Genomic DNA, 144,179 nt, shown 5'->3' with positions numbered 1-144,179 from the left:
GAAAGGGCTACCACGTCCAGGGAAGGCAGCAGGCACCCAAAGCACCTGCTGGGGCCACAGACCATGGTGAGAAGTGATACAGGATGCTCCCCGGGGCCCTGGCCTCAGAACGAGTCCACTCCAAGTCCTTAGCGCGGACCCACTGGAGGGTGAATCTGGTGCCAGCAGCCGTGGGAACCCCAGGTCCGGGAGAGGGTATTGTTGATAAGTTGGCTCTTGGGAGCAGGTGGTCACTTGGCCCTGGGGGTGGCTGCTGCTGCTGCCCTCAACAGTTGAGTGTCCTTACTGGCCTGGAAGCAGTTACTTTGAAATTGGATACCACGGCTGGGTATTCGTGAGCTGTGGGACCATGGCTCTATGTGGTTCGTTTGCTGGTTCTTTATTTAAGTAGGCTTCACGTCCACCCGACCCTCAGATCAAGACCTGAGTGTGAGGATCCAGTGGGTCGCTTAAGTAACTGAGCCCCCAGGCTCCCCCGTGTGGTTCTTTTCTGGACTTGAGGCCATGACTCAGGAGGGATGGATTGGGGCCCTCCTCCTCTGCGGGCGGAGGTGGGCTTCTTGGACGCGTGCAGGTCAGCGGTTTGAGGAGCTGGTGCCCTCTGTGCTAGGTCTACCGCACGCTACCCCCTGACCACGCGGGGGAAGCTGCGTACATGGAGTCTGCGGCTGGGAGGCGCGCGGCCACTCAGCTGGAGTTGGGACCAGAGCAGTGCCGGGAGCGGAACCTGCAGGGTCATCGGTGAGGGCGGCGGCAGCTCCGAGCGAGCGCTGGGTCGTCCCCGTGGTCACCGTGTGAGGGGGTGCTCGGTGCCCTACCCACCGCCTGTGGCGTCCCCCTCCCACCACGCGTGTCACGGGTCCCACCTTTGCTTCCGCGCGGAGCTACCTTAGCCCTCGTGGTGCAGGGTCTTTGGCCCTGTGCCCAGATCCCGCCCCCGAGGCTCTTCCCCACCCCCCCCCCACACCCCACCCCAGCCCCGAGCCTTGTGTCTGGCTTCCCGCCCCGAGCCCTGTGTGCCCTCGGTGGTGAGGGGAGCAGGTGCGGAGAGGGACTGGGGGTCGGACCCCAGAAGCTCTGGCATGGTTCGGAGTGGGAGGCCCAGGCAGCTCGTACTGGCGTGGAGACTTAAAGGCCCTTGGGGATCCCCTGTCCACCTCGGGTTGTGGTGCCCGCGGACAGTCGGGAGGCCCCGTCCTCTGCCGAACTGTCCCCCAGGTCAGGGGTGACGCCACTGAGCACACGGACACTGCGTTCTGCGGGGGGGTGGGGGTGGGGAGGGGTGCTTCCGAGCTCGGGCTCCCGGTTAAGCCTTCTGACCTCTGGGGTCTGATCTCGGTGGGGGTCCTCTCTGGGGACGGGCTTGGGGCCTTTCCGCCCGGGGTGGGGCGGGGGGAGGGGGCTGCCAATGAAACTCCCGCGGCTGTTAGGGTGCAGCGGAGGGTGGAATGAGTCGCAGGCCACGTTGATCGTGGACCCTTAGAACGTACTCCCGCCCCGGGCTGCACCCCCTCTACTCCCGGCCCTGCTGGAGAGCTATGTCCGTGGCCAAGTCGTGCGTGGGCCTGCGCCTGGGTATGTGTGTCCTGCGCCCGCGGTGGTGGCGCGGCAGGGTCCGCTGGCCATGGGGACCCCTGGCGCACGTGTCGGGGCGGATGGGCGGGAGGCCGGAGTCCTGCTCCACACCGTGTATGGTGCCGTCCTCTTTCCCCCGCAGGAACTCCCAAGTCCGGCCGGCTCGTGACCGCCTGTGTCCCCTTCTCTCTCAGGGCATGGGGGGGTGAAGATGGGCGTAGACGGCGGCCCGGTGCTCGGATCTCCTCTGGCTCTCTGCGGCGTCTCTCCCTGCACTGCCGGCAGTTGATCACGGTGCCCCGGCCTCCCAAGGGAAGTGGTAACCCGCTGAATTTGAAGCACGAAGTCGGTCTAACGATGACAGACCAGGGAGGAGCCTGCCTCCGGGTGAGTGTGGCGGCGAGTGTGGCGTCGGGAGGCTCAGTCCCGGGGCCGCTGGGGCCTCCTAGCCAGTGGGGCCTTCCTGGTGTCAGGTCACTTGGGACGCAGAGCGCCTGGTTAGGGTCCACTTGAGGCTCAAGCCGGCGTGAGGCCGACCGCGGAAAACAGGTGCGGAAGTTGAAAAGCACTCGGGAAGGGCACCAGAGAGGACCCGAAGCGCGGCGCAGGGAAGCGGGAGAGTGCACAGCCCGCCCGGCGCACCCCTCCCGCCCAGGGGCTCCGCGGTAGCCCAGGTGCGCCCCGCCCTGGTGGTGGCTGAACCACGGGCTGTCGTGCTGTTCCCCCGAGGGGCGCCCGAGGCGATTGGTGCCGCGTGGAACAGGGAAAACTCTAGAGCCGAGTTTTCGGCTGCTCTGGTTCCTGTGTTTTGGTGTTGGTGTGGCTGGCTGTGAAAAAGACTTTGCTGTGTGTAATTAATAAGGACCGATGAGAGCCAAGGTTTAGCAGTAAAGGTCATCCTCGATTGGGTTAGGGTTAGATGTGCCATCTCAGTATGAATACATGAGGCAATCCCTACTTAACCAGACGTCCCCTTCCTTGGGGACAGGTTTAATAAAGCTGTTCAAGGGGTGCCTGCGTGGCTCAGTTGGTTGGGAGTCCAAGTCCTGATTTTGGCTCAGGAGCCTGTTGGGGATTCTTTCCCTCCCCTGCTCTCCATCTCTTAAAACAAACTTTTAAAAGAATAAAAATGATCTGTCCGAAAGTAAAAAGGGAAAGGGTAACGTACTGAGCGTGAACCACCCATGTTAACCCAGCACTTGGGGCCAAGACCAACTCCTTTTGGGATTTCACTTCAAAAAGAAGTATGTACACCTCCGTGGACGTAATCTTGTGGAGGGGCATTTAAGTTCCAAGTGCATATTCAGTTATGCTCAGAATTTGTTAAAAGTGGGTGTGCGCCGTGAGTCCATTCTTAACACACTAATTTATAGTTGTGATACCTCTGGCCTGGTGGTTCTTTATGATCTTGTGATGCGCTCACCCAAAAACCAATGGCGGGGGGGAGGTTAGAATAGGATTTGTATGACTCAGTGTGACTCGTGGTATGGCTCACAGCATAGCGGCAGGGCTCTGAGGGGGGTCTTGGGTTTGTTGGGTTTCACTTGTCACTGGTAATTTCAGGGAGAAGACGGGGTATCTGCCCACCAGAAGTGGGCGTGTGGGTCTGTGGGTCGTCAAGGTGTTTGCTGGCAGAAAGGATGCTATCGACAGCTTTTATACAGGGGTAGCAACTTAAAAAGTAAGCATTAAAGATTTTGTACCTAAGTATTACGATTGCAAGAAAGAAGGTATGCCTTATTGGTTGTTCTTGCCACTGTTGGAAACTTAAGCAAAACCGGCCTCAGAATTCGAATTGAAGGTTATAATCACACTGTGTGAACAATCCGGTGAAGACAAACAGGGGAAGAACTTGCTGCTGTGAAGGGGCTGAATTTAGGAACCAGTAACAGATCATAAGCTTCTAGTTTTGGAATCATTTCCACATTGTTCCTGAGTTGATGAATCCCATTTTGAGTGCGATTTTCCTGGTGTGAAACCAGGGAGTAAGGAAGGGAGTGAGGCAGGCAGGCAGTCTGCTGCAATGTTATTTTTCTTAGTTTTAGAAAGGCCATCATGTATACAGAAATCCCAGTGGGAAACGAAATGCTAATGCGTTTCTTGCAAGAATTCCCCGGTGTGTGTGAAATTTTTTTCTTGAACATGCTTACCAGTCTTCCATTTCATGGTTTGGGGATAAGAAAGAATTTCTCGGGGCGCCTGGGTGGCTCATTCAGTTGAGTGTCAGACTTCGGCTCTGGTCTGGATCTCACTGCTCGTGGGTTTGAGCCCTGTTTTGGGCTCTGTGTTGTCAGCTGGGAGCCTGCAGCCTACTTCGGATTCTGTCTCTCTCAAATACATATAAACGTTAAAATTTTTTTTAAGAATTTCAGGTTTTTACCTAAGACAGTAGTAGTTCTGTGGGTAATCTGTTAAAGTCTACAGTATTTTTAGTGGCAACATTGCTGCATAGAGTCTCCACTGACTTTGAAATGATTTTTTCGTGGTGGTAATGGGCTGCAGGGTCAGTAATATAGTAGGAGCAAGGCAATAAACAACGAATGGGGAAGGTTCAAAGAGGTTCAGTAAAGCGTACATTTGAAGTTTTATTTGTGGTGATCAGCGAGCGCATAGGTAAGTGGGGTAAGCAAAATCATGGTACATCCATACAGAATAGCATTCAGCAATAAAAAAATGTGCTCTCTCAAAATTATTCAGCATAAAGGAAACCACAATTTAAAAAAGTAAAACATTTGACTCTAATCATGTAAAAAATACAAAATAATTTACTGTGCAGGGAAGAGGTTTAAAAAGGGCACAAAATAAAAGGAGTTATATAGATTTATTACCACCCATGGTTTTGTATACAATTTAAATATGTGCAGTTTTACAGCATGTTAATTATACCTCAATAAAGCTTTTTTTAAAAATCAAATAGAGGTCTGGGTCCCCTACATTTTTGCACAAGAGTCCGCCATCCTTCCCCATGCCTGGGGAAGGGATGCCCTGCATCAAAGAAGAGTTTCAAGGTCATTTCTATCTGGGTCAGCAACTGGTCAGAAAAGCTACAGATCTCAGTGGGATTTTCTAATCCTATTGCCATTTTCTTGCCTATGCAGCAAATATCTGTGAGATGGACTAAAAATTAAGATTGGCACGATGGCCTCGATTTCCACAACTGTAGGAGGAACACTGGTGTGGAGTGTACAAACCGGCATGTCAGTGGACGCAAGTTTTGTTAGATGTTTATATATCCTAAGTCCTGCCATCTTCTGTTTCTGTACAATCACGGGTTTTCAACCTGGCTCCTATCGTAGTTTTACAACCAGCCAATGACACCAGAAAGTGAACTTTACACATGAAGGCACATGATTCCTTTGCAGTGCTCGGGAACAGCTTCCCCATGATAATGCTCGACATCGTGCGACAGCCGTGGGAAAGAGGAACCACTCTCGCGGGAGCCCTACAGGTGGTCAGAAGAGAAATACGATGTCCTCGTGGTGCACTGCAAGGAGGTCTAGAAGGTAAACAGTATTTTCATTTCAACCCCTTGGCACTGTCAAAACTGGGTCAGAACCCGAATGAGGAAGAAGGGACTTGCTGTGTTACATGCCCCCCCACCCATCACTGACAGTGGTTGAGAAAGGACCTCTGCCCTGAATGAGGAACCTGGCAGGGCAGAGTAAGAATATGCAGGGCTCCTGGAAGCTTCCCCACAAACCTAGGAGTTTTGGGGGATCTCCCCAGTGTGGACGTTCACACGTGTGTGACGTTTAATTGCCAAGAGCTGGCTCCCTCACAAGGTCTCTAGTTCTATGAAATACCATATTCTGGGCAGGACCTTCTGGGGCCCAACAAGGCCGGACGTTTAGATAAAGGCTTTCCACCGACACCTGCTGCACATATGTAACATATATGTAGCTTACGAGCCATTTCCCCACAGTTGTTGAGCTCATGAGGTTATCTGGTGTGAAGTTTTCGGTGCTGAATGATGTGAGAGCTTTGGCTGAAGGATTTCCCACATTCCCCACACTCGTAAGGCTTTTCTCCTGTGTGGACTCTCCGGTGCTGAATGAGGTTGGACTTTTGGCTAAAGGATTTCTCACACTCATTGCACTTATAAGGTCTGGCTCCAGTGTGAATTCTCTGGTGTTGATTGAGAGTGGACCTGTGGCTGAAGGATTTCCCACATTCACCACACTCATAAGGCCTTTCTCCGGTGTGAATGCGCAGGTGCTGAACAAGTTTGCATTTGTAGCTGAAGGATTTTGCACATTCGTTGCATTTATAAGGCCTTGCTCCACTGTGAATTTTCTGGTGTTGAATGAGGTTGGAGCTTTGGCTGAAGGAATTCCCACACTCGCCACACTTGTAAGGCTTCTCTCTCGTGTGAACTCTCTGGTGTTTAATGAGGGTAGAGCTGTAGCTGAAGGCTTTCCCGCATTCGCCACACGCGTAGGGCCTCACTCTGGTGTGAATTTGCAGGTGCTGCACAAGCCTGAATTTGAAGCTGAAGGCTTTTCCACATTCGCTGCACTTGTAAGGCCTTGCGCCAGTGTGAATTCTGTGGTGTTGAATGAGGTTGTAGCTTTGGCTGAAGGATCTCCCACATTCGTTGCACTCGTAAGACCTTGTTGCTGGGTAAGCTCTCTGGCAATTACTCAGGATGGAGCTTTGGTTAAAAGGTTTTGCACAGTTCTCCCAGGCATGGGAACTTTCCCTAGGGTCAAGCTGCTGAGGCTGGAAAAGTTTATTATAGTCACAGCTGAATGATTTCCCATAGTCACTGCATGTGTGTGGACTTTTTCCGCCCTGAAAGGACTCCCCGTGCTCGAAGCTGCTGTGTGGTTTTGCCCCTTTGAGAGTGGCCTGATGCTGGAGGAGACTCAGTATGGCCAGGAAGTCCTTCCCTATCTCCCCGCAAGGGAAGGGCTTCCCTGACACGTGCAACTTGTAGCTTGTCACAAGCTCCATGTCCCACCTGAATGGCTTCTCTTCGTTGTGCTTCTGGTGCTGGTGAAGGCTTGTGCTGAACCACAACTGCTTCCCGCATGCCTCACAGGTGTAGGATTTCTGGCCCGGATGTGGTCCTTGGTCCTCTGCCAGGTACAGAATATCTCTCCCAACCAAGACACACTTCTCGCAGGGATGAGCTTTCCACATGGGTGGACCTGGATCTGTAGCCTTGCCCAGTGACATTCGTGGCACAGAAAGTGCCTCCTCGTCCTCCATTCCGTACCAGCAACCTGAAAGCCCAGAGACGCTGGTGTGAAGTGCATGCTATCTTTGGTGGAAGGGGAGGGCTCAACACAAATGTCTGTCGGGCACACCAAAGAACGAGTCCACCGGATGTGTTTTCAAGATGAGGGTGCTGGGGCCGGGTTGGTAAAAGGGCTGCAGTCCTGGAACTCTAATGTCACAAGACTGGGGGGGGGGGGGGGGGGAGGCAGCAGCACAGGAAGAAGCAGGTTCTCCAATGCACCCCTGCCACTGGCCTGCAGCTGGGAGTGCTGTGTGGGAGTTTATGTCCAGGCACCAGAACATCTGGTTGCAACTGACTAGATGGTATTCAAAGACTAAGGACGCGTAACCTAACATTGGGAACAGGAGAGAAGAAAGGTTGATGTATGGAAGACGGAAACAGCAAGGGACAAAACCTGAGGAAGGGGGAAGGAAAGACAGAAATGACGTGTGCGACCACTGGCATAAATACACCGGTGGGCCATCCTGCTAAGACCCTGGACTCTTCTAAACTCCGGGTGAGTGAAGCGGGACTTGGATGACACAAATCCCTGAGGCAAGGACAGGCAGGGACTAGCAATGCCCCAGAGCACTTCTGCACACGACCAAAAACTGGCAACAAAAATAATACTGTGTGTACAAACAGTCCCTGGTCCTCCAAGCAACTGCTGCCAGAGACCAGAAGAAACGTGAGCTAGAAGGAGGGGAAAAACCTAGGCAGGGGCCACGGATGTGGACAACAGTGCTGGACGCTGATGTTGCGGGCTCAGCAAGAGGGCAGTTGCTGAGCCCGGCCCTGGTGATGGCAGTCCCTACAATCTCTACAACCCAAATGTGAGGGGCAGGATACCACAGAGCGGGGGTGAGGGTCTTACCCAGTGAGATCACAAGTGCAAAGTTCTCCAGCATCACATCGTGGTACAGGCATCTCTGAGTCTCATCAAGGAGACCCCACTCCTCCCAGGAGAAGTACACGACCACGTCTTCAAAGGTCACAGTATCCTGCCGTAATGGGAGAGAGATGAAACTACAGTCCCCTCTCCACAGGACCCACACATCTATCCCATACTCTCCTCTCAGTCGGGCGGCCTGCGAGGAGGATGATACCAAGCCCTGCTGCCAGTAAATCACTATGTCCAACCCTCTACAAGAACAAGGACGATGTGGGCAGACAGACATAATCTTAAGCTCGGGTGGGCATGGCCTCTCCAGCCCCCAACCAGGCAATGTCCCTGAAATCCTCCACAGTGTACCGGCCAGGTACAACCAAAGATAGACTCCACCCTCCCACCTAAGTCCCTGATACTGAAGGCCCGGCGGGGGGGGGGGGGGAGGGGGGGGTCCCTCAGTTCACACACCTCTTTTACCCCGTAAGTGCCTCTCCCTAGTACTGAGCCCACAGCATCAAGAGTGCTTGGCAAGATGGACCCCACTTTCCAGGGCAACCTCAAATCCACTATGAAGACCTGCCTTTCATTGTATGTGTTCCAATTTCCTCTTCTTTCAAGGATACTACTAATCATATTGGATTTAGAGCCTCACTTTATAAGGTCTTTAAAGACCCTATATCCAAATACTGGGAATTAATGATCTTTGCCCCTGAGCTCACCCACCAGGCTCCATGAGAGCTTGCCACAAATAAGCAGCAGCCTGCTCATGTCCACTCTTCCCCTGAAAGTCTTCTGTCCCTGACCCGTGTTTGAGAGGCCACTTGCTCCAAGAAACAGGTTCGAACTCAGTGCCCAAATTCCTGGCCTCTTAATAATGTTATCGCCATAATCAGAATTTCCCTTCCTAAATGCAACACAAAGCGCCACCTACACATCTAATGTTGAACCACCTCAAGTTTTTAGACTTTATATCCAGCTGCCCACTTCGTGCCTGCACTCAAAGCTTTCTGAGACAAAGAGACAGGGGTGGCCCCTAGGGCTTTATTCTAACTCACTCTCCACAGTAGAAAATCAGATTGGTTCTACCTGAAGAAGGAAGTTAAAATCCAACAACTCCCCTTACCTCCATGGCCACAATTTACATCTACGTAGCCTCCCCGCTAACCTTCCCGGTATGTTTTCTGCAGCTACGAAGCATGGGTAAGAGAAGATCCAGACCATCAGAACAAAAGAACGTTTGCATTTCTCTGAATACTCACAGCTCCGCCAAACGGGTAGCTGTGCCCCAGGACAACCTCATCTTACTGACCGCCAGAATGGAGAAGGCCTCCCCCCACATAACCTCTAGTTTAATGTCTCTCCAGGGTCCTGAACACCCTCCTCTTACTTCGATAGGTTCTAAAAGGGCTTCATCTGTAGAGGGTGGGGCTCAACGAGATCTGGTCTCCACTGCTCCTCTGACCCCCCACTCCCACCCCTGGCCTGTAAGTCTAGGCATGACTCTGCCTCATATTCTGCTTACTACACGCACAAAACTCACACCTCGGTTTGATGCTTGCAAGCGGGTGCTCAGACACGTGGCCCCCGCCCACGAGCGCCTCCCTGTCTGGGACCCCGGGGTCTGGACCGCAGGGAAGCCAGCGGGTGCCCTGAGCTCAGGCCCAGCGGCTGTGCATTTACCTGAGCTGAGTCCCTGGGCGCGGCCGCCGCCATCGGACTCTGTGGGCAGAGCAGGGCTGGGAGCGGTCCGGCGTCTCAGACCCTCCTCTGAGCAGTGGGGACACCTCCTCTCGGGCCGCTGCAATCTTCACCTCGTCTCGACCCAGCACTCTGGAGCCTCTGACCAGGAAATGGATTCGAGAGCTGCCAAAATGACTGCCACCAGGACCCCGCAAGTTCCACCCTGAGGAGTTGGCACACGTGGAAACGCCCGTCTCCTGGACCTTCATTGGCTCCACGCTGACGTCGCTTGGTGCAGGGTCCTCTGGGCAGTGTGGTTCTCACAGCTCCGTGGGCCTCTGCAAAGGGCACCGCACATCAGAACCTCCTGGAACACGGGTGAAGCAGCTTCGCTCCTCAACAGGCCAGGCCAGGCCAGGTTCTTGGGGAGTTGCCGGCAACTGCTCACCTAAAGGGTTAGCAACAATGATGCTGCTTCAGACTTCATGAAGTCCATGTGCTCCCAGAGGCGACAAGTTCTATCCCAGATGCCCCCAAGGTTACAGATCCAAATGCACACAGCATTCCATTGTCACTCACACAGTGTGTGGGACCTCATCTGCCATGGTTTTGTTTTCTCAAGGGTCACCGCCCAGTCAGTGCTTTTTTCCGACACCCGAAGGCCATGGATTCTGGTATTTGGTCCAGTTTTACAGCCACTTACAGAGGAGTATGACGGAGACCATTATAGCCTCACACACTTGGAAATGAAAGGGATTCCAAGGCTTTCCAAGCCCAATTCTCCATGCAGAACTTTCTCCACACTCTGCAAATGTTATTAGGGTTCTCAAGAGATGTGGGTTATAAAACAGAAGGCTCCAAAGCGAATTCTATGTCACGTTAGAGATTTGACCGACACCAGTTGTGCTCACTAGCTCCTACAGCTTTACGTAGCACCTACCATAAGAGGATTACCTATGCAAGGACTGAGAAGAGAGAACAGAAAGACAGGAGCACCGTGCACGAGTACTCACTTCTGTAGAGGTAGTTCTGAGTTACTCCGTGTGTCTGAGAAAGCAGCAAATAAAGCTGTATATTTTATCTATGTAGGGGGCTTAAACAGATGAAAATATAGACTCATTAAGGATATTTTGATGTATATACTCCTGAATCGAGTTGGCAAAGAACATGATTTGTGATTTGATAGTTACATTTTTTTAATGTTTCTTCATTTTTGAGACACAGAGACAGAACGTGAATGGGGGAGGGGCAGAGACAGAGGGAGACAGAATCCGAAGCAGTTCCAGGCTCTGAGGTGTCAGCACAGAGCCTGATGCAGGGCTCGAACTCACAAACCAGGAGATCATGACCTGAGCCGAAGTCGGACACTTAACCAACTGAGTCACCCAGGTGCCCCATGATTTGCTACTTAAAGGATATGGTATGAAAGGCTGAGAGAAACCTGTTGTGTGTTGATGCTAAGAGTTTCTCACAGTTCCGGGGGGGGCGGGGGACAAACAGTACATGCACCAAGAATAATCTTTTTGGACATTCAATTAGAAAACATCCTAAACCTCATGACTCTCTTGTGAAATACTTAACAGGTTTGGGATTTGCAGGTAATGAGGCCCTATTCAAAGGGCCACCTAGAATTTATAAATACTGTGGTATTTGTTCTGACTGCTCTACCCTCAGGCTTCCTTATTGAGACACATTATTGAAACTATCCCAATTAATAATCCTACAATAGCTTCTAGATGAAAAGAAGAGTTGTAAGTCTCTCTCATTGAAATCATAAGCTAGAAATGATTAAGATTAGTAAGGAAGGTACGTTGAAAGCCGAGACAGGCCAAAAACTATCCCCGTAGCCAAGTTATGAATGCAAAAAACCCACAAAGTCTTTAAAGGAAATTAAAAGTGCTATTCCAGGGGTGCCTGGGTGGCTCAGCCGGTTAAGCATCCAACTTCAACTCAAGTCATGATCTCGTGGTTTGAGTTCGAGCCCTGCATCAGACTCTGCGCTGACAGTGCAGAGCCTGCTTTGGATCCTCTATCTCCCTCTCTCTCAAAAATAAGCACTTAAAAAAAAAAAAGTGCTACTCCAGTGAAGACACAAATGATAAGAACACGCGACAGCCTTACTACGGATACAGAGAAAGTTTTAGTGCTCTGGACAGAAGCTCAAAGCAGTCACAACATTCCCTTAAGACAAAGCCTAATCCAGAGCAAGGCCCTAACTCTCTCCCTTCTATGAAGGCCAGGGGAGGTGAGGAAGCTGCTGAACACAAGTTTGAAGTTAGCAGAGGTTGGCTCGTGACACCGAAGGAAAGAAGCCGTCTCCTAACCGCAAAGGACCAGGTGGGGCAGCAGGTGCTGACGCAGAAGCTGCAGCAAGTGCTCCGGTAGCCCTAGCGGAGATCGGAGATCGTTCGTGAAGGTGGCGGCACTGAACCACGGATTTTCCAAATGCAGACCGAGCAGCCTTCGACTGCAAGATGGCCATCTCGCACTTTCATAGCTGGAACAGTCAAGCTTGGTAGGGCCAAGGGTCACGTATCATTCTGAAAAGCCCAGGGCCCTTAGGAATTCTACTCTGCCCGTGCTATAAATAGAACAGCAAAGTCTGGATGACAGCACATCTGTTTATAATATGGCTTACTAAATAATTTTTTAAAAAATATTTATTTACTTTGCAGAGAGCACAAGTGGGGGAGGGGCAGAGAGGGACAGAGGATCTAAAGAGGCAGGCCTCTGCACTGACAGTCTCTGACAGCGGTGAGCCTGATGTGGGGCTCAAACTCACAAACGGCAAGATTATGACCTGAGCCGAAGTCGGACGCTCACTGACGGAGCCACCCAAGTGCTCCTGGTTTACTGAATATTTTAAGCCCATTGCTGAGACACAGTGCTCAGAAAAAAAGATCTCTTTCAAAATATCACTGCTCAGTGACAAAGCATCCTGATGGAGATGTATGATGAGACTAATGTCTCATGCCTGCTAACACGACATCCATTCAGTTGCCTGTGGATCAAGGAGTAATTTTGACTTTCAAGTCTTAAGAATATGATTTGTAAGGCCAGAAAAGTAAACTGAAATCCTTCTGGAATTCCATTTAGCTGCCATTCATCGGTAGCAGGAGTTTGGAAGAAGTCACTGCAGATGTGCTGGCAATGGCAAGAGAACTAGAATTAGAAGTAGATGAGATGCGGGACGCCTGGGTGGCTCAGTCGGTTAAGCGTCCGACTTCGGCTCAGGTCATGATCTCGCTGCGCGTGAGTTCAAGCCCCGCGTCGGGCTCTGTGCTGACAGCTCAGAGCCTGGAGCCTGTTTCAGATTCTGTGTCTCCCTCTCTCTCTGACCCTCCCCCATTCATGCTCTGTCTCTCTCTGTCTCAAAAATAAATAAAAGAAAAAAAAAAAAAAAAAGAAGTAGACAAGATGTGACCAAATTGCTGCAAGGGACAAGCTCACAATAAGACCGGAAGTGGATGACCAGAGAACTGGTTGCTTGAGGGGGAACCTACTCTGGGGAGAGGCCTGAAGACTAGAGAAATCCAGTTGGTGGATAAGATGCTATCAAACCGCATCGTGTGCTTTGGGGAAATTGTGACAGGAAGATCCACTGATATGGCAACTTCACTGCCTTATTTTAATAAACTGCCATAGCCACCCCCACGTTCAGGGTCATAAAAAGATTATGACTCACTAACAGCTCAGATGAGGGTTAATGTTTTTTTTTAGAAGACAGCATTTCTCAAGGTATGTATACTGTTTTTAAGACATAATGCTATTTTATACTGTAAAGACAACGGTTATGTATGTACTGGGAAACCAACGACTCATCTGACTTGCTTTATTGCAGTGGTCTGGAACCAAATTTGTACCCAAAGTGTTTCTGTTGATGGCCTAAAATAAGCTACTTTGGCGTAAGAATCAACATAGGCAGAAAGAAGCCTTCCTGAGCATCCATCTGATAAAAGCAGAAACTTTTTAGAAATGAGTAGTGTTCTCAATCCACCCTCCCTCAGAAGAAAGTTGGAACTGAGCTCAAACTACACAAACCAACCTCTAGCTTTCTCACATTTTTACCTTCTTCTGCTAAGAACATAAAGGGAAACAGGTCCCTACACAAGACATGTGACCTTTTCTGCATCATTCATAGCATTAGATTAAAATACTATTTAGTCAATTTAGAGATTTATACTCCTCAAGGTCCACATGCACTGTCCATACCTTCACACAAAACATTTTTCACCCAATGTTTACAAAATAAACATTTTGGGCGTTAGCTTAAAATTCAGATCAGCATTGGATTCCTACCGTTAAACTCTCAAAATCTGAAAAAGACATACATTTACATTTTCATGAAATTCTGTCTTTGGATAATTGCTCATACAACAGCTTCTTTTGTATCCTACAATGCCTATTCAACACTGAAAGCAAAATTCCCAGCAGCTCAAATGACAGTTTATATTCTGGAAGGAACTTAGAGCCCAGAGCCTGTATTTGGAAAAAGATGTTTTCCTTGCCCTCAAGCAGAACTGAGAAACAAGTTGTCACTGCTAATGAGCACAATGGGAGGAAATGCTGAGAAGCATGCAGACACAAGAGAAGAGAGGTGTTTGTGAGTCCGGGTTACCCAAAAGGAAAAAACACAAGTAAATGAGTAAAAAGAGTCAAACATACCAGGATCAGGATGGTGCATATGGCTCTGGCTTCACAGGAAGAGGGTCCACTGCTGAGAAGGTACTGAACCCACTGCTTGGACCTGTAAAGAACAAAGACAATGTGGAGTCAAAAGCCCAGGCCACGAAGCTCAAACACATTACATTAATATCACAGATGCTGACTAAATTTCCTATGCCTCCTAAGCCTTCCAATCTGCAATATCCCAGGAAAAATGTATACATTCCCACCCCCGCCCCCCACTCCTGTTTCTGCTCAACAAACTGGCGCTCTCACGGGAATGTCAATATTAAGTTATAAAATTATAGAGAAAACTGCAAGGAATTTCCAAAGATATCAACTCTAGTCTGAATGAGGAAGACAATATTTAAGTTAAAAGAAACTACTTTATCAACCAATTTAGAGAGTGTGCTAGAGGCTGATTTAATTGAATGAGAAGACTCTAGTCACAAAGAAGGAACACTGGGTCGTTATACCAGAAAATTTCTTTGCTCACATAACAAGTTGTTTCAATTTAGTAATAATCATAAGACCAAGTCTTTCATAATTACAAAGCTATTTTATGTACATTGTTTTTTAATGACAAAGATGAGAATCACAGAATCAACCTAACATCTATCAACTGGGAATTGAATAAATCCTCATGGAGCATTAGGTAGTTGTGGATGTGATCGGTAACTTTCCCACTGCTGAAACTTCAATTTATAATCTTCTATTAAGTAAAGCACAAGAGGGGGATGTGTGAATGTTTGTGTTTGAATATTTGTGGTTGGGTAGGGCATGGAAAAGGGACAAGTAAGGGGTGTTTCTGGGTGCTCCTAACACTGATCAAACTGTGATTCATAAACGATTTGATTATTCTGACACTCAGTAGTGCATCTGCATACCTGTATCAGGGCCCCAGAATGTTCTCCAAGTCACTCACAAGGTTCTCCTAATAGCCTGAAGCTAACCGGACAAGCGGACCTTATCCTAGGTTATCCTACCAGCAGTCAGCTAAGTAATAAATGCATTTGTTTTATCCTTCTTCATCACAAAGAATAACCAGGATTCTTAAAATAGCAAAACATGCTCACAGTGCTTTCTAATATATCTAGAATTCCCTAACAGAATAGGATACCCAGTTTAATGTGAATTTCAGATGAGTAATGAATAACTTTATAAGGTCTATTGCATGGGACATACTTATAGTAAAAAATATATATATTATTTATTTTCTAAATCTGGCAACCCTAAGTATACTGATAATGCACAATTTCAACTGGGTATCATTTTAACATGTGAAAGTGGCCTTTTGACTTTTTTGTTGCTGCTTAAACAATACAAACACTGAATTACAGTTCTGGAAGTCAGAAGTCCACAACGGGTCTCCACTGGAGTCAGCAAGGCTGCCTTCCTTTCTGGAGGTGCTAGGAAAGAATTTATTCTTTCGCCTTTTCCAGTTTCAGAGGCCACCCACAGACCTGGGCTCATGGCCCCTTTTCATCTCAAAGCCAGAAACGGCCAGCTGAGTCTTTCTCACCCTGCATCACTTGAACTTTTTCCATTTTCTGCCTATCGTTTCCCCATGTAAGAACGCTTACAATCATACTGGGCAGGCTCAGGTAATCCAGCATAATCTCCCCATTTCTAGGTCAGTGGATTAGTACTCTTAATTCTACCTACTACCTTAACTCTCCTTTGCTGTGTAATCCGACATTAAGACATAGACATTTAAGGGACACCTGGGTGGCTCAGTCAATTAAGTATCCTAACTCTTGGTTTCGGCTCAGGTCACGATCTCCGGTTTGTGAGATCGAGGCCCGAGTCGGGCTCCACGTGCTGACAGTACAGAGCCTGCTTGGGATTCTCTCTCTGCCCTTCCCCAACTTGTGCACGTGCGCTTTCTCTCTCTCTCTCAAAATAATAAATAAATAAACCTAAAAAAGACAAGGACATTTAAGTGGGGCAGTTTTCTGCCTATCCCATTGGCTTAAAAACGACTTTAATTCCCAAAATCCAGCACAAACTTCCCTCTCATTAGGAACATTGGGTTATATGGTTTTAGGAGTATCTGGTGCTGGATCCCCCTCAAGCCCTAATGGTATGATAGTGACTCCAACAACTCCATCTTTTTAGGGGGGTTTCTGCTTTATCCTTAACTGCATACTGATACCACTGGGCAGAGGAAGAGAAAGAAGAAACAAATGCAGTCTCCTCTCTTCTTCAGGATGTGATGCTGGTAGCTACAGTTTCTTCTTATTGCTTTCATTCCAACCATTCTCCTCAGATACATTCTTTATTTTGCTAGAAGCAAAAGTATTTTTTATTTATCTGTATTTTCGTGGCTTTATTGAATTATAATAACTGAACACAGTTAAAGTGTACAATGTGGTGAGTTTTAACGTAGACCTACCCACTGAAACCATCACCACAATCAAGACAGGAAACATATTCATCACCATCCAAAATTTTCTTACAACGCTTTCCACTACATCTCTCCCCCATTCAACCACCATTCTCAGGAAACAACTGATCTGCCTGTGTTATAATGGATTAGTTTGCATTTTCAAGAATCTTAAACGGAACCATGCTGTGTGTTCACTTTGTCTGAATTTTTCCACTCAGCATAGTTATTTAGAGATTCATCCACGTTATTACATATAGCCACATTTCATTCCTGTTATGTAGTGGGTATGTGCCCCCAAATTCATAGGCTGAACCCCCAAACCCAATGTAGTAGAATTAGAAGGTGGAGTACGGACAGGTAATTATGTTAGATAAGGTCATCTGGCTGGGACTCTCATCAAGAGATTAGTGATACCACGTAAGAGACAACAGAGGAAGATGGCAGAGCAGCATGGCTCACCTCCTCCCACAAATGCAACAAGGCAACAACTAAGTATAACACAACTCACTCTGAAAATGACTTTAAGGCCAGCAGAACACTTATTCCATGGCTCAAGACAAAAAGCCAAATCGAGAAGGGTAGGAGGAGCAGATATATGGTTCATAACCAAACCCCAAGCATGGCAAGCCACAAGCAGGAGGGATACCACAGGCACAGAGGTCCTCTCTGAGGAATGAGAGGATCGATCCCCACATCGGGCACCCCTGGTCCTGGGGACCTGTACCAGGAAGATGAGCCCCACAAAGTCTGACTTTGAAAATGAGCAGAGCTTAACTCTGGTTAATGGGAGAGCCAGAAGGCTATATAGGAAACTGAGATTCTGTTCTTAAAGGGCCAGCATACCATAACACTCAGGCTGAAACCCAGGACGAAAGGCAGAAGTTTGAAAAATAACTGTATTACATGTGAAGATTTACTGACTAATTTTAGAGCATATGCCAGAGGAGCAAGGATCTGTAGAAGCCTTTTTAAGGAAGAGAAGTGCTGGCAGGAGCCATTTTTCTTGCCCTCCTTCAGCCTAGCTGACTGGATGCTTGCGGGAGTCAGTTCGGACCGTCCGTCAGTGCTACCTTGCTAGACCCTCCCCCCTTCCTGGCATCCCCTGCAAACCCACTCGACCTAAGCTACTCACCCCAGCAGGTACCCGTCCAAAGCAGCTCCTGCCCTGCCTCAGCCGGCAGGCAGCCCCAGACAGGCACCTCTCCAAAGCAACTCCTGTCCTGCCCCAGGGAGGAGAGATCGGCCCCCTCACCAGCATCCTAGCAGCAGCTACAGCTTGGCCTCTCAGCCAGCCACACCAGGGACCAGCCCTGCCCACCAGTATGCTTGTAGTAGTCACGGCTGGTCACTGCACACAGATGGGCTGAGGGCCAGCCCCACCCACTAGCATGCCCACAGCAGTCCTGGCCCAGTTACAAAAGAGCTCATAAAGCACACACAGGGGACACATCCTGCAGCAACTGGTCCTGGTGACTGGGGGACTGGGCTACTGGGCCCCACAGGATGCCTTCTACATAAAAGGTCATTCTTTTCAAGACCAGAACCCCCGTAGCTGATCTACTAATACATACAGATGAGACCGGATGCATTCAGGGTGGTATGGCTGTACACTCTACCTGATACATACAAACAAACACAAGGAGTCAGACAAAATGTGAAAAGAGGAGGAGTATGTTTCAAATATGAAACACAACAAAACCTTGGGACAAGAACTAAATGAAACGATCTACCTGATAAAGAGTTCAAAGTAACGGTCATAAAGATGCTCACTGGTCTTGGCGGAAGAGTGGATGAATTCAGTGAGACCTTCAATAAAGAGATATAAAAAAGAACTAGAGCTGAAAAATACAATAACTGAAATGAAAACTATACTAGAGGGAATTCACAAATTAGAAGATGCAGAAGAATGGATCAGTGAGCCAAAAGATATGGCAGTGGAAATACAGCAGTGCAAAGCACTCAAGCTGAACAGCAAAAAGAAAAACGTATTTTTAAAAACTGGGATAGGTTAAGGGACCTCTGGGACAACCTCAACTATACCAACATTTGCACTGTAGGAGTCTCCGAAGAAGAGAGAAAATGGTGTAAACTTCCCTAACCTGGGGAAAGGAAACTGATGACCAATCCCAGGAAACACAGAGAGCCCCAAACAAGATGAACCCAAGCAGGTCCACACCAAAACACATAACAGTTAAAGTAGAAACAAAATCTAAAGAGATGATCTTAAAAGCAGCAAAAGCAAAGCTAACAGTTACCTACATACAATGGAGACTCCATAAGGCTATCAGCTGACTTTTCCGCAGAAATATTTCTGGCCAGAAGGGAGTGGCATGTGGCATGATATATTCAAGGTACTGAAAGGAAAAAAAACCTACAACCCAAGAACTTTACCAAGCAGGGTTATCATTCAGAATTGAAGAAGAGATAAAACTTTTCCAGACAAACAAAAGTTAAAGTTCATCACCACTAATCTGGCCTTACAAGCAATGGTAAAGGGAATTCTTTAAGCAGAAAAGAGAAAAACATAACTAGAAGAAAATTATGAAAGGAAAAGTTTTACTGGTAAGACAAGTATATAATAAAGGTAGTGGATCAATGACTTATAAAGCTAGTATGAAGGCTAAACAGCAAAAGTAGTAAAATTTTGGTTTTATTAATTTTCTTTTACAAAAATTGGTTAAGCAATATATACAAAAAGATATAAAATATGACATCATGTACATAAAACTTCGTGGGGGGAGAGAGTAATAAATGTAGTGCTTTTAGAATTTACATGACCACCAACTTAAAAACTTGTAATACTAAAGAAAGCCAACAAATCACAAGGGAAGAGCACAAAAGAAAAAAAACAACAAAATGCAGTAAGTACATACCTACCAATAATTACTTTAAATGTAAATGGACTAAGTGCTCCAATCAAAAGATGTAGGGTGACTGAATGGATAAAAAAAACCCAAGACCTATCTATACACTGCCTACAACAGACTCACTTCAGATCTAAAGACATACACACTGAAAACAGAGGAATGAAAAAACATATTCCATGCATACTGAAGTGAAAAGCTGGGGTAGCAATACTTATAATAATAAAGTAGACTTTAAGACATGGACTGTTAAAGACAAAAGTCATGCATAACTATAAAGCAATTAATCCAACAAGAGAATAGAATAACTGTAAATATCTATGAAACCAACATAGGAGCACCTACAAATATAAAGCAAATATTGGCAGCCATAAAGGGAGAAACTAACAATACAGTAATAGAAGGGGACTTCGGGGCTCCTGGGTGGCTCAGTTGATTGAGTGTCTTGACTTCGGCTCAGGTCACGATCCCGTGGTCTGTGAGTTCAAGCCCCATGATGGGCTCTGGGCTGACAGCCCAGAGCCTGGAGCCTGCTTTGGATTGTGTCTCCCTCTCTCTCTGACCCTCCCCAGCTTGTGCTCTGTTTCTTTCTGTCTCTCAAATATAAATAAATGTTTAATTTTTTTTTTCTTCTTAAAAAAGGGGCTTCAATGCTCCACTTACATCAATGGACAGATCATCCAGAGAGAAAATCAATAAGACACATTAGACACGTAGACTTAACAGATATACACAGAACATCATTTCCAAACAATACATTCTTTTCAAATGCATCTGGAACATTTTCCAGGATAGATTACATGTTAGGCCACAGAACAAGTCTCAATAAATTTAAGATTGAAATCATATCAAGTGTCTTTTCCAACTACAACAGTACGAAACTAGAAATCAATTACAAGAAAAGAAAATGGAAAACACAAACACGTGGAGGCTAAACAACATGCTACTAAACAACCAATAGGTCAAAGAAATTAAAAAACAGTTGGAGACATATAAAAATGGAAATGCAACAGTTCAAAATCTTTGGGATGAAGCAAAAGCTGTTCTAAGAGGGAAGTTTATAGCAATACAGACCTACCAAGAAACAAAAAAAATCTCAAACAATCTAACCTTATACTTAAAGTAACCAGAAGAACAAACAAGGTCGAAAGTTAGTAGAATGAAAAAAAAAAAAAAAAAAAATCTGAGTAGAAAGAAATGGAGACTGAAAAACAATAGAAAAGATCAGGGACACTAAGAGACAGTTCTTTGAAAAGATAAAAGAGATAAACCTTTAGACAGACTCATAAAGGAAAAGAGAGAGGACTCAAAATCAGAAATCAAAGAGGAGTTACAACTAACACCATAGAAATATAAAGGATTAATTATATGCCAACAAATTGGACAACATAGAAGAAATGGATAAATTCCTAAAATATATATATATATAATCTTCCAAGACTGGATTACAAAGAAATAAAAAATTTGAACAGACTGTTTACTAGTAACAAAACTAAATCAGTAATCAAAAACCTCACCACAAACAAAAGTCCAGGACCAGATGGCTTCACAGGTGAATTCTACCAAATATTTCGTTTAGGGTTAATACCTATCCTTTTCACACTACTCCAAAAATAGAAAAAGGAATGCTTCCAAACTCATCCTCAAAGCTAGCATATACCTTGATACAAAACCAAAGACACCACAAAAAATGAAAACTACAGACCAATATCCCTGATGAACACAGATACAAAAATCCTCAACAAATTAGGAAACTGAATTCAACATATGAAAAAGGTCATTCACCACAACAAGTGGGATTTATTTCAGGAATGTAAGGATGGTTCAATATCTGCAAATCAATCAACATGATACAATATATTAACAAAATAGAAAGAATTATATAATCATCTCAATATATGCAGAAACAGCATTTGACAAAATTTAACATCCGTTCATAATAAAAACTCTCAACAAAGTGGGTTTAGAGGGAAAATTCCTCAACACGATAAAGGCCATATATGAAAAAACTCACAGCTAACATCATACCCAATGGTGAAGAGCTGAAAGCTTTCCTCACCATCTACTCTCACCACCTTCATTCAATTCGGACAATAAAAAGAACTAAACAGCATCCAAGTTGGAAGAAAAATGTAAAACTCACTATTTGCAGGTGATATGCTATATACAGAAAACCCTAAAGACTCCAACTAATAAATGAATTCAGTCAATTTGCAGGATATAAAATTAATATGCAGAAATCTGTTGTGTTTCTACACACTAATAAAAACCCAGCAGAAAGAGTAATTAGGAAAACAATTCCATTTATAATTGCATCAAAAAGTGTAAAGTACCTAGGAATAAATGTAGATAAGGAGGTGAAAGACTTGTTTTCTGAAAACTATAAGACACTGATGAAGACAGCCCAAATAAATAAAAAGACATACCATGTATCATGTTCATGGAATGGGAGAATTAACATTGTTAAAATGTCCATACTACCAAAAGCAATCCACAGATTCAATGCAATCCCTACCAAAATACCAATAGTATTTTTCACAAAACTAGAACAAGGAATCCAAAAATGTGTATGGAACCACAAAAAACCACAAATAGCCAAAGCAGGCTTGAGAAAGAACAACAGAGCTGGAAATATACAACGCCAGATTTCAAACCATACTACAAAGCCATACTAATCAAAACAGTATGGTACTGGCACAAAAATGGAACAGAATAGAGCTGAGAAACCTATGCTTATATGCAGTTACTCTGTGACAAAGGAGGCTAGAATACACAATGAAGAAAAGTCTCTTCAATAAATGGTGTTGGGAAAACTGGACAGCTACATACAAAAGAACGAAATTGGACCACTTTCTTACACCATACACAAAAATAAACTCAACATGGGTGGGGGGGCACCTGGGTGGCTCAGTTGGTTAAGTGTCTGACTCTTGGACTTAAGCTCAGGTCATGATCTCATGGTTCATGAGATCAAACCCCATGAGTACATGCATACACTCTCTCCCAAAATAAAACAATAAAACAGAACAAAACAAACTAAAAACTCAAAATGGATTAAAGACTTGGATGTAAGTCCTGAAACCATAAAATTAAAAGACATATGCAATAATTTCTTTGACATCAGCCTTAGCAACATTTTTCTGGATATGTTTCTTCAGGGAGACAAAAGCAAAAACAAAAGTAAACGGGACAAAAGGGAAACAAAAGCAAAAATAAACAATTGGGACCACATCAAACTAAAAAACTTTTGCAAAGCAAAGCCATCAACAAAACAAAAAGGCAACCTACTGAATTAGAAAAAATATTTGCTAATGATACATCCAAAAAATATATGTATGTATACATAATATATATAACATATATATTATACTCCAAATACCCCAATACTTAATATCCAAAATATATAAAGAATTCACATACCTTAACACCAAAACACCTGAAACAATTCAATTAAAAATTAGCAGAAGACCCAAATGGGCATTTTTCCAAAGAAGACATACAGATGGCCAACAGACATGAAAAGATGCTCAATGTAATCAGGGAAATGCAAATTAAATCCACAATGAGATATCACCTCACACCAGTCAAAACGGTATCAAAAAGACAAGAAATAACAAGATGATGAAATAGAGGAAAGAGAACTCTTGTGCACTGCTGGGTGGAATGTAAAGAGGTGCAGCCACTCTGGAAAACAGTATGGAGGGTCCTTAGAAAACTAAAAATAGAAAAACCATATGATCCAGTAATTCCACTTCTGGGTATTTACCTGAAGAAAATGAAAACACTAATTCAAAAAGATATATACATCCCTGTTTACTGCAGCGTTATTTACAATAAATAGGATATGGACACAATCTAAGTGTCCACTGATATATAAATGAATAAAGACATGATACACACACACAGGAATATTACTTAGCCATTAAAAAAAAAAAAAAAAAAAGAAATCATAGGGTGTCTGGCTGGCTTAGCTGGTAGACAGTGCAACTCTTGATCTCCAGGCCATGAGTTCAAACCCTATACTGGGCATGGAGATTACCTTAAAAAAAAAAAAAAAAGGAATCTTGACATTTACAACAAGGATGGACCTAGAGGGTATTATGCCAAGTGGAATAAGTCACAGAAAGACAAGTAAGATAGGATTTCAGTTATCCATGGAATGTAGAAAACAAAACTATCAACAGCAATAACAGAGGCAGACTTACAAATACAGAGAACAAACTAGTGGTTGCCGAAAGGGAAGAGTGTGGGGTGATGGACAAAACAGGTGAGGGAGATTAAGAGGCACAGCCTTCCAGCTCTAAAACAAGTTACAAAGGTGAAAAGTACATTATAGAGAAAGTCACTAACATTGTAATAACTTTGGTGAGAGATAGTACACTTATAATGAGCATTCTGTAAAGTATGTAATAGTTAAATCATTATGTCGTACACCTGAAACTAAAATTAATGTCAACTATACTTCAATAAAAAAAGAGGGGAGTGGGAACACCAGAGAACTGTCACTCCCTGTCTTTCCATCATGTGAAGACACAAGAGAGCCATCTGCAAACCAAGAAGAATCCTCATCAGGAAGCAAAGCAATAAGCACTTTAATCTGGACTTCCTTCCCAGCTTCCAGAACTCTGAACAATAAATTTCTGTTCTTTAAGCCACCTAGTCTATGGTATTTTGTTACAGCTGACAAAGAAAATTGTTTATTCCTGAGTGATATTCCATTATATAGAAGTATTACAATTTGTTTATTCATTCAACTGTTTTTGATGGACTTTTTTTTCCCCCTTTTCCATTAAAAGTAAGGCTGTTTTAAACATTTGTTCACAGGTCTTTGCATAAACATATGCTTTTATTTCCTTCGGATAAATACCTAGGAATGGGATGACTGGGTTGTATGAAAGCTGTATGTTTAATTTTATTTATTTTTTAAAAATGTTTATTTAGGGGTGCCTGGGTGGCTCAGTTGGTTAAGTGTCCAATTCTTGATTTTGGCTCAGGTCATGATCTCAGTTTGTGAGTTTGAGCCCCACATCAGGCTCTGTGCTGACAGCAAGGAGCCTGCTTGGCATTCTCTCTCTCTGCCCCTACCTGACTCATGCTATCTCAAAATAAATAAACTTTTTTTTTTAATTTTTTTTTTAACATTTATTTATTTTTGAGACAGAGAGAGACAGAGCATGAACGGGGGAGGGGCAGAGAGAGAAGGAGACACAGAATCGGAAGCAGGCTCCAGGCTCTGAGCCATCAGCCCAGAGCCTGACGCGGGGCTCGAACTCACAGACCGCGAGATCGTGACCTGAGCGGAAGTCGGACGCTCAACCGACTGAGCCACCCAGGCGCCCCTAAACTTTTTTTTTTTAACGTTTATTTATTTTTGAGACAGAGAAAGACAGAGCATGAACGGGGGAGGGGCAGAGAGAGAGGGAGACACAGAATCGGAAGCAGGCTCCAGGCTCTGAGCCATCAGCCAGAGCCCAACGTGGGGCTCGAACTCACAGACCGCGAGATCGTGACCTGAGCTGAAGTCGGACGCTTAACCGACTGAGCCACCCAGGCGCCCCTCAAATAAACTTTAAAAAAATGTTTATTTATTGGGACACCTGGGTGGCTCAGTGGTTAAGCATCCAACTTGATTTTGGCTCAGGTCATGATCTCACAGTTCATGAGTCCAAGCTCCACATCAGCCTCTGCACTAATGGTGTGAAGCCTGCTTGGGATTCTTGCTCTCTGCCCCTCCCCTGCTCACACATGCATGCATTCTCTCAAAAATAAACTTAAAAAATGTATATTTATCTTGAGAGAGTGTGTGCACCAGGGGAGGAAGGGCAGAGAGAAGGAGGGAGAGAGAATCCCAAGCAGGCTCCATGCTCAGCACAGAGCTCAATCGGTCTCACGACCCGACATCAAGGGTCAGACACTTAACTGAGCCACCCAGGCACCCCTGTATGTTTAATTTTAAAGATGCTGTCAAATTGCTTTACAAAGTGCTTGTACAATTTCCCTTCCTACTATCAGTGGATGAGAGTTCCATTTGCTCCACATGCTTAACAAAAGATGGTATGGCCAGTTTTTAATGTTACTGATAGGGAAAAATCTGTTATAAGATGGCCAACAGGACTGATAGGGAAATTCCAGTCCTCGACTGAAGACTTCCCTTCCGGGTTCTTCCCACCCCACTTGCCATGCTCAAATGCGGAATGCAGAAGTAACAAACTATAAATTATTCCCTCTGCTTATGCTCGGGGCTCAGACCTCTAGAGAGGGATCTCCTCTGAGCCTGCCAGCATAAAATAAACCTCCAGCCTTCCAACATCTCAGAGTGCTGCTTGGTTCTTCTGCCGGGTGATCCAGAACAGGTTCCGTGACATTATCAATTCTAAAAGTGCACAGTGGTTAAGTCATTATGGGTTTTTCATTTTCCTAATGACTCTTTCCAGCATCTTTTTATGTAAAATTTTGCCAAACTTTTTTTTGAAATATCTGTTCAAATCTATTGCCTGTTTTTAAAAACTGTTTCTAACTATCGAGTTATAAATGTTCTTTATGTATTTTAGATACTTGTCCTCTCTTAGATACGTTTTGCAAATAAAGTCCCTCTCTTCTCCTTCTGGGCCTGCCATAATGCATATATGGGTCAGTGCTAGTATCCTACATGCCCCTTAAGCTCTCTTTACTTTTCTTCTTTTTTTTTTTTTTTTTTTTTTTGCTCCTCTGACTTGACAATTTCAAATGGCCTGTTTTCAAGTTTGTAGATTCTTTACCTGATCAAGTCTGCTATTGAACCTCTCTAGTAAAGTTTTCAGCTTAATTGTTTTTCAGCTCTAGAATTTCTGGTTGGTTCTCTCTTACAGTCCCTATCTCTTTATTGACATTCTCACATTGTGCATGAATTGTTTTCTGACATTGTTGTTTGTGTTCTCTTAAGTCACAGGGCATCTTTAGCGCAGCTGTTTTAAATTTTTGCCAAGTAATTCAGAGGCCTACATTTCTATATGGCCAGTTTCCAGACATTTATTTTGTTCCTTTGGTTGGGCCATGTGTCCTTATTTCTTTGTATGCTCTGTGATCTTTTGTTGAGATGTAGGCATTTGAATTAAAATAAATAAATAAATAAGTAAAAGCCAACTTTTCCAGTCATTAAGAACTGGCCCTGTGCCGGGGAAGACCTTCACTAATCTCCTTACCTCAGAGGTTCTGGGATCACTCAAATCTTTTCTGGGAATGCATAGTCCCTGTGTTTGAGTGTGTGTGTTAGCTACAGCATATATGATTGCCTTTAAATACCTTCATTTCCTAGAGAGGTTCTCCCTTGCTGCTTCTTAGAAGCCACAGCCACTTCGTGCTCCACAGGAAGGTACAGGCATCTCCCTGGCCTCCCCATGTTACTTGCTGCATGGTACCCAGAGAGTTTTTTGTAAATTCAATCAAGATTCAATTGATCCTCTGATGATCCTCACTGCCAGAGGCAGCTGTGAAGCCTGGTATGTAGTCCTTCCTGCTTAACTTGGTCTCTTGCTACAACCTCCACAACGCAGACTGACCTGCAGATTGCAGATACCCATGGCCTCATTCCATTTCTGTGCTGCCCTTGCTGTGCCCTCTGCAGTCAGAACTTTCTGATTTTGACTTAACCCCTCAATCAAAGCCCAGCCCTACTGGTCACCTACCTGAGTCCCAGTGTTTCTCCCAGATTTGCCCCTAATCTTATCCTCCATACTGAATGAAATATCCCAGGCCCCACCAAAGTTGCCACAAAATCCATGAAGTCCCTTAAGTGGAATAAACACTAGCTCCAAGGACTGAGTATTAATGGGCCGACTCCTATGCTTCTGTGTCCATCTCATGTCCACTCTTCTCCTGGTACCCTTCATCGGCTATGAGTCTACGCCATCCTCAATGTTTTCTCCCTTCATGTTACTCACTTCTGTAACTTCAGTATGTGAAACTCAATGCCATCAACCAGATATCCAAGCAAGAGGCCCAGTCCTCGGCTACTTCCCTTTCCTAGTCTGAAAATGGTTTTACCATCATAGTCTAGAGACTGCTTCTTGTAATCACAGCTCACTTACCTGGACATATACAGTAGCCACAATATTTTGGATGTCTCCATCCCGAAGCCCTCCCCAGATTTCCAAACATGGGTGTTCAGCTGCCTACTTGATGCTTTTACCCAGTGGTGTCTGAAACACCTCAGATCTTAAAATAGCCACAACAAAGTTCCCAATATCCCCGGTGAAAATTACTCTATGACCAATTTTCCCATATCAATTGATGGAATTTTCATCCTTCCCGTTGCTTAGATCAAAACCCTAGGGTCATCTCTGAAAGTGCTTCACTTTCCCACTGTTATAGAATGTTTATGTCTCCCACCCCAATTCATATTTTGACATTCTACCCCCCACAAGCTGATGGTATTAGGAGCTGGGGCCTTTGGGCTGAAATTAGGAAGCAGGCCCTCACCAGACACAGAAACTGACCAGCCTGATCTTGGACTTCTAGCCTCCAGAACTATGAGAAATAAATTTCTGCTGTTTATAAATCACCTAGTTTATGGTATTTTGTTACAGCAATAGCAGCAGACCAAGCATGCGACTTCCCTTCCACATTAGGAAATCTAGTTGTATCTTAATAAAAACAGATCCAGAATCCAGTTACTTCTCCTAAGCCACCACTCTGTTCTGTGAACCCTGAACTGGAATGTTACACTGGGCTCCACCTTAGTTTTCCTTCCTCTTCCCTCATCCTCACGATCTTTTCTCCACAGTGAAGCCAGAGGAAGACCTGGGTAAGATCATCTCCCTCCTCTAATCCAAAGCTCGAGTCCCCTCCAGAACAGATAAGCAACTTCTCAGGCAGCCATTCCAGTCCTGAATCCTGTCTCACTGCTCTTTGTTCCCACCTGAAGGAAAAGGAATCTGTGGTTTCCTTAACGCTCCCAGCTTCCCTAAAGCTCTAAGCGTTCTTGTGTGCCAGTATGGAGATAACCTTTCCTCGGCTGTTTCCCTCAGGCGCACAAAACGGAAACACCTCTCTGTAATCCCTGGTATGGACCCAGGGCGGGGCGAAGCCTGGGGTTTCTCGAGGGTCCCTCTACCCAAGGTCTGGAAGGTCTGGAGGAACGGCACTGAGAGTCCCCAGGCACTACGGGGCAGGGAACACAAGAGGGGGAGGAGCCAGCGTGGGCCCGGGACACCGCACTCGGACCGGTGCAGGTTCCACGAGAGCGTCCGTAGCCATGTTTTAACAGGCAGGTTCCAGAGGAACAGGGCCACGTCAGGTTGAGTGCGCTCGGGCTGGCCCGTGAGCCAGGTGAACCTGGGACTGGATGCCTCACCTCGGTGCCTCAGGGTTTCCTCTTCCTAGCTCTGCGTCCTCGAAGAGTCAACCTTCCGGCGCCTCAATGTTTCCACCACCCTCCGACCAACTACCTTTGAGAAGCTCTTAAAGCCCTGACGTAATTCGTGTCGCTCCTTTCTTTACCGTTCTCCACAGCTTCCAGAATCCCGAGATGCAGGTAGAACCCTCGGCCTGCTATTCCAGGTGTGACTCCGCCTCAAACACTGTTCCTCGCAGGCACACCGGACCCCAGCTTTCCCGAACGCGGCCAGCTGAGTCGCACCTCCCAGCCTCGGCACGGGTCGGCTCCTCTGCCTGCAACACTCCCCCGCTCCTCATCACAACCACAACAGTAAAGCTGAACAGAGAAGCGGAGATGTCATGTTTGTTCACGGCCATTGTCAGAAACGGGACCCCACCTACCCGTGCCCTATTGTCCCAGACAGTCGGGCCTGGGACGTGAGGACGTGAGCAGGCGCCCCTCCGCCGGCGCTTTAGGACCTGGGAGGCGGTGAGGGGCCGGGGAACGCAGCGTTTACCTGAGCCGGGTCCCTCAGCGTGGCTGCCGCCATCCGGGCCTGTGGGCGGAGCGGGGCGGGGAGCGGGCAGGCCCTCGTGCGGGGCGCCCCGGGCGGTGTCGCCGAGCCTCAGACCCGCCTCTGTGCGGCGGGGACAACGGCTCCTCCGACTCCTTCTCCGGCACGTCACCTCCGCGCAGACCCACCGCTCCGGAACTTCTGCCCGGATGAACACAGGGGAGAAGCCAAAATGACCGCCCGGAGGAGGACGCCGGAAGTCCCGCCCCGCGCTAGGTGTCACACACGGAAGGCCCCTGTGCTAAACCTTCATTGGCTCGGCGAGGGGGCCGTTAGACGCGGAGCCTGCCGGGTAATGTAGTTCCCACGGACTCACGTGCCTCGGGCAAGACCGCTCCCCGGCAGACCTGCGGACGAGTTTAGAGCCGCGAGCTGCCCTGGGGGATGGAGTCTGCGAGTCCAAGGGAGTAGAAGGGTCTTTGTCCCTTCCTCAAGGAGCAGAACTCAAGTTTCTGGGGCGTGTTGTGTGTTGTCTGCAGCTGTTCACCCAAGCGTTTGGAAAAGTGTTAACTTCGGACTTCGTGAAGTTCAGTTTGCTCCCAGAGGCTACGGATCCAAATGCACTTATCCGTAGTCATTCAGACAAAATGTGTCCACTGGTAGCAGAAGCTAACATGTCACGTTGCAGTTCAAATCCGTATACTGTGCAGTGTATGAAGAGTCGTTGTATCGGTCTATGTTTGATTAGGGACAAGAGAAAAAACAGGTTGCGTCATGACAGGAAATATTGTAGAGGGAGGCTGGGCTACCCTGAAGCAGGAATAAAAGGTGAGCTCTGTAATTACTACAGAAAATGTCTCCCTTGACTGTAAATTACTGTATCCAACCTAGTGAGCGACATGTTTACCTCTTTTTTAAAATCTATTTAATAATCTTTTTGGATAGCCTGAAAGTCATTTTCAAAAATGAAAATAGTCTCAAAAATAGAACTGTGAAGAACCTGCTACTTTGATAGCTTCAGTGGCTTGTGTTCACAGGTGTAGCATGTATGAAAAGGGTGTTGTGAACTTCAAAATGTAGGGAGCAACTTAAATCCATGATTTCATCTCACTACTGGAAAGTGGTTACCATTTCCCCTATGATTACAGGGAATATTCTGCATGAGGAATTGACATTATCTGAGAAAAACAGTTGTAAAATGCAAATTACAGAAAGCTATTAATAGTGGCTATGTAATGATTCAGAATTTGTGTGAGAACTGTGATATTAATGGAAATATCAGCGGATGGTAAAAAGATCTCAGAGAAATTATATCAGTGTTGTCTGAGAAGAAATACAATTAAGCTGAGCATGTGACTGTAACAATCATTCTGAAGACTTTGTCTCCAAAATTTGATTCTTACTCATTCTTGAAATGAAGCGATATTGGCATTCAGGGAAAGCTAACAGGCACATGAGGAATAGGCAGAACTGTAAAACTATAAAGGGAAGCTAAAGTGTCTTGTTTTTTCTCTGTTCTAACAAATGATCAATGAGTATTTGGCTTCAAGAACTTATTGTACACGCATAGGAGACATTAGGATACAAAAGGGACAAAAGATTTCTGTCCTCCTGCGGGCTATATTATATACAAGGAGGTCACAGAAATCATGAAAGAAGAAATACTAAATCATACGGCATGTTAGAATGTGGTAGGTACAAGAAGAACATAAGGTGAATGTGCTTAGAAGTATGGTATGTGTATTACATAGAGCAGTAAGGCGGGCCTCTCTGGAGGGTCATTGAGCAAAAACTTGAAGGATAATATATGAGGGATAACTGGGTGGGCATTTTTGGAATAAGCTCTAGGCAAAATACACAGGTGGTTAGATAGCTTTGGTGGATAAAGCACTCAGAGGGCTCCACAGTGAAGGACTCTAGCCAAGTAGGCCATTAGCCTGACTTGCTCATGCACAGATGCTCAGGGGATGTATGTGAGAAACCTTGGCTCTGCTTCTGGGAGCCTGCATTTCTTCATGGTGGTGGACTCGAAGGCCTGGAACTAGGCAGCCTCATTTTTCACAGAACCCTGTTTTTCAAGTTTGATTCCTAGACCTTCACCATCAGTGTCACCTGGTGACTTGTTAGAAATGCTCATTCTCAGGGCTCCTGGGGGGCTCAGTCGGTTAAGCGTCCGACTCTTGGTTTCAGCTCAGGTCATGATCTCATGTTTTGTGGGTTTGAGCCCCACATTGGGCTCTGCACTGACAGCACAGAGGCTTCTTGGGATTCTCGCTCTCTCCCTCTCCCTGTACTTTCCCTGCTTTCTCTCTCCCAAAATAAATAAATAAACATAAAAAAAAAGAAAGAAAGAAAAGCTCATCCTCATTTCAGAAACTAACCTAGTGAAATAGAGATTCTGGGGATCAGGACCTAGAATTTGTGGTTTAACAATTTTCCAGGTGATTCTGATACATTTGATAACATTCCACTGTACTGTTGTGATTTTCAGGTCGTGTTTCTCACAGTAATTGGAGTCCTCTCTAAATCTGCAGGATTTTTGAAAAGGAGGAGGGAGAGGGGGAGAAGAAGAGATCAGTACAGGTTACTTTCCCTAATACAAAACATTATATACAATTATAAAATAGCATGTGAAAAGTCTATGACAGTTCTCCCTCTTGGAGAAAAACACGTGCAGTAGAGTATTATCTTTTCAGAATTGTATCTGCACGTGTGTGTCTGTGTTCAAATGTATGCCTGTATCAACTGTTTTTTTAGGAAAAATTAAGTCAGACTTTGTACACTGACCCATGTTTTGATTTTCTCACTTAATACATCTTGGACAACCTAAAGCTACTTTCTCATTTTACACCCATTAATTCCCTCTCTTGAAATCTTGTAGACTGAAAGCTGCCTGCTTTTAATTTTTTCATAAAATTTTTTAAATGTTTATTTATTTTTAGAGAGACAGAGTGTGAGCAAGGGAGGGGCAGAGAGGGAGACACAGAATCCGAAGCAGGCTTCAGGCTCCTAGCTGTCAGCACAGAGCTGGATGCGGGTCTCAAACTCCTGAACCATGAAATGATGACCTAAGCTGAAGTCGGACGCCTAACTGCCTGAGCCCCACCCCCCCAGGCACCCCTAAAGCTGCCTTCTTTTAAAGACTGTTACGCATTTTGTGCACTGCATGTACTAAACCCGGCCAGCTGCTGTGAGGAAGCAGGGCTTGTGGCTATCCGTCACCTCCCGGTCCCGGCAGGACCCCTTCTCTAAGGCCAAAGAAAACTCCTCTGTGAGGAGAGTCCTCCAAGGGCTGGTCAAGCCCCTCTGCAGCTCCCCATGGGAAGAAAAACCAGACCAAGTAACGAGGGCATGAAGGCCTAGAGGCTGGCAACCATGTCCCAGGGCTCAGGTTCACCTGAGATTCCTGATGCAGAGTCTCCTGACCCAAGGGCAGGTCCCCAAGATTGCATGAACACATGTGCAAGAGAGGCAACAGCACTGCTTGGTTGCCACAGGTGGGGCATCACCTTTTGGAGTAGGAGGAAGTGAGGCCCCGGCTTCTGAGCCTGAGGCGAGGACACTGCCTCTGTAGGAGGAAGCCGGGATGCAGCGGCTGGTGGCGGCCACCTGCACCTGACCTCTGATGCTAGCCTCTGGGGCTGAGGTTTAAGGGCGGCCAGCCTGAGGTTTCAGAGCACGCCTGTCTGGGTAGGACTCCGCGGAGAAGACACAGATACAGAATCCAGAACTAAATAAATGGAGAGACATACCAGGTTCATGAACAAGAAGACTCAATATTGTCTAGATGTCAGTTTTTCTCAAATTTATCTACATATTCAATACACTCTTAGTAAAAATCCCAGCAAGTTATTTTGTGGATATCGACAAACTGATTCTAAAGTTTGTATGGAGAAGCAAATGAACCAAAGTAGCTAATTAATTCAATATTCAAGAAAAAGAACAAAGTCGAAGACTGACACTACCCAACTTCAAGATTACTACAGCAACAGTGACAGGGGACGCCTGGGTGGCTCAGTCGGTTAAATGGCCAACTTCCTTCAGCTCAGGTCATGATCTCACAGTTCATGGGTCTGAACCCCACGCTGGGCTCTCTGCTGACAGCTCCGAGCCTGGAGCCAGCTTCAGACTCTGTGTCTCCCTCTCTCTCTGCCCCTCCCCCATTCAACCTCCGTCTCTCTCAAAAATAAACATTAAAAAAAATTAAAGCAACAGTGATCAAGACAGTGTGTTGCTGGCCAAAGAATCGATAAAAAGATTAATGGAACAGAATAGTGAGCTGAGAAATAGACCTATGGTCAAATGATCTTTGACAGAGTAACAAATGCAATGCAATGGAACACAGATAATCTTTTCCTTTTCAACAAATACGCTGGAACAACTGAACATCCAGATGCAAAACAAACAAACAAACAAACAAACTAAACATAGTCTTTATTCCCTTCACAAAAATGAACTCAAAGTGGATAACATACCTGAATGCATAACAACAACAACGACTATAAAATTCCTAGAAGATAACATAGGAAAAAACTTAGATAACCTTGGGGATAGTGATAACTTTTTCAATACAAAACTAAAGGCACAATACATTATAGAAATAATTGATAAGCTGGGCTCCATTACAATTCAAAACTTCTGCTCAGCAAAAGACAATGTCAAGAGAATAGAAGACAAGCCACAGACCAGAAAACAACATCTGCAAAGGACACATCTAATCAAAGACTGTTATCAAATATATACAAAGAACTCTTAAAACCCTACAGTAAAACACTTGATTTAAAAATGGGCAAAAAATACCATTTAAAAAATGGGCAAAAGACCTTAACAGACAGCTCACCAAAGAAGATACATATATCACTACCGAGCATATGAAATGATGTTCAACATCACGTCATTAAGAAATAGCAAATTAAGAGTGAGATACTACTACACACGTAACACAATTGCCAATATCCCAAACCCTGACAACATCAAATGCTGGTGAGAATGTGGAGCAGCAGGAACTCTCATTCACTTCTGGTAGGAGTGAACAGTTGCATAAGACACTTTGGGATACAGTCTGACAGTATCTAACAAAACCAAACATACTCTTACCACACAATCCAGTAATCACACTCCTTCGTATTTACTCATATGGGTTGAAAACACATGCACACAAAAACCTGCACACAGATGTTCATAGTAGCTTTATTCATAGTTGCCAAAATGAGAGGCAACCAGGATTTGCTTTAATAGATGAATGGATACATAAACCCTAGTACATTCATACAATGGAATATCATTCAGCACTAGAAAGAAATGAACTTTCAAGCCATGAAAAAGACACACAGGAACCAAAAAAATACATTACTAAGTGAAAGAAAATAATCTGAAAAGGCTACATACTGTGTGATTCCAATTATATAGCATTTAGGAAAAGGCAAAACTTTGGAGATAGTAAAAAGATCAGTGGTTTCCAGGGGTTAAGGCACGGGGTGGATGAATATGCAGAGCATGAAGGACTGTCAGGGCAGTAAAATTATTCCATATATTATGATGATGGATACGTATCATTACACATGCACCAAATCCATACAATGTACACCACCAAAAGCAAACTCTAACTTAAACTATGAAAAAAAAAATGAACTATGAACTTCGGGTAATAATGATGTGTCAGTTTAGGTTCATTGATTGTAACAAATGGACATCGCTAATATTGAATGTTCATAGTCAGGAGGCTGTGCATCTGGGGACAGGCAGGCAGTATATAGGAACTCCTTGAACTTTCTGCTCTATTTTGTCTTGAACCTAAAACTGCTCTAAAATAAATTTATTTTAGGGGTGCCTGGGTGATTCAGTTGGTTAAGTGTCCAACTTTGGCTCAGGTCACGATCTGGCAGTTTGTGGGTTCTAGCTTCGCATTGGGCTCTGTGCTAACAGCTCAGATCCAGGAGGCTGGCTTCAGATTCTGTCTGTCTCTCTCTCTGCCCCTCTCATGTTTACACTGTCTCTCTCTCAAAAGCAAACATTAAAAATTAAAAAAAAAAAACCAGGTAAGTTTATTTTGATGGGATGCCTGGGTGGCTCAGTCGGTTGGACGAATGACTTTTGATTTTGGCTCAGGTCATTATCTCACAGTTTGTGAGATCGGGCTTCATGCTGACAGTGTGGAGCTTGCTTGGGATTCTCTCTCCCTCTCTCTCAAAATAAATAAATAAACTGTAAAAAATAAGTTTATTTAAAAATTAAAGAGATCATCACAGTTTTAATTAAAAGCTTTTACACATTTAAATGGGGAAACGTACACATTTAGGGGCATGGAATACATGAGTGTCAGTAGCTCTTCTTTCCCCTTTGATCTCTACGTGAAAGTCGATATGAAAAATAGGTTTATAATAAAAATGTCCTGCAGCTAGTTACTTGAGAAAAAAATTTTAGGCACTCTCTACATACGTTAGATTGTAGGCTGTGAGGGCAAAAGTCTTCACTGCTTATTCTTAGCTCCTGACAGTTATTCAGAACCTTGAAAGTAATTCTAGATTCTAGAAACTGATCGATGATGAATTATCATCCAACTGTATTATGAATCTGAGTTTCAGGACATTAGCACATGATTCTAGAAGATGGGAAAGGGTCCTAGTCACATACATACAGACCTTTAATGCACAGCTGTACCATCTGTTCTCTAACAACAGAAGCTTGGACGTTATCCCGATGAGAGGGGGAGTGCCAGGCTCAGAACCCAACAGAGACTAGGACTCAGAAAGGAATACCCCAACAAGCAGCACAGCATCCCAGGGCACTCCTGTAACTGCTGTCTGAATGCATGCTTTCCTTTGCGAATCCACTGTGCTTCCGAAAACTGTTCCTACCAATTCTTTTTACATAGGGGCAAGGAGACACTTTGCTGGCTCAGCAAAATAAATCTTTATCAGAATTCTGTATTGATTTGTCTCCTTTTAAGTCCATTTCAATTGTTAGAAAACGTACTTTCATTCAGTTCCTGACACACAGTCCTTTTCGTCACTACTGAAGACTTATACTGTCCCACCTGTCCCATTTTCCTAGAACTGTGCCACTTTCTGATGTTTTTTTAATCTTTGGCTTCTAACATGATTCATCTCTTGTTCTCTCTTCCCCTCCCTCTTCTCTCACCTCTGTCTGCTGTATCACTCTCTCTTGCTTTACCCTATGTGTCTGTTCTCTAGCTCTCTGATCCAAGATCACACCTGGCCACGCGTAACTTACTAAATGTATCCACTTGTAAAAGTGTACTAAACTTCCAGAAACCGGGACACAGGAGAACGATGAGCCATCTGGAAAGGCTCCTCAGACTTGGAATATTCTTCATATGGCTTTATTCCTGACAAATGAAGACGAAATGTTATGGAGTTGAATTTAGGACCGCTCCTAGATGTCGGACATCTTTTGTTTTTCATATGATTTGGTAGAATCCTCAAGAATGGAGTGTAGTTTTGATGTAGTTATGAAACCTCATCTTTACAGTGCAATCAGATTGCATCTGTCTTCCGTCTGCTGTTCCGTCTGCCTTTTGGAAACTTCACGTTGCCTGTTCCCGCTGCAGAGCCACGGCCGTGTCTGTCACGTACTCTCACAGACGAAGGGAAGATGCACAGTGCGTGGGAAGCTCCCAGTCCAGGCAGAGGCTCCACATCTCATGACACCACCTGGATTATGATGAATGCTTCTGTAGCTGGCTGAGAACACGCTGAAGAAATCAGGATTGTGCTTCCATAGGAAAAAACCCTGTGACCTGCAAAAGAGAAAAATCTTCCCTCCCCCCTTAAAGGGAGAAAACATGAATTTCAGGAAAAGACTGAGTTACTTCAGAGAGCAAAGGTTTTAAGTGATTTTATGAGTTTCAAAATTCAAATGTTTCCCTAAGATGTTTTTCCTTACGTAAGCAGCTTTCATCTAAGCTCATCCTGTCTCTCAACCCCTTTGTTCTTTGCATTCCTCCTACTCACAAACGTCTGTGCTTTAGGGAAACCTTTTAAATCCTATTTGTGGTCTGAGTGACTGGATTCCAGGGATGAGGCAAATGGTTTGCTATGAGTTCATTTGTGTTACAAATGGGTAAGTGGTCATGAATTATGAATTAAAAATCTTGTAGGACTTCCGTGTTTGAGAGAAGAAATACTGTTTCAAATGAAACAAAACCTAACACCAAAGGGACCGTGGAACTGTCTTGACAGAATGTACAAGAACACACACGTCATTTGTGACGTGGAGAGCTCTCTTCCCAGATTCCGAAAAATATGTGAGTGTTTGGTTTTCTCCCTGTAACTAGAATTTCAACAGCTCTCATCTAGGGCACAAGGGCAGTTTTTCAGTCATTGCTGTCACCAAATGGAGCTCAAAACCCCAAACCTTACTGCTTTCGTCTTTTTTTTTTTTTTTTAATTTTCTTTTTAACGTTTATTTATTTTTGAGACAGAGAGAGACAGAGCATGAACAAGGGAGGGGCAGAGAGAGAGGGAGACACAGAATCTGAAACGGGCTCCAGGCTCTGAGCTGTCAGCACAGAGCCCGACGCGGGGCTCGAACTCACGGACCGTGAGATCGTGACCTGAGCCGAAGTCGGACGCTTAACCGACTGAGCCACCCAGGCGCCCCACTGCTTTCATCTTCTTACTCAGTGCTCTATACTTGCTCACAGTAGTCTTGTGATCCTTTTATTTCTGTGGTATTAGCTGCAAAGCCTCCACTTTTTATATAATTTTAATTCGATCCTGTTTTTTATCTCCGCTAATCTACCTAGTTTTGTCAATTTTGCTTTTCTTAAAACAATTCCTCTCTCTCAAAATAAATAAATAAACATTAAAAAAAAAAAGGAGGGGCACCTGGGTGGCTAAGTCGGTTAAGTGTTCAGCTCTTGATTCGCCTCAGGTCGTGATCCCATGGTGAGATTGAGCCCCACAATGGGATTTGCACTGACAGCACAGAGCCTGCTCGGGATTCTCTCTCTCCCACTCTCTCTGCCCCTCCCCTGCTCCCTCTCTCTCAAAATAAATAAATATTTAAAAAAATTATTCGTTTCATTGATCATTTCTGTTGTTTTTCTAGTCTCTATTTCATTTATTTCTGCTCTAATCTTTACCATTTATTTCTTCAGCTAATTTGGGGCTTATTCTTCTAATTCCTGGCAGTGTAAAGTAAGGCTGTTTATTTGAGATCCATCTTTTATCTTAATGTAGGCATTTAGATCTATAATCTTTCTGTGTAACTGCTTTCCCTGCATCCAATATGTTTTAGTATGTTATGTTTTCATTTGTTTCAAGAGAGAGAGAGAGACAGAGCATGAGCAGGAGAGGGGCAGAAAGAGAGGAAGACACAGAATCCGAAGCAGCCTTCATGCTCCGAGCTGTCAGCACAGACCTGGACATGGGGCTCGAACCCACAAACCATGAGATCATGTCCTAAGCTGAAGTGGGACACTCAACTGACTGAGCCACCCAGGTACCTCTAACCTTTTTTTAAAAAAAGCAGGTAAAAGATATGAACCAACATTATACCAAAGACGACATGTATCTGGCAAATATACAAATGAAAAAATGTTCAACATCATGAAACATCAGGGAAATTCACCTAAAACCACAGTGAAATACTGCTAAATATTCATTAAAGGGGTCAAAATTTTTAAAAACTGTATCTACTACTGGCAAGGATATAGAGGAACCAGAACTCTCATACACCGCTAGTAGAGAGAACTATTTTTTTAATGGTTATTGTGTGAGAGAGAGACAGAGACAGAGCACAAGCAGGGGAAGGGCAGAGAGAGAGAGGGAGACACAGAATCGGAAGCAAGGCTCCAGGCTCTGAACTGTCAGCACAGAGTCCGACGCAGTCCCATGAACCGCAAGATCATGACCAATGCTCAACCAACTGAGCCACCCAGGCACCCTGAGAGAACCATTTTAGACCAGTTCTGACATTTCTTAAAAAGCTAAGACATTCACCTAGCCTGTGACTCCAGCACTGCACTCTGAAGTACTAACACAAGAGAAATGAAACACAGCCACATAAAGAATTGTATTAAAATGTCTAGCAATTTTATTTGTAACCACCCAAACTGGAAAGAAGTCAATATCCATAAAGAGATGAATGAAAATACAAATAGTGGTAGTTCATAGAACATCATACTCTCAGTAATATAAAAATAATGAACTATCATGTAAGTATCATTGCTGAATCTGAAAATAAACATTCTGCAGAGGGCATCCATGGCAGTAAAAGAAAAAGGGTAAACAATGTATTACTTCAATCATGTAGAATTCCAGACAATGCAAATTAATCTGTTATAAAGGAAAGTAAACCAATGGTTGCCTGACAGGCAGGCAGGCGAGAGAGAGATAAAGAGAGGGAGAGAGAGAGAAAGAGAGGGAGAGAGAGAGAAAGAGAGGGAGAGAGAGAGAAAGAGAGGGAGAGAGAGAGAAAGAGAGGGAGAGAGAGAGAAAGAGAGGGAGAGAGAGAGAAAGAGAGGGAGAGGTGGGGAGAGAGAGAGAAAGGCATCATTATAGATATGGGCGTGATGGGCAGGTCCATTATCATGACTGTGAGGGGTTTCCTGGGTTATTTAGTTGTACGGTTTACTGCATGCCATCTACACCTTATCAAAGCTTTAGAAACATGGTTTGAAATAAAAATCTGGACTTCCTACTATTTTGTAAAATCCTCCAATATCCACTCCACCATCTCTCCTCATGCCCCAGGAGTGGATGCCCTCCTCAGTGATAACAAATATTGGGGAGCAATGAAAGCCATTTCCACTTGACTCAAAAGGACTGCAGTCTGAGGCAAAAAGGCCATATCACTGACCAAGACATCTCCTTGCTCTCTACCCCTCCCTGCTCCCAGTTTTCCTCCCTGCACAGCAACAGCCTTGAGATAGCCCAAAAAGAGCTGTAAGATTCGTAAAACCTTCAGATTATTCTTTCTGACAGGTCCTCAGCTACACAAGATATACTCTTCTGGAAATCCTGAGAATTTCGGATTCTCATCCTTCACAGCCACAGGAACTAAACGTCGTGGACGCCCTTTTAGAAGAGGCACAATCCAACCAGTCTGTTGTAGTCTCCTCACTCCCTAGAAGTCCAGTCTTTTATAATAATTATGAGTACCCCTATAATTTTTCTTTAAAATGTTTATTTACTTATTTTGAGAGAGAGAGAGAATCCCAAGCAGGCTCCACGGTGTCTGTGCAGAGCCCGATGTGGGGCTATATCCCACAACCGTGAGATCACGACCTGAGCTGAAATCAAGAGTCAGATATTTAACCAACTGAGTCACCAGGAGCCCCATCCCCCTATAATCTTTCAACTGGTACCACTAACCTAAAGAATTCTGGGGGCGCCTGGGTGGCGCAGTCAGTTGGGCGTCCGACTTCAGCTCAGGTCACGATCTCGCGGTCTGTGAGTTCGAGCCCCGCGTCAGGCTCTGGGCGGATGGCTCGGAGCCTGGAGCCTGTTTCCGATTCTGTGTCTCCCTCTCTCTCTGCCCCTCCCCCGTTCATGCTCTGTCTCTCTCTGTCCCAAAAATAAAAAAAAAAAAACAAAAAACGTTGAAAAAAAAAAAAAAGAATTCTGGACACCAGGGCACATGCTCCTTTGCAGGAATCTGTGGAACAGATTTCCCTTACCAGTGCTGAGCAAAGCGCAACATCCCCTATGAATGAGTAACAGAATACTCTGTTACTCCCACAAACACCAGACGTCGCCACAATGGTCTCTTCCTCAGGCTGACCTCTGAACCGACAAAACACCACAACATCGAAGCTACATATAAGGACCATAAGGCCCTGCAGTCTTTCCGGGAGGCTAAGAGCAGCAACACAAACTAGGCCAAAATGAGAGAGCTACACATATTCTGCTGTAATATCCCATCTGAGGTGCACCAAATTTGGAATCCCAACAAAAGCCGGTCACACCTTCATGCTAGCACAACTCAACTGTTCTCAGCAGAACAGCTCAAAAGGTTGTTTTCAAGCCGCCACAAACACAGGGACTGGAACCCCCAAGATTAAAGGTGCCTGAAATAAGGCCTTCATCACACAAACCAGAACAGTGGAAGGCAGGCTGTTCCCAGGTTTGTGCTTTGGAGGCTGGAAAATTCCATCACAAGAGCCACATGAAGGGGACACGTGGGTGGGTCAATTGGTTGAGCAACTGACTTCAGCTCAGGTCACGATCTCACAGTTCCTGAGTTCGAGCCCTGTGTAGGCTCTCTGCTGTCAGCACATGGCCCTCTTCAGATACTGTCCCCCTCCCTTTCACTGCCTCTCCCCAGTTTATGCACATGCACTCGCTCTCTTTCCCAAAAATAAACAAACACTGGCACAAAAACAGACATTCAGACCAATGGAACAGAACAGAGAACCCAGAAATGGACATACAAACATATGGCCAACTAATCTTTGACAAAGCAGGAAAGAATATCCAATGGATTAAAGACAGTCTCTTCAGCAAGTGGTACTGGGAAAACTGGACAGCGACATGCAGAAGAATGAACCTGGACCAGTTTCTTACACCATACACAAAAATAAACTCAAAATGGATGGAAGACCTAAATGGAAGACAGGAAGCCATCAAAATCCTTGAGGAGAAAGCAGGCAAAAACCTCTTTAATCTTGGCCGCAGCAACTTCTTACTCAACACGTCTTCAGAGGCCAAGGAAACCAAAGCAAAAATGAACTATTGGGACCTCATCAAAATAAAAAACTTCTACATAGTGAAGGAAACATTCAGCAAAACTAGAAGGCAACTGACAGAATGGGAGAAGATATTTGCAAATAACATATCAGATAAAGGGTTAGTATCCAAAATCTATAAAGAACTTATCACACTCAACACCCAAAAACCAAATAATCCAGTGACGAAATGGGCAAAAGACATGAGTAGACACTTCTCCAAAGAAGACATCCAGATGGCCAACCAACACATGAAAAAATGCTCAACATCACTCATCATCAGGGAAATACAAAGCAAAACCACCATGAGAAACCACCTCATACCTATCAGAGTGGCTAATATTAACAACTCAGGCAACAAAAGATGTTGGAAAGGAGAAAGAGGATCTCTTTTGCACTGCTGGTGGGAATGCAAACTGGTGCAGCCACTCTGCAAAACAGTATGGAGGTTCCTCAAAAAATTAAAAATAGAACTACCCTACGACCCAGCAGTTGCACTACTAGGTATTTATCCAAGGGATACAGGTATGCTGTTTCGAAGGGACACATGCACCCCAATGTTTATAGCAGTGCTATAGCCAAAGTATGGAAAGAGCCCACATATCCATTGACAGATGAGTGAACAAAGAAGATATAGTATTTATATACAATGGAGTATTACTCGGCAATCAGAAAGGAATGAAATCTTGCCATTTGCAACTACGTGGATGGAACTAGAGGGTATTATGCTAAATGAAATTAGTCAGAGAAAGACAAACATCATATGACTTCATTCATATGAGGACTTTAAAACACAGAACAGATGAACACAAGGGAAGGGAAGCAAAAATAATATAAAACCAGGGAGGGGGACAAAACAGAAGAGACTCTTAAATATGGAGAACAAACAGAGGGTTACTGGAGGGGTTGTGGGAGAGGGGATGGGTTAAATGGGTAAGGGGCATTAAGGAATCTACTGAAATCACTGTTGCACTATATGCTAACTAACTTGGATGTAAATAATAATAATAATAATAATAAATGATTTAAATAAATAAATAAGCATTAAAAAAAAAAAAGTCATGTGAGACCAATAACATCCCTGAAAAAGGAAGTCTGTTTTCAAGTCATGAGCAGAGTCTTCCAGGCCCAAACTGGATCAGATCCATGGCCTAAATCATCAGAGAGAAGGAAATGAGAAAGGAATGAAAGCTCAGGCTTCTCAGACACCCTTCCACCAACAGGAAAGTGCTCCTTCCCTGAACACAATGTAGTTAGTGAGTGATACATACCACGGGCACCTTCCACAGGGTAGACGTAGAACAGCTTCAGCAACAGAACTGGGGGGCATAAATCTGGCAAAGGCAGATTTTAAAACATACCTCTCCCAGAGGTACCTGGGTGGCTCAGTCATTTAAGCATCTGACTACGGCTCTGGTCACGGCCTCACGGTTGGGGAGTTTGAGCCCCACATTGAGTTCGAGCTCCACATCAGGCTCTGTGCTGACAGTTCAGAGCCTCGAGCCTGCTTCAGATTCTGTGTCTGCCTCCCTCTCTGTCCCTCCCCTGCTTGTACTCTCTCTCTCTCAAAAATAAAATAAACATTAAAAGGTTTTTTTTTTTTTTAATGAAAAAAGAAAACATACCTCGCACATACCTGGAATTTGGTGGCTGTTCAGATGTAGGAGTTTAAATTCAGGTGGAATTTAGATCCCTCACAAGGGACCACCTCCAGGGTTCTCAGCAGTACAGAGATCGCACATCCCCTGCACATCTACGGTAATGACCTAAGTTTCCCATGTGACTTTCTGGGTGCTCAGTGAGACGGGGCGTCCACCTGAGTACTCCGCACACGCAGGAAGCCTCCAGCCAGTGTGAGCTCTCTGATGCTGAAGGAGCACAGAGCTTCAGTTAAAGGATTTCCCACATTCCCCGTCCTCAAAAGGCCTTCTCCAGCATGAATTCTGACGCTGAAGGAGCACAGAACTCTGGCTACAAGATTTCCCCCATTCCCCGCACCCGTGAGGCCTGGATTCAGTATGAAACCTCAGGTTCAAGAGACTGGATCTGTAAGTAAAGAGGTGCCCACATTCCCTGCACAAACAAGGCCTTTGTCCAGTGTAACCTCTGTGATGCTCAGTGAGGTTGACCTTGCTAAATAATCTCCCCCGTTCCCTGCACCCCTGAGGCCCTCTTCCAGTGTGACCTCTCCAATGGTGACTGAGGCGGTGCCTTCTGCTGCAAGACTTCCACACATGGAACACGCACCACACATGGAAGGTCTTCCTCTAGAGCGGTCTCTGGTGTTGGACAGATGTGTATCTGTTCTTGAAAGCTTTCATGCGTCCTCCGTTTCGAATGAGTCTTCATACCACGTGAGGCCACTGCACACTCGGTACTCTCTCGGGCTTCTCCACAATGGGAGGGACTTACGTCGAAGAGACACTGAGCTGCTCAAGAAGTCATTCCTGAAGCCCTTCCCGACCCACGCGCCCCACCTCGCCATGTAGGTAAAGCGCTTCTGGGACACAGAACCTGTAGCTCCTCACAAATGAGACTCTGCTCCGCAAGTGTTTCTCTCCAATGTGCCGCTTCTGGTGCCACAGGAGGTCTGCAATAAAACATTCACTGCCCACCTGCCCCATGGGCGTACAGCCTCCGCGTGGTATGTGCTCCCTGGTGCAGCCAAGTGTAAAACGTCCCTCGAGACGAGGCTTCGTATCTCCTAGGAGCAGGCCTTCTGGGCAGACACACCTGCCTTGGAGTCCTCACTTGTGGCACGCCTACAGAAATGCTCCTCCTCGTGGTCTCCTCCACACCAACCACCTGAAAGGAACCAAATGAGGAGGATCCATGCTTACTGCGGTTGGGGGGACCGCCCACGCACAAGAATGTGTTTGACAAACTCAGGACAAGTCCAGGGATTGTCTACAGAACCCGAATCGGCTCAGGCTGAGGACAGAGCTGCTCTGTTGCAAGGAAATAAAGAGCAGAACACGGGGAAGGGGTCCAACGGCGAGGGACATGGCTACGACGTGTGACGTGCAGGAGAGCAGGGTCTATAACCGGTTTCTCCGCAAAGAGCTTCAGCAGGCCCTTGTTACCAGTGACATGTCACCACTATGAAGAAGGGTACGTCCAGGACCAAGAAACTCCAACCGCGACAGAGCAGCTCATGGTCAAGTACTATTTGAAGACACACGCACACCTCACGACACAATACGGAGCGGTCGATGCCGCGAAGCACTGCAGAAGGGAGCAGCGAGGGAAGTCGGTAAGACATAGAGTCCCAAAAGGGACAGATTGGTCCCGCACAGGACGTGAGAGCGGAAGTGACATGCAGAGCTGACAAGGAGGCCAAGCATCGAGACTGGGGAAGAAACAGCAGACAAGAGAAGTACTCGCCGGCACCAAAACACCAATCACAGAGCATAGACTCTTGCTGCAGTTTCAACACAGCCCCGGTGTTATACCCTCACCCAGGCACCCCGCTCAAGATCAGGGTCTCCCTGAACCCATGTTGCTGTGGCTAAACAGCCATTTGTGAACTGCTTAAAGGTTCTCCACCCTCCCCAGATGAGCAAATACATGGCACCTGTGTAACGCAACTACGAAGGGAAAGACCTTACAAAAGAGCAGACGGTACTGGGCCACAACTCAGCATGGGATAGACCACAGGGGGTGAAACCGATTACAGAAAACTTCAGAAGAGTGTCTCGCAAGACAGCCGTAACCGTGTCAGTGTTAGCAATTCCTGGCACAGCAGGCATGAAGAAATGTCAGCTAGAGGAAAGAAGTAGCCGCTGGTGTATTCTGGTGCCTTGGATCTGTACAAAGTCACAGGCCAGAAGAGGGCAAGCGAAGTAGAATCAACTACAGTGACTGCTAGATGCCTGACCCCATGCTGGGACTGCTGCAGGAGAGGGCAGTGCACATACCTCAGCCTTACCAGCCACAGCACATACTTGGGGAGCTGGGGCAAGAAGCAGTGTCCATGATCCTGATACAGGAAGGACAGACGAGCCCCTGGGAAAAAGGGGAAGAGCAGAGAACATCTAAGGGTACAGGGGTGGTGTGAGGGCCTTACCCAGAAAGACTGTAAGTTCAAAGTTTTCCAGCATCACATCGTGGTAGAAGTGTCTCTGAAACTCATCAAGGAGACCCCACTCCTGCCGGGACAGGTACACAGCCACGTCTTCAAAAGTCACAGTGTCCTGTCATGATGGTGACAGATGAAACCACCAAGAGCCCTTCTCCTGAGTACCCAATCCCTCCTGTACACATCTACCCCAAGATCACCCTCCTCCCAAGCCTCCAACCTAGGAAACAAACCAGGCCTTGGGACAGCTTGCACTGCTGGTTACTCGTGGGCTCATGAGTCATGAGGTCTGATCATCAGCAACAACACACAGGTGAACAGATGTCTGAGCTGTGGTCCTGGGTGGATGAATGCACCCACTTCTGTCAAGCTACTCCTCCACCCTGATATGGTCTGTCGTGTAAGTGTCATTCCTAGGGCCCTGGGACCTTCAGACATACTCCCTCTCCAAGTATTCTTCAGAACGCACAGCCTCATGTTCCTGGACACTGGTGGCACAATGCCACGTGGCACAGGCATCTCCTTGGCCTCCCTATAAGTCACTTTTGTTTGAGAACTCCTGTCCTAGGCTTATGGGGACGGCCAAACACAAAGTACCGGACACTGGACAGATGAGATCAACAGCAGTTTACTACATATATTCACAGCCCAGAGGGGAGGACACCACACACCTTACAGGGCCATGTGAATGCTGTATACTAGAAAAGAGTGAACGACCAGGGGCTGTGAGATGCAAGTCTCACAAGATCAAGAGTTGGGGTACCATGTGGTTCCCACAGGATGATGTGAACGGCTTGTGTGAATAACTCCATGGGCCGGTAGACAAGTGAAGCCCACTTCAAAGGCCGAAGCAGGAAGTGCTCTGGTCCTCTCGATGAAAAGGGATGGCTGGCTAGGATACTTTACCCAAGAATACACTCTTGGCCACATCAGCCACTTGGGGCTTCAACAGGTGTCAAGGCAGCACATAAAAATGGGCCTTAATTTTAAGCCATAAAATGAACTTAGCAGAAAACATCCAGAGCTACTTGGCAAATTCAAACAGAACCCAATACAAGCCAAGAATGCCCATGGCTCCCACTAGAGTTGGAAACACCTAATCCTTCTATGAAGGCCTCCCTACTGAGACTCAGCCACACAGAATCAGTTGTGGGTCTCAATACCCAGGGCCCTCTTCCATTTCTGTGCTGCACAGGCTGTCTCCTCGGCAATGACAACCTTCTGTGTCCACCTAACCCTCATTCAGAGCCCGGTCCATGTATCACCCACCCCAGTCCTACTGATTCTCACAGATGACCATATATTTGCCCCTGATCATACCCACCAGGCTGAATGAAACATCCCAGCCCCCACCAAATCCTCACAAATCTTGGTGGATCCACAGAGACGTGAATAAACAAGAGCTCTGGCCTGAGTGACATCTTGCCTCAATTACCCCTTCCCGCTACATCTCTCATGTCCACTCTTATCCTGGAAGCCTCAGCCACCTGCTAGACTAGTCTGTCTGATACACCCTACCTTAAGTGCCACATACCTCCCTCACCTGCATTTAAGAATTCCAATGCCGTCACTCAGGTCCCAAGCAAGAGACCAAGTGCTCAGTCTCTACCCTCCACCTCCTGGCCCATAAACAGCTTCATGACCACGAATATGAAGATTATATCTCCTAAATGTAACCACAGGTTACTTACTTGGGCCCATAGAGTAACTACCACATTTTGAATGTCTTCAATTTGAACCCCTCTTTTGATTTCCCAACTTGCGTTTCTAGATGCCAATTCGATGCCTCCACTAAGTGATCTCTGAAATACCTCAGACTCCTAACGTGGCCAAAACAAAGCTCCTGATATCCCCAGTGAATATTATTCCTACTACCAACTTCCTCATCTCAGTTGGAACTTCCATCCCTACAGGTGCGAAGATCAATCACTCTGGTGTTATCCCTGATACCTCCGTTTGCCTCCCTCACCACCCACATGAGAAAACCCAGTTTCCCTGTTTTAAAACTTGTATCCCATGGCCACTTCCAGAAATGCAACCACCCTAAACCACAGCCCCGGTCCATTAACCCTCACCTAGACTATAGTAGTAGCTTCCACCCTGGCTTTCCTTGCTCCTCTCTCATTCCCATGGTCTGTTCTCCACTTTACAGTCAGAAGGAGACTGTTTCCACCTTGCTAACATTACCTCTCTCCTCTGGCCCAAACCTCCCACTACCTCCAGAATACACACCCAACTTTTCAGACAGTCATTCCCGTCCTGACACCTGCTCTTTGTTCATATCAGAAAAGGAGACACGTGGTTCCTGAACACCCTGAGCTCAGCTTTACCTTTATGTATTTGCACTTCCTGGTACCTGACCCTGGGTTAACTTCACACACTCCTTCATGATAGCCGACAGGAATGGAACACCTGCGTATAACCCCTGGCATGAGCTCAGGACCCTGAGATGGGGTTTCTCTAGGGTCCCCAGACCCAAGGACTGGGAAAATGGCACATAAGAGTCCCAGGACTGCCATCTGAGTGGCATTCAGGGCCAGTAAGGGATCAGGGCCCCCTCTACATACCTGTGTTGGCTCCCTAAGTATTTCTGCAGTCCTGGAACTCTGCGGGAAAAGGCAGGTGTTATGCGACGGTGGTGGAAAGGGAGGTGGATGGGCTCATGCCCTTCTCTACCCCTCCCGGGTCCTGAAGCCAAGTGACCTCAGACTGGCTGTCTAACCACTGGGCGTCAGTGCTCAGTATGGCCTTTTAGCAGCTGTGTGACCTTGCACAAACATCCACCCTCCCAGGGTCTCAACGAACCCTCCTCCAATCTGGTCTTCCTTTGAACTGCCTGGGGGAGTTTTAAAACCCTAATGGAAATCATGTCCCTCCTTTGGCCAGAACTCTCCTTGCCGTCTAGAGTCCTCACATGAAGGGACAACCCTCCTGACCGCCGTGCCCCCGCCGCACACCCTGTTTCCCGAGGGCAGAGGGCGGACCCCCACACTCCCGAATCCTCTCCCTCGGCGCCCCCTGCAGCCCTGCACCAGCCGGCCCCGCCCCAGCAGCCCGCTCCCGCACCCCTTCACGCGGGCGCTCAGACGCGGGGGTCCCCGCCCGCGAGCACCTCCCGGGCCCGGACACCGGACCTGGGCCGCAGGGACGCGAGCAGACGCCCCGCGCTCGGGCCTGGAGGGTCTGGGGCGGGGGGCCGCGGGCCGCGCGTTTACCTCAGCCGGGTCCCGGCGCGCGGCCGTCGCCATCGGACTCTATGGGCGGAGCGGGCACCCGGGCGGGCGGTGCCTGTCCGGGCCCCGGCGCAGAGCCGCTAACCCGCGTCTCGGCTGTGAGGACGGCTCTTGCCATGCCTACTCCGTTCTGTCCTGCGCGTCTCAACGCTGCGCCAGGGGTCCCCAAGAACCGCAAAAACGCGGGCAAGGGGCCGGAAGTCCCTCTCACGCGATGCGCACGCACGGATATGCTTCGTCCTGGTCGGTCATTGGCTCCTCTTGACGCACGGTCTTCTGGGTAATGTGGTCCTGGAGCTCGCGAAGTGGCGGGAGAGCGCGTTCTCTATCCTGACCCGGAGCCTTGGCTGCGCGACGCTGCGAGGGAAGCTGGAAAATGGGACTCCTACCTCAAGGGAGGAAGAGGTTCGCCCGTTGTCAAGGCGGAGGAAAAACATTGTTTCAGACTGCATCAAATCAGCATGCTCCCAGAGGTTAAAAATCTCATGTGAGATGCTCCCAGATCTACTTAACATAAATGGCCTTATCGTCCCATAATCATTCAGTCATAAAATGGTCCTTGAATAGCTGGAAACGTTATATTATTGCTCTTCAAATGATGTGGCCTGAAGCGCTATTCGGTGTTGTTTCATTATGTTTGGACAGGAAGCCTAGAAAGACTCCATAGACGGTCGTGATGGGGGTCGTGACAGGGAAGGAAGAAGGATGTCAGACTGAAGCCGGTGGACAAACAGGAGCTCTGCGCCTGGATCCCACAGAAAACTCCCTTGCCTATATCATCAGTGATTGTGTCCTACACACTGAAAAACACTTGTTATCCATATGTTTTACCCCATAGACTAAGATATACTCAATTTCTTTTAGCAATTTGAGAAACATCTCAATATGAAAGCAACTTAACTAATGCTATCTTTGTGTGTGTGTGTGTGTGTGTGTGTGTGTGTGTGTGTGTGTAGTAGGCTTTATTTTTTATGTCAGTTTTAGGATCGTAGCAAAATTGAGCAGATTTCCCTTATATCTCTGCATTTCCTCCAAAGGTCCCCCATTACCAGTATACCCCCACAATAGTGGTACATTTGTTACAATTTATGAACCTTCATTGATATATCATTATCATCCAAAGCCCATAGTTGTGTAAGGTTTCACTCTTGGTGTTGTACATTCTATAGGCTTGGACAAATGTATAATGACAAGTATCCACCATTATAATATCATATAGAGAAGTTTCACTGATCTAAAAATTCTTTGTGCTCCACCTATTCATCCCTCCCTATAGTGTAAGGGACTGACAATAAGCTTTTGATCGCCAAGACATCAATTTCAAACACATGCATCTGGAAAGTGTATTGCCAGCTATATAACAGCTACTAGTAAAATAACTGGTATAAAGCCCCAGGTAACCTAAATAACTGACCATTGAAGTGACCCTGTTTTTCCCTTTGTGCCCTCATTCCCATTCTTATGTTTTAACTTCTCCAATAAAGAGGGAGCCTGTGAAACTCTAGGCAGCCCGCTCATGACCATAATCAAGGCAGAGCCCCAGGTCCAAACTCCCTCCTTCTCTCTAATTACGACCTCCTTGTGTGGCCCTTGGGTGTGCTTTGTATCTTTTGCGACCTGTGAGTAATTAACCTTGGTTTTTCAAAGTTCCTTGATCGTTTCCCTGATTGCATCCTGCAATCATAATAAGAACCATGAGGTGTGGTCCAGCCATAACACTGGCTCCAGGGAAATATCTATGGGGGCTCACCACAAGTGATACCAAACCTCAGGCATTCCTAGCTGATTGCATCATTATTGACAGGCTGAGAGCAACACAAAACCCTCTCTCTCTTACCCCAACTATTGCTATTTAGTAAAGGTCAAGGTATAAAGGGAGCATCTGAACTCTGAGATGGGGCATTTGAGTCCCATGATCTCCTCTCTGTGCTGCAAGGTGATTATTATCTTCCAGTAATTGCAGGGACAGTTCTGCACAGGGGATTGAGGTTACCTCAAAAGTGTTTTAAAATGCAAATTTCAGAAAATTAGTTGTAAAGTTTATGCAGTTATTCAAGACAGTATCAGACATAGCTCCGGGGAAATATCAGGGAACTTTGGAGAAAGTTAAGATATTAGAAAATTTTTATCAGGGCTTTTATTCTCAAAAACATTAAGCAATACCAGCTCGGTCAGAAGGAGAGTTGAAGTGGATATTTACAATAGCCAGATTTGTAAAAATGAACACAAAGCTGAGGTGTCCTGTTTATTCACAGCTTTAACAAATGTTCGTTGAGCAAATGCTGTTTCAGGTAGTATTGTAGATGAATGGGAGACCTTGGGACACAAGAGAGACATTGTCTTCATGCAGCTAACATTCTTCAAAGAACACAGGCAGGTAATATGAAAGAAAATCATGAAGTTACACAGTAAGTTAGCATGTGGTAAAACAACGAAAACAAGAAGACAATGGAATATATTACATAGCACAGTAAGGGGGAAGGAGGTTCTCCTTAATAAGAGGTCCATTGAGAAAACACTTGAAAGAGGTAAAGAATGAGCCATACGGGTATTTTTGAAGTAAGTTTTGAGCAGAAGAAGCAAGTGATTAACTGGCATTGGTGGGTGGAGCCCTAACGGGGTCCAACAGCAGTGGGGGGTGTGGGACACAATCCTAGATGGCCATCCATCTGCTTTCCTCACTGTAGGGACACTCAGAGGATGCGGGTAAGAAAACTTGGTCTATCCCTTGGAACCTCCAATTCCCTCCCTTAGTGGACTCTGGCCCAGAACTAGGCTGGATTTCGTACAACACCGGTTTTCCTCGTTTGATCCTTGGACCTTCACCTTCAGTGTCACCACAGGAAATGCATCTTATCAGTCCTGAATGTGGACCAACTGAGTCAGACACTCTGGGAGTCAGGTCCCAGAGTCTGTCTTAACAAGCTCCAGGTGATTTCGATGCATGTGAAGAAGAGTCCATCCTTCTTTTGTTAAGTCCTGTGGACAGGGTGCCCATGTTTCTTGTAATTACTTGGAATCCCTTATAAATCTGCAAGATTTCTGCACTGAGTTTGCAAAAATGCATCAGTATATTTGTTTCCGAAAACTTTAAGTATATAAACTATCAAAATTTCAAGTTTTTATTAAAGAGGTATCGTGTTATATACATTTATAAAATATAACATGAATAGTTTCTGATCAATCTAACTCCTGGAGAAAAGCAAAGTTTACAGTAACAGGTTTATCCTTTTAGGATTGTGTCTGCACATGTGCGCATCAATCTGTGCGTATGTCTGTGTTCAAACATATTCTAATACATGTTGTTTTTCTTAGCAAAAATCAAGTCATGTATTGTATACTGACCCATACATTGACTTTCTCACTTAATATATCTGGGACAGCCTACAATTACTTCCTCATTTTATACCTGATACCTTCTTATCTCCATATTTTGTGGACCTAAAGCTGCCTCTTTGTGAAAACTGCCTTCCATTTTGTTTCTGCATGCCCCAGCTGGACCCAGCCTACCAACAGCCCCTAGGTTCCCACAGGGCCCCTCCTCCCAGGCCACAGAAACTCCTAGAGTCCTTCAGAATCTTTCCTTCGTGGTCAGGATGCTCTCAAGTGTCACTGGGGCTGAGAAGTAGGGCCAGGGAGTGTCTCATGAAGGCCAGGATGCTGGTGATGCCATACTAGGCCTGCAGAACCAAAACTGTCACATGCTGATGGTTGGGGTCAGGTTTGGCTTTATTGCCCAATGCAATGTCTAGGAAGGCCACATGGTGCCAGCTGTATGTTGCCCTGCAGATTGACACATGGAACTAACACTACTCAGGTGCTAAAGGTGGGGCATCAGACTCTTGAGGGAGAAGTGGGGACTCAGCCTCTGGTGTCAACAGTGAAGACACACCCTATGGAGGAGAAAGCTGGGATTCAGTGGCTGGGGGTACCTGTGTGCACCTGCGTCCTGATGGATGAGAGAAGGAGGGTCTCCACCTCTGCAGGGAGGACCAAGATAGCCTGGTCTAAAGGTCCAGATCTTCCCCAACACTTTCCCAGCAGGGACCCCAAAAGAACTCAGCTGCAGGATTTCCTGGTGCCCACCCAGCCCTAAGCTGCATGAAGGGAAGACTAAGCTGGGGGTGGGAGTTGGGAATCTGGGGTCTACATTCTGCCTGCAGGGAATGGAGTGTCTGATCCTGAATTAAGTCTGCAATACCAGGCAGAAGGTTATCCTTCATTGTGAGGACTCTAGATGCTGTGGAGAGTTTTGTACAAAAGAGGGACACAATCTATGTTTGTGTTTTAAAAGCTTCTTCAAAGGAAACTTCAAAGGAAGAACAGACCAGAGAGGAGTGATGAGGACACAGAGGCCCTGGGAATTTGAGCATCTTTGCTCAAAATCACACAACATAATTGGTAAGAGGTGACATTGAGTACTGAGGCACAGAGGATAGAAGCTAGCCTGAGGTCACCTGACCCCAGGACCAAGCAAAGGTTGAGTAAGACATTAACCCATTTAACCCTCCCATGGACACATTCTTCTAAGGCTTGCCTCTTCCCACAGGCTCCCACCACCGTAGATGTACCAATGGAGCCTACACAGATAAATGGAGGGTGTTCCAGTCCCTTACTGGCCCCAAAATCGTCATTATGTTCTGTCAGTTGTGGTTTCCTGGGAGTCTTAAGTGCCATTCCTAATGCCAATCCTAGGATTGGGAACTCTGAGAAACTCAAGCCCAGGATCCTAAGTCAATTCCACAGGTTATATGGGCTTGTGGTAATTAGTGTAAACAGGCATGTTAAATTATCCCAGAAATTGGCACTAGGATGTGCAAATGCTTATAAACACAATTGAGCTGAGAATGTTCAAAACCCACAGGTCTGTCTTCAAGTGGGAAAGAATAGCAGATGATCAAGAGTTGGGACTGGAACACCTGGTTGAAACTTGGGTGTCTATTCTGGAGGTAAAAGGAATCTGATATCAAGGTCTCAGTGAGCTACATCTGGCTGCAGAATGGAGAACAGACTGCAAGGTTGAGGGAGGAGGAAGCAAAATTACAGTGGAGGCTAATGCTGTGTTCAGGTGAGGTTTAACTTGTCAGAGTCATGGCTTAGGAGATGTGGTTGGATTGTGGATACATGTCCTAATAAGGGGTAACTAGATTTTCTAACGTGGAAAGTGGGGTAAAACTGGATTCAGGGTATTTGTTCACAGCAGCTCTAGAGATGGAAACTCCATCGACTGAGACAAGTACATTGAGTGTAGGAATAATATTACCTGAGGTTATCAAGAGCTTTGCTTTGACTACAACAGTCTCAGACATTTCAGAAACTACTTAATGGAGCCTCTTCTTATCAATGGACCAACACAATTCCTTCTTATTCCTCTGTAGCACTTTTCAGTTCCAGGCCATGGAATTACTTAACCCAATCACATCCTTCTGCAGAAACCAGAGAACGCCACACCTCTTAATCCTATAAGGTTTGTATTTCACCGCTCTTGGTTGTTCTCTGTTCTCCAGAGTAAAACCTCCATGTGGATGTGTGTAATGTCTCCTTACTCTAGGCTGTGAATATATGTGATTAATAATAATGTTGTTGATCTCACCCATTCCTTGTCAGGAATTGTCTATTTGGCCATCCCCATAACTCTTGAGTGAGAATCCTACCCTTATCTATAATGTAAAGAGAAGGTGATTAAAATACAAGTAATGTGTGGAGAGGCTAGAGAGATGCCTATGGAATGGGGCAGGTAGGTAGTGGCAGGCATGAGCATCTGGCTATGAGATCCAGTGATGTGAGAAATGTAAAATTAAAATGGTGTGGGGTGCCTGGGTGGCTCAGTCAACTAAGCATCTGACTTCAGCTCAGGTCATGATCTTATGGTTTTTAGGTTTGAGCCTACGATAGCGCTGCTATAAACTTTGGGGTGTATGTGCCCCTTCGAAACAGCACACCTATGTCCTTTGGATAAATACCTAGTAGTACAATTACTGGGTCGTAAGGTAGTTCTATTTTTAATTTTTTTGAGGAACCTCCATAGTGTTTTCCAGAGTGGCTGCACCAGTTTGCATTCCCACCAGCAGTGCAAAAGTGTTCCTCTTTCTCTGCATCCTCACCAACATCTGTTGTTGCCTGAGTTGTTAATGTTAGCCATTCTGACAGGTGTGAGGTGGTATCTCATTGTGGTTTTGATTTGTATTTCCCTGATGATGAGTGATGTTGAGCATTTTTCATGTGTCTGTTAGCCATCTGGATGTTTTCTTTGGAAAAGTGTCTACTCATGTCTTTTGCCCATTTATTCACTGGATTGTTTGTTTTTTGGGTGTTGAATTTGGTAAGTTCCTTATAGATTATGGATACTAACCCTTTATCTGATATGTCATTTCCAAATTACTTCTCCCATTCTGTCAGTTGCCTTTTAGTTTTGCTGATTGTTTCCTTCACTGTGCAGAAGGCTTTTATCTTGATGAGGTCCCAATAGTTCATTTTTGCTGTTGCTTCCCTTGCCTCTGGAGACATGTTGAGTAAGAAGTCATTGTAGCTGAGGTCAAAGAGGTTTTTGCCTGCTTTATCCTTGAGGATTTTGATGGCTTCCTGTCTTACATTTAGGTCTTTCATCCATTTTGAGTTTATTCTCATGTATGGTGTAAGAAAGTGGTCCAGGTTCATTCTTCTGCATGTCATTGTCCTATTTTCCCAACACCATTTGCTGAAGAGACTGTCTTTACTCCATTGGATATTCTTTCCTGTTTTGTGAAAGATGAGTTGGCCATCCGTTTGTGGGTCCATTTCTGGGTTCTCTATTCTGTTCCATTGATCTGAGTGTCTGTTTTTGTGCCAGTACCATACTGTCTTGATGATTACAGCTTTGTAATATATCTTGAAGCCCAGAATTGTGGTACCTCCAGCTTTGGTTTTCTTTTTCAGGATTGCTTTGGCTATTTGGGGTCATTTCTGGTTCCATACAAATTTTAGGATTGTTTGTTCTAGCTCTGTGAAGAATGCTGGTGTTATTTTGATAGGGATTACATTGAATATGTAGATTGCTTCGGGTAGTACTAACATTTTAACAGTATTTCTTCTTCCAATCCATGAGCATGGAATGTTTTTCCATTTTTTTTGTGTCTTCTTCAATTTCTTTCATAAGTTTCTGTAGTTTTCAGTGTATAGAATTTTCACCTCTTTGGTTAGGTTTATTGCTAGGTATTTTAAGGTTTTTGGTGCAATTATAAGTGGGATCAATTCCTTGATTTCTCTTTCTGCTGCTTCATTATTGGTGTATAGGAATGCTACCGATTTCTGTGCATTGATTTTCTATCCTGCAACTTTGCCTAATCCATGGATCAGTTCTAGCCATTTTTTGGTGGCATCTTTTGGGTTTTCCATATAGAGTATCATGTTATCTGTGAAGAGTGAAAATTTAACTTCCTCCTTGCCAATTTGGATGTCTTCTATTTCTTTGTGTTGTCTGATTGCTGAGACTAGGACTTCCAATACTATGTTGAGTAACAGTGGTGAGAGTGGACATCCCTGTCGTGTTCCTGACCTTAGGGGGGAAGTCTCAGTTTTTCCTCATTGAGGATGATATGAGTGGTGGGTCTTTTGTATATGAACTTTATGATCTTAAGGTATGATTCTTCTATCCATATTTTCTTGAAGGTTTTATCAAGAAAGGATGCTGTATTTTGTCACATGCTTTCTCTGCATCTATTGAGAGGGTCATGTGCTTCTTGTCCTTTATCTTATTAATGGAATGTATTACACTGTTTGACTTGTGGATATTGAGCCAGCCCTGCAGCCCAGGAATAAATCCCACTCAATCGTGGTGAATAATTTTTTTAATGTATCTTTGGATCCGGTTGGCTAGTAATTTGTTGAGAATTTTTGCATCCATGTTCATCAGGAAATTTGGTCTATAGTTCTCTTTTTTAGTGGGGTCTTTGATTTTGGAATCAAGGTAATGTTGGCCTCATAGAATGAGTTTGGAAGTTTTCCTTCCATTTCTATTTTTTGGAACATCTTCAAAAGATTAGGTGTTAAGTCTTCTTTAAATGTTTGGTAGAATTTCCTTGGAAAGCCATCTGGCCCTTGACTCTCTTGTTTATTGGGAGATTTTTTATTCTAATTCAATTTCTCTACTGATTATGGGTTTGTTCAAATTTTCTATTTCTTCCTGTGTCAGTTTTGGTAGTTTTATGTTTCTAGGAATTTGTCCATTTCTTCCAGATTGCCCTCTTTATTGGTGTATAATTGCTCATAATATTCTCTTATTATTGTTTGTATTTCTGCAGTGTTGGTTGTGATCTCTCTTCTTTCACTCTTGATTTTATTTGGGTCCTTTCCTTTTTCTTTTTGATCAAACTGGCTAGGGCGGTTTTGAATTTTGTTAATTTTTTCAAAGAACCAAATCCTGGTTTCATTGATCTGTTCTACTGTGTGTGTGTGTGTGTGTGTGTGTGTGTGTGTGTTTTATATAGAATTGATTTCTGCTCTAATCTGCTTTATTATTTCACATCTTCTGCTGGCTTTGGGTTGTATTTGCTGTTCTTTTTCCAGCTGTTTAAGGTGTAAGGTTAGGTTGTGTATTTGGGACCTTTCTTCCTTCTTTAGGAAGGCCTAGATTGCTATATACTTCCCTCTTATGACCACCTTTGCTGCATCCCAGAGATTTGGGACTGTGGTGTTATCATTTTCATTGGCTTCCATGTGCTTTTTAATTTCCTCTTTAATTTCTTGGTTAGCCCATTCATTCTTAAGTAGGATGTTCTTTAGTCGCCAAGTATTCGTTGTCTTTCCAAATTTTTTTCTTGTGGTTGATTTTGAGTTTCATAGCATTGTGGTCTAAAAATATGCATGGTATGATCCCAATCTTTTTGTACTTGTTGAGGGCTGATTTGTGTCCCACTATGTGATCTATTCTGGAGAATGTTCCATGTGCATGGGAGAAGAATGTGTATTCTGCTGCTTTAGGATGAAATGTTTTGAATATATCTGTTAAGTCCATCCAGCTCATTCAAAGCCATTTTTTCCTTGTTGATTTTCTGCTTAGATGATCTGTCCATTATTGTAAGTGGGGTGTCGAAGTTCCCTACTATTATGTTATTATCAATGAGTTTCTTCATGCTTGTGATTAATTGATTTATATATTTGGGTGTGCCAGGTTGAGGGCATAACTGTTTATAATTGTTAGATTTTCTTGGTGGGTAGACACATTAATTATGATATAATGCCCTTCTTCATCTCTTGTTACATTCTTTATTTTAAATCTAGATTGTCTGATATAAGAATGGCTACTGTGGCTTTCTTTTGGCGACTATTAGCATGATAGATGATTCTTCATCCCCTTACTTTCAATCTGCAGGTAGCTTTAGGTCTAAAATGGGTCTCTTTTAAGCAGCATATCTATGGGTTTTGTTTTCTTATCCATTCTGATACCCTATGTCTTTTGATTGAAACGTTTAGTACATTGACATTTACAGTGAGTACTGAAAGATATGAATTTATTGCCACTTTGTTGCCTGTAGAGTTGGAAGTTTCTGGTGATGTTCTCTGGTCCTTTTAGTCTTTGTTGCTTTTGGTGTTACTGGTTTTGTTTTGTCTTTTCTCCCCTCAAAGAGCCCCCCTTAAAATTTCTTGCAGGGCTGGTTTAGTGGTCACAAACTCCTTTAGCTTTTGTTTGTCTGGGAAACTCTTTATCTCTCCTTCTATTTTGAATGACAACCTTGCTGGATAAAAAATTCTTGGCTGCATATTCTTCGAATTCAGCATGTTGAATATATCCTGCCACTCCTTTCTGGTCTGTCAAGTTCCTGTGGATAGGTCTGCTGCGAGCCTGATCCCTCTTCCCTTATATGTTAAGGACTTTTTTTTCCCTTCCTGCTTTCATGATTCTTTCCTTGTCTGTGTATTTTGTGAATTTGATTTTTTTTTAACATTTATTTATTTTTGAGAGAGAGAGACAGAGCATGAGCGGGGGAGGGGCAGAGAGAGAGAAGGAGACACAGAATCTGAAGCAGGCTTCAGGCTCTGGGCAAGCTGTCAGCACAGAGCCTGATGCGGGGCTCAAACCCACAAACTGTAAGATCATGACCTGAGCTGAGGTCGGATGCTCAACTGGCTGAGCCACCCAGGCGCCCCTGAATTTTATTTTTATATGCATTGTTGATGGTTGGTTTTTGTTGAATCTAATGGTAGTTCTCTGTGCTTCTTGGGTTTTGATGTCTGTGTCTTTCCCCAGGTTAGGAAAGTTTTCTGCTATGATTTGCTCACATAAACCTTCTACCACTTTTTCTCTCTCTTCATCTTCTGGGACCCCTATGATTCAGATGTTATTCCTTTTAATGAGTCACTGAGTTCCCTAATTCTTATACCATGCTCTTTTGCCTTAGTTTTCCTCTTTTTTTCTGCTTCATTATTGTACATAATTTTATTTTCTATATCGCTGATTTGCTGCTCTGTTTCATCCATCCTTGCCTCCATGGCATCCATTCAAGATTGCATTTCAGTTATAGCATTTTTAATTTCATCCTGACTAGATTTTAGTTCTTTTATCTCCACAGAAAGGGATTCTATGCTTTTTTTCAACCCCAGCTAGTATTTTTATTATCATGATTCTAAATTCTAGTTCAGACATCTTGCTTTTATCTGTGTTGATTACATCCCTCGCTGTCATTTCTTCCTGTTCTTTCTTTTGGGGTGAATTCCTCCGTTTTGTCATTTTGGAGGAAGAAAAATAATTAATAAAATAAAGTTTAAAAAGAGCACAAAAAATCAAATAAAGGATGCTAGTTCCTAGTTTTTTTGGTCTGGTTATTGAAAGACGCTTGATAAAATAGAGAAAAAAGGAAAAGAAAAGAAAAGGTTTAAAAATTAAAACATATGTACACAATAAAATAAAGTGAAATGAAGAAAGTAAGAATAAAAAAATTTTCAAAAAATATTGTAAAGATATTTTTTCCCATTTTTTGTAAAAACAGAAAATAAAAAGAAATTTTTTCTTTCTGTATCCAAGAAGAAAAGAAAAAGGGGGCGCCTGGGTGGCTCAGTTGGTTAAGCGTCCGACTTTGGCTCAGGTCATGATCTCACGGTTTGTGGGTTCGAGCCCCGTGTCGGGCTCTGTGCTCAGAGCCTGGAGCCTGCTTCGGATTCTGTGTCTCCTCTCTCTCTGCTACTCCCCCACTCATGCTCTGTCTCTCTCTCAAAAAATAAATAAACATTAAAAAAATTTTTTAAGAAAAGAAAAAGAAATAAATAAAAAATGAATAGATGGACCAGTGAACAGAGTGAAATCCAAATGAAATTACATTCAGTTTCCCCTAGAAGTCAAACTATGAAGCACTTTATAGTCCATACACTAAGCAGGCAGAGAGACTGTGGTCCTCTAGGGCTTGGTTGGTGTGGTTGGATGGGGCTTGGTGTAAGAGCTCCATTCTCCACTAGGTGGCACTGCTAACCTTACTGGGATGGATAAGTGTGGCATGCGTGGGAGAAGTGAAAATGGCTTCACTCAGCTTCCCAGTCTCTTGGCACAGGAACACTACACTCTCATCAAGTGGCAACAAAGCACCCCTCCTTTATCTCCGACTTCTGTCCACTCCCTACTTTTACACTGTCTGTGTCCAAGCCATCAGTCTTCCAGGCAGCACCTCCCACCCGAATTTTATCTCAGATGAGGCTGTTTCCAAACCCCTTACTTCTGAGGACCCTGTGGCTTGGACCTGCTCTCACCCTCTGGCAGAGGGTCTCACCAAGCAATGGCCAGGTGCCAGCCTGCTCCAGAAAAAGTGCATGCAATCCCACAGCAGCAGAGGTTCAGGGATTATGGTAAATCACAACACACAACCAATGCTGGGTTTCACCACATCCTGGCATCTTTGTTTCAATACCAGCAAACATGGCTGTTCTCTAGGGTCCACTGGGACCTTTGCCTGTGGGAAGGCCATAATGGCCTCTACCCAATACTCTCCAAGCAGGGGAACCACTTCTCTCTTTGTGGCCTGTAGACCCCTGGGACCTTGCTGCCTACTCCTGGGGATTCACCCTTCCCACCAGACCACCACCAGGTATTGAGCTGAGGAATTTCTGAGTCCCCTCTCCCCTGTTTGTAGAGTCCTAATGATATTGAAACCCTCTCCTTTCTCCTTTCTCCCTTTCTTGTTCAGTCACTTGTGGGTGTTTCCACTCTTTCTCTTTCTCTTCAGCTACTTTCAGAAGTGCTTTTCCTGTACTCTCCCCCCTTTCTCTGTCCTCTCTCCACAAAAATAGCTCCCTACTCTCTGCAGCTTCTCTCTCCCCTAGTTCACCTCTCCATGCCATGTACCTGCCAAATTCTGTGGCTCAAGTTATGCAGATTGTTGTGTTAATCCTCAGGTCAATTTTTTAGGGTGCAAATGGTTTGTGCTAATCTAGCTGCATTTTAGGGATGAGAGAAGCAGAGAATTTTCATGCTGCCCTGCCATCTTGGCCCTTCCCCCCAAGACTCTTTTTTTTTTTTTCTTTTTTTTTTTTTTCTTTTTTTTATTTTATTTTTGGGACAGAGAGAGACAGAGCATGAACGGGGGAGGGTCAGAGAGAGAGGGAGACACAGAATCGGAAACAGGCTCCAGGCTCTGAGCCATCAGCCCAGAGCCCGACGCGGGGCTCGAACTCACGGACCGCGAGATCGTGACCTGGCTGAAGTCGGACGCTTAACCGACTGCGCCACCCAGGCGCCCCTCCCCAAGACTCTTAAATACAGAAAACAAACTGCAGGCTGCTGGAGGGGAGGTGGGTGGGGGATGGGTTAAAAGGGTGATGGGCATTAAGGAAGGCACTTTTTGGAATGAGCACTGGGCATCATATGTGAGATGAATCACTGGGTTCTACTCCTGAAGCCAAGACTATACTGTATGTTAACTAACTTGAATTTAAACAACTAAATAATAAATAAGTAAATAAATAAATAAGTAAAGATATAAAGACAGAAAGACAGACAGAAAGACCGAAAGACAGGCCAAAAAGCACCTTGGCCACCCATGTTGCACGAGCTTAAGAGTCCATCACCAAAAAGCTCGCCCAGGACCTGATGTCTCAATTGTAGTCATTTGGGGCATGGAGAAAAAGGTTGTCCTGAAAGGTCTTGTATTAACCCAAGTTCATCTTGAAGAATCTGAGTAGCTTCTGTGGGTAGCACTGGGTAGACTGTCTCGCATAATCAATGTACTTTCTCAATAGCTGGTACCGAATGGATCTGTTGTTGCTCCAGGAACCACATTTAATCTTTCTGATAAGGGTTACAGAAACCACTTCAAGTGCAGAAGTATTTCAATCTTGACTATTCATGTAAGGTACCATAGCACTGCTGACAGTTCTTTGCTTTCTATATCTTACTGCAATCACCAGTTCAGAGAGTAAGTGGTCATGACCCTTATTTGGGGTGTCATCTGCACATTTTTGGCTTCCTACAAATAGCACTAATACCAACCTGCTTTAACAAATTCATGACCAAAAATGATGGTGAGCTGACAAATAAGTCTAAACATGTTTTCTTCAGCTTGAATCTCTTGGATGGCATAAAGGTTTTTAAGGGAGAATTCCATCAATGGTCCATGCATTTATCCATCCTTGGAAGCCTTTGTTTTCTGTCCTTTCCTATTGATAACAGAATTTGCTTCAATGTACAAAAGGAATCTTCATCATTTGACACTTTAACTACTCATTTTCCTTAATTCATTCAGTTCCATGCCTGTTTGAATGCAGTTTTCCCATTAGTCCTGGAAATTACCAGAGACCTGTAGTTGTCAAAATCCCTTCTATGAATCTCTTTAAAGTTGAAACACATTTGCAAGAGCATCAGAGCACAACAATAACTGTAAATGACAAAAAAAGGGGCCCAAAATGGCCATAGTTCATTACAATGTCATTGACAAGGAAATTTGGTTATTTCTCTGACACACAATGCTTCAATAGTTACATTAGGATATATCAAAATGTTAGGAATTTCTGGAACAGTTATAGCATTCACCCACACAATATAACCTATGAAGGTTTATCATCACTTTTTTGACAATGCTTTGCATATAATTTGACATTTAACCTACCAAATAAACAAGCCTAATTAGTTAAAAAGACTTCATTTAGAAGGTAAATTTTAGGAAGTGTGTCGGAAAAATCAGAGGTTTTAAAGCACATGCCTAAGTAAGATTACAGGTCATTACAAAACTTAATTATCTATTATGCCAAGGTGACAATAAGAGATTCTAAAGGCAAATGCACAGGGTTACATAGTTGTTTAAAAAAACATATCTCTTTTAATATTGAGAAGATTCAACTTTAATCAAAGACCAAATAAAGACAAAATATTAAAACCTTGTTTTTACAGGCACATTATAGATAAAGAAAAATTTCTGTTTACAATTTTGACCAGTAATCTAAGTAAACTCATTTTAACAGAGAGAAAAGCCAAATTCCAATTTTTTACTGGTGTACTTCTGATATTAAAACTCATTTATTCCAATAAGATCAACTTTATTTTTTAAATTTATGCAGTCCTTCCTTTTTCTTCGCTGTCATCTTGCATGTTGATACATACACTTATTGAGGGAAGGACATCCAGAGCACTGCATGGATCTCAGTTATTGTGGGGGATGCTGTGATGTGCCAACTAGAATCTTCACCATGAGTGAAGGACCCTCAGCTGTTGGAATGCTGCCAACAGTTCTCAATGTCAGACACCATCAGATTGCCTGGCTGAAGATAGCTGCTTTGCATGCTCTCTTCCCGGGTGGTCACATGCAATGACTGTTATGAAAGCCCATTGCTTTTGCCCCAATTTAGGATGGGTCTGAAGGGTAATCCAACTTTTGAGATTCCTCAGAGAATCAGCTTAGGCTTCTGTTGATATTGTATCACTGCTCAACTTCTCTCTCACTACCCTTTCTCTTCCCCAGGTAGTGGTCACTCCCCAGTAAACTTTTTTACACACCATTCTCCATAATCTCAGCCAGTCCTGACCAGGCACAAAATTCCTTTTCAAAGATTCACTTCTCATAAACCTTCTACAACTTTCCATTTTACATCATTCAGATTTTTTCCTAAGCTTTCCCTCTTTAGAGGAGAAAGTTTTTCCTACTTCTTTGCATATGGAATTTCCCTTATTATTTCCAGTAGGCTTTCTTTTAAGTTTACTTATTTTGAGAGAGAGAGAGAGAGAGAGAGAGAGAGAGAGAGAGAGATGAAGAAAGAGAATGAGTGGAGGAGGGGCAGACAGAGAGGGAGAAAGTGAAATCCCAAGCAGGCTCTCCACCACCAGCACAGAGCCCAACAAGGGGTTCCATCTCATGAATTTCAAGATCATGGCCTGAGCTGAAATCAAGAGGTGGATGCTTAACCAACTGAGCTACCCAGGCACCCCTCCAGTAGTATTAATTACTACTTGTTCTTGGATTACTCATAAAACTTCACAAAGCATTAGACAAAGTTTAAAGTTTTTTTTTCTTTTCTAACAAATTTTCCAATGGAAATAACATCAACTTACTTGAGTTTTAGTAAGTATAGGCAGAATAAGTTTTATATGTTATGTTGATAACTCTAAAGTCATGTCCATTTTTAAAAAAATCTTTTATTTATTTTTTGGGAGAGAGAGACAGAGTGTGAGCAGGGGAGGGGCAGAGGGAGAGGGAGACACAGAATCCAAAGCAGGCTCCAGGCTGCAAGCTGTCAGCACAGAGCCTGATGCGGGGCTCGAACTCACGAACTGCGAGATCATGAACTGAGCCAAAGTCGGATGCTTAACCGACTGGGCCACCCAAGTGCCCCTAAAGTCATGTCCATTTTAATTAAACCAACAACTTTAAATTAACTTTAATACTGGATATTATCCAAGATCACAGGAAAAACATTTGGATTAGTTTCTATCTTTCTGAGTTTTAGAATGCCTAATTCTTTTTTATTAAATATATTTATTTTAATTCAAGTTAGTTACCATACAATGTAGTATTGGTTTCGGGAGTAGAACCCAGTGATTAATTGATCATTTACATATAACACCCAATGCTCACCTCAACAAATGCCCTCATTAATGCCAATCATCCATTTAGCCCACCCCCCACCTACCTCCCCTCCAGCAACCCTCAGTTTGTTCTCTGTATTTAAGAGTCTCTTATGGTTTGCCTCCCTGTCTGTTTTTATCTTATTTTTCCTTCCCTTTCCCTATGTTCATCTGTTGTGTTTCTTAAATTCCATATATGAGTGAAATCATATATTTGTCTTTCTCTGCCTGTCTTATTTTGCTTAGCATAATACATTCTAGTTCCATACACGTTGTTGCAAATGGCAAGATTTCACTCTTTTTAATCGTTGAGTAGTATTCCATTGTGTGTGTGTGTGTGTGTGTGTGTGTGTGTGTGTGTGTGTGTACACCACATCTTCTTTGTCCATTCATCAGTTGACGGACATTTGGGATCTTTCCATAATTTGGCTATTGTTGACAGCCTAATTCTTACAAGAACTTACATTTAAAACAACTAAATAGAACTCTTTTACAAATAAGCTTTAGCAAGACCATCTGGAGGTAGAGAAAATATTTCATATTCACAACATACTTGGAAACACATACAAGATGCAAACAAAATCTTAAAGGCTCTATTTCCAAATATCTCCCTTTTACAAGAGAAACCTAACTGCAAGACAGTATTATAATATATGGATCCATTAATTGGTAACTTTTTCAGAAGTGGGGAGAGAGAGAGAATAAGCGGGGGAAGGACAGAGAGAGGGAGACACACAATCAGAAGCAGGCTCCAGGCTCTGAGCTGTCAGTGCAGAGTCTGACGCAGGGCCACAATTCAGCAACCACAAGATCATGACATGAGCCGAAGTCCAACATTTAACTGACTGAGCCACCCAGGTGCCTCTAATTGGTCATTTTTTTCCAGAGTCTAATGAATATCATGGCTAAGCAGTGTTCCAAAAACTGATTGCCCAATTTTGGAGAATAAACCTGAAGGGCTGTATGTGGGGATCAAATCATCATTTCCCATTTTCCAATTAGGACACAGCTGGTTTTATTCAAAGATACCAAAAGCTGCAGCAACAAACAAACCAAATGAAGCCCAGAATGCCTCTGTGAGCATGGGTTTCTCTCCAAAAGTCAAGGCTTCATCAACTGAACCAAACAGCTTCCTCATCAGCCTTTTTCCCCCTGTTTTATACAAATTAACATTCAATCAAACGGAATCTTCCCCAAATAGATGGGGCTCCAGAGGGCCCTCCAGTAAACTACATACAGTAATACCCTTAAACAGCCAAGGGAAAGCTAAATTTAATGGAAAGCCTTGACAAATTCTGGTACGTACTGGGGTTACACTGTCTACTTTAATTCCCACTCTCATAGGCCAACAACATCTCTAGCAGTGAAAAAGTTTGCATAGAGGGATTGTCTCATAAAATTCAGAGAAAATTTCTATACCAATCAGTACAAGTGACTCTAGGGTCTTTCAATGAAAAACATTCCATTTTCCTGTACGATACAGCCCCAATCAATCTATTAGGCAGAGATCTTTCTAAATTAAAAGGGCTAATCTGTTGCCTTCAGTGGAGCTCTCACCTTAGTTTCCTGACTGACCTATACCCATATTCTTTATAATTTTCTTTGATATAGAAGAGGAAAAATTCCAACAATACTTCTCTAATTTAATCGAGGTGTTCAAAAATCTGACCCTTCCAATGCTGATTAAAGAGAATAAAAAGTGTAAAGCCTATAAGAATTCAGATAGATGTAGGGCGCCTGGGTGGCTCAGTGGATTGAGCATCCAACTTTGGTTATGGTCATGATCTCCTGGTTCCTGAGTTCAAGCCCCACATCAGGCTTTTTGCTGTCAGTGCAGAGCCCACTTCATATCCTCTGTCCCCACTCTCTCTCTCTCTTCCCCTTCCCTGCTCTCTCTCTCTCTTAAAAATAAATCAACATTAAAAAAATCCTCTTAACTCTGAATTAATTTCTCTGCACGCAGAGTAACCTGCTTTCACCACCTAACACTGTAATCTTACTAATCCTGCCATGTCACTACCCCTGATGAAGGTGAGTCCCATGACTGTGGGGTAATAATGTCCCATTTCATATACCACATCCTGATTTGAGACATCACATTAATTAATTCTGATCTATTTTTGTTTGTTGGTGGGTCACACTGTAAAAAAAAACAAAGATAATTTCCAGGTTGGTTATGCTGTTATCACCCAATATGAACTACTTGAGAAGAAAAATCTCCTACAGGCTAAATCAGCCCAACAAGCAGAGCCCTATGCCCTTATCAGAGCATGCCAGTTATCGAAAGGCCAAATTGCTAATATTTATACTGATAGCCAATATACCTTTGGGGTCATCCGTAAATTTGGAATGTTATAGAAACAAAGGGTTTTCTTACAACCACTGGGACCCCAATCAAAAATGTACAACATGTAGGGCACTTGGGTGGCTCAGTTGGCTAGGCATTGAACTCTTGATTTTGGTTCAGGTCATGAGCTCATGGTTCATGGGTTCGAGCCCCACATTGGGCTCTGTGCTAACAGCAATGAGCCTGCTTGGGATTCTTTCTCTCTCCCTCTCTCTCTCTGCCCCTCCCCAACTGGTGTGCACCCTCTGTCTGTCTCTCTCTCTCAAAATGAATTAAAAACTTTTTAAAAAAATGAATGGGGCGCCTAGGTGGCTTAGTTGGTTAAGCATCCAAGTTTGCTTCAGGTCATGACCTCACGATTTGTAAGTTCAAGCCCCGCGTTGGGCTCTGTGCTGACAGCTCAGAGCCTGGAGCCTGCTTCAGATTCTGTGTCTCCTTCTCTCTCTGCCTCTCCCCCACTCACGCTCTCTCTCTCTCTCTCTCTCTCTCTCTCTCAAGACTAAATAAACATTAAAAAAATGTTTTTAAAAGGACATGTAAATGACCTTCTTACTGCTATTCTCCTACCTTCTGAAATTGTTGTCATCAAAATTAAGGCTCACATTAAACAGACTACACCTAAGTACCAAGGAAATGTCCTAGCTGACTGTCATGCAGAGGCAGCAGCAACAGAATCTGTAAAAGTTGCAGTTATCCACATGTGGATTAAGGCCATTCTCCAACAACAAAAAATGACCTCTTGCTGCCAGAGTTTTGCCATCCTGATGTTCCTGTGACATGACAATAGTCTGCTCCTTGATCAGAAAAATTAAGATAGGACAATGGTTGCAAATTCAATAAACGGTTAGGGCCATGGGAACCCAAGACAGCTGCTTGGTTCTTCCCAGCTCCATGGCAAATCCTTTTGTTTATTTGTTTTTACATTCCTTCATCAGCCAAGGTGTGTTCAAGATGACTCAGTTATAAGTAAACATCGGTGGCTAGACTTCTACAAAATTGCAAAAACAGTTTACCATCAACATCTAATACTGGACAAACTATTTTCCCCGCAGAGGCCTCAAACTCCTCCCTCTATATCTCTTGATTGCCCACAGCTGGAGTTCATTCAATTGCCACCTAGTATGGGTTGTCAATATGTCCTTATTATATGTATGTTTTCCAAATGGGTTGAAACCTTCCTCTGCCACAAAGCTGATGCCCTCATAGTGGCAAGGAAACTGTTAGAAAATGTTTCCTACATGGGGTATACCTTCCATAATTTCCAGTGACTGAGACATCCACTTCACTGGGAAAATCTTATAAGCTTTAATGAGTGCCATTCAAACCTTCTGGAGTTATCACTATCCATCAGGCAATGTTGAGAGAACTAATGGAATCCTAAAACTTAAAATATCTAAGCTTGCTGAAAGTACTGGACCCCCTTGGCCTAAGGTGTTGCCTCTGGCTCTGCTGACTATTTGCAGTACCCCTCTTGGAAAACATAGACTCATTCCATATGAAATAGTCACCAGTAAACCAGTGTTTATTGGCTGATCCCACATTCTGCTGATCCCTTGTTATCTCATACTAATATAACCAGTGATTCTAAGTTTTTCGTGTCTTATGCTAAAACCTATCACCAAAAGGTTAAAGAATCTTTCCCTGTTTCTAATTCCAATGATCCTGTTAGTCATAGTCTGGAGCCTGGTGACTGGGTATTTGGAAACATCACAAATGTTTCTCTAGAGAAAAACAGCTCTAGAGACCCATTGGAAAGGACCTTTCAAGTGCTCCTGACCACCAACACTAATTCAAAACTAGCTGTAATTGAGCCTTAGATACACATCTCACAGCTAAAGTCACCAGCTGACATCTGGTCCTATACAGACGCTGTAGACCTCCAAATAAAATCAACAAATAAGAGAAGCAGCTGACATTGAAGCAGACTGCTTCCGTCCAAGATGCTGGATCAAGACTTCATACTTTAAGCATGAAATCTTTTATTCTTCACTTTTTTTCCTTTACTCTGGCATTGATCTGGAAAGATAACACGTTTATTAGTAACTCCCAGGCCACTGCTAAGGTTGGGGGGTGGGTAACGTTTTCAGGCTGCTGGATTTGTCATCAAAGATACCAGTCTTCCCATGAGACTGGAGACCTCCTAGTTCTCCCTGTGACCAATTACTCTTCTATTCTATTTGTAAATGCAAACTACAATCAACCCCCCTCTACCCCTACTGCCCCTTAAGAAGTCTCTTACCAAATTCCACTTTTGTGTAAAGAACAACCTGTGCCTTGTTTTTACCTTCCTTCAATTATAACTGTATGTACCAAATTAGGCACAAATACTTCATATAAATCTTAGTATGTTTGTACCATCACCTTCCCTTGATTATCTATGTCAGATCTGCCCCTACTCACTAAAAGATCTCACCAGCAGTAAACATCCTTGCAAGGTATTTAGAAAGACTCACTCTTTTAGGCTAGGAGATTTTCTTTCCATATGTGCTAAATGGCTCCTGGGGCATCTGGGTGGCTAGTCGGTTAAGCATCCAGCTCTTGATTTCAGCTCAGGTCATGATCTCACAGTTCATGGGTTCAAACCCCATATCGGGCTCGGCTCTGGCAGCATGGAGCCTGCTTGGGATTTTCTCTCTCTCTCTCTCTCTCTCTCTCTCTCTCTCTGCCCCTCCCCTGCTCACATTCTTTCCCTCTCTCTGTCTCTCTCTCAAAATAAATAAATAAATAAATAAATAAATAAACTTAAAAAACAAAAACAAAAACCTAAATGGCTCCTGGCTTGAATGGGTAGACACAGCAATCCCTACAAATGAATCCATGAACAGTACCACTTTTTTTTTTCCAAATTTTATCTAAATCCTAGTTAACATACACTGAAATATTGTTTCAGTAGAATTAACTGATCACTTACATACGACACCCAGTGCTCATCATAACAAGTGCCGTCCTTCATACCCATCACCCATCTAGCCCATCTCCCACCCACTGCAGTACACTTCAAAGAGAACAGTTTGTGCGCTGACAGGGTTTGTCTTTCCCTGTGAATGTTATCATTCTCCTTGGGCCTATGAACGCCTAGATAGCTAGCACACAGCAGGCAATCCCTCTTAGGCTATCTAACTGCTTGTTTTCACAAGCAAACTAAGGCATCTTCTTGATCAACTTCCTTGGCTTCACATTGTCAAGACAGACCTACAAGGAGGTATTCATGACTCAGGATTTGCTTCATTTGGCAGGGCCATACTTCCCTGGGTAGGAGTAAATGTAAAGGCAAATGTGATCAGAAAGCCCTTACCTCTGGTAGACATCATAGAATTTGTGCTAAGACAATAGCTTCTGAAAAAGATGTTTAGACTCTCTAACCAAAGTTGTTCTTAATAATAAAAGAGCTCTGGGCGCCTGGGGGGCTCAGTCAGTTAGATGTCCAACTTCGGCTCAGGTCATGATCTTGCAGCTCATGAGTTTGAGCCCCACATCAGGCTCTGTGCTGACACAGAGCCTGGAGCCTGCTTCGGATTCTGTGTCTCCCCCTCCTCTCTCTCTCTGTCCCCTCCCTCACTCTTTCTCAAAAATAAACATTAACTTTTTTTTTTAATAGAAGAGCTCTTGATTATCTTCTACCTGAGCAAGGAGTTGTCTGTGCTGTGGCTAACACCACCTACTATAACTGGGTTAACACCTGCAGAAGTTGAACTCAATTAGTTAACTTCAAAGAACAAGCCACTTGGTGGCTTAAAAGGTGATTCCTTCCACAAGGACTTCCTCTGACTTATTTTGGTTGGCTTGGTGTTAGGGACAGTGGCTCCAAAGTGCACTCCAAACAATGGGTATTATCCTGCGTATAATAATCTCCCTGATATGTTGTAGTCTCTCAAAATTATGCCCTCACCGCAGTTAACAAGAAGCAACTCTTCTTCTCTCTAGGTTTCCGGGATCCCTTAGGGAGCCGCATTGCATTCTCTGATTTGTCAGCATGGAGAAAATCTCTGCAGCGGTCTCCACGGGCCCCCAACTACATTACCCAGAAGACCGCGCGCGGAGTTGAGCCAACGGAAGCATTTCCGCTGAAATTCATCGCTTATGTCGGGACTTCCGGTCTCCTCTCACTGGTGGCTGCTTTGCGCTCTAGGGTGTGTTCCGATTCTCCTGCGCCAGGATGGGACCAAGGTGATGGAAGAGAAATGGGCGCGTGGCAGAGAGGCGGGTTCGCAACTCGGCGACGCCGCCCGGGCTGCCCACTCCGGGGCCGGGACAGGGACTGCCGGCCCGGGTGTCTGCTCCGCTCACAGAGTCCGATGGAGGCAGCCGCGCGCAGGGACCCGGCTGAGGTAAACGCGTGGCCCCCGGGCCCTCCCCCTCCCCCCAGACCCTCCAGGCCCGAGCGCGGGGCGCCTGCTCGCGTCCTTGCGGCCCAGGTTCCGGTGTCCGGGCCGGGGAGGCGCTCTTGGGCGGGGGCTCCGTGTATGAGCGCCGGCGTGACGGAGTGCGGGAGCGGGTTACAGGGGGGCCGTCGCGTGAGGAATCGGGGGTGTAGGACCCACCCTCTGCCCTTGGGGAACAGAGGGTGTGCAGCGCAGTCACTGCTGTAGTGGCGGGCTGAGGTGTGGTACCTGCGTCCTGAGGGCGCTGAGACCAGTGAAAGATCGTGAACAGGAAGACACAAGTCCAGCCTTCCAAAGCCGCTCAGAGACCCCACTGGCATGTTCTCAGGGTTGTGGTTCCCTGTTAGTCTAAATTCCATTTCCCCAGTCCTTGAGTTTGGAGATCATGGAGAAACCCAAAGCCCAGGGACTGAAATCCATGTCAGGTTTTATATATATATTACCATTTCTTGCAACCAGTGCAAACAGGTGTGGAGCGTACTATGGGAGATGTACCAAGATGTGTAAGTTCTCAGGTAAAACTGAGCTGGGGATGGTCAGGAAACCACTAGCCTTTCTTTTGTGTGCGAACAAAGAGCAGGAGTGCAGAAGTCACAACTGGTATGGCTACCTGAGAAGCTGTGTGTCTGTCTACTCTGGAAGTGGTAAGAGATATGGATCAGAGGATGGATGGTAAGATATGTCTGGAATATTTAATGCTCTAAGGCTGAGGGCATATTTATGAATTATACTTAGAACAAATGACATTTCTATAGCCGAGAATCCTTTTAAAATCATATGAAATATTAACATGGAAATTCAATAAAGTAAAAAATCAATGGTAATCCTGTAGGAAGCTTTCTCCCATCTAAACATTTAGAGAAAATATCTTAATGAAATATAAATAAAAAATGGAAAAATAAATACTAAGAAATGTGACAAAAGAATTGAAAGAAATTGGGGCGTCTGGGTGGCTCAGTCGGTTGAGCATCCTACAACGGCTCAGGTCATCTCATGGTTCATGACTTAGAGCCCCCTCATTGGGCTCTGTGTTGACAGCTCAGAGCCTGGAGCCTGCTTTGGATTCAGTGTCTCCCTCTCTCTCTGCCCCTCCCTGCCTCACGCTCTATCACTCTCTCCCAAAAATAAACACTAAAAGCTTTTTTTAAAAAAATTGAAAGAAACCTAAAAACTTATGGGAATTGTGAAAAGCAGACCTAAATAAAAATAGATATAAGCCATTTTTGATATAGGAAGATTAGATATTATAAATAAAATTACTAAAAGACAATTCAAACAAAAATGCTAATATTCCTGAGATTATTAAGTAAAATTGGGAGCCCAGAAATAAACCCACACTTATCTGATTAATCTATGACAAAGGAGGCAAGAACGTAGTATGGGGGTAAAGACAGTCTCTTCAATCAATGGTATTGAAAATGGACACCTACATGCAAAAGAATGAACCTGAACCACGTTCTTTCACCATACAGAAACATAAACTCAAAATGGATTAAAGACCTAAACAGAGAACAAATCAGGAGACTATAGATGCTGGAGAGGATGTGGAGAAATGGGAACCCTCTTGCACTGTTGGTGGGAATGCAAATTGGTGCAGCCGCTCTGGAAAGCAATGTGGAGGTTCCTCAGAAAATTAAAAATAGACCTACCCTATGACCCAGCAATAGCACTGCTAGGAATTTACCCAAGGGATACAGAAGTACTGATGCATAGGGGCACTTGTACCCCAATGTTTATAGCAGCACTCTCAACAATAGCCAAATTATGGAAAGAGCCTAAATGTCCATCAACTGATGAATGGATAAAGAAATTGTGGTTTATATACACAATGGAATACTATGTGGCAATGAGAAAGAATGAAATATGGCCTTTTGTAGCAACATGGATGGAACTGGAGAGTGTGATGCTAAGTGAAATAAGCCATACAGAGAAAGACAGATACCATATGGTTTCACTCTTATGTGGATCCTGAGAAACTTAACAGAATCCCATGGGGGAGGGGAAGGAAAAAAAAAAAAAGAGGTTAGAGTGGGAGACAGCCAAAGCATAAGAGACTGTTAAAAACTGAGAACAAACTGAGGGTTGATGGGGGGTGGGAGGGAGGAAAGGGTGGGTGATGGGTATTGAGGAGGGCACCTTTTGGGATGAACACTGGGTGTTGTATGGAAACCAATTTGACAATAAACTTCATATATTGAAAAAAAAAAAAAAAAAAAAGACCTAAACAGAAGACCTGAAATCATGAAACTACTAAAGGAAAACAGGCAGTAATCTCGTGTACATTGACCTCAGCAATACTTTTCTGAATATGTCTCTGTAGATGAGGAAAACAAAAGCAAAAATAAATAGGACTAAAACTAAAAACCTTTTGCATAGCAAAGGAAACCATCAACAAAAATGCAAAGTCAAGCTACTGAATCAGAAAAGACATTTGCTAATGATATATCCAATAAGGAGTTAATATCCAAAATTTGTAAAGAACTCACATAGCTCAACACCAAAAAGCTCCAAATCAATTAAAAATTTCCAGAAGACCTGAATGGAAAGTTTTCCAAGAAGACATACAGATGGCATGGGGCACCTGGATGGCTCAGTTGGTTAGGCATCTGACTATGGCTCGGGTCATGATCTCACAGTTCGTGTATTCGAGCCTCGCGTTGGGCTCTGTGCTGACAGTGCAGAGCCTAGAGCCTGTTTTGGATTCTGTGTCTCCTCTCTTTCTGCCTTCCCTCCCTTGCTCACACTCTCTCTCTCAAAAATAAATAAACATTAAAAAATTTAAAAAGTAGACATACAGATGACAAACAGACACATGAAAAGATGTTCAATATCACTCATCATCGGGGAAATGCAAATCAAAACCACAATGAGACATCACCTCACACCAGTCAGAATGGCTAGTATCAAAAAGACAAGAAGCAAGTGTTGGTGAAGATATGGAGAAAAGGGAACGCTCCTGCAGTTAATGGGAATGTAAGTCGGTGAAGCTACTCTGGAAAGCAATATGGAGGTTCCTTGAAAAACTGAAAATAGAACGATACAATCCAATAGTTCCACTTCTGGATATTTACCTGAAGAAAACAAAAGCACTAATTCAAAAAGATCTGTGCATCCCTGCATTTACTGCAGCATCATTTACAATAGACAAGATATGGAAGTAACTAAAGTGTCCATTGATAGATGAATGGATAAAGATGTGGTATATATACACAATGGACTATTACTCAGCCATAAAAAAAAAATGGAATCTTGCCATTCACGACAGTGTGTATGGATGTAGAGGGCATTATGCCAAGTGAAATAAGTCAAAGAAGGACAACTACCATATGATTTCACTTATGTGTGGGATCTAAAAAACAATACAACAAAGGAGAGAAACTGAATCGTGGAAAACTAGTGGTTGCCAGGGAGGAAGGAGAAGAGGGATTTGCAAAATAGTTGAGGGGGATTGATTAGTACAAACTTCTCATTGTAAAATAAGGAAGTCAGAGACATGAAAATACAGCATGGGGAATACAGTCAATAATATTGTAATGACTTCGAATGGTGACAGATGATAACTACACTTATGGTGAGCGTTTCATGATGTATGTGTCAAATCACTATGTTGTACCTCTAATATATTACATGTCAACTATACCTCAATTAAAAAAAAATTTTTTTAATGTATTTTAATGGGTAGTAAATGGGGATACCTGGGTGGCTCAGTTGGCTAAGCGTCTGACTCTTGATTTCAGCTCAGGTCATGATCTCACCTCATGGTTGGTAGCTTCAAGCCCTATGTCAGGCTTCGGGCTGACAGCACAGAACCTGCTTGGGGTGCCCTTCCCCTGCTTTCTCTCTCTCTCAAAATACATAAATAGTAAATGTAACTTTATTGAGAAACCTTACATTTATATCTAGAAACTTATTCTAGAAGGAAAACCAGAATGGGTTAGTGGTACACAGTATACAGCCTGGGAACACCTCTGACATCTACATACTGGTAAACGTTTAGAGACATACACGTATTAAATTTGATTATCAATTTGTAGAGAAAATAATGAAATAAATATTAAGATGGATTTTGCAAATGAGAAGGAAAAAGTATCAGTTTATATCTCAGTTCAAATAGAAAATTAACTGCGCCAATCCTAACATGAAAACAAAAAGCCTAAGATTATTTAAAAAATTTTTAAACAAAACTGCACTTGAAATGTTCAAGTCAGGGGATGCCTGGGTGGCCAGTCAGTTAAGTGTCTGACTTAAGCTCAGTTCATGGTCTCACCATTGGTGAGTTCAAGTCCCACGTCAGGCCCTGTGCTGACAGCTCAGAGGCTGGAGCCTGCTTTGGATTCTGTATCTCCCTCTGTCTCGGCCCCTCCCCTGCTCACACTCTGTCTCTCTCTCTAAAATAAATAAACATTTAAAAAATTGTTTTAAATGTCCAAGTCGTTACAAAACAAGATCTCAATTTAAAGCCACAAAATATGCTTTTCACTTTTTAAAAATAAAAATATATGCAAAATACAAAAATACAACTAAAAAATTAATCACAAAAATAACACAGAATGTAAAACAGAACTGATATTTTCAGTATTCACACAAGCCATAAAATATTAGGCAAAAATTTAAAACAATTTTTTGTGGAAACTATCCAATATATGGAGATACACACACACACACACACACACACCTACACAAAAATTTCATTTTGATTTCATTTTGATTTAAAAACTTCCCTTTAACCCATTCAGAGCTAAAGTAGACTGAAAATTTTAAATGTTTCAAAAACATCCTAATTGTAGAAAACTTATAGAATACTTAATACTTTATCACTTACACTTTTACCAGCCACATTTCACTGAATTTTTAAAAAATGTATTTGGAAGCTTTTCAGTGCACTCAAATGAATATTCATTAAAATAAGAATGCTTTTTGTTTTTCCAACTATCATCTGTTGTTTACATCATATTAAACAATATAAATTTTAAATAAAACCTGCATTGAATTTTTAGGAAAGAAAAAAAGTGATCCTTAACGAACCCAGAAGGTAACTATGAAAAGAATCTCTGGTGTGGAATAACACACCTTTATAATAGTACTCATCATTTTGCATTTAAGCATCATGAATTTGTTTTAAGAGGGTGTGAGGAGAATTAATTCAGCAGTTAGGGCAAGTAGAGGTCCAGAAGAAGAGCTCTCCCAGTATATATGAAAATGAATCAAAATATTTCTGTGATAATCCACCAATTGACAAGCATGCTCTTGGCTTCAGTTATAAAGTGATTCAGAAGAGAAAATAAACTAGGTCATATATAGATGGATTAGTCAAAGTTCTACAGTAAACATTGATTTATGGGGCACTCTATAGAACAAACAAAACTAGGGTATTACTAATGCAATATAAATGCCAATAAATCAGAGTTAAGCACAGTGAGAGAACTGTGAAAAGGAAAGTTATGGAAATATTCATATTAAAAACTTGATATAAAACATCATATACAAGCTCAAAGTCCTATGGGATTCCAGCATGATTAAGTGCTCAGGGTTTTGTTACGTTTATTGATGCTCCCAGGAGCTCAAGTAAACCCCATCATCGCTTCTATGTCATAGTCAGCAAACAGGCTCAGGGGGCCCTAGCTAGTTGCTCAGATATTCCTAGCTGGGGAATCCACACCAAGACCTTGGTATTGTGCAGACCCTCCTCCCTACAGGTGGGTTTTGGGGACTGATTTGGATCAGGGGCTTCTGGGCTTCTGAGACACCCCATTTCTTTCCAGCACACACGTGGGAGCATAGGCATCTGGTGGTAACTGGGACAGCTACAGGTGCCTGGCTCTAGGATGCCCCCTACAGATGGAGCTATACAGGAATGGACACAGCTCTTCACATCTTCCAAAGGACCAGGGGTGGGGCAGCTCCTAATCCCCACTATACATAAAAGAAAACTGAGGCCCCCAATGGGCGCATTTGCCTGTGGGTCTTTATTATGGCCAGGAATCCAAGAATTAAACATAGGCAGCTTGGACCAGGACCTGGGGAGTGTGATCAATGACCTCTACATCACCACCACTCCACCCTCCACCCCGCCAGGTTTTGGGACTCACAGTAAAGTCTAACCCAGCCCATCCTGATGTAATGTTATCGCCCACCTGCTCCAGCCCACCAACCAATGGTCACCGATGGTGATAAAGCAGGAAAATGGGTAAACCACTACAAAGAAAGGCTTTATTGTATTCCTCAATGACTGGACTTAAGAATGTGATGGAGAATATGTTAATGCAGAAAAAATTTAAAAGGGTACAGCATAAGTGTCCATCCCATTGTGAATTGTGCACACACACACTTGTTTCACTGTCCTGTTTCTTAAAGGAAATAGTCAAAGCTCAAAGAATAGGAAAAAGATATGTGCAGACATGTTACCAAAGATGTAGACAGCAAATGAACGTTGGAAAAAATGCCCATTGTGAATCCTTACAGAAATGCAATTTAAGCAGAAAGTGAGATAACACTAAAAACTTATTAAAAGGACTAAAATTAAAATGATTGTCCAAACAGAGGAAATGGAACTCTGAGACACTGCTGGGAAGATGCACAATGTAGAATCAAAAGTAAAACATTTACCTACCCTGTGACCCAGACATTACACTCTAAGTTACTGACAGAAGATCAAGGAAACATACATTCACATAGAGAGCACTAATGTTTATACTAGCCTTATCTTCAGTAGTCAAAATCTAGAAAAGAAGAAAATCCTCGTGCACTGATAAATGGATAAACTGGTATATCCAAAAATATTACTCGGCAAAAACGAATAAAACCCACTACTCACATAGCATCATTGAGGAGTCTCAAAGTAATTGTGACACATAAATTCCAAACATAAACTCAATCTGTCTATTGTAGGAGAAACAAATGGTTACCTACAGAGGTGGGAGATGCAAGGATTATAAAACGACCTAAGTAAACATACTGTGACAGATATGGTTATTATCAAGACTATGATGATGGCTTTAGAGGTTCAGAACTATGTCAAAACTTATAAAATTATACTTTAAATATATGCAGGTTAGTACATGTAGGCTGTATCTTGAATAAAGCTCAAGATAGATTGTCCCACTCTTTTTGGAAAACAGGTTTGGCAACCTGTTTGGCACACTGACTCCACCAATCTTCCCCACGCCTATGGGGGTATCACCTCAGTGGCAGCAAATGTGGAGAACAGTGAAGAATATTTCCATACAAGTCAACAGGAATGCTCCACATCCCAGGAATATAGATCCTCCTTTATCTTTTTTTTCTTTTCCTGTCTGTGTGATAACGGCTTTGAGGCAAACATCACAGAATCCACAAAACCTTTTGATTTTAATTTTTATTTTTTTCTCTGACAATTACTTTAGCTACATAAGATAAATGTGCCCGGAGGTCCTGAGATTTGTGTACACACTGATCCTGCAAAGTCATGGTCACAGAAACTTTCCTGGACACATTTTTAGAAGAGGCACGTTCCATCAAGTTGGCTGCAGTTTCCTCCACTCCCTATTAAGCCAGTGTTTTTTATGAATTATGGTTTCCCCAGATGCCTGTGGTCTTACAACCAGTGACCCTGGCCCAATGGATTGTGGACATCAGGGCACATGGCTGTTTGCAGAGCTGTGGAAGAAAACACCTCATCAGTACTGACATCCCCTGTGATAGCTCCTCTGAGTAAGTGAAAAATTCATGCTGCTTTCAAAAGCCTCTGAGGGTCTCACACTTGTCCCCTGCTTGGGGTCATCACTGAGACTCCTAAAACACAAAGCATCCAGACCTCAAATGAAAACCAGAAAGCCCTGCAGTTTTTCAGAGGTTGTGGGGCAGTGATAAAGATTTGGTCAAGGCTGGCAAGCTACTTTCTGCCATCATCCTCTCCCTCCTCAGGCATGGACAATTTGAGACTCCTAAAAAGTTCACCCTCTGATGGCTGTTGAGCCCAAATCTGTTTATAAACTACCCCACAGAGTAAGTAGAACATTCAAGATTAAAAAGGATTTAAAAAGTAAGGCCCTGAGGGGCACGTGGGTGGCTCAGTTGGTTCAGCGTCTGACTGGCTCAGCTCATGATTTTATGGTTTGTGGATTTGAGCCCCACATAGGGCTCTGTGCTGACAGCTCAGAGCCTGGAACCTGCTCCAGATTCTCTCTCTCTTGGCCCTCTCCCACTCGTGTGTGCTCTCTCTAAAAAATAAACATTAAAAAAAAAAGGGCCTTGATTATTGTTTAAGCCAAAGCAATGTGCAGCAGACCACTCTCAAGTTTGTGACTTGGAAACTGGAAAAACATCTCACAAGTATCACAGGAGACCATCATGTCCCTGAAAAAGGTAGTTATTCTCTGTAAGCTGCCAGCCAAACTCATATTCTCTGGGTCATCAATGATTCAGGTTCAGGCCGAAGGTAGTCAAGGAGATGGGGAAGCTGACCCCTAAGGGCTCAGGTTACTCTTAATTTGCTCCAATTCATGAGAACAAAGGTCAGCCTCCCTGAACAAACTGGTGGTGAACTAATGCACACCTTGGGGACCTGCCAGGCGGTAGAGGAGAACAGGCTTTGGGCACAAGATCTAGCTGTGACCTAAATCTGAAAAGAGCCCTGAACAGTATGGAAAGTGCAACATATTTACACAAGCTTAGGATGTCACTGAAACTTACAAGGGATCTCCCACTGAGCATGTTTAGATGTCTGAGATTCAGTCCAGATAGAGGACTCCTCAAAGCTCCCTCCAGAGTTATTACAGTGGATAGGAAATTGAACATTCTCCACACACCTAAGGCCTTTCTCTAGTGTGAACTCTCTGATGTTGAGAGAGTGTAGATTTTCGTGTAAAAAATTTCCCACATTCACTGCACTCATAAGGCCTTTCTCCAGTGTGACCTCTCCGGTGTTGACTGAATTGGGAACTATCCCTGAAGGATTTTCCACATTCGCTGCACTCATAAGGCCTTTCTCCAGTGTGAACTCTCTGATGATAACGTAGCTTGGAGCTAGAGATAAAAGATTTCCCACATTCACTACACCCATAAGGCCTGTCTCCTGCATGAACTCTCTGATGATAACGAAGAGTGGAACTGGAAGTAAAAGACTTCCCACATTCACTGCATTCGTAAGGCCTTTTCCCTGCATGAACTCTCTGATGGTAAGAAAGGGTAGCGCTACTGGTAAAAGACTTCCCACATTCACTGCACACATAAGGTCTTTCTCCTGTGTGAACTCTCTGGTGTCGGATCAGTATGGAGCTGTTGGTAAAAGATTTCCCACATTCACTGCACTGATAAGGCTTTTCTCCTCTATGAACTCTATGATGATAACCAAGGCCAGAGATAGATGTAAAGGATTTCCCACAAGCACTACACTCATAAGACCGTTCACTATTATGAATTCTCTGGTGTATTGACAGGGAAGATTTTTGGCTAAAAGTCTTCCCACATTCACTGCACTCATAAGGCCTTTCTCCCGTGTGAGTTCTCCGGTGTTTATTGAATTGTGATCTATCCTTAAAGGATTTCCCACATTCGCTGCACTCATAAGGTCTTTCTCCACTGTGCACTCTGTGATGATAACGAAGGCTGGCACTAAAGGTAAAAGATTTCCCACATTCACTGCACTTGTAAGGCCTCTCTCCCGTGTGAACTCTCTGATGGTAACGGAGCGTAGAACTGGAGGTAAAAGATTTCCCACATTCACTGCACTCATATGGCCTTTTACCTTCATGAACTCTTTGATGGTAACAAAGTGTGGAGCTACAGGTAAAAGATTTCCCACATTCATTGCACACATACGGTTTTTCTCCTGTGTGAACTCTCTGGTGTTGAATCAGGGTCCACCTGTTATTAAAAGATTTCCCACATTCACTACACTTGTAAGGCCTTTCTCCTGTGTGAACTCTCTGATGTAAAATAAGGTTATTTCTTCGGATAAAGGATTTCCCACACTCACTACACTCGTAAGGCCTTTCTCCAGAATGAACTCTATGATGATAATGGAGGTCAGATCTAGAAATAAAAGATTTCCCACATTCGTTACACTCATAAGGCCTTTCTCCAGTGTGAACTCTCTGGTGATAACGGAGGGCAGAGCTAGTAGTAAAAGATCTCCCACATTCACTGCACTCATAAGGCCTCTCTCCAAGGTGACCTCGATGATGATACTGGAGGGTGGAGCTACAGGTAAAAGATTTCCCACATTTATTGCACACATACGGCTTTTCTCCTGTGTGAATTCTCCGGTGTCGAATGAGCGTCCACCTATTGTTAAAAGATTTCCCACATTCACTACACTCATAAGGTCTTTCTCCAGTGTGAACTCTGTGGTGATAACGCAGGCTGGAACTAAAGGTAAAAGATTTCCCACATTCACTACACTCATAAGGTCTTTCACCTGAGTGAACTCTTAGGTGTATAATGAGGTTATTTCTTCGGGTAAAGGACTTGCCACATTCACTGCACTCATAAGGCCTCTCCCCAGTGTGAACCCTGTGATGATAACGGAGAGCAGTACGAGTGATAAAGGATTTCCCACATTCACTGCATTCATAAGGCCTTTCTCCAGAATGAACTCTCTGATGATAACGGAGGTCAGACCTAGAGATAAAAGACTTCCCACATTCACTGCACTCATAGGGCCTTTCCCCTGTGTGAGATCTCTGATGATAACTTAGGGCAGAGATAGAGGTAAAAGATTTTGCACAGTCACCACACTTATAAGGCCTTTCTCCAGTTTGAACTCTACATGGAATCAACACTGAGCTCTGACTAAAAGATTTTGCACATTCACCACACATATAACTGTTTTCTCCACCGTGCCATCGCTGGGGATGAATGAGAATGGATTTGTGGCTTAAGGATTTCCCACATTTGCTGCACTTGTATTGCCTGGATCCGGAGTGAGTCTTTCCATGTTGACTGAGGGTTGAGCTTTGCCGAAGGGATTTTCCACATTCATCAAACTCGTGATGCCTTTTTCCAGTATGCAATCTCTGGTGGATAACAAATGAAGATTTGTACCTGAATGTTTTCCCACATTCACTGCACACAAAACACTGGTCCTGAGAAAGCGTGTGTTTGGGACCGAAGGCTTTCTTGCATTCTCCCCAGGTGTAATGACTTTTTCTGCTCTGTATAGTTGCCCTGCACTGGCTGATTGTGTTTGGCTTTTCTCCAGTATGAATGGCCCCTTGTTGCAGATGCCCCGAGCCAGGCAGGAAGTCTTTCTCAATCTCTCCACAGGTAAAGGGCTTTCCTGAATCATGGAATCCACAGCTCTTCACAAAAGAGGTCCTGTCCACACTGCTTCTGAATGGTTTCTCTCCCGTGTGCTGCTCTGGCTGCTGCTGAAAGTTTACGCCGAAATAAAATCGTTTTGCGCATGCCCCACACCTCAACAGTTTCTGGCTGCTTGGCTTTCCCTGGTGCTCACCCAGGCGGAAAACATCTCTCAAAACCGGACCGCACATGTCACAAGGGTGGGTCTTCCGGGAAGACAGAGCTGCCTTGGGCGTGCTGGCCTGTGACACACCTACAGAAACGCTCTGTTCAAGGGGTGCCTCCGCATCCTCTGCTCCACAGCAGCAACCTGAACGCAAAGAAACTCTCATGAAATACATGGTGACTACAGGGAGGGGTAAGCCCGTCACGCATATGCACCTGTCTCGTGTAGGCACAAGTTTATGGGATGCTTTTCCAGACACAGGAGTTGGAATTCAGTTGTGCATTACTGGGATCCTAAGGTCACAGACTGGTGGATAACCCACCAGGGAAGGAAACAAAGACAGCATATGAGACAAGGAAGAGAGATGAGGACTACAACTCGTTTCTGTGCCAACGGTTTTTGGCAGGACCTTTGCCGCTGCTGATGAGATGCTGAGTAGAAGCATGCATCCAAGCCCACTAAAATCCAGCTGCAACAGATTAGCTGCTGTTCCATGTCATTGTAAGGACACGTGAATATCTCATGGCTAATGCTAGAGCACACAGAAAGAACACTGAGAGAAGTGGGTGAGATGAGTCAGAGAGGTGATGATCATCACTGCACTAAAGTCATAGTAGAAACGATGAGAACCAAGAAATTGGCAAAGTGTCAAACCAGAGAAGAAAAAGGTAGTAATGAAGTGCGGCCAGTGGAAATGACATGAAAAGTGGGGGTGAATAAAGACAGGTTTCTGGTGTAATCTGAGCACATCCCTGATGGCACATTCTCTCCAGCCATTCACCAGGACCAGCCCATCCCTTCTCCCGCTGAGTCCACCTTGCCACATCTGGAGTCATGTCCATCCTGTAAGCCCTGTAAGTCCATCTTCTCTGTAAGCCCTGAGCAACTACATGGGACATGGATGATACAAGTCCTAAGGGAAAAACAGGACAAATGAATAGCCAGCCCTGTCCCAGGGCTGTCCACACAAGAGGCCTAGAAAAAAGAGCAAGGTAGATGATGTCAGCATGACAGCAGAGGAAACCAGCCTTTGACCTTAGCAGGCTTAGGAGTCCAATTAAGAGGGGCGGCTGGCTATCAACAATATCCAAATGATGGAAAGAACCCAATGTCCTTCGACTAATGAAAGATGATGTGGCATGTGTACGTATGTACATACGTGTGTACACACACACACACAGAGGAATATTACTCAGTGATCAAAAGGAATGCAATCTTGCCATTTGCAATAATGTGGTTGGAACTAGAGTATATTATGCTAAGTGAAATAAGTCAGAGAAAGACAAATATTCTGTGATTTCATTCATATGTGGAATTTAAGAAACAAAACAGATGAACATAGGGGAAGGGAAGGAAAAATAAATAAGATAAAAACAGAGAGGGAGACAACCATAAGAGACTCTTAAATACAAAGAACAAACTGAGGGTTGCTGGAGGAGAGGTGGGCGAAGGGTGGACTAAATGGGTAATGGGCATTAAGGAGGATGCTTGTTGGGATGAGCACTGAGTGTTATATGTAAGTGATAAATCACTAAATTCTACCCTTGAAACCATTATTACACTACATGTTAACAACCTTGGACTTAAATGAAATTTTTAAAACATTTTTAACAAGAGGGGCACCTGGGTGGCTCAGTTGGTTAAGCATCCGACTCCTGATTTCAGCTCAGGTCATGATCTCACAGTTCATGGGACTGAGCCCCACGTTGGGCTCTGCACTGACAGCGTGGAGCCTGCAGGGGATTCTCTCTCTACCTCTCTCTCTGCCCTTCCCCTTCTTGCTTTCTCTAACACATTAAAAAAATATTAAAAAAGAGTCCAATTAAGACACAACAGCAACACAAGGGAGCACACTAAAAGGATCGATGGGGACACTGGCTTAGTGAAGACACCTGGAGAGACAGAAAATAAGGGTGGGCACTATTATGTGTCAGCCAAAGGGGTGATGCCACTGCATTCTGCAGTGGCCTACTCTACAGGGGACCCCAGCAGCCACTGCTGCGAACCTCAACAAGTCCCACTACAGCTGTGGACTATCACAGGTTACACAGCAGAAGTGTCCAGGTGTTTGTAGACATGGACCCCAGATGTCTGCTGTGCAGAAGACCCTGGCAGCTTCTGCACTAACATGACCGACCATGGGGACCTGCCAGGGAATAATAACTGAGCTGCCCCCTCTGCCAAAAAAGGAGCTACTGCTCCACCCCGGGGAGCAGAGCTGGCACTCACATCAAACCCACACACACCCTGGACCCAAGAGATGCAACTGCTCCGTGGTTGCCCATATTCCATAACCTGACTCCATGGCTGTCACCTGAGTGCCCAAGCCTCAAGTACCAAAGCCATGGCCACTGTGGGCTAGCCAGCTCCTCAAAACCCAGAGACACTGTCTAAATGTACCATGCTCCTGTCACAGGTTCCATCAATGCTCAGTGTCCAACCGCATCTCACATAGCACACTCAACACTGCTGCAGACTATTTGGCATCTGGGACCCTAGAACTGCTAATGCTCTGTGTCAGTTCACACCCTAGAAACCAGACCTGTACCTGCTCCGCAGGTGCCTGCACATCAGACACCAATGCTACCACCACCACGAAGACACCCAAGAGCTGGACTGGGCATCAAGATGGTAACCCCATGGCCAAAATACTTCCTGTGGGAGAAAGTGTTTCTCTACTACTGTGGACACACAGAGCCTTAGCTATTGAGGACTCCTGCAGTCTTTGCTAACATTGATCTCAGATGACAGAGCTGCAGACACTAAGCCTCTTGGCCATCTTGTAGTGGGAACTGCCACACACAGGTAAAGATCTTCCCCACTAAAACCTTTCTGTAAAGTCTAGAAGTGACTACTCCATGAAATGTACAGACATCAATGCAAGGCTACAAGAAACACAAAAAAATCAAGGAAACAGAACACCCCCAAAGGAACACAGTAATTTATCCATCACCCTAACAAAATGCAGATCTATGAACTGTCAAAGAATTCAAAATAATTGTCTTAAGGGAGTTCACTGAGCTACAAGAAAATACAATTTAATGAAATAAGGAAAACAATTACAAAAGATTTTCAACAGACAGATACAAAAATATAAAAAAGAACCAAATTATGGCATACTATATTGTACACCTGAAACAAATATAACACTGTATGTTAACTATACTGGAATTTAAATTTAATAATAAAAAAAGTTATGGTGAAGAACACAATGAATGAAACAAACAAAAAAACACAAAAGAGAATCAGCAGCCAACCTGATCAATCAAAAGAATGAATCTGAAAAGAAAAAAAAAATCTGAAACTGAAGATACTTTTGAAATTATTCAAATTAGAAAAAAGACAACAAAAAAAATGAATAAGGAAAGTCTGTGTGGATTATACGTCATAAAACAATATTTGCATTATGGTGGTCCTGAAGGAGAAGACAGACAGACAGACAGAAAGGGACAGAAATCTGATTTAAACAGTCACAGATTATAAAATAATGGATGAAAACTTCCCAGATCTGGGGACAGACATGAACATACAGGTATATGATGCTCATAAGTCCCCAAAAAGATTCAAACCAAAGAGGACTTTACCAAGACACATTACAGGGGCACCTGGTTGGCTCAGTCAGAAAAGCATGAGACTCTTGATCTTGGGGTCATGAGTTCAAGACACATGTTGGATACAGAGATTACTTAAAAATAAAATCTTTAAAAAAAAAAAGAAAAAAGAAAAAAAGACGACACATTACAGTGACCCTTAAGAACAACATGGGTTCAAACTGTGCGGATTAATTTATAAGCAGACTTTTTCCAGTAAATACAGTAAAATACTATAAATGTATTTACTCTTCCTTATGATTTTAGCACATTCTTTTCTCTAGCTTACTTTATTGTAAGAATACAGTAGATGTATAATGTACAAAATATGAGTTAATTTATGTTATTAGTAAGGCTTTGGTGAAGAGTAGGCTAACAGTAACCAAGTTCTGGGAGAAGTCAAAAGTTATACATGGATTTTTGGCTGCATGGGGGTTAGCGCCCCTAACCCCTGTGTTGTTCAAAGGTCAAATATATGGGGCAGCTGGGTGGCTTCGGTTAAGAAGGCTCAGGTCATGATCTCACAGTTTGTGAGTTCAAGTCCCGTATCAGGTGAGCTGGAGCCCTGCTTCAGGTGAGCATGAACCCCAGGTGAGCCCCAATTCTCTCTCCCTCTCTCTCTCTATGCCCCTCGTGGGATTCTCTCTTTCTCTCTGCCCCTTGCTCACTTGTGCCTTCTCGCTCTCAAAAAAAAAAAAAAAAAGTCAACTATATAATATCGAAATATAATGACAGAGAATTTGAAAGCTGTGGGAAGAGAACTTACACAAGGGAACCCCCCCAACCTCCATTAGGGTATGAGTAGTGTTCTTAGCTGTAACACTGAATACTAGGAGAGTGGCATGGTGTGTTCTATAAATGCTGAAACAAAGAAACTGCAAACCAAAAATACTTTACTAGCAAAGTTGTCATTCAGAAATAAAGAAGAACTGCTTTCCCAGACAAACAGAAGCTAAGGGAGTTCATCACCACTTGATGTACCCTACAGAAGATGCTACAACAGTTCTTCAAGCTGAAATGAAAGTATGCTAATTAGTAACATGAAAATAGAGAATACACTGGCAAATGCAATTATATAGTCATAGTCAAAATACAGGAGTCCCTCATCCATTTCACTTTCCATGGTTTCACTTACCCATGGTCAACCATGGTCCAAAAGCAAATGGGGGCACCTAGGCAGTGCAGTCAGTTAAGCGTCTCTTCATCTCGGCTCAGGTCATGATCTCACAGTTTGTGAGTTTAAGCCCTGCATTGGATTCTGTGCTGACAGTACGGAGCCTGCTTGGGATTCTGTCTCTCCCTCTATCTGCCCCTCCCCATTTATGCTCTCTATCTCTCAAAATAAATAAACTTAAAAAAAAAGTTGCAAAAGTAAATGATCCTCCTTCATTATAACAGTTCAGAGGGTCTCTAGTAGCCTAATGCTATGTCACAATGCCTATATCATTCACCTCACTTTATCTCATCATTCTTGATGAGGCATTCTTTTTTTCTTTAAGTTTATTTATTGAGAGAGAGAGAGAGAGAGAGAGAGCGCGCGCGCGCACACATGTGAGTGGGGGGAGGGACAGAAAGAGAATCCCAATCAGGTTCTGTGCTGTCAGTGTGGATCTCAATGTGGGGCACAAACCCACAAACCATGAGATCACAACGTGAATCAAGAGTCAGACGCTCAGACTTGAGCCACCCAGCTGCCCTGAGATTATTTATGTAAGCCTCATGGTAACCACAAAGCAAAAACCTATAGGAGACACAAAAGAGAAAGGAATGGAAGCATAAGACCACGGGAAATCATCAGATCACCAAGGAAGACAGCAAAAGATGAAGAAGAAAGATACTACAAGACTCTGAGACGATAATTAACATGGCAACAGTAGGTCCTAATAGAATTCTCAATCAAAAGACAGAGTGGCTGAACTCAAAACAAAACATGACCCAACTATATGCTGCCAACACTAGAGTAACTTCAGCCTTAAGGACACACAGAAGCTGAAAGTGAAGGAATTGAGAAAGATAGTCCACACAAATAGAAACCAAAACAGAATAGGGGTAGCTATACTTATAGGAGATACAACAGACTTTAAGTTAACAACTGTCAAGAGACAAAGAAGGTCATTACATAATGATAAAGGAATGAAATCCTAAAGAGAATGCACGAATTTTATGTATATATGCATCACACATCAAAGCATCAAAATTAAGTATTAAGCAAATTCGACTAGATCTGAAGACAGAAAAGACAGCAATCAGATTTTAATTATCAATATCCCCCTTTCAACAATAGGCAGATATCCAGACAAAAAATACTAATAAGGATATATCTGAATTGAACATTCTCGTCCAAATGGATGGAAAAGACATATATAGAACATTCCATTTCACTATAGCAGCATACACACTCTCAAGTGACACAGAATATTCTCTAAGATAAATCACATGTCAAACAAGTCTTAACAAATTTCAGAAGACTGAAATTCTGTCAAGTACCTTTTCCTAACAATGGATGAAACTAGAAATCAGTAACATGAGGAAACTTAACAATTCAAATATGTGGACATTAAACAACACATGCCTATCCAATCAATTGGCCAAAGGATAAATCAAAAGCAAAATTAAAAAGTATCTTGAGAAAAACAAAAGTGGAAACAAAATCTATGGAACGTGAGGGGTGCCTGGGTGGCTCAGTCAGTTGAGTGTCCGACTTCGGTTCAGGTCACGATCTCACAGTTCATGAGTTCAAACTCCGCATTGGGCCTGATGCTGTTAGCACAGAGCCTGCTTCTGAACGTCTGTCCCCCTCTGTCTCTGCCCCTACCCCCGCTCACGCTAAGATAAAAATAAACATTGGGGCGCCTGGGTGGCGCAGTCGGTTAAGCGTCCGACTTCAGCCAGGTCACGATCTCGCGGTCCGTGAGTTCGAGCCCCGCGTCAGGCTCTGGGCTGATGGCTCGGAGCCTGGAGCCTGTTTCCGATTCTGTGTCTCCCTCTCTCTCTGCCCCTCCCCCGTTCATGCTCTGTCTCTCTCTGTCCCAAAAATAAATAAATAAATAAATAAATAAATAAATAAATAAATAAATAGATAGATAAATAAATAAACATTTAAAAGTATCTATATGGAGGGCACCTGGGTGGCTCAGTTGAAGTGTCTTCCTTCGGCGCAGGTCATGATCTCGGGTCATGATCTCGCAGCTTGTGAGTTCAAGCCCCACATTGGGCTCTCTGCTGTCAGCATAGAGCCTGCTTCAGGTGCTCTGTCCCCCTCTGCTACTGCCCCACTCACACTCTCTCTCTTAAAAATAAACAAACATTAATAAATACATACATACATACATACATACATACATAAAAATATCTATATAGAATGTGAAAAGTCAGTTCTAAGAAAAAAGTTTAGAGCAATAAATGCTGGCTCTTAAAAAAAGAAAAGAAAAGATCTCCAAGAAACAACCTAACTTTACACCTTAAGAAACTAGAAAAATAACAAACTAAGACCAAAGTTAGAGAAACAAAGGAAAACACAAAGATCAGACCGAAAATAAAATAGAAACTAGAAAAATAAAAAGATAAACAATACTAAAAGCTGGTTTTCTGAGCAGAAACTTGAAAAACCTTTAGCTGGACTTAGAACAAAGGCAAGACTCAAATAAATTAATGCAGAAATATAAGAGGAGAAATTGCAAGCGAGAGCACAGAAACACAAAGGATCATAAAGCACTACTATGAACTATATACACCAACATATTAGATAACATAGAATAAAGTCCTACAAACATACAACCTACCAACACTGAATTGTAAGACAGAAAATCCAAATGACAAGGAAATTGATTCAGAAATCAAATATCTCCCAACAAAGAAAAGGTCATGACCACAAGATTTCTATCAACATCTTTTTTTTTAATATGAAATTTATTGTCAAATTGGTTTCCATACAACACCCAGTGCTCATCCCAACAGGTACCCTCCTCAATACCCATCACCCACCCTCCCCTCCCTCCCACCCCCCCATCAACCCTCAGTTAGTTCTCAGTTTTTATTTAAGAGTCTCTTATGTTTTGGCTCCCTCCCTCTCTAACCTTTTTTATTTTCCTTCCCCTCCCACATGGTCTTCTGTTAAGTTTCTCAGGATCCACATAAGAGTGAAAACATAAGGCATCTGTCTTTCTCTGTATGACTTATTTCACTTAGCATAACACTCCAGTTCCATTCACGTTGCTACAAAAGGCCATATTTCATTCTTTCTCATTGCCATGTAGTTCCATTGTGTATATAGACCACAATTTCTTTATCCATTCATCAGTTGATGGACATTTAGGCTTTTTCCATAATTTGGCTATTGTTGAAAGTGCTGCCTAAAACATTGGGGTACAAGTGCCCCTATGCATCAGCACTCCTGTATCCCTTGGGTCAATTCCTAGCAGTGCTATTGCTGGGTCATTGGGTAGGTCTATTTTTAATTTTTTGAGGAACCTCCACACTGTTTTCCAGAGTGGCTGTACCAGTTTGCATTCCCACCAACAGTGCAAGAGGGTTCCCGTTTCTCCACATCCTCGTCACCATCTATAGTCTCCTGATTTGTTCATTGTAGCCACTCTGACTGGCATGAGGTGGTACCTGAGTGAAGGATTAAACTCTCAAGTTCTTCCAAAAATTTGAAGAGGAAGGGATCATTTTCAAATTCATTTTAGAAGACTAGAATTAGGACACCAAAGCACCTTACAAGAAAACAAAATTACAGGCCAACATCTCTAATGAACATAGATGTAAAAAAGCTCAACAAAATCCTAGCAAACCAAATTCAACAGTATATGAAAAGAATCATAAACTGTGACCAAGTGATATTTATCCCTGGGATACAAGGGTGGTTCCTCATAAGTAAATTGGTAAATGTGTTCTATCTTATAAAAGAGTGAAGGCCAAAACTCATATGATCACATGAACAGATATTAAAAAAAAAAAAAAAAGCATTTCACAAAATTCAGAATCCTTTTATGATAAAACTCCCCAAAATTAGGTAAAGAAGACATACACCACAATACACAAAGCCACATATAAGCCCACAGCTAAAAGCACATTCTACAGTGAAAAGGTAAAAACTTTTACTCTATGGTCAGGAATGAGACAAGGATGTCCACTCTCATAACTGCTATTCAAAATTGTACTGAAGTCCTACCTGGAACAATCAGAGATGAAAAAGAAAGGCATCCAAATCAGAAAAGAAGTAAAACTGTTTGTAGATGACATAGATCTTGTATAAAGCAAACCACAAAAAATCCACCAAAAAACTGTCAAAATGAATAAATAAACTCAGTAAATTTACAGGATAAGAAATCTACATACAAAAATCAGATATGCCCATTACTAACAATGAAATATCTCAAAAGAAATTAAGAAACCAATTCCATTTACAATAGCATTTAAGAAATAAAATACTTAGGAATACATTTAGCCAAGCAGATGAAAGATATGTACAATGAAAACTGTAAGACATTAATGAGAGAAATTGAAGACACAAATAAATGGAAAGATATCCCATGTTTGTGGACTGAAAGAATCACTATTAACATATTTCTACTACATAAAGCAACCTAAAATTCACTACACTCTACCAAAATTCCAGTGGCATTTTTTACCAGAAACAGAACCAAAATCCTAAAATTCGAACCACAAATGACGTCAAATAGAGAAATCTTGATCACAAAGATCAAAGTTAGAGGAATCACATTTGTAATTTCAAACTATACCAGAAAACAACAGTAATCAAAATATTATGGTACTGGAATTAAACAAAACAAAACAAAACAAAACATGCAGGGGCCCCTGGGTGGCTCAGTTGGTTAAGCATCTTACTCTTGATTTTAGCTCAGGTCATGATCTCATGGTTCATAAGATCGAGCCCCGAGTCGGGCTCTGTGCTGACAGTGCAGAACCTGCTTGGGATTCTCTCTCCTTCTCTCTGCCTCTCCTCCACATGCTTGCTCTTTCTCTCTCTCTCAAAATAAAATAAACAAGCATTTATAAAAGTGCTACTCCAGGGGTACCTGGGTGGCTCAGTCGGTTAAGCATCCTACTTCGGTTCAGGTCACGATCTCGAGGTTCGTGAGCTCGAGCCCCGCATCCAGCTCTATGCTGACAGCTTAGAGCCTGAAGCCTCCTTCAGAGTCTGTGTCTCCCTCTCTCTCTGCCCCTCCCCCACTCACATTATCTCTCTCTCTCTCTCTCTCTCAAAAATAAATAAATAAATATATATTTTTTTTTTAATTAGGATAGGGCACCTGGGTGGCTCAGTTGGTTAAGCGTCCAACCTCGGCTCAGCTCATGATCTCACGGTCCATAAGTTCAAGCCCAGCGTTGGGCTCTGTGCTGACAGCTCAGAGCCTGGAGCCTATTTCAGATTCTCTGTCTCCCTCTCTCTCTGACCCTCCCCCGTTCATGCTCTCTCTCGGTCTCAAAAATAAATAAACATTATATTTTTAATTAGGATAAATTATTTAAAAAAAAAAATGCTATTCCAGCGAACACACAAATGATAAGAACACAGGACAGCCTTACTACGGATACAGAGAAAGTTTTAGTGCTCTGGACAGAAGCTCAAAGCAGTCACAACATTCCCTTAAGCCAAAGCCTAATCCAGAGCAAGGCCCTAACTCTCTCCCTTCTATGAAGGCCAGGGGAGGTGAGGAAGCTGCTGAACACAAGTTTGAAGTTAGCAGAGGTTGGCTCGTGACACCGAAGGAAAGAAGCCGTCTCCTAACCGCAAAGGACCAGGTGGGGCAGCAGGTGCTGACGCAGAAGCTGCAGCAAGTGCTCCGGTAGCCCTAGCGGAGATCGGAGATCGTTCGTGAAGGTGGCGGCACTGAACCACGGATTTTCCAAATGCAGACCGAGCAGCCTTCGACTGCAAGATGGCCATCTCGCACTTTCATAGCTGGAAAAGTCAAGCTTGGTAGGGCCAAGGGTCACGTATCATTCTGAAAAGCCCAGGGCCCTTAGGAATTCTACCCTGCCCGTGTTATAAATAGAACAGCAAAGTCTGGATGACAGCACATCTGTTTATAATATGGCTTACTGAATATTTTAAGCCCACTGTTGATACATAGTGCTTTCTTTTAAAATATCACTGCTTAGTGACAAAGCACCCGTGAGCTCTGATGGAGATGTACAATGAGCTAATGTCTCATGCCTGCTAACACAACATCCATTCTGTAGCCTATGGATCAAGGAATAATTTTGATATTCAAGCATTATTTTTAAGAAATACCATCCTGTAAAACCAGACAGAGCTGCCACAGTGATTTTTCTGGTGGATCTGGGCAAAGTAAATAGAAACCTTCTGGAAAGGATTCACCATGACTTTGAAGGGTTCAGGACTTCCTTGGAGAAAGTAACTGCAGATGTGGTGGGAATGACAAGAGAACTGGAGGTGGGGCTAGAAGATATGATTGAATTGCTACAAGCTCATGATAAAACTTGAATGGAATGGATGAGGAGTTGCTTTATATGGATGAACAAAGAAAGTAGTTTACTGAGATGGAATCCAAAATTTAGAAAATATAAAAACACTGTATTTAACTATCCTGGAATTAAAATTTTTAAAAATTCAAAACATGGCCACCTGGGTGGCTCAGGTGAGCATCCGACTCTTGATTTCAGCTCAGGTCATGATCTCACAGTTCATGGACTCTGCACTGATAGAGCAGAGCCTGCCTGGGATTCTTTCTCTCCCTCTCTCTCTCTCTCTGCCTTCCCCCACACATGCATTCATTCTCTCTCAAAATAAAATAAAATAAAATAAAATAAATTCAAACAGGGGCACCTGGGTGGCTCAGTCGGTTTAGCATCTGACTACAGCTCAGGTCATGATCTCACGGTTCGTGGGTTTGAGCCCCATGTCATGCTCTGTGCTGACAGCTCAGAGCCTGAAGCTTGCTTCTGATTCTGTGTCTCCCTCTCTCTCTCTGCCCCTCTCCTGCTCATGCTCTGTCTCTCTGTCTCTCAAGGATAAATAAACATTAAACATTAAAAAAAAAAATCAAAGAGATGAAATCTACTCCTGGTGAAGATGTTAAGACTGTGGAAATGACAACAAAGAATTTAGAATATTACATACGCTTAGCTGATAAAGCAGCAAAAGGGTTTGAGAGGACTGACTCCAGTTCTGAAAGAAGTTCCACTGTGGGTAAAATGCTATTAAACAGTATCGCATGCTATAGAGAAATCACTCATGAACTCTGAAGAGTGAACCAATGCAGCAAGCTTTGTTGTGGTCTTATTTTATGAAACTGCCACAGCCACTCACCTTACAAACCACCCTGGGCAGTCAGCAGCCATGAACATCAAGACAAGACCCTTCACCAACAAAAAGATGACTGGCTGCAATTTCAGATGACAGCACCGAACTATTTTTAAATCAGCTACATTGTTTTTGAGACACCATGCTATGAGAGATTTAATAGACTACAATAATGCAAACATAATTTACGTGCACCAGGAAAACAAAAAATTCATCTGACTTGCTTTATTGTGATGTTTCTACACTGCAGTGGTCTGGAGCCAAACCAGCAATACCTCCAAGGTATGCCTATAGAATGCCAGAAGCCGGGGTGTGGAGGAAACGGGGAGATGTTGGTCAAATGGTACAAACATTCAGTAATAAGATGAAAAGTTCTGAAAATGTAACATACAGCATGGTGACTACAGTTAATAATGATGCTGTATACTTGAAATTTACTGAAAGTACTAAAAGTAGATCTTAGGCATTCATACAGAAAAATAATGTAATAATTTTATAAGAATGGATATTTAATTAACTTCAATTGTGGAAATTATATCACAGTGTATACATATATCAAATCACTACAGTGTACACTTGAATATATATAATTTTGTATCTCCAGAAGGCTGGGGGGAAAAAGAAAATACACCTAAAGTACAAACCTTGCAGGAGTCTGTTGAAAAGTAGCCTGTGATTCAGCTAAGTAGTCTGACAATGTCTGCAAACCCAGCACAAGGAGACAGGAAGACATGTCAGCTAAAAGAAGGGATCAAAACCTGGGAAACAGGGGAGCCTGGCTGGCTCACTTTAGTAGAGCATGCAATTCTTGATCTCAGAATTCTAAGTTCAAGACCCAAGGCTGTAGAGCTTACTTTAAACAAACAAAACCCCTAGGATACAGAAGTGACATGGATCTGTACTCACTGACCCAAACGAAGACAGCAAGCATGGTGGAATCCATTACGGTCACTAAAAATCGACTAACTTTGAATCCTTCCCTATGAGGGTTTTAGTATAGCAGGTACGGAGGCTGCAGGGGCGGGGAGAAGAGGGCAGTGCAAACAAACCAGCCCTATCCCTATCGACATGGCAACTACCCAGAAAGCTGAGAACCCACAGTGCCCATGATCCACACGTAAGAGAGACTGAGAAGGGATGGGTTGGGGGAGAACAGGACCTAGTTCAGGCCACTGGGGAGGGGGAGGGCCTTACCCAGTGAGGATATAAGTGCAAAGTTCTCCAGCATCACATCGTGGTACAGGCATCTCTGAGCCTCATCAAGGAGCCTCCACTCCTCCCAGGAGAAGTACACAGCGACATCCTCAAAGGACACACTATCCTGTTACGATGGGGACAGATGAAACCATGAACATTCTGAGATCCCACAATCCATCTCACCATACATCTACCCCACACTCCTCCTCCTCCAGAGCTCCCCGCTCCAAGAATTCCAGGCCTATGTGCCACTAGCACCGCCCCTCCCTTCCCCCCCCTCCCCCCCCATCCTCAGGGTCTCTTTATTCACTGAGTTCAGCCCTCAGCAACATCAGGCAGGGAGACAGAGATGTCATCCAAATTCATCCTGGCCTGTAGGGTCCCAACCATACAATTCCCTACGGCCTCCATTTTGAGACTCCCAAGACACACTGAAATGTGGGCTCATGCTGTACCCTTCAGCGTCCAATACCAGGGCCCTGTGGCCCTGAGCACACACTTCCTCTTGATGTGCACACTGCTCTGCAGACTCTCCTCTCTCACATCTCCAGTCCCTACAGCTGCACTCCCACAAACTCTACTTTGGGCAAAGCCCTGAATTCTGCTTTGAAGTCCTCCTCTGGCCTCTGATCTTTACTTCAGTGTCAGCCGCCCAGAAGCACATATGCACTAGATGGCCATGGCCCACTTCCACTTCTGTGCTGGACTTGCTGTCGTCTCAGTGGTCACAACTCCCCACCTCTCCACTCAACCTTCCTTAAAACCCCAGCCAGGCATGATGACTCTCACAAAGGACTACATTTACCGGATCTTATCCACCAGCAAGACCCGAACACCCCAGACCCCATCAAAGCCCCCCCAAAATTCTGGTGAATCCATACAGTGGTGAATTAGCAGAAGCCCTGCCTTCAGTGTCATCTTGCCTCAATTACTCCTCCGAAGCCATCTTGCAGCCACTTGTGCCATGGAAGCTTCAGCCTCCCTGATCATCCTCTCTCCCACACCATTCACACCATCATTTCTCCCTGTCGCCTGTGTTTCTCATACTTAGGATGTCAGCCAGGAGCTAAGCAAGAGAAGCACCTCTCAGCATGCACCCTAGTCTTTCTGACCAGCTAACAGCATTACCACTATAACCTACATTACACACTTCCTAAAGTGTGACCCGCAGTCCCATCCTGGTCCGATAGCCACCGCTTTTGAAAGTCTGCCCCAGACCTATGCACCATCAAGACTGAACACCACAAACCCCACCGAAGCTCACCACAAAATTCCCGTGAAACTGCAAGAGTGAGTAAGCAGGAGCCTGGCCTCAGTGTCCTCTTGTCTCAATTACTCCCGTGCCTCCACGGCCTCCACTCCACAGGAGCCTTCATCACCTGCCAGATCATCCTCTCTCCCATGTGTTCCCCACCATCACGTCTCTGCTTCACCCGTGTTTGTGTGCCCAGCAACCCTGATCAGGTGCACAGCAAGAAAATCACTCCTCATCATGCACCTCCCTCTATTTGGCCAGCTAAGGCACTGTCACAATGACCTGCATTCCCCAACCTAAACATAGTCCACAGCTCCTCTCTGGTCTACACAACAGCCACCACTTCTGGATGTCTTCATCCTGCACCTCCTCCCCAAATCTCCAGACCGGCAAATCCAGCTACTCACTTGCTGTCTCCACGAGCTGTGCCCTGAGATATCTCCTAACAGGACTCCTAACAGGACCAAACGAAACTCCTGGCAGTCCCAAAGAAAATTAACCTACCGTCAACCTCCCCACCCCAGGTGATGAAACTTCCATCCCTTCAGCTGCTAGGACCAAAATCCCTGGGGTCATCCCTGACTTTTTTCTCTCCCTCACCTACAACATCAAAAAATCTACTTTACCCTTCTTTTAAAAATGGAAGAGTCCAACTTTTCACCTACCCCTGTGGCCATTGCTTTGGTTCATCAGCACTCATCTGGACTGCAGCAGCTGCCTCCTCCCGGGCTCCCTGCCTCCTCCCCTACCCCCAAGGTCTGTTATCTTTTCTACAACCGGAAAGAGCCCATTAAGACTTCGGTAAGACCAGCCCCTCCCCCTCTTATCCAAGCCTCTCACTGCCTCCAAAAGAGGTGCCCAAATTCTCAACAGCCACATTACAGGCCTGATCCTTGACCCTCTGCTTTGTTCCCGACAGGGAGAATGGACGCAGGTCGTACCTGTCCAAGCACTTGCACACTCTGATATCTATTTCTGGGATAGCTTCTCACACCCGTTTATAGGTAACCCTTGCCTGCACTCAGGAGCCTCGGCTTGGGGTATCCTCAGGGACCCCACACCCAGCCGTTGGAAAAAGAGCAAGGGAAGGGGCTCAAGACACCACAATCCTGGACACCGTACTGGCGATGTCAAGATCAGTGAGGGACTTGTGCGCAGGTGCCATATGAGCTTTCACAACCTTCAGAACTTGTGGTTGAGTGAAGGCAACCAGGGCTGGGCTCTACCAGGTCAGGCCTCCCCTGCATCCCGCCCGGCCCTGGAACCCAGGGACCTCGGGATGACCAACCTCGGTGCCTCAGTCCTCCTACCAGCTCTGTGACCTTCGACAAGAACTGCACTCCCGGGGCCTCGTTGTCTTCATCACCCCCTTTCACCTCTCTCTTGAGAAGCTTTCGGAAAGCTATTCACACCCAAACACGGACCGTGTCTCTCTTCGGTTCACGACCCTCCAGCGCCCTCAGAACGGAGGTACCACACCCCAGCTCGCCAGTCCCCCCGTGATCCCGCCGCACACCCTATGTCCCTGAGGGCAGACCCCACACCCCCGAATCCTCCCCCTCGGCGCCCCCTGCAGCCCGCTCCCGCACCCCATCACGCCGGCGCTAAAACACGGGGCCCCGCCCACGAGCGCCTCCCCGGCCCGGACACCGGACCTGGGCCGCAGGGACGCGAGCAGGTGCCCCGCGCTCGGGCCTCGGGAGTCTGGGTGGGGGAGGGTCCGGGGGCCTCGCGTTTACCTGAGCCCGGTCCCTGCGCGCGGCCGCCGCCATCAGACTCTGTGGGCGGAGCGGGGCCCAGAGCGGCGAAAGAGGAGCAGACGCCCACCGCGGGACAGCTCGGGCGGCGGCGTCGCCGAGCCGCGGACCCGCCTCTCCGCCGTGGGGACAACGACTCCTGAGCCTTGACAGTTCCGTCACTTCGGTCCCGCCCCGGCACGCCCGAGAGCAGGAAAATGGCCGCCACAAGGAGGAGGCCGGAAGTCCCGCCCCTACGGGATGAATTCCCGCGGAAACGCTTCCATTGGCTCAATTCCGCGCACGGTCTTCTGGATAATGTAGTTGGCGGATCCCTAGAGGCAGCAGCGAGGGTTTTCTCCATTCTGATCTGAGCATTGGCCAGGCTGCTCTCCAAGGGATGCTGGAAACCTAGAGGGAGAAGGAGTTTGCTCTTTGTGAACTGCGATGAACAGGCATAATTTCATACTCCGTGATTGCCAGCCTCTTCCCAGAAATGAGATGTTCCCAAATCCAGTGATCTAAATGGTCCTATCATTCCATACAAACATTCAGACATAAAATAATCCACGCGTAGCTGAAGGCAGTATGTTACTCCTCTTCAAATGAATGTAGCTGATGTTTTTGTCATCGCTTTGTGAGTTCTATTATGATTGACTAAGAGCAAGGGAAAAAACTTTACACAGGGCCGTGACTGGGAATAAAGAGAGATGTTAGGCCAGAACAAACAGGATCTCTGCCTCTGGTTTCCACAGAATATTTGCTCCTTGCCTGTAGGGTCAGTGATTGTGTCCTGCCCATTTTTAACTATCTAGTATTCTTACTCAGTGTTCTAAGATACACTCAATTCTATTTCGCAAAGTGACATCTACCTCAAACAGAGACCAACCTTAGTGCTATTTTAGTTTGGGTCAGTGGCTACAACTTTAACAGTTGCAGAATGTCTGATGCAGAGTATCTGAACCTCCAGGTAAAGGGTGTAATTGACCCCCATGATGTCATGTCCTGACTGGTAAGTGACTATGATTTTCCAGTGCTTGCAGGTACAGTTGTGCATGGGGAACTGAGATTATTTCAGAAGAGCAGTTTGGAAATGCAAATTCAGAAAATTATTAATAATGTTTTTGTTTTTGTTTTTGTTTTTTTTTTTTTAAGGTTCTCTTTTAAGTAATCTCCATATACAACTTGGGGCTCAAACTCACAGCCCTGAGATCAAGAGTCACATGCTCTTCTGACTGAGCCAGCCAGGTGCCCCAGTAATAATGTTTAGAGATATTGCAGTTTAGAGATAGTGTTAGAAATAGCTCTGGGAAAATACCAGGGGATGTTGAAGAAAGTTAAGATGTTAGAGAATTTTTAGCAGAGCTATTTTTCTTGAAAATATTAAGCAATACCACCTTGGAGGGAAGAGTGGAAGTGAACATTTATAGTAGCCAAATTACTAAAAATGGACAAGAAACTGAGGTGTCCTGTTTATTCACAGCTCTACTGCTGTGCACTGAGCAAATACTCAGTTGCAGGCACTTAGGCACTTTTGTAATGTGAATGGAAACATTAGGGGATGCATGGGTGGCTCAGTTGGTTAAGCATCAGACTCTTGATTTTGGCTTAGGTCATGATCTCACCATTTGCAAGTTCAAGCCTCACATTGGGCTCTCTGCTGTTAGTGCAGAGCCCGCTTCAGATCTTCTGTCCCCCACTCTCTCTCTGCCCTTCCCCCAGTTGCTTGCTCTCTCTCTGTCTCAAAAATAAACATTTTTTAAAAGGTTAAAAAAAAGAAACATTAGAACACTGGAAAGACAAATACTCATGCAATTTACATTCTTCAAAGAACACAGGTAGGTAGCAATCCCTATCAAAATAATACCAGCATTCTTCACAGAGCTATAACAAGCAATCCTAAAATTGGTATGGAACCAGAAAAGACCCCAAATAGCCAAAGCAATCTTGAAAAAGAAAACCAAAGCTGGAGGCATCATAATCCCAGACTTCAAGATGTATTACAAAGCTGTAATAATCAAGACAGTATGGTACTGGCACAAGAACAGACACTCAGATCAATGGAACGGAATAGAGAACCCAGAAATGGACCCACAAACATATGGCTAACTAATCTTTGACAAAGCAGGAAAGAATATCCAATGGAATAAAGACAGTCTCTTCAGCAAGTGGTGCTGAGAAAACTGGACAGTGACATGCAGAAAAATGAACCTGGACCACTTTCTTACACCATATACAACGATAAACTCAAAATGGATAAAAACCTAAATGTAAGACAGGAAGCCATCAAAATCCTTGAGGAGAAAGCAGGCAAAAACCTCTTTGACCTTGGCTGCAGCAACTTTTTACTCAACATGTCTCCAGAAGCAAGGAAAACAAAAGCAAAAATGAACTACTGAGACCTCATCAATATAAACAGCTTCTGCACAGCAAAGGAAACAATCAGCAAAACTAAAAGGCAACCGACAGAATGGAAGAAAATATGTGCAAACGACATATCAGATAAAGGGTTAGTATCCAAAATCTATAAAGAACTTACCAAACTCAACACCCAAAAAACAAATAACCCAGTGAAGAAATGGGCAAAAGACATGAATAGACACTTCTCCAAAGAAGACATCCAGGTGACTGACAGGTACATTAAAAAATGCTCAACATCACTCATCATCAGGGGAATACAAATCAAAACCACAATGAGATACCACCTCCCACCTGTCAGAATGGCTAACATTAACAACTCAAGCAACAACAGTGCATAAGAGACTAGAATGTGGATTCATTTCTGCTTGCTTGTTGATCCTTATATTCCTTTATGCTGGCCTCAAATTTGTCCAGCCCATGCTGGCAGACATTCACAAGCCCTGTCAAGCCTCTCTGAAGCGGCTCAACAGCTGGAAGAGCACCTCAAGTCTGAATGCATAAATTAATTTTGCTCTCTGAAGGATGGGTTTCTCATGAACCCCACTTCAAATTTCAGCATTTTGTATCATAAGCAACGCTGATTATTTATGCAGCCTGATTAAACCCTCACAAACACATCATCTGGCCTAAGAAAAGTTCTGAACATTTTGGTCTTTGCGGTGTCCTCAGATACCTGGCATGAAAACCCTTCACCTACTTTCTGGGCTTCTTTTCTTGCCCCTGTCTCCATCATACATTTTTCCACAGAGGCAATGATCTTTCTTCAGTTTTTTAAATTCCACATGCATCTCTCCAACTTAGAGTACTTCTGGCTTTCCTTCTCTCTGATTAAAACATTTGCCCCCACTATGCTTTGTAAATTTAAATATATCTATATATAGGTGTCTGCATAAATTTCAAATCAGAAGTGCTTTTCTACCCTAAACTCCTAAATCCTGAACATTCTGTGAAAGGATCTCAATTTAAAATGGAACCAGAAAATATGAAATGGAGACTCTTGCACACAGGCTCTCAGAAGAGTGGAACTTAAGAACTGAGAGACTGGGGCTCCTGGGGGGTGCAGTTAAGTATCTGACACTTGATCTCATCTCAGGTTGTGATCTCATGATTCATGAGTTCAATCCCCACATCAGGCTCTGCACTGATGGTGAGGAGCCTGCTTGGGATTCTGGGTTTCCTTCTCTCTGCCTGTACACCACTTGTGCTTTCTCTCTCTCTCTCCCTCAAAATAAATAAGTAAACATTAAAATATTAAACAAACAAACAAACCCGGGGCTCCTGGGTAACTCAGTCAGTTAAGCATCTGACTTGGGCTCAGGTCATGATCTCACGGTTCGCAAGTTCAAGCCCCACATCAGGCTCCGTGCTGACAGCTCAGAGCCTGGAGCCTGCTTTGGATTCTGTATCTCCTCTCTCTGCCCTTCCCCTGCTCATGCTCATGCTCTGTCTCTCTCTTTCTCTCTCTCAAAAACAAATAAACATTCAAAAAAATTATTAAAAAAACAAAAAACTGAGAGACTGATTTGCTGTAAACATTTGATTTACAGAAGACTTGTCACCTGACCAATGAACATCCCCCAAGAATCTCCATCCTCAAGACAATGAACTTCCTGCTTGGACTTGGGCTTGACTCCTCTATCTTTGCACTGCAAGCCCTAAATACAGCCTGCTTGAAACCCCCATTGGACTTGCCTGTATCTTTCTACATTATATGTGTTGAATTGCAATTTCTCTGTCATTCCTAAATAAAATAAATTTCTGGTAATTCAAGCTTGTTCCAGTTTACCTCCCTATTTAAGGTGACAATTCCCTATATTATACTATCATAAAATTTCCTGAATATCTCTAGTGAATAACAGTATTCAATTTTAGAAAATTCTTTAAAAATAATCAATAGCGTTCCTGTTTTCCATACACTATAAGCAAGCCAAAGCAGAGTTATTATCATTGTTACTCAATTTGAATCAAAATGTCCTGGAAGATTAAATGGTATACAATGAGAGCCTACAAATACATAAAGTTGACTAAATATATGATCGGATGTTTTAGAGAGGACTTCTAGCCCAGAAACTGCATTTGGAACATTTGGGGTTTTGCCCAGTGGGCAAAACAAAACAGAGACCTGGGTTTCACTGCCAAAGAGCCTGAAGGGATGACTGTCAGGGACCCTGAAGACACCCATGCAGAGGCATTCATCAGAGGTGTGGCTTCATAATCCCATAATCGGGTGTGTGAAAATATAAAATAGAAGGCGGAGTAAAAGGAAACAAACATTCACCAGAACAAGAATTGTGCTGAGGGCTCTAGCCTCATGGGAAGGTCTGGGGGAAAGGGTGTTGCTGTGAATTCGACGGCCTTGCTTCCTGTGCCTGTGTAGGTCAAAGATCATGGAGCCACATGGCCAACCATGAGGTTAGGACACATAACATTAACGAAGAACAACATGAATGTGTGTACTGGGATGGTCCATCTTTCTGGAATGTCTGAAAGACAGTATCTATGAATATTTTTCTGCAGTTGTTTTTCCTCTTTCTTGGTCCAGTCTACTTATAGCAGGAGAGGAATTTAGCAGGAGTTACAGGGCCCACCAGAGGAAAGAGCAGAATCCAAGGCACTTTGGAGACATCATTCCTTAGCTCCACCCATCTCAGAACACTGGGGCAAAGCTTACTGACCTGGAAGCCACTTGAAAGGATGTAGTGCTGAGACAGATCCTTCTGCCCCTCTGTGAAAATAAAGGACAAGTTTATGTCCAATGTCACCTAGAAAATATTTCCTTCCAACGCTGCCCTTGTCTGAAGGAACTCTTTAGAGAGAAGCCCCAAGGAGTTGGCAAAGACAAGTTGTTTAACCATATCTCTTAACAGATATTCTCCCCATCAGTACTATTCAGTCTCTTTGAGTCTCTTTTTAAAATATCTCTTTAAATGTTGTACACGTTAAAACAATTATAGTTTCACTCTCCCATCCAGTACATTTCTTGTTTCTACCTGTTAGTTCATAATTTGGGGAGCTTCCTGGGTATCATCTGAAACTGGCCCTTGTACACAGAAGACAGAGGCAGGCCGCTCCAGATTGCTAGGTGGCAGAATTAAGCAAGGAAACTTATGTGTGAGGCTTACCTTGGGTGACTGCAAGATAAACAGATCTCTGCATCTGCCTGCCGGAATCTTAAAATGTATATAGAAGCCTTCACTGGGTTCAGCTGCATATACCATCCGGATGGTATCAACAACACTTAGTATCACAAGGCTGTGTCCTCGGGCAGCTTCTAGTTCAGGGAAGGCAAGCAGAGTGGACATTCCCTGGATAGGGGAGGGGTTTGGAGCCTCTGACTGCCCAGGCCCATCTCTTCACTCAACCGATGGTGACTTCTTGATGACTTCCTCTAATACTACCATTTCTCATTCACATCTGAAATAATATATATCTGTCCCTGGTTCCTGATGCAAACCTTCTAAACCATTATAATTTTCTGGTGATAGTCACCTTTTCACCTCTCTGGCAAAACTGAGGCTTAACAGTGAATGCAGATGTATCACCTGGTGTAAAGCCCTCTACTTCTGCATCTTTGTAATTTTCAAAGGATTGAACAAATGAGTTATGTAATGAGGGAAATCCAAAATTACATTAATGCCTCGAAAGGGGCTCACAGCGAGATGGAACACAGGTAGGTGAGAAGGACATGTGACAACATGGGCTTGCGACTGGTATCTGAAGTGGGGGAGGGGCAGCAGTCTTGTAGGACTGAGCCCTCAACCTGTGAGATCCCCACTATCTCCAGGTAGATAGCGTCAGAACCAATTTCAATTGTAGGACACCCAGATGGTGTCAGAGACTTTCTTGGTGTGCACCCCCCACGCATACCCCCAGTACCACTGACACTGGACAAGAGTGCAGAACCTTCAGGCAGTAAGCACAGAACATTGAGTTCTAAGGTGTAAAAGAATTAAGTTGAACCCATGGCTACACTGGAAACTTGGCTACCAGGAAATTCTTCTTTCTAAAAAGCGTGTTGTTTATTTTTTTCTCACTCTTGAGAACTCCGAGGAAAATTACACTTAGAGGGAAGGAAATAATCAAGTGAGAATAGAAATACATGGAAAAGTGGAAGGAAAGCTATATAGCCTTGTGCTGTTTCATTGTTTCAAAAACGTTCACTCAACATCTTATCTGGTTCAGAGACTGGTCTAGATATGTTACACATCAGTAAAGAAAGAAATGTGTCTGCATTCAAAATTATTGAGGGGAGTGACCAATAAGTAGTGAAGACACTATTCTATATTATACTAAGTTATAAGGTGGCAGGTGCTGTGGAAATATGAAATAAGAGCATTACCAAGTAATGGCAAGGATGTGGATTCAGGAGGATTTCGATAGGAAATAGAGGGGTCAGGGTTGTTCTCATAGGGAGATATTTGACCACACAATTAAAGGAGGGAAAGGAGAGATTTGGATACTTGGGGAAGATGTTCCATGGAGAAGAAATAGCCAGTACAATGTCCCAGGACCAGGAGCTTGCCTGGAGTATAAGACAATTGATGTGATTGTTGTTTGAATTGGTTGGTAAATTTTAGTAAGCCAGACAGAAATCTCCCTACTGTGTGCACATTTCCGTAAGTACATCTACATGTCTCTACTACAGACCCCCTGGTTTCCAATCTTCTTCACTCTTCCTTCTTCACCAGGGTGGATCACTGGCTACTACCTGGAATCTACATATATTATCGGCTTGGGATAATGATTGTTCCACACAAAGTGGATGGCCAGACCAAAGCATAGGTAAAATGTTGCTTCTTCATTATCTTTCAGGGACACCTCGAATATGGCTGTGATGCAAGTACCATTGATTTTACTTGCAACCATAAACCAAAATGAGCCAAGCAGAACCCAAGCTCAAGCCCTTAACGCCCAGTACAGCCATTATAGTGAGCTATTGCCACATTGGTGGGTTCTCATGAAGCCCAGTTGTGTTCTCTAGATCTGATTTGGCTCAATCCTGACTGCACATTTCTACCTTCTAATTAAATACACCAGAGTCCTTTGACTTTATAATTTGGTTGGTCCAAGAGAACTCTCCTCATAGTGGGTTGTTCTGGATGCACAGATATTTAATACACCCTATTCACTGTTCAGTTATTTGGAGACAATGACTCAACAGGAATGGTGTCAAAATGATGTAGAAGTCTGTACTACAGACACATAGGCTTCCTCCAGAGCCCTGGGGGACTGTCTTGTGATTCTCTGGCTTGGACTCTTAAACCCCACACTGCATGTTTCCTACCAGGTGGTCTGCTGAATTTTGTGGCCCAGTGGACAGGACTGCTCCCACCACAGCCCAGATCTGCTGCACAGCTCTTTCCCACAGGACCCTGTCCATGGCCTCCATATCCTCTGGCATAGGACAAGTGTTTCTAGTTGAGGAAATGTTGCTTCTTAAAGACAAAGAAGCCTACCAGGTGCCATGCTCCACATTTTTGTAAGGAGAGCCAAGAGACAAATATCAGAATGGCTAACACTAAAAAGATCGATTACAGCAAGGGTTGGTGAGCATCTAAAGAAACTGAAATTCATAGGCTACTGTTTGGCAGGAAGCTAGGCATGCGCAACAGGAGGACGGACCTTAGATGTCCTGATGGAGAGCCCCAACCGAAGGCCACCTGGGGGGAAGGGGAGCTTTGTCTCCCCTGGAGTGTACTTTAGTAACACTTTGCTCAGCTTTACGTTCATTTTGCTGTCCTGTAATTTTTTCCTGTGGCAGCGAGAACTGAGGCTTCTTTCCTTTTCCATCAAATTCTCAGTAATACTAGTGGTGATGTAGAACCCTGTAACCAAGATGGAAAGCAGTTTGGCCATTCCCCCTCTCCCCTCCCCCCTTCCTCCTCTTCTTGTGAACTCCTTTGGGTCAGACACCAGATCTTAAAAATTGAAGCAAAAATGAATGCTAATACCGGTTTGGTACTTTGGCAGCCATTATCTCCTCTTTCTCATAATGGCCATGTAAGGTAGGCGGGGCATAGGTTATAACCTCCACCATGCAGATGAGAGGCTATCACACAGCGGGAAGCAGCAGGGCAGGGAGGGCCTGGGGCTTCTGCCACCTGATTCTATCCCTGTTCCACTACCCCTTGCAGTCTCCCTTGTGCTCTTCTGATTTCCCAAACCCTAAGGCAAGCGATGGCCAATATTTGTCGATTTTATAACCTCCAACTTTACCCCCTGGCTGTAATCCTGCTGCCGTAGTGGCCTGGTGTTCGCCTGCTGGTACAACTTTGTTCTCTATGTCCCATGTCGGTGTTACAGGCTCCGAGAAGCAAGAGGATAACCGATGGCGGACCCTCAGAAGCAGCTGCCGGCAGGCCTTCATTGGGCCAGGTGTGTGTGTCAAGGTCACACAGCTAGGGAGACAGAGGCTGCATTGGGACCTGGCTCTTTCCAGAGCTCAGTATTTCCTCCTATGGGAAAAGCAGAGATGCAGCAAGGGAGAGAGATGATGCTTAGGGAGGTGAGCCCTTACCTAGCAAGACCAGGAGTCCAAAGGTCTCCAGCATCACCTCCAGGTACTAGATTCTCTGGGCTGTGCCCAGCCCACCAGAGTGAAGGTCATAAACACCTGAAAGTCAAACTAAGGCATCATATTGACCTTCGGGTTGGTGAGTGGGATCAGAGCTTATCACTCCATTGCTGATAAAGATAGAGAGACCCAACCGTGAATCACCAAGGTGTCTTAAGGTTTGAGCTCTGTGCTGGGCTCAAGGAGGAGGCTAATGCAGTCGTGTACATAATGCTACTGTCACTGAGAGAAAAGCCCTCCCTGGGGAAGGCCACTGGAGATGAAAATGGCCTCCCCATGAGGACAGTGGGGGCAGAGGACAAGTGGGAAAACAGTCATGACCATTCCAAGGAGAACAGCAGCAGCAACAGCACCTCCTTGGTCCTTGCTATGCACCTGCCCTGGGCTGAGGGCTTCATGAACTGTGGTACAGGGGTTACACACACCCAGGGCTGGAGCTAGTTGTTCAGGTTTGAATCCAGTCTCTCAAATCCAACACTTGTCTGTTATATGACCTTGAGGAACCAACTCCATCTTTCCAACCCTGGACTTCTCTGGAAATACAAAAATCATTCTCACCTCCTCAGGCTGCCATAATTAGAGATGCTCACAATGCAAGCCCGCGAGTCCTGACACTGATAAATGCTCAGGGTGCGAGTCTTAGTAATTCTCACAGGGGCCAAGGTAAGCACCATCACTGCCTCCCTGTCAGTCAGGGAGCTGAGACTCCGGGAGCAATAACAAGTTGCCCAGATTCCCAGTTGAAGCCCCGCTTCCCCTGCAGGCAGGTTAGCAGGTACTGGAAGGCCCCATTTCTTTCTCAAACACACCAAGGGATAGAGGGCTGTTGGGGCACTGGGGAAACATTGCCTGGCCCAGGGGTGCCACTGCAGGCAGAAGTTGGAGTTGCTCAGGCCTAGATAGGCCACAGGTGCCATTGCACAGCAAATGACCCCCAAACGCTCAGGAGCAGCCTACACCTTACACGCCTTTTACACAAGAGGAACCTGAGGCCCACAGAAGATGGGAATGTGTCCTGGGGATCTGGGATTCAAACCCAGGGCTTAGGGATCCTGATCAGTGCCTTTCTCTCTGTTGGGCTTTAGCACTCAAAAAATACCTTCTCCATCCTGAGTCCACCTGGTGCCCTGAGAGTCCTGCTCCAACCTACCAACCTCCATAATGACAGACCAGGAAAATGGGTGGACACTACAAAGCAAGGCTTTATTGTATTATTAAATGTCTGGACTTTAGAAAGTGAAGGAGAATATATTAGTGTAGATTAAAAGTGTTTATGTGTGTCCATTATGCATAGCGTTAAAAAACTGAAAACAATGAGAACATATACTTTCAGTATTAAAAATAATTATCCCACAAAGTAAAAGTCACAGAATGAAATTCCAACATACATCTGTTGTTTCACATCCTTTTGTAAAAGGAAAATAACCAAAGTTCATAGAATAGGCAGAAGATATGAACAGTTTAGCAAAAATATAGATAGCAAATACACATCAGAAAAAAATGCTCATCATGACTCCTCAGGAAAATGCAGTTAAAACACTGAGACTGCACTATAAACTTATAAAAAGGATTAAAATTAAGAATGACCAAACCAAACAATTCACTAGGATGTGGAGGAAATGGAACTCTCATACACTGCTGGTAAGAGTACAAAAAGGTATATACCATTTACATCACAATATGCTAAATTCTTTACGTTAACCATTTACCCTATGACTCAGACTTTCCACTCTGAGTTACAGACAAAAAATAAGTGAAACACATATCCATATAAATAATTACACATGAATGTTTATACTAACTTTATTTTCCATATGCAAAAATTAGAAATACCCAAATGCCTGTAAACAAATTAATGGGTAAACTAAGAGTGGTATAACTCAAAAGAATATTTCTCAGCCAAAAAAAAAAAAAAAAAAAAATCACCTACTTATATATCATTGATGCATCTACAATTATTTATGCAACACAAAAGTAGGAAAAAAGGGGGGGGGGGCACCCGGGTGGCTCAGCTGGTTAAGCATACAACTTGATTTTGGCTCAGGTCATGACCTCATGGTTTGTGAGTTCAAGCCCTACATCATGCTCTGCGCTGCCAGGGCAGCGCCTGCGTGAGTTTCTCTCCCTCCCTTGCTCTCTTTCAAAATAAATAAAATTTTAAAAACTTAAAAAAAAAAAAAAACTTTGATTCCCACTATATAAATCATAGAAAATAGAGGGTTTTTTTTTAATGGAAAGTAAATCAATGGTTACTTGGAGTGCTGTGAAGGCAGATAAAGGACATGAGGTAAATATACAATGACCGATATGATCACTATAAGACCACGATGTTTTCTGAGGTTTGTAAGTATGTCAAAACTTACTAAAGACTACATTTCCAATATGTACAGTTTATTACATGTAATTATACCTTAATAAACCTTTCTTAAATAATTCAAGATAAAAAATCTGTTTGTCCAACTCTTTTTGGAAAATAGGTTTTGCAACCCTACATTCAACACACATTCTCACCCCGCGGAGGCTAGTTTTGCTGTGAAAGCAAATATAGCGATCAACAAAGGACTCTCCATGAGAGTCAAGAGGACTGCTGGCTGGGTCACAAAAGCCGCATCCCCGGACTACAGATCCCCCTTTTCTCGATCTGTTTTCCTGCCTGTGCAGCAGTGGTCTTGAGATGAACATCACTAAGAGGCTGCAGGAATCCACAAAACCTTTCAATTATTTCCAATGGCAACGATGTAAGCTACACTAGATCCATCCACCCGGAGGTCCATGGACTTGCGCACACCCCAGCTCTGCACAGCCTCTGCTGCAGGAGTATATGTGGGCACACTTTTAGAAGAGGCACATTTTGTCTAGTTGGCTGCAGTCTCCTCCACTCCCTGTTAAGTCAGTGTTTCTATAGCAGTTCTGGTCTCCCCTGAACCTTATGGCCTTACAATCAATAACAAAACACAGGATATCAGGACACATGGCTCTTTGCAGGACCTGGGAAAGAGGTGTCCCTCAACAGTGCTGACATCCCCAGTGCTATCCCCTGTGAACGATGAAAAAAAAAAAAAATCATGCTGCTCGCAGAAGCACCTGAGGTTCTCACACCTGCCCCTCCTCAGGGTGATCTCTATGCAGTCTTTCCTAGGAGGTCACGGGCAGTGCAAATTTGGCAAAAACTGGTAAGCTCATTTCTGCCACCATACTGTCCCCTTGAGGCACAGAAATTTGAGACCCTCCCCAATGAAAGCTGTTCACCCCTTCATGTTTGTAGATCGCAAAATGTTTATAAACCACCACACATGGTAGATAAAACACACAAGATCGAAAAGGACTTAAACACGGACTTTGTTACTGCACAAACCAAAGCAACAGGGGCTAGCAGTTCTTGAGTGAGTGGCTTGGAAGCTGGAAAAATTAATCACAAATGTCTCTGGAGACCATGTCCCTGCAAATGCTCATCCTTCTCTGCAAGCTGCCAGCTGAACTGATTTGATGTTCTCTAGGACAACATTGGCCAGGTCTATGCCAATTAGTCAGAAAGAAGGAAATGTGGGTCCCCCAGAGACTCAGGTTACTCCTAATTTCCTCCAGCAATGAGAACAGAGGTCAGCTTCCCTGAGCACAGCGGGGTGATGACTGATGCATGATGTAGAGACTTGCCAGGGGAGGAGTAAATAGCTTTGGCCACAGACTAGCAGTGAAATGTATCTGGAGAAAGCCCTCAGCAGTTTAGAAACTGCAACATAGCCACACATGCTTCAGCCACATAGCTGAAACTTATGAGAAACCTCTCTACTATTGGCATTTAGATGCAGTAGATTGAATTCAGGCAAATGGTGCCTTACAAAGAGTTGCCTCTGGTATCATTACACCGAACAAGGAACTGTATGCTTCTTACCCATCTAAGGCCTTTCTCCAGTGTGAACCCTCTGGTGCTGAGAAAGGTTTGATTTTCGGCTAAAAGATTTCCCACATTCATTGCAATCATAAGGCCTCTCTCCTGTGTGAACTCTCTGATGATAATGGAGGGTAGAACGAGAAGTAAAAGATTTCCCACATTCACTGCACTCAAAAGGCCTTTCTCCTGTGTGAACTCTCCGGTGAATAATGAGGTGAATTCTTTGGGTAAAGGATTTTCCACATTCACTGCACTCATGAGGCCTTTCTCCTGTGTGAACCCTGCGATGTCGAATCAGTATGGAGCTATTGGTAAAAGATTTCCCACATTCACTACACTCATAAGGCCTTTCTCCAGTGTGAACTCTCTGATGATAACCAAGGGCAGAGACGGAAGTAAAAGATTTCCCACATTCACTGCACTCGTAAGGCCTTTCTCCAGTGTGGACTCTCCGATGTTTAGAGAGATATGAGTTCTGACTAAAGGATCTCCCACAGTCACTACATTCGTAAGGCTTTTCTCCAGTGTGAACTCTCTGGTGTTGATTCAATTGGGAACTATCCCTAAAAGATTTCCCACATTCACTGCAGTCAAAAGGCCTTTCTCCTGTGTGAACTCTCTGATGACAACGGAGAGCAGAGGCAGAGGTAAAAGACTTCTCACATTCTTTGCACTCGTAAGGCCTTTCTCCAATGTGAACTTTTTGATGATAACGGAGGGCAGAGCCAGAGGTAAAGGATTTTCCACATTCCTTGCACTCATAAGGCCTTTCTCCTGTGTGAACTCTCTGGTGTATATTGAGGTGATTTCTTTGGGTAAAGGATTTCCCACATTCATTGCACTCGTAAGGCCTTTCTCCCGTGTGAACTCTACGGTGTCGAATAAGTATCGGTCCATTGGTAAAAGATTTCCCACATTCACTACACTCATAAGGTTTTTCTCCAGTGTGAACTCTCTGATGATAACAGAGGGCAGAGCCAGAGGTAAAGGATTTTCCACATTCACTACATTCATAAGGCCTTTCTCCCGTGTGAACTCTCTGGTGTTGAGAGAGGTAAGATTTGTGGCTAAATGATTTCCCACATTCACTGCATTCGTAAGGCCTTTCTCCTGTGTGAACTCTTCGGTGTATAATGAGGTGATTTATTTGGGTAAAAGATTTCCCACAATCATTACACTCATATGGCCTTTCTCCTGTGTGAATTCTCTGATGGTAACGGAGGCCAGAGCTAGACGTAAAAGACTTTCCACATTCACTACATTTATAAGGTTTTTCTCCAGTATGAATTCTCTGATGATAACGGAGGGCAGAGCTAGAAGTAAAAGATTTCCCACATTCACTACATTCATAAGGCCTTTCTCCTGTGTGTACTCTCCAGTGTTCAATGAGATCGGATTTTCGTCGAAACGATTTCTCACATTCAGTGCACTCATAACTCATTTCTCCAGTGTGAATTGTACGTTGTCGAATAATGATGGAGCTCTGACTAACAGATTGAGCACAGCCACGACACACGTAACAATTTTCTCCAGTGTGACTTCTCTGAGGATAAGGGAGGACAAATTTTTGGCTAAAAGATTTCCCACATTTGCTGCACTTGTACTGCCTTGGTCCAGTATGAATTCTTCGATGTTGACTGAGGGTTGAGCTTCCCGTAAATGATTTACCACAGTCACTACACACATGAAGCTTGTCACCAGTGTGGATTCTCTGGTGAATAGCAAGTGAAGATCTGTACCTGAATGTTTTCCCACACTCAGGGCACACAAAACACTGTCTTCCAGTGTGGATACCCTGGTCTTGAACAAGTGTGTGTTTGGGACCAAAGGCTTTACTGCATTCTTCCCAGGTGTAATGACTTTCTTTGCTTTGAAAAGTCATTCCACACTTGGTGATTCTATTCTCTCCAGTATGAGCTGCCTGTTGTTGGAGATGTTCTGAGGTGGTCAGGAAGTCCTTCTCAACCTCCTTATAGGTAAAGGGCTTTTCTGAATCATGGAAATTGCTGCTCTTCACAAATGGGGCCCTGTCCACACTGCTGCTGAAGGATTTTTCTCTCATGTGCTGCTTCTCATGCTCTTGAAGGTTTGCACTGCAATAGATTTGTTTCACACATGCCCCATACTTGAATAGTTTCTGGCTACTTGGCTTCTCCTGGTGCTCAGCCAAGTGGAAAACGTCTCTCAAGACCGGACCACACATCTCACAGGGATGGGTCTTCTGGGAAGACAGAGCTGCCTTGGGCGTGCTGGCCTGTGACACACCTACAGAAATGCTCTGTTCAAGGGGTGCCTCCGCATCTTCTGCCCCACAGCAGCAACCTGAACGCAAAGAAACACTAGTGAAATACACGCTGACTTTATTGGAAGAGGGCAACCCAATTACAAATATGCAAATAAAAACCAAAAGAGAGCAAGGTCTGGTATAATGATAAAGTAATTTATCAAGAGGATAGAATAATTAATTACAAGTATATAGGTGCCCAATATCCAAGCACTTAAATATATTAAGCAAATACAGATCAGAAGGCAGAAATAGACAGCAATGCTGTAATAGTAGGGGACTTCAATATCCTATTATCAACAATCAACAGACTATGCAGACAGAAAATCTGTAAGGAAATGTTGGATTTGAATTGCACTTGATACCAAAGAGACCTAACAGACGTACACAGAAGATGCCATCCAACTGCAGCAATAAACTGTATATTCTTCTTTTTTTTTAAATTTTAAATGTTTTTTTTAATTTATTTTTAAGACACAGCATGAGCGGGGATGGGGCAGAGAGAGAGGGAGACACAGAATCAGAAGCAGGCTCCAGGCTCTGAGCTGTCAGCACAGAGCCTGATGTGGGGCATGAACTCACGAACCGCGAGATCATGACCTGAGCCGAAGTTTGACACTCAACCGACTAAGCCACCCGGGCGCCCCAACTGTATATTCTTGTTAAGTACACATGGAACATGTCTAGGACTCTCTCACATGTAGATCACAAAAAAATTCTTAACACTTAAGAAGACTGAAAACATACCAGGGATCTTTTTCAACTATGTGGTATGAAACTAGAAATCATTAATAGAAGGAAAGCTGGAAAATATCACAAATATGTGGAACTTAAACAACATTATCCTGAACAATGGGTCAAAGAAGAAATCAAGAACTATATTCAAACAAATGAAAATAGAAACACAATACATTAAAACTTACAGAATGTAAGAAAATCAGTTATAAGAAGGAATAAAAATTATAGTAGAAATAATTGAAACAGAAACTAGAAAAACAGAAAGACCAATGAAGCTAACAGTTGGGTTTTTGAGATGATAAACAATTTGACAAACCATTAGTTAGACCAAGAAAAATGTGAGAAGACACAAAACCAGAAATGAAAGTGGAAACATCACAAGTGATACTGCAGGAATATAATCAAACAAAAGAGACTACTGTGAACAATTACATGACAACAAATTGGCTAACCTAGAAGAAACAGATAAATTCACAGAAACATACAACCTGACAATACTAAATACTGAAAAAATAGAAAATCTGAACAGACTCGTAACTGGTAAGGAGAGTCAATCAGTAATAAAAAATCTTCCAACAGGGGACATGGGTGGCTCAGTCAGTTAATCTTCTGACTCTTAATTTTGGCTCAGGTCATGATCTCACGGTTCGTGGGCTCAAGCCCTGCATCGGACTCTGTGTTGACAGCACAGAGCCTGTTTGGGATTCTCGGTCTCCCTCTCTGCCACTCTCCCGCTTGCTCTCTCTCAAAAATAAATAAACATTAAAAAAAAAATCTCCCAGGGGTGCCTGGGTGATCAGTCAGTTAAGCTTCTGACTCTTGATTTTGGATCAGGTCATGATCTCACACTTCATGAGTTCAAGCCCCACACTGGGTTCTGCACTGGCAGCACACAGCCTGCTTGGGATTCTCTCTCTCCCCCTTTCTCTGCCCCTCCCCTGCTCATGCTCTTTCTGTGTGTCTCAAAATAAATAAATAAACTTAAAAAAAAAAAATCTCCTAACAAAGAAAAGCCCAGAACCAGACAGAATCACTGGAAATTCCACTACATATTTAAAGAATCAACGCCATCCTTCTTAAAGTCTTCCAAAAAACTGAAGGAACACTTCTAAAATCATTTTATGAGGCCAGTATTACCTCAAAGGTAGTACAAGAGAAGAAAAGTACAGGCCAATATCCCCAATGAACATGAATGCAAAACTCTTCAAAAAAAGAAAAAAAAATACTTGCAAACCAAATCCAAATCCAAAAGCACATTACAAGGATCATACACTACAATCAATCAGGATTTATCCCTGGGATCCAAGGATAGTTCAATATGTGCATATCAATAAATGCAATACACCACCTTAATGGAATAAGAGTTTAAAAGGTAAAAATCACAGGGGCGCCTGGGTGGCGCAGTCGGTTAAGCGTCCGACTTCAGCCAGGTCATGATCTCGCGGGTCCGTGAGTTCGAGCCCCGCGTCAGGCTCTGGGCTGATGGCTCGGAGCCTGGAGCCTGTTTCCGATTCTGTGTCTCCCTCTCTCTCTGTCCCTCCCCCGTTCATGCTCTGTCTCTCTCTGTCCCAAAAATAAATTAAAAACGTTGAAAAAAAAAAAATTTAAAAAGGTAAAAATCATATAATCACATCAATAGATGTAGTAAGTTTATTTATTTTGAGAGAGTGTGAGTGGGGGAGGAGGAGGGAGGGGAGGGAAGGAGGGAGGGAGGGAAGGAGGGAGGGAGGGAAGGAGGGAGGGAGGGAGGAAGGGAGGGAGAGAGGGAGACAGGGAGAGAGGGAGAGAGGGAGACAGGGAGAGAGGGAGAGAGGGAGAGAGGGAGAAGGAGAATGAATCCCAAGCAGGCTCTGCACTGTCTGTGCAGAGCCTGATGCAAGGCCCAATCCCACAAACCATGAGATCACAACCTGAGCAGAAATCAAGAGATGGACATTCAACTGACTGAGCCACCCAGGTGCCCCACCTTCACTTTTATTCAACCTAGAACTAGAAATTCTAGCCCCAAGTAATTAAGGAAAAAAAATAAAAGGCATCCAAATCGGAATGAAAGTAAAATGGTCTGTTTGCAGGTGATACAACCTAACATACAGAAAATCAAAGAATACACCAAAACACTGTTAGAAGCAATTAATGAATTCAGTAAGGTTGTAGAACTAAAAAAAAAATCAACATACAAAACTAAATTGTATTTATATACACCAATAATAAACTACCTGGGGAAAAAAACTGAGAAAACAATCCCACTTAAAATAGCATCAAAAAGAAAACAATATTCAAAATAAATTTAACATAGAAGGTGAAAGATCTGTATCTTGAAAATTATAAGAAATTGATGAAAAAAATTGAAGACACAAATGGAAAAACATCCTGTGTTCTCAGACTGGAAGAATTAATAGTTAAAATGTCCATTTTACCACAGCAATCTACCTAAAGCAATCTACAGATTTAATGCAATCCATAACAAAATCCAATGACATTTTTCACAGAAATAGAAAAAACAATTGTAAAATTCATATGGAACCACAGAAAACTCCAAACAGCCAAAGCAATCTTGAGAAAAAAGAGCAAAGCTGGAGACATCACACTTCTTGATTTCAAAATATTCCAAAGCTATAGTAATTAAAACAGTATGGTACTAGCATAAAAACAGACCAATGAAACAGAATAGAGAGCCCAGAGATAAACCTTTGCACACATGGGTCAACTAATCTTTGATAAAGACACCAAGTATGCATAATGAGGAAAGGACAGTCTCTTCAATAAATGGATATCCACATGGAAAAAGAAAAAAGACCTCCACCTTGGGTCTTAAAAAATAAGATGGGAGGCATGGGGAGACTTTGGCCAAGCCTGCCAGCTGGTTTGAGAAGCCAGACTAGCTGTCGGTGAATGTGGACATTGCGGGCTTTTGTCCACTCCCCACCCCAAGTTCTCCATATGTAATTTGGGTGCCAGCAGCACTGTGATGAGGCCAAGGCTGTGGATATTCCCTACATGGATATTGAGGCACTGAAGAAACTCAACAAGAATAAAAAAATCAGTCAAGAAGCTGGCCAAGAACTATGATGCCTTTCTGCTTTCAGAATCTCTGATCAAGCAGATTCCACAAATCCTCGGCCCAGGCCTGAATAAGGCTGATAAGTTCCCTTCCTTGCTGACCCATAATGAGAACACGTGGCCTATGTGGATGAAGTTCACAATCAAATTCCAGATGAAGAAAATGCTGTGTCGGGCAGTGGCCATTGGCCATGTGAAGATGACAGATGAGGACCTTGTGGACAACATCTACTTAGCTGTCAATTTCCTGTTGTCAGTGCTCAAGAAGAATTGGCAGAACACCTGGGTTTTGCATGTTAAGAGCACCATGGGCAAGCCCCAGTGCCTATCTATACTAAGGCACAGCTTAATAAACCCTAAGGCTACCAAATACAACAACAACAAAAACACTGGACCTGTATTTTACACCACTCGCAAAAATTAACTTGAATTGGATTTTTTTAAAAACTTAAAACATAAGACCTAAAATTATAGAAGCTTTAGAAGAAAACATACAGAAAAAGCTCCTTGACATTTGTGTTGCCAATGATTTTTTGGATAGGACACCAACAGCAAAGGCAACAAAAGCAAAAATAAATAAGTGGAACTGTATCAAACCAAAAACTTCTTCATAGCAATGGAAATAATCAACAGAATGAAAAGACAACCTAAGAAATAAGAGAAAATATCTGCCAAGAGATTAATATCCAGAATATACAAAGAACTCATAAAACTCAACAACAAAACCCAAATAACCCAATTAAAAAGGAGCAAAGGACCTGAATAAACATCTATCCAAAGACATATAAATGGCCCACAGGTACATGAAAAGGTGCTCAACATCACTAACATCAGAAAAATGCAAATCTTAGTTACAATGAAAAATCACCTCACACCTATTAGGGTAGCTCTTATCAAAATGTAAGAGAGAACAAGTGTTGGTAAGGAATGTGGAAAAAAAGGAAATCATCACAGTTGGTAAGATAAATTGGTACACACATCGGTACAGAATGGAAGAGCTTTCAAAAATTAAAAATAGCAGCACCAGGGGCGCCTGGGTGGCTCAGTCCGTTAAGTGTCCAACTTTGGCTAGGTCATGATCTCAAGGTTCATGGGTACGAGCTCTGCATCCAGGCACAGAGCCTGGAGCCTGTTGCAGATTCTGTGTCTCCCTCTCTCTTTGCCCCTCCCTTGCTAGCACACTCTCTCTCAAAAATAAATAAAAACGTTAAAAAAAAATTACAAAAAAAATAGCAGTGCCTGTTTCAGTTAGAAGACCATGAGATTCTTGATCTCAGGGTTGTGAGTTCAAGCCTCACTTTGGGTGTAGAGATTACTTTAAAAAATAAAACCTTAAAAAAACTGAGTATCTCAAAGAGGTATTTGTACTCCTGTATTTATTGCAGCACTGTTCACAACAGCCAAGGTATGAGAACAAGGTAAGTATCTATGGATGAATGGATAAATAAACCCTGGTGTATATATATACAATGGAGTATTGTTCAGCCATAAAAAAGGAAATCATGCATTTATGACAACATGAATGAACTTGGAGAGCATAATGCAAAGTGAAATAAGTCAGACAGAGAAAGACAAATACTATATGGTATCACTTCTATGTGGAATCAAAAAAAGAAAGGAAGGAAGGAAGGAAGGAAGGAAACAAAGAGTAGAATGCCAGGGGCTGGAGGCTATGGGAAACAGGGAGATGTTGGTCTGTTACAAACTGATCAAGTTCTGTGAATCTAATATGCACCGCGGTGATTATCACTAATAATGCTGTGTTGTGCACTTGAATTCGCTAAGAGAATAGATCTTAAGGGTTCTTATACTCAGAAAAAATATGTAAAGTGATGATATGAAATCAATTGTAGTAACCATTTCATAATATACATGAATATCAAGGTCATAACACTATACATTATAAATATAAATATATACAAAATTATTGGTCAATGATACTTCAATAAAGCTGGCAAACAAGAAAAAGAAAAAAGAAGTCTGAACACTATAAATAGAACTCAATAAAGCTGGCAAACAAGAAAAAGAAAAAAGAAGTCTGAACACTATAAATAGAACACTATAAATAGAACACTATAAATATAAATAAATAGAACTATAAATATAAATATATAAATATAAATAAATAAACAGAAGAGCCATGGACCTAGAGAGATGAACTGGCCAGGGAGAGGACAAACAAGATGCCATCCATTAGCCTTACTGCACAACTACTGAAATCAAATCCTTCTTGTAAAAGTTCAGTAGGGACAGTGCTGGGACTGTGGGGAGAGAAGAGGGCAGTGCAAAAACACAGCCCTACCTAAGACAGCAACTATCCAGGAAACGGGGAAAGCCATCTGTACCTATGGTCTATATGTTGAAAAGGACAGAGAAGACCCCGGGGGCAAGAGGGACAAGAAAAAAAAAAAAAAGGGAAAAGAGGGTTATGGATGGTGAAGTGCAAAACCTAGTCCACATCACTGGGGAGGGTCTTACCCAGTGAGGATATAAGTGCAAAGGTCTCCAGCATCACATCGTGGTACAAGCGTTTCTGAGCCTCATCAAGGAGCTTCCACTCCTCCTGGGAGAAGTACACGGCGACATCCTCAAAGGTCACACCACCCTGTCAAGAACAGGACAGATGAAACCATGAACATTCTTTCTCTGAGAACCCACAATCCACCTCCTACACATCTACTCCACATCCATCCTCCTCCAGAACTCCCCACCCTAGAGGAGGTCCCGGGCCCCAGTGCCACTGACAGCGGTTCTCAGCAACAACAAGCAGCAGTGCACATGATGTCAAGGAAGCTCTGGGACTGGCCCTCAGGGCCCCATCCCTCTTACCAAGCGTTTCTCCTACATCTCACAGATCATACATACAAGATACGGCCACTTGGGCTCATGCTTCACCCCAAGGTCCCCGATCCCAGGGCCGGAGGGCTCTCAGCTCATACTTACTCTTAATGTGTACATCATTCAGTAGACCCCTCTCACATCTACGGATCCCTCAAATGCACTCCCAAGCTCTACCATCTCCCTGCCCCGCACCACAGGCATCTCCCTGGACTCACCCACGTACTGGGCACACCGCATCCAGTGTGCTTGAAAGTTTCAAACATGATCTGGTATAACCCCTGTCCTTTGATGGGATCCCAATGACAAAGAAACCCCAAGTGCTGCTTTGAAGGCCTGCCCATCTCTCTGCCTGGGATCTCTGCTTCAGTATTAGTCACCCAGAACCACAAGTGAATCTCATGACCCTCTTCTACTTCTGTGCTGCCCTTGCTGTCCCCATAGCAGCAGCAACCCTCCTTTCTCCACTTTTTTTTTTTTTTTTTAATTTTTTTTCAACATTTTTTATTTATTTTTGGGACAGAGAGAGACAGAGCATGAACGGGGGAGGGGCAGAGAGAGAGGGAGACACAGAATCGGAAACAGGCTCCAGGCTCCGAGCCATCAGCCCAGAGCCTGACGCGGGGCTCGAACTCACGGACCGCGAGATCGTGACCTGGCTGAAGTCGGACGCTTAACCGACTGCGCCACCCAGGCGCCCCTCTCCACTTAACTTTCATTAGAAGTGCATCAAGGGGCACCTGAGTGGCTCAGTCTCTTAAGCGTCCGACTTTTGATTTCAGCTCATATCTCACAGTCATGAGATTGACCTCCATATCGGGCTCTGCGCTGACATTTCAGAGCCTGCTTGCCATTCTCTCTCTCTGCCCCTGCCCTGCTTGTGCTCTCTCCCAAAATAAATAAACGGGGGGGCGGGGGGGAGTGCATCAAAACCCCACTGGTCTCCATGCCAGGCACAGTGACCCTCACAAATGAACAGATTTGCCCCAGACCTTATCGACCAGGAAGACTAAAACACCACAGATGCCATAAAACCTCACCACAATTCTGGTGAATCTTCACGGTAGCGAATAAACAGGCCTCACTGTCATCCTGACTCAACGACTAGTTCTGCCTCCGCAGCCGTCTCCCGTCCACTCCTCCCAGGGAAGTCTTGGCCACCTGCCAGATCGTCCTCTCTCCCACACTGTTCCCGCTATCACACTTCTCCTTCAGCAGGCACCCTCTTCTTTCCAGCCCACCAACAGCACTGCCACCACGCTACCACCACCTGCCTCTCACCCCTCCTCTATGCGATCCAAAGCTCCACCTGGTCCACACAATAGCCAGAACTCTTGGATGTCTCCATCCTGGACCCCTCCCAGATCCCAGACCTGAGTGTCCAGTGGCCCATTTGACGCTTTCACTCAGTTCTCTGAAACTCCTCACACTCTTAACAGGGCCGAAAAACTTAAGACATTCACAGTGAAAATGAGCCCACCGCCAACGTCCCCATCCCAATTGATGGAGCTTCCGTAGCTTCAGCTGCTAGGACCAAACCCTCCCCCCTCTGCTAGCCCAGAACTCTCCCTGGCGCTAGAGTCCTCACATGAAGGGGCAACCCCTCCAGCCCGCCAGTGCCCCCGCCGCACACCCTCTGTTCCCCGAGGGCAGAGGGCGGACCCCACACCCCCCCCCCCCGATTCCTCCCCCTCGGCGCCCCCTGCAGCCCTGCACCAGCCGACCCCTCCCCGCTCCCGCAACCCCTCAGGCCGGCGCTCAGACACTGGGCCCCCGCCCACGAGCGCCTCCCGGGCCCGGACACCGGGACCGGGGCCGCAGGGACGCAAGCAAGCGCCCCGCGCTCGGGCCTGAGGGTCGGGGGTGGGGGCGGGGAGAGGAGGGTCCGGGTGCCGCGCGTTTACCTCAGCCGTGTCCCTGCGCGCGGCCGCCGCCATCGGACTCTGTGGGCGGAGCGGACACCCGGGCGGGCGGTGCCTGTCCCGGCCCGGGCGCGGGGCAGCACGGGCGGCGTCGCCGAGCCGTGAACCCCGGTCGGCGCGCCGCGTACGGCGCCTCCTCCCGCCCTTTCTCGGCCAGTCATCCACAGTCCGAACCCGGAGCTCCGGAATTTGTGTGAAAGAACGTGCCAAAAGGACCAGGATGACGGGCCCGGAAGTCCCGCCCCGAGACGACGCGCACGCACGGAAATGGCCCCTCATTGGCTCCTGACTGCGGCCGCCCAGCGCAGGATCTTCTGGGAAATGTAGTAGTAGCACAGGGTCCGCAGTGTCTACCAGCAGGTGGGCCACACGGCACGCAGGCAAGGCTAGTGACGCTTCAGAGTCAGTGGGGAGAAGGGGTTTTTGCTCATTGTTAAACGTGGCTTAGAGACATTATTTCGACTCTATAAAGCTCAGCCTGTTCCCTGAGGATAAAAATATTATTTTAAACGGGCTCCATGCCCAACGTGGGGCTTGAACTCACGACCCTGGGATCGAGAGTGGGATGCTCTACCAAATGAGCCATCCAGGTGCCAGAGATGCCATTTGGATTGAGGATTTGGGCGCATCTCAAATAATATTAATTTTAGGAGCGCCCGGCTGAGCTTCTGGCTGGCTCAGTGGGTTAAGCGGCCCACTCTTGATTTCAGCTCAGGTCATGGTCTCAGGGTGGTGAAATCGAGCCCCACTCCTGGGTCCGCAGTATGTATGGAGCCTACTTGAGATTCTCCCTCTGCCCCTCCCTGGCTCGTTCACATGTGCTCACTTGCTCTCAATAAAGAAGCAAATTTTTAAAATGGCATCTGATTCCATACATCATTAAAACATAAAAGAGTTCACGCATAGCTGGAAACATTACGGTATTGTTCCTCAAATGTATATGGCCTGAAGCATTACTCCGTTTTGTGTGTGTGTTTGTCAGGAAGAAGAAAAAAGACTCCACACAGGGCCATCACAGAAAAGCAAGAAAAGGCATATTACACCACCCTGACACAGGTGGACAAAGAGGAATTGTTTCTGGCTCCCACAGAAAACTTCTCCCTTACCTGTATCATAAGTGATTTTGAGAAGTGGAAGCAAAAATCAACAGAAGTGGAAGTAAAATTGTAAAAGCTCTATACTAAACCCTCTATATTTTGTAAAAGCTAATTTATAATTGTGTAGCCTTACTTTAAAAAAAAAAAATTTAAGTAATCTGTACACCCAAGGTGGGGCTGGAACCACAGCCTCATGAGATCAAGAGTCACATGCTCCACTGACTGAGCCAGCCAGGGCAGGTGTAGCCTTTTTAGAATTGTGACAATTGTGTCCCCTAACTGTATCTTTTTGGATGTCCAGCTTATTTATTTTTTTGGTGAGAAGAACACATTAAATGACAATTGTGGTAGCCTACTAGGACTGTCATAACAAAAGAGTATGGACTGAAGCAGCTTGAACAGAAATTTATTTTCTCACCGCTCTGGATGCTGGAAGTTGAAGATGAAGGTTTCTCCTAAGGCCTCTCTCCTTGGCTTGTGGATGGCCATCTTGCTGTGCCCTCACAGGGCCTTTTCCTCTCTGTGACCATACTCCTGGTGTCTATTCTTATAAAGAAATCAGTCCTAATGAAGTAGTGCCCCATCCTTATGATGTCATTTTACCTTAATTGCCTCTATGAATGCTCTTTCTCCAAATACACATTCTGGCTTAGGATTTCAAATATTAATATTACATTAATAAACGTTTTAGTGGTAATGAAAGGTAAATGGCTTACTAACGATATGTAATAAAGAGAAAAAGAGCAACTTTTTGAAAGTATCATCCAGGTGCCAATGGCTCACAATAATTACTAAAATTGACTTTTATAAAAACAATTTCCAAAAGCTTCATACTAAGTACTTTAAATGCACTTATAAGAACTATTTAAAACAAAAACCTTTCAATAAAACAAATATTAAAAGGTGCTAAAATGTAAAGTTTAATACATTTATTTGGATACTTAAAATGTTATCATTAACAATACTATTGATCCCATCTGATTAATCCCTCACAAACCCATTATTTCCCTTACCCAAAGTTCTAATCATTCTTACAGTTCAGGTGTCCTCTGATACCTCGTAGAAAAAGCCTCACCCACTTTCTATGCTGCTTTTCTCACCACAGTCCCCATCATACATTGTACTAAACACCCATTGATCTTCCTTCAGTCTTTTGAATTCCATGTGCCTTTCCATCTCAGAGTATTCCCAGGTCTTTTTTTCTCCAATTGAAACACCCCCTCCCCTGCCACTATGCTTTGTTAATTAGAATCTTTTAAATGTCAGCATAAATTTCTAATCAGAAGTGGTTTTATACTCTCAACTCCTATATTCTGAACATTCCCACTGTTAGATCATAAAATTACCTGAGTCTCTAGTGAACAACATCATACAATTTTAGAAAATTACTTTTGAATGAGTGGCATTCATGTTTTCCACAATATAAGCAATATAGAACAGAGTTATGATCTTTGTTATTCACCTTTGAGTCAAAGTTTCTCAGATTAAATGACATAAAATCTGAGCCTACAAACATGTAAAGTTTATTTAAAGAAATGGTGAGATGTCCTAGAGAGAACTTAGAGCCCAGAAACTACACTTGGAACATATGTTTTTCTTGCCGAGCCGGCAAAGTATAACTGAGAGACCTGGGTGTCACTACCAATGAGCACAAAGGGATGAATGTCAGGGAGCCTGAAGAAATCAGTGTAGAGCTATTCATCAGACCATGGTGGAGGTTCATATTCCGAAAGATAAAAGAGAACAAAAGGTGACAAACGTATTCACCAGGATGAGAATGGTGAATGTGGCTTTTGTCTCACCAGGATAAGAATGCTGCTTACGAGAAAGTCTAGGGGAAAGGCGGTTCCCGTGACTGTATTGGATTCTCCACTTGTGTCTGCGCCAAAGTCCCTTGGAGCCACTTGGTAGACCATGAAGTGAGAACATACAATGTGAATGACGAACAACATGAATTCATGTACTGGGACTATATATCTTTCTGGAATGCCTGCATAACAGTTTCCACGAATTATTTTTTTTTCTGGAGTTGTTTTTCCTTTTTATTGCTCCCGTCTATTCATGGCAACAAGAAAGGAATTTAGCAGGAGTTACAGGGCCCACCAGAGGAAAGAGCAGAGTCCAAGGCACTTTGGAGACATCATTCTTAGCTCCACCCACCTCAGAATCCTGGGGCAAAGTGTATTGGCCTAGAAGTCACTTGAGAGAATGTAGTGCTGAGACAGATCCTTCTGCCCCTCTGTGAAAATAAAGGACAAGTTTATGTCCAACGTCACCTAGAAAATATTTCCTTCCAAAGCCACCACTGTCTGAAGGTACTCTTTAGAGAGAAGCTGTAAGGAGTTGGCAAAGACAAGTTGTTTAAATCTCTTAAAATAACTATGTTGGGGGTGCCTGGCTGACTCAGTTAGAAGATCATGTAACTCTTGATCTTTGGGTTGTGAATTTGAGTTCCATGTTCGGTGTAGAGATTACTTAAATAAAAACTTAAAATAACTTTGTTGGACACCTTAAAACAATTATACTTCACTCTTCCATCCAGTACATTTCCTGCTTCTACCATTTCTCACTCACACCCTTTACAACTCAACTTTTTAAGAGTGTTTTTTGGGGCACCTGGGTGGCTCAGTCGGTTAAGCATCAGACTTTGGCTCAGGTCATGATCTCACAGCTCATGAGTTGGAGCCCGAGGTCGGGCTGTGTGCTGACAGCTCAGAGCCTGAAGCCTGCTTCAGATTCTGTGTCTCCCCCTCTCTCTCTGCCTCTCTCCTGCTCATGCTCTGTCTCTCTCTGTCTCTCAAAAATAAATAAAAGAATTAAAAAGTTAAAAAAATTTAAAAAAACTATTTGAGAGAAACAGCCAGCCTATAACATATCTAAAATGCCTGGAAAACACCAGGTAAAAACGACAGGCAAGACAAGGTCTAATCATTGAGAGAAGACAGCTAAGATGGAAGATGTGTTTACTGGGATGTGTTTTTGGTCAACCCAAGTGTTTCACCTAAAAATATATTACTTTAAATTTCTGTTATTTGTGCATCATTGCAGCCTGCTAGAAGATGAAAATAAAGAAGTAGGAAAGATTTCACATTCTTAAAAATGAACAGGGACAAGGTAGGTATACTTTTATTCACTGCCTCAATAGGTACATGTTAAGCATGCAATGTGTGTCACACCTTATTCTTGTATATGAGAAGTAAGAGGAAGAAAATGTCTGGCAAAGAACCTGCCTCTATTAAGCCAATGTTACCATCAGGAAAGATAAACTTCAAACAAAACAAATAGCTAAAATATGCAATATATTTTCAGATGAGAAGGGCACAGTCAGGGGTTCCACAGACAGAGGAAATTCTGTCTCTAGACTGGCTTCAGACTAGCGCTGAACATCCACTATTCCCTGGATCTCCAGTTTAGATCTAAGATCTAAGATCTTAGACTTTCCAGCCTCCACATTTTTGTGAACCAGTTCCTTTAAAATCTCTCTCCTTTCTCTCTCGTGTCTCCATTAAGCCAATATTACCGAGGAAAAAACGAATATGACGTTTCTCTCTCTCTCTCTCTCTCTCTCTCTCTCTCTCTCTCTCTCTCTCTCGGTTCTGTTGCTCTGGAGAGCCTGATGAATGAATAGTCTTTGAAAACTTTCTGTGATCAGTTACAAAACTGCACACCCCGTGTACTTTATTACTGGTCCTGGGGAGCTGGGTGCACATTATTTCATCTGTATTTTATGTCTATAGCAAATTTCTGGGATCAGCACAAAGAAAGTGTTACTGAATCCAAGTTTGGCTGGCAGTCGCCTGAAAGATCATTACTCAAGAGACCAGTTTTAATTGGAAAGGAATTTGAGCTTTATATACAAGGCTGGCAACCTGGGGAGAAGAGGTGTCTTGTTCAAACGCCAACTCTGAGGTTTCTACCTGGCCCAGGGGTTAGTAAAGGGGTTTAGGACAGCTACTCAGCAAAGGGAGTGCCGTGACCTGCAACATTTCTTGGTCACGGGCAAACTCGATGGTGCCAGTTATAGATGTTGTCTCGGTGCTTGGTAGTTGTGCGGCAGGGTCCTGGTTATGTGCTGTGCAGGAGGACTCTGTTCTTTCTGCAAAGGAGGGCAAGGTCTACAGATACAAAAAGGGAGGTGAGGAAAAACATTTCTGTGACCTAAAAAAAAAAAAGTTTTTCTACAAAAAAAAGAGAAAAGAAAAGTAAAGAAAATTGCTAGGCTAATCAGAAAGCCGAGGTGGCTTCAAACATATCTGCTGGCCTCTGTGGCCTGGGAAAGTTCTAGTTCCTCACACCTCAAGACAGGTGGCCTGCAAATCTCAAAGAGAGTATAAATGAGCTGTTATAGATCAAGGACCTCAGGTCAGCAAGTAAGGAGCGTGTCAACTAGAAGCAAGTTAACCTTTAAAACCAGCCGGAGTGCTGTCACAAGTGTGTTCTCACTTAGAATAAACACCTCATTGGATAAGAGAAAGAACAAGTGAAAGATCACCGAGTGCAGAGGCCAGGAATCACAAAGGTGTATGACGGTGTCAAGGCCCAAGTGTTTCTCTGGCACTTATATGGCCCCTGGATATCAGCACCTGCTCCAGATCTGCAAGGATTTCTACTGCCCCACTCATCCTCTGAGCAGTGACAACTTGGTCTGATCTGACCTCTAGAATTTAAGCCACAGAGCTGTGAGGTGGGGAGTCTCCTGTTACTTCTCCTAAAAATAAGATGTGCCAATTTAGTCCCTAAGTGTCCTTCTACAGAAACTATGTGATAAAAGACAGGACACAGGCTTGATTTTTTTCACAAATGACTATAGTTCTTAGTAGGAGTGAGACAGGTAACCACAACTGGTCCAGGACTCAAAGATCTTTTGTGATCTCTTTATGTACCCAAATCTTGTGGTTCTGACTCCCACTTACATGTTACATCTGATTATTATTTAAATTCATTTCATACTTTTTCTTTATTACAATTCCTCTATAATTTTCTATTATTTGTATTTATTGATTAATTTCACGCGCACGTGCGCGCACACACACTTTGTTCTAGTTTATTACTGTTTTCCTTACTATTTTTTCAATATGTATACAACCTTTTTGTTTAGAAAATTTTGAGATTTATGTGCATACACATACAATACCTAGTATTTCCTCTTTCTCCTACTTGATGCCCTATCTCCTATAATGCAAGAGTTAAGTTCTGTCATCAATTGTTGTGCATCCCTCCAGAAATACTTATTTGTTAGCATATATTCGCGGTAACTAACCTGTAGTTTACCAAACATCTGATGGTCCCTGAAGTCTAATTCCAATTAATAATTTACTGTTATTTAATAACTTATGGACTATTAATGTAAACAAGTAAAATATTATTATGGATTTGAAGTAAGTGATGCTGTGATGAATCCTAATTTGAATTCTCTGGGAGAATCTCCAATTTGGATGGTTTAGGTGTCATTAACTTAATGTAGCTAATAAAACTGTTTTTTTTTAACATAAACGTGAACAGATACTTCACCAAAGAAGACAGATGGATGGCAAGCGAGCATATGAAAAGATGCTCAACATCATTTTATTATTAGAAATTGCAAAATAAAACAATGAGATATAACTAAATATCTAATAGAAATGGCCAAAATCCAGAACACTGATGACAACAAATGCTCACAAGAATACAGAGCAATAGAAACTCTCATTCATTACTGGTAGGGATGAAAACTGGTACAGCCACTTTGGAAGATGGTTTGGTGGTTTCTTACAGAACTAATCACACTCTTATCATACAATCTGGCATTGTGCCCCTTGGTATTTACCCAAAGCAGTTGAAAATGTATGTCCACATAAAAACCTGAAGATAGACATTTTTAGCTGTTTTATCCATAACTGCCCAAACTAGGAAGCAACGAAGGTGTCCTTCAATAGGTGAATGGATAAATTATGTCCTATCCAGACAATGGGATATTATTCAGCACTAAAAAGAAGTTATCAAGGGGCACCTGGATGGCTCAGTTGGATAACATCAGATTTTTGACTTCAGCTCAGGTCATGATCTCATGGTTCGTGAGATTGGGCCCCACACTGGGCTCTGCGCTGACAGTGCGGAGTCTACTTGGGATTCTCGAACCTCCATCTCTCTCTGCCCCTCCCTTGCTCATGCACATGTGCTCTCTTGCACTCTCTCTCAAAATAAATATATTTTTTAAATTATTTAAAAAAAGAAGTTATCAAGTCATGAAAAGGCATATTACTAAGTGGAAGAAACCAATCTGAAAAGGGTACATACTGTAGGATTGCAAGTATATGACATTCTGGAAAAGGTCGAACTATGGAGACAGTAAAAATCCACAGAATGCACAACACTAAGTGTGAACCCTAATGTTAACTGTGGACTTTGAGTGTCAGCGCAGATTCATAGATTGTGAACAAACATATCACTCTGACGTAGGATGTTGATAGCAGGAAGTGTGTGCTTTTGTGTGGGAAGGCGTATACGGGATACCTCTGTAGCTTCCACTAATTTTGCTGTGAACTTAAAACTGCCCTAAAATCATAAAGTCTAATTTAAAAAATAATAATCTGGGGCGCCTGGGTGGCTCAGTCGGTTAAGCGTCTGACTTCAGCTCAGGTCACGATCTCACAGTCCGGGAGTTCGAGCCCCGTGTTGGGCTCTGGGCTGATGGCTCAGAGCCTGGAGCCTGCTTCAGATTCTGTGTCTCCCTCTCTCTCTGCCCCTCCCCTGTTCATGCTCTGTCTCTCTCTGTCTCAAAAATAAATAAAACGTTAAAAAAAAATTTTTTTTAAATAATAATCTGGATTTGATGACCTGCTTAACAAGTAAAAAACTGATCATAAATACAAAATAACAGCTAACTTAGTGGGGTCTTCTCTTCTCCAGTATGCAAGCTCTACCCACATGGCTGACCTTACTCCTTTCACTGACCCCTCCTCCCAACGTAGAAAGCATATAAGTTATTGATTCTTGCTTAGGAAAAATGATGAGAAACAGAGTAACAGAAAGAGACTTCAATGTAATACTCTGAAAATTGAAGGCTAAATAATGCAATATAAGGATGAATGGTGCCCTAGAAAATAATGATTTTAGCAAATAGAGGAAAAATATTTTTATCTGTATTTAATTATTGAAATAATGACATTTTAACAATAACTTTAAATTTTCAGACATTGGGGCGCCTGGGTGGCTCAGTCGGTTAAGCGGCCGACTTCAGCTCAGGTCACGATCTCGCGGTCCATGAGTTCGAGCCCCGCATCGGGCTCTGGGCTGATGGCTCAGAGCCTGGAGCCTACTTCCGATTCTGTGTCTCCCTCTCTCTCTGCCCCTCCCCCGTTCATGCTCTGTCTCTCTCTGTCTCAAAAATAAATAAAACATTAAAAAAAAAATTTCAGACATCTACAAAAGAGAAAGGTTAATAAAATGAACCATGTGAACCCATAACAGTTTCACGGAACCTACCCACTGCCAAACTCATTTCACTTATAAACCCACCCAACTTCCCTCCAAAGCCAATTCATGTTAAGGATAATTTAAGAAGCCATATAATTGTGCCTCTAAACACTTACGTGAATATTTATAAAGGAATGTTTTTTATAAAAGAATATTTCATTTAACATAAAGTATTTTTATTACATGTAAATTAAATAATAGTTGCTTAAAATCATCAATTACCAAGTCAGTATTCAATTGTGATGTGTTGATTAAATATTTAGAGTTGTTTGTTGGAATCAGCACTCAAATATTTTTCTGACCATTCTATCATATTTATATGTTCTCTAGATTTTGTTATATTCTACAGATATCCTATCCCTTTTATCTTAACATATTACATTTTATGAAAGCGTTCATATATCTTATAGAATTTCACATATATTAATTTGGCTTACTGCTTACTCATAATGTATTTTAATATAATCTTCGATGCCCCATTGTTCCTTTAAACAGTCACTTAAAATCAATGGGTGGGATCAAAATTAGATTTGGTACTTGGGTAGAATTATTCATATGGGGCCATTGCCATTGCTACTTTTCTCTATATGACATTCCAAAAAACATACTATCTCCTTATCTCTATTTTCATCAAGTCAGTATCAATATATTCAGTAAGTTCTTACTTAGGAGCCAATCAGCTCCTAATGACACTCAAGAGAAACAAACAAACAAAATTTTTCTTCCATTCTTAGAAAAATACAGCTACCTGCACAAAATATTATGACACCTTCTTCCTCTTCTTTTTCACCTAACAGTATGTTCCAGAGCTGTAGCAGTTGGGAGAACTTCCTCCAAAGCTAATGCTCCATCTTGGTATCTGTCATGATTTATTCAATCTTCCATCGACAGACATCAAATTAGTTTCAATCTTTGGTAGTATTAAAAAACCCTCCAAAAATTAAATTTGTATGTGTGAAAGACCTGATGTTAATGTTTATGTTATATTGAGTTGGAAAAGTCGGTTACGTGAAAAATGACTTCTGAGTGTAAAGATAATAAGCCTTATTTATTTATCAAACTCACAACACTGAGATCAAGAGTCACATGCTCCACCAACTTCCAGATGCCCCAATCCAATTTTATTTTAAAGTTTACATATTTCTCTGATTCAAGGAAAATCAAACCGCCCAAGTCCTCTAAATTGATAAAATGGTTTCTACTAAAATTTGGATATTATCTTCCTCAACCATACTGAATGTGGGATCCTTATATTATCTTTATAATTTTACTTTTCTCACAGCACAGGTGTTATTGACAGACTTGAATTTCAACCAACTTATCTTTAAACTCAATAAAGCTTCCCTCTAATGAGATTTCTCTGCCAATGACAGCTTTTGGAAGGAAATGTTTTCTGGAATGATGTTGGATATTACCTTGTCTTTATTTTCACACAAGGGGCAGGTTTTTCTCAGCATTGCCTGCTTTCTGAGTGGCTTTCAGAACCTTAAGCTTTGCCATAATACTTTGCAGTGGATGGAGCTTAGAATGATGTCTCCAAAGTGTCACTGGTTTCTTCTCCTGCAGCCTGCATCTGCATTAAGTAACTTTACTGCTATGAAAGTAAATGGCCCCAAAATAAATAAAAACTACTAAAAAAATATATAGTAGTATTCATTGGAAATTCTAGAAATATCACCTCACTGCATGTATGCATGTTGCCATCCACTGACATTGTGTGCTCTGGCCTCATCTACCAAGTGGCTCCATGTCCTTGTCCTGATCGGGTACAAGCAACAAGCCCACCATGTTCACAGCCACGGCTTTTCCCCCAGACCTTCCTGTGAAACCAAAGCCCCAAACTCTATTCTCATCTCAGTGAGACAAGAGCCATGTCTCATCCTAATGAATATGTCAGTCGCCTTTTACTTTCTTCTACTTCATCTTTTTGAATAACCCTGATTATGAACCTACAACATAGTCTGATGAACACCTCTACACTGGTCTCCTCAGCCTCCCCAACATTCATCCCTTCATGCTTTCTGACAGTGACATGTGGGTGTCTCAGTCCTGCTTTACTTGCTGGGCAAGAAAAACAAATGTTCCAAGTATAGTCTCTAGGCTTTAAGTTCCCTCTAGAACATCTCATTATTTATCTAATCAACTTTATATATTTGTAAGCTCACATTTCATGTCATTTAGTCTTCCAGGATATTTTTATTCAAAATTCAGTAACAGTGATAGTAAGTCTGCTTCATCTTGCTTATAGTGTAGACAACTATAAGCTACATCTTCAAAGGTCACACTGCCCTGCATGATGACAGAGAAAACTACATTCTACTTCTGAGAAGCCACAATCCTTTCCCCCGCACATCTCCCTATGACCATCCATCTCCCAAGCTTCCCAACTTAGAGGAGAAATCAGGCCCTGGTACCACTGGTGTTATTGTCTCCTCATGGTCCCATTGGCCACTGGGTTCAACCACCAGCAATAAAAGACAGGCAGAAAAATATATATCTGAGTTGTGGGCCTGGCACACAGGGATCCACAACCTCCTGACAAGCAATTCCCCTGGTATGGTCATTGTCATGTAATTAGCAATGCAGGGCCCTGGGATCATCTGACATGTTCCCTCTCCAAACCCACATCTTTCTTTAGGCTGCACATCCCTTAGTGCCCGTAACCCACAGTCAAATTACTGAGGCTGCCACCGCCTCACTGTCCCACTCCAAAGACAGCTCCCTGACCTGCCCAGAAGTTACCTATATTTAAACTGCTTCCTCCTCACCCCACCCTCAGATTATGGTGATGGCTGAACACATAACACCTAAGACTGGACAGATGTGACTGACAGCGGTTTATCACAAATTCACCCCTCTGAGAACAGGATAGTACTCACCATAAAGGCCCACATGGGGGCTGCATTCTGGAAAAAAATGAGAAAATAGGGGCTGTGAGATGCTATCCTTGTAGGATGAAAAGGTTGGGAGCCCTCTGAATCCCATAGGCTGTGACTGGCTTGTGTGAATAAGTCTGTGGGCCGGGAGGGGACTGAAACCTGCTACAAAGAGATGAGCAGGAACCGTGCCCTGTTCCCTTTATGAAAAGGGTTGTTAGTCTAGGAGATATTATCCCATGAAGCAATGTGGGAAGGAGAATTTGCACTCAGGCCATCTGAAAGCACTAGGTACCTCCCCACATCAAGGAAGCATATCATACAGGGTTTAGGCCTTATGCCACAATTTGGCACACAGCACCCACAATTCAAGTGGCAAATTCAAACAGGATCCTGTAAGACCACTAACCTCATACGGTCCCAACAGCAGTGTTATTCCAAATCATTTTATGGCTCTGATCATCCTGTGGCTCTGATCCTTGCCTGACTTAGACACACAGAACCATGGGCAGATCTCACATATCCATAGGCCCATCCTATTTCCTTGATGCACTTGCTATCACCTCAGCAAATAAAAATTTTCTCTGTCCCCCTAACCTTCAAGACCAACTCCATTGATTGCCCACCCCAGGCCTAGTGATTCTCACAGGTGACCCTATTTTCCCTGACCAGGCTGAATGAAACACATCAGGCCCCACCAAAGTCCTCACAAAATCTTGCTAAGTCTAAAAAGTGGCTGATAAATACCAGTTCTGGCCTGGGCGTCATCTTTTGTCCCCTACCTCTTGTCTCTGCATCCACTGCAAATCCACTCTTCCCTTGGAAGCTCTGGCCATCTACAGACTATTCTGTCTGATACACCAAACCTCATGTCTACTTACCTGCATCTGTGCAGCCCGAAACCATCACCCAGGTATCCAAGCAAGAGACCCAGTCCTGGCCCTCACCCTCTACACCTGGCCCCCAAATAGTTTTGCCACCACAACCTCAAGTTTGCCTAAATACGACCCACCGCTCAGTCCTCTTCGTCCCCACTGTAGTTTCCACATTTTGGATGTTTCTAACCTGAATCCCTCCCCAGATTTCCCGACCTGTAAGCTGTTCCTTTGATGCCTCCAGTCACTGATTTTTGAAACACCTCAGACTCTTCACATGGTCAAAACAAAGCTCCTGATATCCTCGGTGAATACCAACTTGCTCATCTGAATGTGCCACCAGCTAGATCCCAAGACCTGACCTTTACTTCTCACCTGCTTGTATCCACCGACCTTTGTCCCACATTTTTCTTAGGCTCTTCTTTCCAGCTCATCTCCTAACTCAGGCCAAAGACCCAAGAGGCAGAGCATCCCATGATGGAAACCAAAACTACCCCTCAAGCTATCACGACTGCCTGGAGGAAGAGCTCTTGCGGCCCAGACCAGTTGGAGCTTAACCCCTAACTCACGCCAGCACAGATGGATCATGGAGTGACCAAGAGTTACCTTTAACTCACTACAATGTTGAAAATCACGCCCAGAGGTGGAGGCTTAACTGCAAACAAAACACCCAATGTATGAAGAAGCATGTTCTGTCAAATGCACCTGCGTGCCCAATTCCTTGTATTTCCCCACCCCTACATGCTTACACTCACTCCTTTTCCGCCCTAGGTCCTTTAAAATTCCCTATTTTTCGGAGAGCCAGTCTAACACCTTTGTTGTGACTGTGTTTCCATTCAGTTACAGCTGTTGCTCCAATAAAGTTTTGTCTGTATTTTTAAATCGTGGGTCCAGGTTCATTTCTACTCTCACTGGGTCCAAGGACTGGAGTTCGGTAACACATTGATGCAGCTTCCATTCCTACAGCTGCTAAGACCAAAATCGTTGAGGTCATCACTGATTAGCTCTTTCATTTTCTCACTGTCCACATCAGAAAGTCTAGTTGCCCCTTTTAAAAACACACAGGGGCACCTGGGTGGTCCAGTCGGTTAAGTGTCTGACTTCAGCTCAGGTCATAATCTCGCGGCTTGTGGGTTTGAGCCCCATGTCAGGCTCTGTGCGGACAGCTGAGAGCCTGGAGCCTACTTCAGATTCTGTGTGTGTGTCTCTCTCTCCGCCCCTCCCCCGCCTAGGCTCTGTCTCTCTCTGTCTCTCAAAAATAAATACAAAAAAAATATTTTTTTAATAAATAAATACAAAATAAAAAATAAATAAAGACACACAGGGAACTTGGGTGGCTCAGTCCGGTAAGTGACCAACTTTGGCTCACCAACCATGATCTCATGGTTCATGAATTCAAGCCCTGTATTGGGCTCTGTGCTGACAGCTCAGAGTCTGGAACCTGCTTCAGATTCTGTGTCTCCCTCTCTCTCTGCCCCTCTCCTGCTCGTGCTCTGCCTCTCTCTCTCTTTCAAAAATAAAACATTAATAAAAAAATTTTTTTAACACACAGCCAGAATACAACCATCTCCTAAGCAACAACCCTGGTCCATTACCCCTCACCTGGACTATAGCAGTAGCCACCACAACGATTGTCCTTCTTGCTCCCTCAAGCTCATAGTCTGTTTTCCACTCTGAAGCCAGATGACGTCTTCTAAGACCTTGGTAACATCACCTCCTTCCTGTGATCGAAACCCCTTGTTACTTCTAGAACACACACCCAGAAGCTCAGGCAGTCACTCTTGTCATGACACCTATCCACTTGCTATTTATTCCTACTTGAAAGAAACGGAGACCTGTGGTTTTGAACATTCCTGACTTTAGTTTTACCTCTAGGCACTTGCACATCTTGGTACCCAGTCCTGGGTTAACCTTCCACACCTGCTTAAAACGGTCGCCATTAAAGGGAACATCCACATATAACCCCTGACATGGACTTAGGACCTCAGCCAGCTGACCTCAGGCTGGCTTCTATTTTTTGTGCCTGAGTACTCAGTTTTGCCTTTTACCAGGTGTGACCTTGAACAAAGACTCAACCTCCCAGGGCCACAAGGTCTTCACCACCCCTCACCCCTCACCCCTTACGGAGATCGTGCCCCTCCTTTGGCCAAAACTTGGCGTCTAGTGTCTAGAGTCCTTGGCGTCTAGAGTCCTCACGTGAAAGGACAACCCTCCAGCCCGCCAGTCCCCCCGTGACTCCGCGGCACTTATGTTCCCCGAGGGCAGAAGGAGGACCCCACACTCCCGAATCCTCCCCCTCAGGTCCCCCTGCAGCCCTGCACCAGCCGGCCCCTTCCTTGCAGCCCACTCCCACACCCCGTCACGCCAGCGCTCAGACACTGGGCCCCCGCCCACGAGCACCTCCCCGGGGCCGGACACTGGGGCCTGGGCTGCAGAGACCCGAGCAGGTGCCCCGCGCTCTGGCCTGGAGGGGCGGAGGCGGGGGGCCCGGGGGCCGCGCGTTTACCTCAGCCGGGTCTCTGGGCGCGGCCACCGCCATCGGACTGTGGGCGGAGTGAAGTGATGACAGCTGAGTGAACACGACGGTCACGGGCACAGAAGTCTCCAGGCCGGTCTCGCTGGCGACGAGGTCTCCGCCCCCAGACTCGCCTCCGTACGGCGGGACAAAGCCTCCTTTCTCGCCGCGGCCCGGCCCTCCGGAACGTCTCACAAGGCGAAGACACCTGCCGACAGCCAAAACGATGGCCACAGACTGGACACAGGAAGCCCCGCCCCAACCCTTTGTGCTCAAACGGAAACACCTCTTTTCTAAGCCTTCATTGGCTCAGCGATGCCGTCTTTAACGCTGGGCGTTCTGGGAAATTTAGTTCCCACAGATTCCCAAGGCCTAGGAAAGAGGGTTCTCCACCTGACTCCAGGAGAAAAGGCCAAGATTTACTGAGAGGGCCTCTGGGAAATGGAAGGCCCTTGTTCAAGGGTAGAGGTTCGGCGGTCCTTCTTTAAGAAGGCCATGTGCGGATATCTGGAGACTAATCACCCAGGTGTCCAAGCCATGAATTAGAATAACAAATCTTTACCAAGAGGCTATGGGCTGCGATGCAAATTTGCCCAACACTGAGGTGCCATTTCCTCCCATACTGTTCCCTTAGAGGCACACAGAGTTCGGGAATCGACAAAAATTGTAATGCTTGCAAAGCCCAAATCTATTATAAACCACTGCATAGTAGCTAGAAACCCCAAATTTAGAGAGTATTTTAAAAATAAGGTCTTTCTTATGGTACAAACCAAAGCAATATGTGATAGGCAGTCCCCAAGTTGGAGACTTGGGAGTGGGAAAAATTAATTGCAAGTATCGCGTGAGACAAACGTACCTGAAAAAGGTAGCTCTTGGCAAGCTGCCAGTAGAATTCATTTGCTTTCCTCTGGGACACTAGGTGAGGTCCATGCCAACTAGTCAGAGAGAAGGGGATATGGACCTTTTAAGGGCTCAGGCTACTACTTTTCTCCAATACATGGTGCCAGCTTCCCGGAGGGGAACCTGCCAGGTAGTTGAGATGAAGTGGCTTTGGCCACAGAAACCGGCAGTGACATGAATCTGGAAAGAGCCCTGGGCTGGTTAGAAAGTGCAACATAGCCACGTATGCTTCCCACATAAATGAAATTTATGGGGCATCTTCCCTTTATGGAGGTTCAGATGTATGAGATTCAAAGCAGATGGATACTCACAGAGGCTTTGATCCATTTTTGTTATACTGAACAAGGAAATTTCACATTTCCTCCAAACTATGGTCTTTCTCTAGTGTGAACTCTCCATTGATAATTGAAGGTGAGGCTATCGCCAGAAGATGTCCTATATTCACTATACTGTAAGTATTTTCTTTAGTGTAGACACCCTGATTCTGAGCAAGTGTGTCGGTGTAGCTGAAGGCTGTCTTGCGTTCTTCCCAGTTTTAATGACTTTTTCTATCAACCCACACTTGATGGTTTTGTTTGCTCTCTCCCTAGTATAAGTGCCCTACTTGTGAAAATAGTCCAAGGTGGCCAGGAAGTCCTTCCTAACCTCCCCACGGGTAAAGGGCTTCCTTAACACATGGAACTTGCATCTCTTCACACATGAGGCCCTTTCCATGTTTCTTCTGAAATTTTTCACCAAAATGCTGCTCCTGGTGACACTAAGGGTTTGCACTAAAATAAAATTGTTTGGTACATGCTGTTCTCTTGTAAACAGTTTCTGTCCATGATGCTTTCCCTGGTGCTTAGACAACTGTAAAATGTGTTTCAAGATAGGGATACACATATCACAGGGGTGGATCTTCTGGATGAAGGGACCTGCCTTGAAAATCCTGATCTGTGCTACTCCTACAGAAACACTCTGTTCATAAGGTACCTCTTTGTTCTCTGATCTGCACCAATAACCTTAAAGCAAAGAAGTAACAGTGAAATATGTGTTGACATTATTGGAGTAATATGTCTACACTGACTCACTGAATCACATCCAGTTGAATTACTCAATTGAATTGCAACCAGAAATAATTCAGGGGATGCTTTTGAGAAATGGGAGTGGGGTTCTGGTTGCAGATGTGGCTGCTGAGCATTACTGAAACCATAAGGTCACAGAATAGTAGAGGCTTCACCAGGAGGACATGGGACAGGGTGTGGCACAGGGAAGCAAAGCAGATGTACATCTTCTTCTTCCACCAAAGGCTTTCAGCAGGAACTTGTCTGCTGGTGACATTGAAGGCCATGCAGAGGTATGTGAGAGCCCAGGAAAATCCAATTGCAACAAATGAGTGGGAGTTCAAGACCAATGTCAGGATACTGTACACCTTGGGGTACAACATAGGCAGGTCAGTGTGGCAGAGCACTTAAGAAAGATTGTTGAGAGGGATGGGTAAGATGTGGAATACAGAGATATTTGAGATTTCCCCTGGACTTCAACAAGTCAGCACAGTACCAACAACAGAAAGATAGAAATGGGGTGTGGCCACTGGCAATGGCACCAAAACCCTGGTTGGAAAGGACAGGTTGCTGGTGTGATCTGAACATAGCCCAGATATCACACACTCCCCAGCTGCCATCCACCAGGGGCAGGTCCCCTCTGAGCCCACCCTGTCACGGCTAAGGTCATGTCCATCCTGTGATGCAGAAAGGACTCTTCTGAAGCCCTACTTGAGCAACTACATGGGACATGGAGGATACAAGCACCGAAGGAAAAAACTGTCAGGTGAGTGGTCACTACCGGGCCAGGGAAATTCAGCACACAACAGACCACAAAAGAGATCTCCACACTACAAAGAGAACTGAGCAGGAGGCTTGAAAAACAGCTCATGGTCTAGGTAAGTAGAGGCCATGAGAATGCAAGGAATTCGTGGCACGAGCCTGCACAAGGAAATGTCAGTTAAAGTAAGGGAGTAAAACCTAAAGTACAGAGGTTCCATGGACCTAAACACAGTCACTGGCCAGGGAGAGGGCAAGCAAGTGAGATCCTTGGGCTCACTATAAGAGTACTGACCCTGAATCTTTCCCTATGAGGCAGATGTTGGGGCATGAGGAGGGAAGACGTCAGTGCAAACAGTCCAGCCCTATCAACCACAGCACCTGCTCAGGAACTGGGGACAGAAACAGTGTCCATGGTCCTGATGTGAGAAGGACAGAGCACCATCTGGGGAAAGCAGGGTTGGAGAGTGGGGATACAAAGCTTAGACCAGAGCACTGGGGAGGGCATGAATGCCTTGCCCAGTGAGGATATGAGCATATAAATGCAAAGTTCTTCAGATTCACATTGTGGTACAGGAATCTCTGGAACTCATCCAGGAACCCCCACTCCTCCCACAAATACAAAAGCATGTCCCCAAATGTCATAGTGCCTGTCATTATAGGGACAGCTGAATTCAGGAGTAGCCTCTCTGAGGTCCCACAATACAAACTCATCTTCCTCCAGAGATCCACATCTCAGATTAGATACCAGTCCTTGGTCCCACTGATGACTATGCTCTCCTCTTGGTCACATTAATACTGTTCAGACCTCACTAACAACAGGCAGGTGGGGAGATAGACCCCATTTAAGCAGTGAGCCTGGCCTGCAGGGTGCAAACCCTCCTGCCAGGCAATAACCCTGGGCCCCCCAAGATCATGACTCCCAGATACAACCAAACCTGTCTTCACAACTCTACCTTCAGTCCCCATAGCAAGGCCCTGGAGCCATCAGATCACACTTCCCCCCTAAATGCACATCATTCTGTGGACCATACTGTCACATCTCCAGACACCATAGTCACCACCACCTCCCTGCCCCCCTTCACAGGTATCTCCCTGGACTCACCCAGGTACCGGGCACATGGCATCCAAAGAGTGCTTGACCAGTTCAAACATGATCCAGCACAACCCCAGACCTCTGATGGATCCCACAGTCAGGAAAAGTCCCAAATGCTGCTTTGAAGGCCTCACAGCCTGCCTCTGCATCTTTCTTCAATATTAGCCACCCAGAACTACAAGTGAGTTTGAGACACGCATGGCTTTCTTGCACTTCTGTGCTAACCCTCAGCAGCCATTACCCACCATTCTCTACAAAACTTTCATTAAAATCCCAGCACTACTGGTCCCCCATGCCAGGCATAGTATCTCTCACAGATGACAACCTTTGCTCCAGATCTTATCCACTAGCAAGACTGAAAAATCCCAGACCTCACCAAAGCTCATCACAAAATTATGCTGATTCGGTACAGTAGTAAGAATAAGCAGGAGCCTTGCCTTCAGTGTCATCTTGACTCAATTACTATTCTGTCCTCACATCCATCTCATATCTACTCATCCCAGGGAAGCCTTGGTCACCTGCCAGATCATCCTCTCCTCACCTTTGTGCCCTCCACACTCAACCATGGTGCCCAATCCTGGGTACCATCTTCCTAACCTATTAAGAGCATCAACACCATAAAAAAAAGAGCATCACCACCATAACATGAATTTCCCCCTCCTACATGTGATCCAAAGCTCCACTCAGGTTCACCACTTTTGGATGTCTCCCTCTTGAACTGCTCCCCATATTTTTAGTCCTGTGTGTCCAACTGCCCACTTGGTGACCTCACTTACCATTCTATGAAATATCATAGACTCTTAACAGAGCCAAACAAAACCCCTGATAGTCCCAATAAAAATTAATCTTCCACCAACTTCATCCTAGTTGATGGAGCTTCCATTGTTTCAGCTGCTAGGACCAAAAACCCTAAGGTCTTTTCTGACTCCTCCCTTTTCTCCCTCACCTACATCATCAAAATGTCTACTTGGCCTTTCTTTAAAAATAGACCCATTCTCTCTCCTTCTTCCTTTCCAATTGTGCGAAATAAATAAATAAACAATAAATCATAAAATGGACCCAGAAACCAACCACTTCTCCCACCTCTACAGCCACTACTCTGGTTCACCAACACTCACCAGGACTATTGCAGTAGCCTCCTTCTGGCCTCCCTCCCTCCTCTCTTAACCTCATACATAATCTGCTCTCCACTGTGCAGGGTGTGATTCAGATCGTGTAACTCCATCATTACTAGAACCTACAACACATTTATAGAAAAGAAAAGTGATTCTGAGAGTTTCATAAACCAATTTTTCAAGTGGAGCTTTGTTTACACTGAGACAAATTGGAGTTAAGTTTTGGATTCTTTTTTCCTCTAAGATTTATTTAAGTAATCTCTACATCCAACGTGGAGCTTGAACTCATGAGATCAAGAATTGCATGTTCTACCGACTGAGCCAACCAGATGCCCCAAGTTTTGGAATATAACAGACAAGGTGCATAGGCACAAAAACCCTCATATAATATATGCACTTTTGAAAAATGCAATACATGAACATGTAATTTGAGTGTCTTGCATTAGGCCAGATTTCAAAGTCAGTATTTGTGAAAACAATGGAAAGATTCAACATTTCAAAATAATTGCATCTCATTCAGATGACATCTAGGTAAGCCAATGAGCATTTACTAAAAACTCTTAGACTGTGAAAACTATTAAAACATCAAAGTAAAAACTTCAAAAGAAAAAAGCTTCAAGGAAATCATGCAGTTTCTTATTTTCTATTAGAATATAGACTAATGTTGAAAAGAAACAACTCTTCCTATGGAAATTTATGTTGTTATTGAGTTTATTAGAATACTAAATATAACTTAAATCACCATGATTTATCATTTATAACACCCATGTTACTTAAATATATTGGATTAAAGTGCTATTTAGGCAAACATGTGCTTCATATTTACTTAAACAGTAATTAAATACTAAAATTCAAACAATTTTCAAATCGATTTTTTTTAAAGCAGATATCACAGAACTACATTTAGCCACAGATAAGACTATTTTTCAATGACCAAGAATTATTTTTATGTTAGTCATCATAAAAGACAAATGGCAGGGGGGGGCACCTGGGTAGTTTAGTCAGCTAATCATCTGACTTTGCTCAGGTCATGATCTCATTGGTCCCTGAGTTCAATCCCTGAATTGGCTCTGTGTTGACAGCTTGAAGCCTGGAACCTGCTTCGGATTCTCCCTCTCTCTCTGCCCCTCCCCTGCTTGTGCTTTCTCTCTCTCTCTCTCTCTCTGTCTCTCTCTCTCTCTCTCACTCACTCAAAAAAGTAAATAAATACATAAATACTAAATTTTTTTAAATAAATAAAAGACAAATGGTTATGAAATATAGATAATGAGGAAATGAAAATCCAGGTCTTTGAAAGTTGCCAT

General features: G+C 43.9%; 3 protein-coding genes, 1 long non-coding RNA gene and 1 pseudogene across 5 annotated transcripts; 1 reads left to right on the top strand and 4 right to left on the bottom strand.

Moving 5' to 3' along the window:
* Positions 1-4,140: 4,140 nt before the first annotated feature.
* LOC102965346 (zinc finger protein 501-like) lies at positions 4,141-29,413 on the bottom strand. Its single transcript, XM_042969925.1, has 5 exons — positions 29,156-29,413; positions 14,031-14,112; positions 9,366-9,813; positions 7,671-7,797; positions 4,141-6,800 (listed from the first exon to the last, which is right to left on the bottom strand). Exons 3-5 carry the CDS (start codon positions 9,396-9,398, stop codon positions 5,515-5,517), a joined length of 1,446 nt encoding a protein of 481 aa, XP_042825859.1. The 5' UTR covers positions 9,399-9,813; positions 14,031-14,112; positions 29,156-29,413; the 3' UTR covers positions 4,141-5,514.
* Positions 29,414-35,345: 5,932 nt separating this feature from the next.
* LOC107180747 lies at positions 35,346-46,838 on the bottom strand. 2 transcript variants are annotated; one of them, XR_001511501.2, is made up of 3 exons: positions 45,761-46,838; positions 43,480-44,648; positions 35,346-36,940 (listed from the first exon to the last, which is right to left on the bottom strand). It is a non-coding gene; the product is annotated as an uncharacterized LOC107180747 (long non-coding RNA). The 2 variants fall into 2 exon arrangements; XR_006212013.1 differs by having other exon boundaries at positions 45,910-46,838.
* Positions 46,839-80,057: 33,219 nt separating this feature from the next.
* LOC122230437 (zinc finger protein 418-like) lies at positions 80,058-99,543 on the bottom strand. Its single transcript, XM_042969818.1, has 3 exons — positions 99,419-99,543; positions 96,422-96,548; positions 80,058-83,488 (listed from the first exon to the last, which is right to left on the bottom strand). Exons 1-3 carry the CDS (start codon positions 99,449-99,451, stop codon positions 80,685-80,687), a joined length of 2,964 nt encoding a protein of 987 aa, XP_042825752.1. The 5' UTR covers positions 99,452-99,543; the 3' UTR covers positions 80,058-80,684.
* Positions 99,544-109,594: 10,051 nt separating this feature from the next.
* Positions 109,595-138,184, bottom strand: LOC107180745 (zinc finger protein 345-like). The gene is given in 4 exon segments (XM_042969823.1): positions 109,595-112,395; positions 112,397-114,624; positions 120,863-120,989; positions 137,954-138,184. Coding segments are annotated over 4 exon segments (2,538 nt in total). The 5' UTR covers positions 137,987-138,184; the 3' UTR covers positions 109,595-112,245.
* On the top strand, positions 118,023-118,808 carry LOC107180744 (annotated as a pseudogene).
* Positions 138,185-144,179: the final 5,995 nt, after the last annotated feature.

Source organism: Panthera tigris, chromosome E2 (assembly GCF_018350195.1).
Source record: "Panthera tigris isolate Pti1 chromosome E2, P.tigris_Pti1_mat1.1, whole genome shotgun sequence".
In the NCBI taxonomy this organism is placed as follows: Eukaryota; Metazoa; Chordata; class Mammalia; order Carnivora; family Felidae; genus Panthera; species Panthera tigris.
Note: the sequence above shows the minus strand (reverse complement) of the source record. Positions and strands in the feature narration are given on the sequence as shown.

What these genes read in the sequence shown, in the direction of transcription:
- LOC102965346 (XM_042969925.1), bottom strand. Translation starts at nt 9,398, where the DNA reads ATGGCGGCGGCCGCGCCCAGGGACTCAGCTCAG. An exon ending in CGCCCAGGGACTCAGCTCAG is followed by an intron (nt 7,798 to 9,365) that starts GTAAATGCACAG and finishes CCATTACGGCAG; the next exon opens with GATACTGTGACCTTTGAAGA. An exon ending in TGCACTTGTGATCTCACTGG is followed by an intron (nt 6,801 to 7,670) that starts GTAAGACCCTCA and finishes CTGGGCTTTCAG; the next exon opens with GTTGCTGGTACGGAATGGAG.
- LOC122230437 (XM_042969818.1), bottom strand. Translation starts at nt 99,451, where the DNA reads ATGGCGGCGGCCGCGCGCAGGGACCGGGCTCAG. An exon ending in CGCGCAGGGACCGGGCTCAG is followed by an intron (nt 96,549 to 99,418) that starts GTAAACGCGAGG and finishes CCATCGTAACAG; the next exon opens with GATAGTGTGTCCTTTGAGGA. An exon ending in TGCACTTATATCCTCACTGG is followed by an intron (nt 83,489 to 96,421) that starts GTAAGGCCCTCC and finishes CTTTGCGTTCAG; the next exon opens with GTTGCTGCTGTGGAGCAGAG.